The sequence below is a fragment of the Zea mays genome, chromosome 8 (genome assembly GCF_902167145.1).
Source record: "Zea mays cultivar B73 chromosome 8, Zm-B73-REFERENCE-NAM-5.0, whole genome shotgun sequence".
Classification (NCBI taxonomy): domain Eukaryota; kingdom Viridiplantae; phylum Streptophyta; class Magnoliopsida; order Poales; family Poaceae; genus Zea; species Zea mays.
In genome coordinates, this window is record NC_050103.1 from 61,117,206 (window position 1) to 61,261,384 (window position 144,179).

Sequence of the window (144,179 nt, forward strand, 5' to 3'; positions counted from 1 at the left end):
CTTGTGTCTGCATAGCTTCGCTGTCTTGATTGCGCTATCTTCAGATTCTCTCGGACCATCTTGATGTTCTCTTCGGCTTCAAGCAAAATGTCTGGCCCAAACACCTGCTTTTCTCCAGGCTGATCCCATTGCAACGGAGTTCTGCAACTCCTTCCATAGAGCGCCTGAAATGGTGACATCTTCAAACTGGCCTGGTAGCTGTTGTTATAGGAAAACTCTGCATAAGGCAATCTCTTATCCCATCCGGACTGATCTTGCAACGCACAGGCTCTCAACATATCTTCAAGAATTTGATTGGTCCTTTCAGTCTGACCATCTGTCTGCGGATGATAAGCTGAACTGAAATTCAGATGTGTGCCCAAGGCTTCATGCAACTGCTGCCAGAAATGAGAGGTGAACTGCGTTCCTCTGTCTGACACTATTTTCTTTGGCACACCATGAAGACAAACGATCCGAGACATATACAACTCTGCCAATACTGCACTACTGTAGTTGGTCTTGACAGGTATGAAGTGGGCTGACTTGGTCAAACGGTCCACTACTAACCAAATGGAATCGTAGCCGGCTCGAGTGCGAGGCAATCCGACTATGAAATCCATACCGATTTCGTCCCATTTCCACTGAGGGATCCGCAACGGTTGCAACAATCCAGCTGGTCTCTGGTGCTCTGCCTTAATTCTTCGACAACTATCACACATAGCCACATGCTCTGCGATTTCCCTCTTCATTCCGTACCACCAGAATTTCTTCTTTAGATCCTGATACATCTTCTCACTGCCAGGGTGAATCGAATAGGTTGTCTCATGAGCTTCCTTAAGGATCAACTCTCGAATGGACTGGACATTGGGAACACACAAGCGGTCTTTGAACCATATCACACCTTCTGCATCTTCTCAAAAATCTTTGCCTCTGCCATCTAGAATCAGTCGCCGGATCTCACTGATCTTCTCATCATTCTTCTGCGCTTCTTTGATTTCCCGCTCTAAGGTAGGTTCCAACTCAACTGTGACTCCTCGCGAATTGTTCAGAAATCCGAGACTCAACCTGTCAAACTCCTTGGCCAACTCATAAGGCATCGGATGAGCGACCATCAGATTGACTTGACTCTTTCTGCTCAAAGCATCTGCCACTACGTTTGCTTTGCCTGGATGGTAATGGATCTCCAACTCATAATCTTTGATCAACTCTAACCATCTTCGTTGCCTCATGTTCAACTCTGACTGAGTGAATATGTACTTTAGACTCTTGTGATCTGTGTAAACATCGCATTTCTGTCCATACAGGTAGTGCCTCCATGTCTTTAGTGCGTGAACCACTGCTGCCAACTCTAGATCATGGATTGGGTAGTTCTTCTCATGAACCTTCAACTGTCGGGACGAGTAAGCCACAACTCTTCCCTCTTGCATCAACACACATCCCAAACCTGTGTAACAAGCATCACAATACACCGAGAAGGGCTTGTGCACATCAGGCAAGACTAAGACAGGCGCTGTAGTCAACTTCTCTTTCAGCGCTTCAAAGGCCTCTTGACATTTCAGGGTCCACTTGAACTCAACTTTGTTGCCTAGCAACGCTGTCATTGGTTTCGCAATCTTTGAAAACCCTTCAATGAATCGCCGATAATATCCAGCCATTCCAATGAAACTCTTGATTCCTCGTGCATCTGTTGGCGCTTTCCAGTTCAGAATGTCTGCCACTTTCTTCGGATCCACAGCCAATCCTTCTTTGTTGATTATGTGATCCAAGAACAGGACTTCATTGATCCAGAATTCACACTTGCTCAACTTTGCATACAACTGGTGCTCTCGCAATCTCTGCAATACCATCCTCAAATGATCTGCATGCTCTTCTTCGCTTTGAGAATAAACCAGAATGTCATCAATGAATACCACCACAAACTTATCAAGATAATCCATGAATACACTATTCATCAAGTTCATAAAGAACGCTGGCGCATTGGTCAAACCAAAAGACATCACGACGAACTCATACAACCCATACTTGGAAATGAATGCCGTCTTCGGAATGTCCGAAGGTCGGATCCTGAGCTGATGATAACCTGACCTCAGATCAATCTTGGAAAACACACTGGCTCCTCTCAACTGGTCGAACAGATCTTCTATTCTGGGCAAGGGGTACTTGTTCTTGATCGTGACTTCATTCAAAGCTCGATAATCGATACACATCCTTTTGGTGCCATCTTTCTTTTCCATGAACAAGACAGGGGCGGCCCAAGGCGAGGTGCTTGGGCGGATGTAACCTTTCTCTGACAGCTCATCAATCTGCTTCTTAAGCTCAACCAACTCTGGTCCGGATATTCTGTAAGCTCTCTTAAAGATGGGGGCGGTTCCGGGAAGAAGCTCTATAGCAAACTCAACTTTCCGCTCTGGTGGCATACCCGGTAAGTCCTTTGGAAACACATTCGGGAACTCGGACACAAACCTGATACTCTCAATTGGGTCTGCTTCACTGCTATCAACAGCTAGCTGATAACAACTTCCTTTATTTGGCTCAGGCGGGACTAACTCGGTCACCACTTCCTCTCCTAGTGGGGACACCAACTTGATTGTCCTTTTATCACAACTGATAACTGCCTGATACTTATCTAGCCAATTCATCCCTAGGATGACATCTATTCCCTGAGTACCCATTACTATAAGGTTAGTGGGAAACGCTATCCCCCTTATTTCCACACTTATATTCAAACAAATGCTATCGGCTCGAATTCTACCACCGGCTGAGTCAATTTGAATGGGGGTTGACATGGTAGTAATTGGAAGATATGTGCTTCTACCCATGATGCAGTAATGAAAGAATGCGTTGCTCCAGTATCAAATAACACTTCTGCAATATGGGAGTCGACTGGGAACATACCTACTATCATGCCGGGGGTCTCCTGAACTGCTTCAGCCTCCAAGTGATTCAGCCTTCCATGATTATAGCGCGGCTGAGGGCGATTGCCTGCTCCAGGCTGAGGCACATTCTGCTTTGCTGGGGCATTGGGGCCTGACTGCTGCTGGGCTGCCTTCTTCGGACATTGCATCACCCAATGGCCTTGCTCTCCACAGTGGAAACATGCCCTGTTTCCAACCTGAGCTGGTGCTGCCTGATTGTTCTGCTGATTTGCTGGGGCAGGAAGACGAGATGCCTGCTGATTCTGCTTCTGAAACTGACCTCCTGACTGATTGCTCTGACGGTTCTGGTACTGGTGCTGAGGATACTGCCTTTGAAACTGCTGATGCTGCTGAGGTGGACGCTGGTTCTGCCTGAACTGCTGAGGTTGATTGCCTGAGAAACGAGGATGGTTGCTGCTTCCAGGCTGGGGTCCACTGATCTTGCGCTTACGATCCTCCATCTCCTTACGCTTCCTCTCTGTCATGATTGCTCTGTCAATTAGGTGCTGGAATGTCGGGAAGGTGTGATTCATCAGCTGATACTGCAGAGGGTCAACCAAGCCTCTCAGGAAACGATACTGTCTCTTGGCGTCGGTGTTAACATCTTCAGGAGCATAGCGAGACAATTGCAGAAACCTGTCTCGGTACTCACTGACAGACAATGGCCCTTGCTTGAGAGCCAGGAACTCCTCTTTCTTCACTGTCATCAGACCTGCTGGAACATGGTACTGACGAAAGCTTCCTCTGAACTCTTCCCAGGTGATGGCGTCAGGGTGGGCATGGGTGGCGAGATAAGACTCCCACCATGATTGGGCTGCTCCTCTCAACAGACGGGGACCATACAGAACTTTCTCTCTGTCATCGCACTGAGCGTTATGCAACTCCCGCTCCACAGTGCGCAGCCAATCTTCAGCATCCATGGGGTCAGAAGAGTGAGCGAACGTTGGTGGATGACCTCTCATGAATTCAGCACGCTTGTCTCTGGGCATCTAAGGCATCTGAGGCTGAGGTGGGGCCTGCTGCTGTTGTTGCTGCTGCTGCTGAATGGCGGCCAAAGTCTGACCGATGGCTTGAACTGCCTGAGTCTGCATCAGAAACATCTGCTCGATCGACATCGGGGGCGGGGGCGGCAGGTGCTGCTGCTGAGGCACCTCCTCCTGTTGAGCGGCTCGCTCCTGCTGAGCACGCCTTCCTCCTCTGCGCCTGTTCTCTGACATCTGCAGAATGCAACCACACATCAGAACTGATCTGGCAAATCTTGCAGCATAAGAAAAGAGTATAGAATTCTTCAACAGCACTGAACAGATGAGCATCTTCACTGATCTCCAACACAGACCACACAGCTTCTCAGATAAAGAGGAAAGTAGAATAAAGGGTTTCCCAACTATATAACTAACTCCATTAACATAATAGGTAAACTAAAATGCAGGGGATACCCACACTCTGGTGACAATCATTACAAAGATCCAAACCAAACAAAGTTCATCATGACAAACATAAATGCACAGGATATAGCAAACTACCCTGTCTAACTAAGACTAACTAAGAGCGAGACTAACGCTAAGACTGAAACTTCTATGTATATATATTTCGTATTAATTACAAGATCCAACTCTAACGAGCTATAGTTCTAGAGTTATCTTGGTCTTGCAGTCGGGATTGCCATAAGACTGGTGTCCACGCCGAGGTGAGCGGTACAGGTGCTGAGTCCCGACGGGAGCGGGGGAACCATCATCCAGGTGACGACGTTCCGCGCGCTCAGCCCGCAGCAGGGCGATCTCAGCACGAGCCCTACTCAGCTCGTCTAGTGCATGGTCCAGCTCCGTGTTTAGCACGGCGGCTAGGTTGACTGTGCTGCTCAACCTAGGATTGCCCTCACCGATAGGTGAGACAATCACGCCTCCTGTGCTGCCAGATGGACGGCGGGGGTAATACTTCAGGTCAAGACCGTCAGCTACCCCACCGAAAACCGAGCAGTAGTGCGAAAGCGCCCGCCGTGCAGCATCTTGCATGGCTGCCTCAGCTGAGCCCCGCTCAGAGATAGAATAGTGCTCTGAGCAGGCCTCCGCACCCTGGAGACTGTTCTCCAGACGGCGCACCAAGCAGGTTGCTTCCCAGCGGTCCGGGTAGACCCCGCGACTATGTTGGTAGACCACACAGCGATACTCGATGGACCAAGTATGCCGGTTAAGTGCCCGACGTAGCAGGGTGTCGAGCGCATCGTGGAAGTGACACCCGCGAGCGGCGTCGTGAGTGATGGATCGAGCAAACCATCCTTCCAGCTCATGGTTAGCAGAGAAGTCAGTGTCGTGGCTCGAGCTGTCGTCGCCATCTCCATCGTCTAGGTCTCCTCCAGCAGCTACTCCAGAAGCTGGGGCACCCAGTGGTGGTGCAGGGGGCGCCTCCAGGGGAAGCACAGGGGAGCAGCTCCTCACAGACTCTATCTCCTGCTGGAGCGAGAAGGAAGGGCCCTGCTGCTCCTGCCGTCGACGTTCCTGCTCCTCATGCAGGCGGTGGTGCAGTCTCTCCAAGTGGCTGGACTGTCCGGCCACGGGACGGCGAAGCGGACGCTCAGCAAGGCGGGAGGGTAAGAAGGGGATGACGGACTTTCGTGCAGTGTGTCTAAGTCGAGCCATCTACAAAAGACATCGCAAGCAAAAGGGTGAGAACAGAATCAATATGACCAGCAAGTAATGAATCATAAGTAAATGAAGGATTAGAATAAAACATGATTTTCAGCAAGGTATAATATATAGTAGAACATAGGTGTGGTCGGTATGACCAACTTTTTGAAGGGATATCAAAGTCAAGGAAGGGACAGAGGTCTATAGTCCTTAGAATGACCATTCTATTCTAGTTAGCGGTCCTACAGTCAGCACGGCTTTGATACCACTTATGTCACACCCGGTTTTAGAAGGCAAACCGAATGCGAACCATGTACGTGCCAGGATCAGTTATTCACGTACACAGCAGTTACATAACATGGACATCATCACACAGTGCTCAAAATAGTATTAAAAGGGAACTAATAGTCGATTACATCATACGTCTGAGACGTCCATATAGTTCTTACAATAAATCAAAGTGCGGAAAAGAAACGTAGATAACCGCGGCCTTCACAGGCAGCCGACTGGGGGTTGCCGCTAACCCACGCCTAGAACTCGTCGTAGTCTTGGAACTCCTGGAAGTCTCCTTCCACAGCTTCATCTTCGCCTGAGCAGTGGTTGCAATGCTGACAACCTGGGGATGGGGGGGGGGGGTTTGGTGTGTAGAGCAAGGGTGAGTACACATCAACATACTCAGCAAGTATCCTGTTTGGCTGTAGTGGACTAGCTTTATGTGGGGATAAGTCAAGCAGTTGCTTTTAGTTGGTCAGATTATTATTTACTAATAGAAAGCCAAGTTTTAGCATTAACCCAAGTTATTAGCCCGATGTATCCTTTCCAAACGGAAAGAATACCACTTACCAGCACCATAGTCATAACCAAAACCATCAATCTCATTGCCACCTGTAAACCAAAAGGTCTCTGATCAAGTACCACTAATCACTGGAGCTCCCTTGGCCGCTCATAACCGTGAGCACGGCTGATATATCAGTTTTTCAAACACTCTGCAGAGGTTGTGCACTTTACCCATAAGCCGTGATTCCCTCTTGCCTCGGGCCGATCAAACCCTTAAACACTACCAAGGTGAACAGGTAGGGTCTCACTACGTAGCCTTTACAAAGATTCCTCGGGGCTGTAGCCGCCCGTTAGGTTTCCTAAATGTACCGCACTCCTCCCCAAGGGACGAATCAACCTTGGCAGAGCGAGCCGCATACACCGAGCCCCATTGACGGCACGACGGCGAAGCGAACTACACCCCGGATCCTCTAATTATTCAGCTAAGGGCACCCCATTCTACCCTCATGGTTGCACTGTTTTCCCGGGCGGTCATCCATAGAACAGGTCCTTACGGAGAGGCACTCGAGAAACCGCTTGAACCCCTTGAAGACCACAAGTACAACATCATAATAAGAGAAGGGAAAACAGTGTATCATAGATAATCTCATCATGTTCATTGATTAGAGTTGAGCAATAGCATAAAGCTAAACAATAATAATCCAACCCAAATAGGTAAACAAGGACATGGATAACAAAAGCTAGTCAATTCTTAGGTATAAAGGTGTAATGCGGGAGGTGAATTAAGTAATGAATAGGACAGAGATAGGTCAAAGGACACTTGCCTCCACCAACCGACTGCTGCTCAGGGGCTTCTCCTGCGAGTTCTTCGGGCTCTCCAACCGGATCGTTCTCTATGCGATTGCAAGCATACATACATACATCCATTCAAATTGGGAAACAAACAGTACATCATACAAGGGAACAAATAAAGTAAATATGCATCAAGTATGACATTCGATATCACATTCATTATGGTTAGAAAGAAACGGGAAAGGGTCTCGCGGGGGGGGGGGGGGGTTTAAAGCTTATGCACTAATGACTAGTTACAATTGGTTCTAACAAAAGAATTTAGTTATATGCACTAATGGAAACCTAGTCATTTTTAGTTGATCAACATTGAACTGGATAAACAATTGATTATATGAATCAACTAGCGTAACGGAATTCTAAATTAAGTTTCCTATTTCAAAAACATGAACAATGATTAACCTGCCTAAAATAAAATAAATAACAATAATAAAAGAACATAAAATAAAATAAAATAAATAAAAAAAATAAAAAACAGGGGGGCGGTTGAACCGGCCAGGGGCAGGGGCGGGGGCGGCCAAGCCGGCGGCGGGCGACCGAGCTAGGGCAGGGGGCGGCCGAGCTGGGCGCGCAGGGGCGGCCGGGCTGGGGCGGCCGAGCAGGGGCGGCCGAACCGGCGGGGGGGCTGGGCTGGCCAAGGCGGCGGCCGAGCCGGCAGCCGAGCCGGCGGTCGAGCTGGGCGGGCGGGCGCGCAGGGGCGGCCGAGCCGGCCAGGGGCGGGGCAGGGCGCGCAGGGGCGGCGGCGGCCGAGCCGGCCATGGGGCGGCCGAGCCGGGCGGCGGGTTGGGCCGGGGAGGGGGAGAGGAGGGGAGAGGGAAGGGAGGAGAGGGGGAGGGGGACCTCACCGGGGACGGGGACGGGCGGCCGAACCGGCGACGAGCAGGGGCGGCGGCTAGGGCAGGGGCGGCGGCTAGGGCAGGGGGCGGCGGCTAGAGAAAATGGGAGAAAGGGAGGGAGAGAGGGGGATTTGGGGAAAAGAGGGAGGGGCGGCTGGGCCAGCTGGGCCCAAAGGGGGCGCGCGGGGGGGGGGGGGGGCTGGGCCGGCTGGGGCGGCCCACGGCGCGAGAGAGAGAAAAAGGAGGAGGGAGAGAAAGAAAAAGAAAAAGAAAGAAAAGGTTTTTCTCCTTTTTGAAATCCGATCTTCCTAGATGAATGCACTTACATTTCTAAGCAATCAAAGAATGCATAGTTCGGCATGGTGCATCAAACAACATAAAGTATTTTAAGGTTTTTTCTTTACACGGGAATTCCAAGCCGAACCCCGCTAAAACTTTGGAAAAGGTCAAGGTTTAGCGAGAGAACGAGAAAAGAAAAGAGTAACGCCTGAATTTGGTGAGAGAAAAGAAGAAAAAATTCTACCCCCAAATTCAGGGTGTTACATATTCAGACGAAGGTCATGAAGGACGTACCTTCACCATCTCAGTATATAAATATGAATACGAACGTAAATATAAATAAGAATGTGAAAGAACATTAAAGAATGAAAGATAATGATCAACATATTAGAATTAACATTAACGATATTCATAATACAATGGTACTTTCGGTTCACCAGAAGGTGGAAATGCAAAGATGACGCGAGAGAGAGATTACAATCCAGCGTGAATAGTATGGGGGTACTGTTCATCTATTTATAGGCATGTGACACAACTCGGACAAAATTACATTCATGTACCTGATAACTAATTGTAATCATAATGCGAACTATTAAGGACTAGATAGTCTTTTCCTCCTTAAGTCGGTATCGTCCTTCGTCTTCATCATAATACTATGCCGAAGCTCCATTAGTCATAGCTTCGGCTTTTGTTCGCATCATCTTCGGGTTGTATCTTCACGTCGCGTATACCTTTGTAGTATTTTGCCGAAGGTGTTTTTCCCTTGAGGACCTTCGGCGAGAAAGAAGACCCCAACAAGTATGTGGGAAATTTTTCCCTCGCCTATTTACTCACTCCTGAGCCCTACTGTTGACGCCGCCGCATATTTTCCCATGCGATTTACACCGGCAAACTATGCGCCACCACCGACCTGGCCCAGGTGAAGCAAACTGCCCGCTGCCACAGACGGTACGTAATGTCGTCCTCCTCCTCCTCATCGTCCAGCGTAGCTGCATCGTCGAGCGTGTTGTCATCGGAGAAGACGGTCAATGACCCGACGTTGTTTACGGAGTTGCTACCGGGGCGTACGGTGGAATTCGAGATGTACATGATTTCGTCGGGCCGCGTGCATGATATGTAGCACTTAGGGTATTTTGGATTCGGTGTTGGGCGCGCCCCGGGTGCCGAAGAGGTCATAGATCCAGTGGGCGAGCTAGTAGTCTTCAAGACATTCTTCAGCGCTGGCCTTCGACTTCCTGTGCATCGATTCATTGGCGAAGCCTTGGAGCGCTACGAAGTCCAGCTCCACCAACTTACACCGAATGCTATGGTGGCGTTGGCTAAGTTTATTTGGGTGGAGGCCACATATGGTGGTCAGCCCTTGGTGGAGGTTTTCGCAAAGAATTACTGCCTTCACTTGAAGAAAAAGGTCTCCAGTGGTAAGATTGTGCAGTTTGGCACATGCACATTCACGCCGAGGACCGGGAAGACTTCGGGCAAGGTCGTGGAGCTTGTTTCGTGTGCTAAGAATAAGTGGGGAACTGGTGGGATTTCTGGTTCTACGTGCAGATGGAAGGCACCAAAGGGGTTTCTCGGCTGCCTCCAACTATTTTGTGTTCGCATAGCTACATCGCCTTCCCCCAATTTGATGTGAAGGGGGATGCTAACGAGGCCGCCCTTCGCCATGCATCGAAGTCGAGCAGCGATAACGATTTGGTGGAAGAATTTATTGCTTGCGGTGTGTGGCCGCTGGCACACGACTAGGAGGTGGGCGAGGTGAAGTTGCGGCCAATGCCGTTTTTGAAGAACCAGATTGTGCTGAGTCTGGCCTTCGTCGTTGAGATGCGGGGCGAGACGCTGCGGCATTTGTTAGGGAAGTGGAGGCTAAGGCGGTGAAGATTGTTGACAAGTATTCAACAAAGACAGAGATGCCTAGGAGTTTGGACATTCGAGGCTCGAATGTTAGGTTGAATCGCGTTTTTGAGTTCAACGACCTCCGCTATGGTCCATATCCGGAGGAGGGCTCCGCTGATGCCGGAGACGTTGATGAGCATAAAATAAAATGCGAGGTCAAGCGTGGTGCAGTGGACGATGGTTGCTCTAAGGGGAAGGTTGTGGTTTCGTCGGTGAAGAAGACGAAGAAGGTTGAGACTAGGATGAAAAACCCGACGAGGGTGGTGAAGGCCTCGGGCAAATTTCTTGTAGAGCTGGCCGACACATGTGCTGAGCCGGAGGAGACCATGACTTCGGGCGTGCTGTGGAAGCCTCTACTCTGATGTTGGAAGTGACTGGGGTGAGTGGTGCAGAGACGACCCCATTCATATGGCCTCCGACAAGGACGATTTTACATCTTTTTTGGCTTGGTATTTTAAAGCTTTTCCTTACAGGAAAAATATTGGCGCTGTTGTAATAGCTGTGATGAACAAAGACCGCCAGGAGTCTTCGAAGAAGAAAAGGAAGGCTCCACTATGGCTGGTGGACTCTCGTCGTGAGACAAAGGCTCTTCGTACTATGATGGAGCTGTGAAGGCTGCGATTGCCGTTGCGGCAATGCCTCCGTCTACGACACCATCTACGACTTTGGTGCCACCTTTGCCTGGCAAGGCTAGCCAGGATGAGGCGGTGAAGGCGTTGAGGTGGGAATGGGTGGAGGGATGTTCGTTGACCATTCCATTGACAACTACCTGCTCGAGGGCGTCAGCGAGTTTGATGCCCACACCGGGTAAGCTACCAGAGGTGAGTTTCGTTCGTGTTCTTTTGGTGTGGGCATGTTTCCTTTACATTCTTTGTCTTTTACTTATGAAGGATGATGCAGGCTCAAGGTCTAGCCAGCTGGTTATGATGCAACCTAGGCCAGGGGCTCTAGTTGACCCATGGGCATAGTTCTGCGCTGTCGTTGATGAGGGTGGGGAGATCACCGAGGCACCTGTCTCTGGTGGTGTTGCGATGGCTACTGCAAGGGTTTTGGCAGGCATTACTGATGCCACAAAGTCTGTTGTGGAGTAGTTGCGCTACATAAGTCTCCTTCTCTCTATTTTGTTAACGAAGTCTACTCGTGGCAGGTTGGTGCCTTCGCTAAGCTGGTGTCATCTGGTGCCTCGGTCAACTCTACGACCTCACGGTTGTGCACCAAGAAGACTGAGCTGGAGAATAAACTTGAGGGCCTCCAGACCAAGCGTATCCATGTTGTGTGGGAGAAGTCGTCAGCCGAGCTGATGAATCGGCACTTGGGGGAAAAGACTAGCAATCTTGAGAAGGAGAATGAAGGACTGAGCTACCAACTAGTAGAGGTGAAAGAAACAATTTCTCAAATGCATTTGGATGTGTAGGGTATGTGAGATCATGTCGTCGTGCTGGAGCTAGAACTATCAAATGCGAAGGTGTACCGTGAAAAACTTGAAGCTGATACGCAGGCTGGGGTGGATCGGGCACATTCATTGTTTCCTTATTGCTATATGGGCACGTAGACAACACCCTTCGACAGGTCCACGAAGGGAGTGGGCACTCGCTTCCTCGGCTGGCTACAGGAGGAGCTAGCGAGTTTCCCGTCGATAATGATAAGGCTAATGTTATATGCCACCCTTGTCACCTATGAAGGTGCCACCAACGCCCTATCGTGCAAAGTTGTCACCATTTTGAGGTCTTTGAACGGAGCAATCAGGACTTCGACCAGGAGGTTTTCTAGGTTGATGATGTGTCCTTGAAGCAATCTAGTGGCGCGCTTTTTAACCGGATCTAGGGTACTCACGGTCGCTCCGTGGTGAGGGAGAGGGTTGCCCGGGCGATGGACCAAGTAATTGTGTGTTTGAGACCGACGTGTAGGTTTCCTATAACAGGCGTGGAAGGATGAGGAAATCAAAGACTTGGATGGCATGGAGGGCTGCTGGCTGCGCTCGATGATGTCAGTGTCAAAACGAGAGTGGAGGAGCAGTCGTCATGGGTAGGGGTTCCTGTTGGTGAACCCAGCGCTGCAAAGACTTTGCACTGTTTTGCTAACAAAGTTCATGGTGATGTGCAAGTGTAAGGGTGGGGGTCGAATACTTTTGTGGATGTTTTGTCGGCATGTGTACTAACACTGACTTGGTACCTACATAGCTTCCAATGATTAGGCAGATGTTGAGAGATTTTGGTTTCCCAGACAAGCGAAATAGTATTGTGGAGGCTAACGAGTGTGTTACACCACTGTCCTATTGGAGCCCGTCGCCTTGCAGCGACATGGAGCTTTTCTTCAAATCAGAGACATCCGATAACGAAGAGGGTTTGGATTTCTTTGCGAAGATGGACGATGATCCCTCTATGGAGGACTTGGATTTTTTGTTGCGTTAGACATTGCATCTGTGATAGAGGCTAATGTCGGCCAGGGACCTTCGAGTGGGGCTCCATTGGCCATGGTAAAGAAGAGATGAGTCGGTGTTTCAAAATGAAGGGTAGAAAGCGCCGATGCGTCTAAGCGTGGGGGAGGTGGCGTTCGTAGACAATGACGTATGGGCCTTGGTGGGCCTGCATCAAAGGTCTCGCTTCGCGAAGTGTTGGGTATGACGCCCTTGAGTATTTGCGAAGGGGAGGTGGCAAAGTTGGACATGGGTTCTTGTCGTGCTTCGCTGACGAGGGCGTCGAGTGGGGTCCCCAATCCTTGTCGTATCGGGGAGTTGTAGCTTAGGTTGCTCTTTGAAGGCAAAGAGCTTGAGCTGATGTTGTATAACTTTCGGGAGGCTGGTCTCATTTCAAAGGAGGAGCCTTGCATATGTTTGTTTTGTAACCTAAGGGCGAAGTCTTTGTAGCTTAATTTGGCTATCTTGAATATTGTAGTTGACTGGCAACTTGGATGCGGAACGCTGCCCTCGCCCCTCTTGCTGAACGATGACTATGTTGTTTGTTGGATCCGACCGCTCGTACGACTTCGCACCCTTAGGTGTACTCTCGCATTTTTCGTGTTATTTCGGCAGCACCCTTAGTCGACTTTTGCTAAAAAAATCGCGTCTCTAGGACTACTTCACACCCTTAGGTGTCTTTGTGCACCTTTTGTGCTAGTCCGTGCACCCTTAGGCAACTTTTAATTAGAGAGGATATATTTTTACTGGTTAACCAGTTTGAAGGCAAAGAGCTTGAGCTGATGTTGTATAACTTTCGGGAGGCTGGTCTCATTCCGAAGGAGGAGCCTTGTATATGTTTGTTTTGTAACCTAAGGGCGAAGTCTCTGTAGCTTAATTTGGCTGTCTTGAATATTGTAGTCGACCGGCAACTTGGATGCGGAACGCTGCCCTCGCCCCTCTTGCTGAACGATGACTATGTTGTTTGTTGGATCCGACCGCTCGTACGACTTCGCACCCTTAGGTGTACTCTCGCATTTTTCGTGTTAGTTCGGCAGCACCCTTAGGCGACTTTTGCTAAAAAATCGCGTCTCTAGGACAACTTCACACCCTTAGGTGTCTTTGTGCACCTTTTGTGCTAGTCCGTGCACCCTTAGGAAACTTTTGCTCGGAATTTTTTTGTCTCTAGGATAACTTTGCACCCTTAGGTGTTTTCCTGCATTTTTTGTGCTAGTTCGGCTGCACCCTTATGCAACTTTTGCTCAAAAGTTTTATGTCTCTAGAACGACTTCGCACCCGTAGGTGTAACATACCAAATAATAGTTTTAGGATTCAAGAAAATTCTCTAAAGATGTATTTAAAGAGTCTTTACAATAAAATTATAAATTAAAACTATTTCCCTAAAAGTTAAATATAAAAATTTGGCTATGTGTTTGAATGATTTTGTTAAATGATTATGATGGTAAAACATCTCACATGAATTATTTCTACTGAGTTATATGTATTGTTTGAAGCATTTGCTTAAATGGATAAATTAATTAACAAAAAATGATTTGTATTCATATTGAGTTTTTGTTTGTTGCAATTTATGCTTGAAATATAAAATTTAACTTAGCTCTAAATTAGACTTCAATTTTAAATTTAAAATAGAAAGCAAAAATTAGAGAAAGAAAAAACTAGTGGTAGAGCGTAGAAGCCCTTGCGTAATCATAAAGGTATTCTTGTTATAAGTTTCTTAACGATGTTGCCAAATTCATATTTATTTAGTGTGCAAGTTGTGATCTATCCAAAGGATGTCTTCCTGCCTCCTAGGATCACAAGTCTTTTATCTTTATATAGGCACTATCACCCAGACGCATGAATGGATGGCTCTATCGTCTATAATTAGAAATAAAATATAAGCTAATACAATGTATTGATGTATGTTTGATTGGTTTGTCTTGGTTGTTTGTACGTGGCATCTTTTGGGTAGAGTCGATACAAATTAGGATAACACAATAAGATATTTAAGAAAATTCTCCTCTCAACTCGCGTGTAACACCCAAAATTTTAATTTAAAATTTAAATAAAAATATATTTTAAAATTTATTTAAATTGGAGGTCTAATATGATTAGGACTCTAGAAGTATAAATATAACAACAATATTATTGGAATAAAAGACAAGTTAGAGTCCTAAACAAATATGATATTATTCTAACAGATAATCATAGTTGGATTATCATAGGACTAGGCTACCAGATTAGATCTGTCATGTAACCGTCCACCTCTCTGCCTATATAAATACATGCCACCAGAATGCTTCAAGCCATTAATCATAGACTCATTTCCTCTATAGCCCCACTGTCGGGGACCATAATTAGGGGTACCCTCAAGACTCCTAAATCTCAGCTGGTAACCCCCATCAGCACAAAGCTGCAAAGGCCTGATGGGTGCGACTAAGTCAAGGATCGGTCCATTCGAGGGACGCGATCACGCCTCGCCCGAGCCCAGCCTCAGGCACGGGCAGCCAACCCCGGAGGATTTACGTCTCGCCCGAGGACCCCCTCCAGCAACGGACACACCTTCGGCTCGCTCGAGGCCCAGTCTTCACCAAGAAGCAACCTTGGCCAAATCGCCATGCCAACAGACCAAATCGCAGGGGCATTTAATGCAAGGGTGGCCTGACACCTTTATCCTGATGCGCGCTCTCCAGTTGACAGAGCCGAAGTGATCGTAGTCACTTCACCGCTCCACTGATCGGCCTGACAAGAGGACAGCGCCGCCTGCGCCGCTCTGACTGTTGTGCCGCTCGACAGAGTGAGGCTGACAGCAGCTAAGTCCGGCCCCAAGCGCCATAGGAAACTCCGCTTCACCCGACCCCAGGGCTCGGACTCGGGCTCAGTCCCGGAAGACGACGAACTCCGCTTCGCCCGACCCCAGGGCTCGGACTCGGGCTCAGCCCCGAAAGACGACGAACTTCGCTTCGCCCGACCCCAGGGCTCGGACTCGGGCTCAGCCCCGGAAGACGACGAACTCCGCTTCGCCCGACCCCAGGGCTTGGACTCGGGCTCAGCCCCGGAAGACGACGAACTCCGCTTCGCTCGACCCGAGGGCTCGGACTCGGGCTCAACCCCGGAAGACGACGAACTCCGCTTCGCCCGACCCCAGGGCTCAGACTCAGCCCTGGCCTCAGCCGACGGTCTCTGCCTCGCCCGACCCAGGGGCTCGGACTCGACCTCGGCCTCGGAAGACAGACTCGACCTCGACCTCGGAGGAGCCTCCACCTCGCCCAACCTAGGTCTCGGACCGACCACGTCACAGGAGGCACCAACATTACCCTACCCCAAGCTGACTCAGGCTACGAGGAACAAGACCGGCGTCCCATCTGGCTCGCTCCGCCAAACAAGTAATGATGACGCCCCGCACGCTCTGTGACGACGGCGGCTCTCAGCCCCCTTACGGAAGCAAGAGGACGTCAGCAAGGACCCGACAGCCCCGACAGCTGTCCTTCCGCCAGGCTCCAGCGCTCCTCCGCCGGCCACGACACCACACGAACCGGGTGCCAAAACCTCTCCGGCTGCCACGATGGCATGTACTTAGGGCACTAGCTCTCCTCCGCTAGACACGTTAGCACACTGCTACACCCCCCATTGTACACCTGGATTCTTTCCTTACGCCTATAAAAGGAAGGACCAGGGCCCTCTTACAGAGGGTTGGCCGCGCGGGGAAGGACGGGACGACGCTCGCGTAAGGCCGCTCGCTCCCTCCCGCGTGGACGCTTGTAACCCCCTACTGCAAGCGCACCCGACCTGGGCGCGGGACAAACACGAAGGCCGCGGGATTTCACCTCTCACGCCTGTCTCCCTCCGGCTTCTTCCCCCCTTCGCGCTCCATCTCGCGCCGACCCATCTGGGCTGGGGCACGCGGCGACAATTTACTCGTCGGTCCAGGGACCCCCGGGGTTCGAAACGCCGACAGTTGGCGCGCTAGGTAGGGGCCTGCTACGTGTTGACGAACAGCTTCCCGTCAAGCTCCAGATGGGCAGCATCCAGCAACCTTTCCAGCCCAGGACGGTGCTCCGTTTCAGGAGTCTTGAGTTCATGTCCCTCGACGGCAGCTACGACATGATACTCCTTCCCCCGCCGCGCGACAGCGACAATGGCGGCCGACAACCCGCCCTTCGGCGGCGGAATCGACGACGTCTTCCCCGCGTGGTGGAAGAACAACATTCGAGCTCACCCCGTCCCCTCCCCCGCTGACGGAGGAGGAGGCGGGGCAACCAAGGCCAAGCAGGAGGCGGCACCTCGTCGGCTGTCGAACGAGTCGACGGCGCCGGCGCCCCAACGGGGGCACGTCGGGCATCGACCTCGCGTCTGAGACGAAGACGAGTGCCGTCTCCTCGCAACACGCCAATCCCAAGCAAACGGATGACGCCAGCACGCCCGCGAAGGACTTGCTAGGCGTCACCCTCGTACCTGAGACGACGGTGCAGTCAGCCCCTGACGTGACTTCGTCACCGCCCGTCGACCAAGAGGTACCAACCGATTCCCATTTCGCGCCTTTTGGATTCAGCCTCGACCCACCAAGCGACTTCGCTTTGGTGGACGCTCTTGTAGAGGCGAGTCCAAACCCTCTGGGGTATCGTATGCGGTCACCCTGGGACCGGCTGACGACCGTCTCGACCTACGGGCCCTCGGGGTCCGAGGAAGATGACGAGCCCGACTTCTGTTGGGATTTCTCCGGACTTGGTAACCCCAGTGCCATGCGGGACTTTATGACCGCGTGCGACTACTGCCTTTTCGACTGTTCCGACGGTAGCCGCAGCCTCGGCGACGAGGACTGCGGCCCAAGTCGTGAATGTTTCCACGTCGATCTAGGGGGTCCCGACGAAGGCAACCATCTTGGTATGCCGGAGAACGGTGATCTCCCTAGGCCTGTGCCTCGCGTTGACATCCTTCGGGAGCTAGCTGTGGTCCCCGTCCCTGCGGGGGGTCATGACCCACAGCTCGAGCAAATCCGCGAGATGTAGGCCAGGCTCGACGAGGGAGCAGGAACACTTGAGCCGTTCCACCGGGACAATGGGCAGGAATGGGCGGGCCAACCTCTGGCCGGAGAAGTGCGTCATCTACCCCAGGGCGTCCAGCACCGCGTCGCTGACGATGTCAGGGTAAGGCCGCCACCGGTTTCCAGTGGAGTCGGCCAGAACCTGGCTGCAGCGGCAATACTTCTCCACGCGATGCCAGAGCCATCAACCACCGAGGGGCAGCGAATTCAGGGAGAGCTCAAGAATCTCCTGGAGGATGCCGCGGTCCGACGGGCCGAAAGCTCCGCCACCCGAAGGTAGGGGTACCCCTCGGAACATCGCGCCGCGACTTCCCGATTCATGCGGGAAGCCTCGGTCCACACCGGGCGCACGCGCAACACAGCGCCTGCGGCCCCAGGTCGCCTCGGCAACGAGCACCATCACCGCAACCGTCGGGCCCACCTCGACGAGAGGGTGCGCCGAGGCTACCACCCTAGGCATGGGGGATGCTACGACAGCGGGGAGGATCGGAGTCCCTCGCCCGAACCACCCGGTCCGCAGGCTTTCAGCCGCGCCATACGACGGGCGCCGTTCCCGACTCGGTTCCGAACCCCGACTACTATCACAAAGTACTCGGGGGAGACGAGACCGGAACTGTGGCTCGCGGACTATCGGCTGGCCTGCCACCTAGGTGGAATGGACGATGATAACCTCATCATCCGCAACCTCCCCCTGTTCCTCTCCGATACCGCTCGAGCCTGGCTGGAAAACCTGCCTCCGGGGCAGATCTCCAACTGGGACGACCTGGTCCAAGCCTTCGCTGGCAATTTCTAGGGCACGTACGTGCGCCCTGGAAACTCCTGGGATCTCCGAAGCTGCCGACAGCAGCCGGGAGAGTCTCTTCGGGACTACATCCGACGATTCTCGAAGCAGCGCACCGAGCTGCCCAACATCACCGATTTGGATGTCATCGGCGCGTTCCTCGCCGGCACCACCTGTCGCGACCTGGTGAGCAAGCTGGGTCGCAAGACCCCCACCAGGGCGAGCGAGGTGATGGACATCGCCACCAAGTTCGCCTCTGGCCAGGAGGCGGTCGAGGCCATCTTCCGGAAGGATAAGCAGCCCCAGGGCCGCCCACCAGAAGACGTCCCCGAGGCGTCAACTCAGTGCGGCGCCAAGAAGAAAGGCAAGAAGAAGTCGCAAGCGAAGCGCGACGCCGCCGACGCGGACCTTGTCGCCGCCGCCGAGTACAAGAACCCTCGGAAACCTCCCGGTGGTGCCAACCTCTTCGACAAGATGCTCAAGGAGCCGTGCCCCTATCATCAGGGGCCCGTCAAGCACACCCTTGAGGAATGCGCCATGCTTCGGCGCCACTTTCACAAGGCTGGGCCACCCGCGGAGGGTGGCAGGGCTCGCGACGACGATAAGAAGGAAGATCACCAGGCAGGAGAGTTCCCCGAGGTCCGCGACTGCTTCATGATCTACGGTGGGCAAGTGGCGAACGCCTCGGCTCGGCACCGCAAGCAAGAACGTCGGGAGGTCTGCTCAGTAAAGGTGGCGGCGCCAGTTTACCTAGACTAGTCTGACAAGCCCATCACCTTTGACCAAAACGACCACCCCGACCGCGTGCCGAGCCCGGGGAAATACCCACTCGTTGTCGACCCCGTCATCGGCAACGTCAGGCTCACCAAGGTCCTCATGGACGGAGGCAGCAGCGTCAACATCATCTACGCCGAGACCCTCGGGCTCCTGCGGATCGATCTGACCTCCGTCCGGGCAGGCGCTGCGCCGTTCCACGGGATCATCCCCGGGAAGCGCGTCCAGCCCCTCGGACGACTCGATCTACTCGTCTGCTTTGGGACACCCTCCAACTTCCGAAGGGAGACCCTCACGTTCGAGGTGGTCGGGTTTCGAGAAACCTACCACACAGTGCTGTGGAGACCATGCTACGCCAAGTTCATGGTCGTCCCTAACTACACCTACCTCAAGCTCAAGATGCCGGGCCCCAACGGGGTCATCACCGTCGGCCCCACGTACCGACACGCGTACGAATGCGACGTGGAGTGCGTGGAGTACGCCGAGGCCCTCACCGAATCCGAGGCCCTCATCGCTGACCTGGAGAGCCTCTCTAAGGAGACGCCAGACGTGAAGCGCCACGCCGGCAACTTCGAGCCAGCAGAGACGGTTAAATTCGTCCCTCTCGACCCCAGCAGCGACGCCTCCAAGCAGATCCGGATCGGCTCCGAGCTCGATCCCAAATAGGAAGCAGTGCTCGTCGACTTTCTCCGCGCAAACGCCGACGTTTTCGCATGGAGTCCCTCGGACATGCCCGGCATACCGAGGGATGTCGCCGAGCACTCGCTGGATATCCGAGCTGGAGCCCGACCTGTGAAGTAGCCCCTACGCCGATTCGACGAAGAAAAGCGCAGAGCCATAGGCGAGGAGATCCACAAGCTAATGGCGGTAGGGTTCATCAAAGAGGTATTCTATCCCGAATGGCTTGCCAACCCTGTGCTTGTGAGAAAGAAAGGAGGGAAATGACAGATATGTGTAGACTACACTGGTCTGAACAAAGCATGTCCGAAAGTTCCCTACCCTCTGCCTCGCATCGATCAAATCGTGGATTCCACTGCTGGGTGCGAAACCCTGTCTTTCCTCGATGCCTACTCAGGGTATCACCAAATTAGGATGAAAGAGTCCGACCAGCTCGCGACTTCTTTCATCACACCTTTCAGCATGTACTGCTATGTTACCATGCCGTTCGGTTTGAGGAATGCGGGTGCGACATACCAAAGGTGCATGAACCACGTGTTCGGTGAACACATTGGCCGAACAGTCGAGGCCTACGTCGATGACATCGTAGTTAAGACGAGGAAAGCCTCCGACCTCCTTTCCGACCTTGAAGTGACATTCCGATGTCTCAAGGCGAAAGGCGTGAAGCTCAATCCTGAGAAGTGTGTCTTCGAGGTTCCCCGAGGCATGCTCCTGGGGTTCATCGTCTCAGAGCAGGGCATCGAGGCCAACCCGGAGAAGATCGCGGCCATCACCAGCATGGGGCCCATCAAGGACTTGAAAGGCGTACAGAGAGTCACGGGATGCCTCGCGGCTCTGAGCCGTTTCATCTCGCGCCTCGGCGAAAGAGGCCTACCTCTGTACCGCCTCTTAAGGAAGGCCGAGTGCTTCACTTGGACCCCTGAGGCCGAGGAAGCCCTCGTGAACCTGAAGGCGCTCCTCACGAACGCGCCCATCTTGGTGCCCCCCGCTGTCGGAGAAGCCCTCTTAATCTACGTCGCCGCGACCACTCAGGTGGTTAGCGCCGCGATCGTAGTTGAGAGACGAGAAGAGGGGCATGCATTGCCTGTCCAGAGGCCAGTCTACTTCATCAGCGAGGTACTGTCCGAGACCAAGATCCGCTACCCACAAATTCAGAAGCTGCTGTACGCGGTGATCCTGACGCGATAGAAGTTGCGACACTACTTCGAGTCTCATCCGGTAACTGTGGTGTCATCCTTCCCCCTGGGGGAGATCATCCAGTGCCGAGAGGCCTCGGGTAGAATTGCAAAGTGGGCGGTGGAAATCATGGGCTAAACGATCTCGTTCGCCCCTCGGAAGGCCATCAAGTCCCAGGTCTTGGCGGACTTCGTGGCTGGATGGGTCGACACCCAGCTCCCAATAGCTCAGATCCAACCAGAACTCTAGACCATGTTCTTCGACGGGTCGCTGATGAAGACAGGAGCAGGCGCAGGCCTGCTCTTCATCTCGCCCCTCGGGAAGCACCTACGCTACGTGCTACGCCTCCATTTCCCAGCATCCAACAATGTGGCCGAGTACGAGGCTCTGGTCAACGGGCTGCGCATCGCCATCGAGCTAGGGGTCCGACGCCTCGACGCTCGCGGTGACTCGCAGCTCGTCATCGACCAAGTCATGAAGAACTCCCACTGCCGCGACCTGAAGATGGAAGCCTACTGCGATGAGGTTCGGCGCCTGGAAGACAAGTTCTACGGGCTCGATCTCAACCACGTCGCCTGGCGCTACAACGAGACTGCGGACGAGCTGGCTAAAATAGCCTCGGGGCGAACAACAGTTCCCCCGGACGTCTTCTCCCGAGACCTGCATCAACCCTCCGTCAAGACCGACGACACGCCCGAGCCCGAGAAGGCCTCGGCCCGGCCCGAGGCACCCTCGGCTCGGCCCGAGGTACCCTCGGCCCCCGAGGGTGAGGCACTGCGCATCAAGGAGGAGCGGAGCGGGGTCACGCATAATCGAAACTGGCAGACCCCGTACCTGCAATATCTCCACCGAGGAGAGCTACCCCTCGACCGAGCCGAAGCTCGGCGGTTGGCGCGGCGCGCCAAGTCGTTCGTCTTGCTGGGAGACGGGAAGGAGCTCTACCACCACAGCCCCTCGGGCATCCTCCAGCGATGCATTTCCATCGCCGATGGCCAGGAGCTCCTACAAGAGATACACTCGGGGGCTTGCGGCCATCACGCAGCACCTCGAGCCCTTGTTGGAAACGCCTTCCAACAAGGTTTCTACTGGCCGACGGCGGTGGCCGACGCCACTAGAATTGTCCGCACCTGCGAAGGGTGCCAGTTCTACACAAGGCAGACCCACCTGCCCACTCAGGCTCTGCAGACCATACCCATCACCTGGCCGTTTGCTGTGTGGGGTCTCGACCTAGTCGGCCCCTTGCAGAAGGCACCCGGGGGCTACACGCACCTGTTGGTCGCCATCGACAAATTCTCTAAGTGGATCGAGGTCCGACCCCTAAACAACATCAGGTCCGAACAGGCGGTGGCGCTCTTCACCAACATCATCCATCGCTTTGGGGTCCCAAATTCCATCATCACCGACAACGGCACCCAGTTCACCGGCAGAAAGTTCCTGGACTTCTGCGAGGATCACCACATCCGGGTAGACTGGGCCGCCGTGGCTCACCCCATGACGAATGGGCAAGTAGAGCGTGCCAACGGCATGATTCTACAAGGACTCAAGCCTCGGATCTACAACAACCTCAACAAGTTCGGCAAGCGATGGATGAAGGAACTCCCCTCGGTGGTCTGGAGTCTGAGGACAACGCCGAGCCGAGCCATGAGCTTCACACCGTTCTTTCTAGTCAATGGGGCCGAGGCCATCTTGCCCACAGACTTAGAATACGGTTCCCCAAGGATGAGGGCCTACGCCGACCAAAGCAATCAAGCTAACCGAGAAGACTCACTGGACCAGCTGGAAGAGGCTCGGGACATGACCTTACTACACTCGGCGCGGTACCAGCAGTCCCTGCGACGCTACCACGCCAGAGGGGTTTTGTCCCGAGACCTCCAGGTGGGCGACCTGGTGCTTCGGCTGCGACAAGACGCCCGAGGGCGGCACAAGCTCACGCCTCCCTGGGAAGGGCCGTTCGTCATCGCCAAAGTTCTGAAGCCTGGAACGTACAAGCTGGACAACAGTCAAGGCGAGGTCTACAGCAACGCTTGGAACATCCAACAGCTACGTCGCTTCTACCCTTAAGATGCTTTCAAGTTGCTCGCATACCTCGTTCACACGCGAAGTTTAGTCATCAAGGAAGGGTCAGCCTTGCCTCGGCAAAGCCCGACCCTCCCTCGTGGGCTAAAAGGGGGAACCCCCTCTGCGTCAAAATTTTCCTCGGAAAAAGATCTTTTCTGCCAGAATGTCTTTTGTTCTTTTCGACTACTTCGAAAGTGGATCCTGAAAACGATGGAGTACACGTAAGCAGCCAAGGCTGACCGAGCCGAGGGACTCCTATGCCTCCGGGATACGGATACCTCACTCATCACCTTCTGCGATATGTAACTCGTGCTCGGATAGGTGATTCCGCGGGTCGAACAAGTCTTCACGCTCGAAAGCTCCTCTGCCGAAACGATTTTTCAGGCCTTCTCGACTGCGTCGGTGACAGAACCCTATGGACGAGTAAGAGTGCACGTAAGCGGCAAGGCCGACCGAGCCGAGGGATTCCTACGCCTCCGGGATACGGATACCTCACTCATCACCTTCCGTGAAAAGTAACTCTCGCTCGCACAAACAATTCTGTTACCGACAAATAAGTCTAGATACTCGAAACAAGGGGAAAAGAAATGCAGCTTTACAACACGACGATGGTGTGTTTGGGCCTCGGCGGCCGCAGAAAACATACACACACTACAAGATAATCCGATCCTGCAGGCTCGGATCTTGACAGTTGAAGGGAGCAGCAGCACCCTCGGCGTCAACTACGCCTTCGGCGAGGTCCGACCTAGCCTCGGACGGCGACGCGGTCGGAGGATCTCCACTCTGAAGGACGACATCAGCACCACGCCCGGGCCATCGCTGCCAGGGCCTCCTTCTAGGAATCTGGCTCGAGCAGACGGCTCGGGCCTGTCACCCCGAAGCCTCAGCCAGCTGTCCCCCGAGGACATCGGCTCGGTTTGTGGCCTTGGCAACTCAACTCCGGCGTCGGTCCCGCCAGTGAACGACCCTGCCAGGCTCTGGCCGACCAAATCTTCTTTTCGAGCCAACTCTGCCTCTGTCCGTGCCGACACCGCTACCTCTGGCTTCGGCTCATCGAAGAGCGGCCGAGGGTTTCCTTTAACCAAGCAAGGGAAGCCTCGGACAGCAAGGCCGACCGAGTCGAGGGACTCCTACGCCTTCGGGATACGGATACCTCACTCGTCACCTTTGCACGAGGCAACTCACGCTTGGTGAAGCGGTTCAGATAGCCGACAGGCGAGTCTTAGTGCTCGAAATGAGGAAAAAACACGGCTCCGCGCCAAAAATACATACATGTTCAGGCCCCGACAGCCGCAATGAACAAAACACCGGCATTCAAGGTGCCATTACAAATGAACTCCGGTTCCGTCCCCGCGGGTATAAACAACCTCCACACCGGGGAGCCTGCGGGGCGACAAGCTCCGGGCGACTCACCAGCGACCTCTGCAGCAGCAGCTATGGTCCCAGGACGGACGCGGCCACCGGAAGGCTCTCGTTCACGTCCCCGCTCAAGGGACGCGAACCAGACATCAAAGCCAAAGAGCTGGAGGCCGGTCCGTAGACGGCGCTGCCGGCCCCGACGGTGGGGAAGCTTCCCCCGGCTGCCACCACGTCAGCACCGACGGCGGCGTCCGCCTCTCCACCAACGCCGCACCGGCGAACGCGGGCCGCTCCAAAGCGCACCGGCAGGTCCTTGCTCCCGTCCTCGCCACGAAAGCGAGGAGGAGGACAGAATGTTGCATCCTAGCTGGGCAGCAACAGTTCGCCTTCCCCGGCATGGCTGGAGGACGCCTCCTCTGCAGAGCTGGAGGATGGTTTCCACCACCAGAAGCTGGAAGAGGAGGTGGCCAGCCGACCCGTGCGGGAGGTAGAGCCCCGGCTCGCCTCGCTCTCCGCCCCAGCAAGGATGATGAACATCCTTGAAGCTAAGGGAGGGGCAGAGATCGCAGCCCGGCTTGCTTCTCACCATCCAGGGGCTGGTGGTCACCGTCTTGGGTGACCACCGGCGAGGGGATGTGGTCGGGCTGCCTGATGAAAATCCTTGAAGCCGAACGATGGCTGAAAGGTACCAACTTCCACGAAGTTGCGTTCCTTCGACGACAAGGTGGAAGGATTGCGGGTGTTCCCCATCCTGGGGCTCGGAAGGTGGAAAGACGTGATGCATAAGGGAGCGCAAAGACATGGTCGCCTTTCAAGGGGATCACCCTCCTTTTAAAGGCGACTCTCCCCACTTGCGTCCTCAGCCATCGCGGGCTGAGTCTTCTCCAACATGCTCCAAGGTCCTCCCCCTACGGCGCGGGGGCTGGGTCCCACGCGTCATGCAAGCTGGCCCAGAGCAGAAGAAGCCAAACCGCCGCGCGCGGTGCATGCAACTGCCCAGCGGTTACGAGCATTCCTCCACTTTCGCCCAGACCAGCGGGTGAAAGGGCGGACAGCCATGCAGCCGGCATGCAATCGCGCCAAGTGGGCGCGCCCCTCCGACTCCAACGCGCCCAACATGGAGGCCCAGGCCCACACGTCATGCAACCGGCGCACTGGTTGCTACGTGCGAGCAACTACACCGCCACTCGCGCCACTACCGCGCCTCCTCGACTGTGGAACCAGTACCGCGACTCGAGGCGACCCTGCGTATGACCCAACAGTGCCAGCCAGGCGCGACGGTCAATATGGCCGAAAATGGGCCGGCAGTATTGGCGGTGGCAGGTGGGTGGAAGCAGCGGTCACGTCGTCAGCCAAGCTTACGTCCCATCCAGGGACAGCAAGGGAACCCTCTCCCACGGCGTGAAGACGGCGCGCCCGTGTTCCGTTCCTCGAACGGCTCGCGCACGCGCAACGGCTGCTCCGCGAACCACTCGTCCCGTCGCATTAACTCTGCAGCGAGACAGGCGACATCTTTGGTAGGAGAAGCGGGCGACGCTTCGCCTTCGCCATAATGACCGCGTCAAAAAAAGGTACTCCATGTCATTCGATTTCGTATCCTTTTCCTTTTCCTCTTTCTCTCTCTTACAACAGGGACCGGGAAAGGGGAATACCCCGAAAGGGATCCTTCTCCGCGAAGGAAACAGGCCCCGAGCCTCCCTACTGATCAGAGGTTCAAAGGCTGGCCCCTCAGAGGGGTTCAACAGCCGCCTCAGAGCGCTTGGGCTCCGCGCCCACTACTGGTCAGAGGTTCGAAGGCCGGCCCCTCGGAAGGGTTCAACGGCCGCCTCAGGCCACTCGGGCTCCGCGCCCACTACTGATCAGGGGTTCGTAGGCTGGCCCTCGAAGGGTTCACAGCCGCCTCAGCCGTAGAGCGAGGGATGACCCTGGGTACGTTCGTTACATAACCAAGGCTCGGAATACGCTCCCGAGGTACCCTAGGACATTTCCAAGACCAGCGGGAACGATCGTGTAACGGAATCCCATCAGAGGGAGGCATCGAGCCCTCGGACCCCGTCAAAAGGGGACCGGGTCCGGTAGATCACCCGCAGGTACTTTTGGAGCGCGCCTCCGGGCCTCTAGCCGACCCATAACAAATGGGGCACGGGCGTCCACTCGGATTACCCGTCAGCAGCTCGCTGGAGACACCATGTTCGGCGCCCTCCAAGGGCAACATGGCGCTTCCCCCCCTCCTCCTTGCAGAAAGGCGACGCAGGGGCGTATGTAAAAAAGTCGAGTCTGTCCTTGACCGTCCTCTCGCCCTGTGCAGAGGCTCGAGGACTGCTCTCGCAAACCTGGCTCCGGCCAAACCGTTGACAGCGTCAACATACCAGCCCGAGAACTTGGGACCCGACCGTGCACCCGGGCTACGGCCAGCTCGCATGAGGGAACAACCAGACTAGCCGAAGTGTTGCGAAACGCACTAAGACCTCGAAGGAGTCAAACCACTCCTCCGAGGCCTCGGGGGCTACACCCGGCGGGTGCGCTCGCGCGCACCCACCGGAACAAAACGCAACCAAGAAAGGCTGGTCCCCTTGCAAAAAAGTGCGACAAAAGCCTCCAAGCGAGTATTAACACTCCCTTCGAGGCTCGGGGGCTACTGTCGGGGACCATAATTAGGGGTACCCTCAAGACTCCTAAATCTTAGCTGGTAACCCCCATCAGCACAAAGCTGCAAAGGCCTGATGGGTGCGACAAAGTCAAGGATCGGTCCATTCGAGGCACGCGATCACGCCTCGCCCGAGCCCAGCCTTGGGCACGGGCAGCCGACCCCGGAGGATTTACGTCTCGCCCGAGGACCCCCTCCAGCAACGGACACACCTTCGGCTCGCCCGAGGCCCAGTCTTCACCAAGAAGCAACCTTGGCCAAATCGCCACGCCAACCGACCAAATCGCAGGAGCATTTAATGCAAGGGTGGCCTGACACCTTTATCCTGACGCGCGCCCTCCAGTTGACAGAGCCGAAGTGACCGTAGTCACTTCGCCGCTACACTGACCGGCCTGACAAGAGGACAGCGCCGCCTGCGCCGCTCTGACTGCTGTGCCGCTCGACAGAGTGAGGCTGACAGCAGCCAAGTCCGGCCCCAGGCGCCATAGGAAACTCCGCTTCACCTGACCCCAGGGCTCGGACTCGGTCTCAGCCCCGGAAGACGACGAACTTCGCTTCGCCCGACCCCAGGGATCGGACTCGGGCTCAGCCCCGGAAGACGACGAACTCCGCTTCGCCCGACCCCAGGGCTCTGACTCGGGCTCAGCCCCGAAAGACGACGAACTCCGCTTCGCCCGACCCCAGGGCTCGGACTCGGGCTCAGCCCCGGAAGACGACGAACTCCGCTTCGCCCGACCCCGGGGCTCGGACTCGGGCTCAGCCCCGGAAGACGACGAACTCCGCTTCGCCCGACCCCAGGGCTCGGACTCGGGCTCAGCCCCGAAAGACGACGAACTCCGCTTCGCCCGACCCCAGCGCATGGACTCAGCCCTGGCCTCAGCCGATGGTCTCCGCCTCGCCCGACCCAGGGGCTCGGACTCGACCTCGGCCTCGGAAGACAGACTCGACCTCGACCTCGGAGGATCCTCCACCTCGCCCAACCTAGGGCTCGGACCGACCACGTCACAGGAGGCGCCATCATTACCCTACCCCAAGCTGACTTAGGCTACGGGGAACAAGACCGGCGTCCCATCTGGCTCGCTCCACCAAACAAGTAATGATGACGCCCCGCACGCTCTGTGACGACGGTGGCTCTCAGCCCCCTTACGGAAGCAAGAGGACGTCAGCAAGGACCCGACAGCCCCGACAGCTGTCCTTCCGCTAGGCTCTAGCGCTCCTCCGACGGCCACGACACCACACGAACCGGGTGCCAAAACCTCTCCGGCTGCCACGATGGCATGTACTTAGGGCACTAGCTCTCCTCCGCTAGAAACGTTAGCACACTGCTACACCCCCCATTGTACACCTGGATTCTTTACTTACGCCTATAAAAGGAAGGACTAGGGCCCTCTTACAGAGGGTTGGTCGCACGGGGAAGGACGGGACGGCGCTCGCGTAAGGCCGCTCGCTCCCTCCCGCGTGGACTCTTGTAACCCCCTACTGTAAGCGCACCCGACCTGGGCATGGGACAAACACGAAGGCCGTGGGATTTCACCTCTCATGACTGTCTCCCTCTGGCTTCTTCCCCCCTTCGCGCTCCGTCTCGCGCCGACCCATCTGGGCTGGGGAACGCGGCGACAATTTACTCGTCGGTTCAGGGACCCCCGGGGTTCGAAACGCCGACACCCATGGCAGCGCCAGCGCTTTCCAAGCCATAGCAGCCTGCCACCATAACCCGCCATGACCATCCCTTCGAAGTTCAAGTTCCTCCCCAACTCTAGCGACAACTTCAGCGATGAATTTCTTTCTGTCCATTCATCTTTAAGGTAACCCAAAACATTGTCGTGACCGGTTCGGTGAGAGCTTCGTCACCGCGCTTCTGGTTCATCGATTCGATCTCGGGTTCATCGTCAATCTGTGAAAAACACCGAGATGTCCACCAGCAGCGCAGGATCGAAGGGCTTGGTTGGAAGGTAAGTTTGTGGTAGGTTAGGGGTCTTTCTCACGTGATAGGATTGACTCTTCCCACCTAGTAGCTAAACACCACCACATGCCCTTATACATGCAAAATTGTCATACAACACGAATTTAACAATTGATATAATCATGATAAGTTTGCAGCAGTTGGGTCATGCCTTTATAAACAAATCTTTCTCACCTTTAACAAACTGATCTAACCAATCAGATCGCGTCATGACACCTATTTCCGTGCAACCCAACTAATTTATGAAAATACGATATCTTCTGGGTTAAATAATTTGTTCAAATTGCGTTAAATTCATATTAATTTTGCGTACGTAGAATAACATTGTTTTAATCATACCACATGTTTAAATAATTATTTATTTATTTATTAACAAATGTTAATTAGCTAGGCAATCTAGTTTATAATTTTAACCTACACTTTTTTTACAAATAATTATTAAAGTGATTAATATCAACTCAAATATTTCAATTTAATATCTGCTTAGTTTAAATGCAACATCTGTTAGATCCCATATGTTGATCAATTACGCCAAAAAAATCTTGTTCTATCCATGACTCCTTCATTTTAACTCCGATTTTAGTGGTTCTTGAACCTACAGTTTTGTAGCGATGCATAGAATATTATTGTGTGGTTTATTTCCATCTTTGGTGTAATATTATATTGTTATTCATTTTTTGCCTATATGTATGTTTTGCAACGAATAGAAGAGTGGTTACGACGAGAAATTTGAAGCCCAACTTTGGAAAAGCTCTTGAGCAGTTGGATTTGCAAGTAAAAGGTAAGTTGTGTCCATGTTCACATTCTCTGACCTAATAATTTTTATCATTCTATTAATCATCATGGCAGTTAGGCTTAATTGATGGGACCTAATAGGTTACCTAGTCTTGTTACCCTGCACCTTGTATACAAAATGAATTATTGGGTAGTCTTACTAGTGCTCTATCTGGTTTTTGGGTTAATGGTACTTATGATTCATGACCATATTCCATTATGATTTGTTATTATTAGTTATGTATTATGCATGATAAGATCATCTCATTAATTAGAACATGGAGCGACCACCCGTGACAATACTGCTACCACAAGGGTGGAATGTGATGTCGTTGGCCAATTAATTAGGAAAGCTAGTAAGAGATTAACTTACCTAAAAGCGGCAAGCGGGGAGTGAATCGTTGTAGAGCATAGTGCTGGCTGTAATTACTACGATGGGATTACAGACCTTGGAAAAAGGCCTATGCTCCCTTTTGTCTGAAACCGTAGCGGGTTTCCTCAAACTAGTGGAACATTGTAAAGGCCTCGCATTGGATCTCTAGCCATTCACCTTGGAAGTCTCTAAGGGTCTAGCTAATGTAACACCCAAAAATCTTATTCTGGATTTATTAGAAAGATTTTTTAAGTCTAAATAAATGTCACTAATAAGGATTTTATTAGCTTAGAAATTATTGGGGACTTGTTCTCAAATGCTATGAGTTAAGAACAAGGCAACACAAAATGTTAAATGTTAATGTCCTTCGTCCTTCGAAGCATTATTTACCTTAGGATATAACGATCTTCGGACGAAGGTCATGAAGGACGTACCTTCATCATCACAGTATACATTAATGAAAAACAAAGCATATGAAACATGAAAGATGACATGAATAACCATATAACATCATTGATATAACTTTATTATATTATCATGGAAAAATAGAAACAATATTGAATTACAAATGTACCTTCGGCTTGACAGAGGGTAAAAGTACAAGCGTGACGCACGAGCAAGTACAAGTCAGCGTGAACAGTACGGGGTACTGTTCACCTATTTATAGGCACGGGACACAGCCCGTGTAAAATTACATCCAGGCCCTTTACATTTGCTAATAACTTTAATGTAATCCACCAAGGTCTAAATAGCCTTTTCCCTTTTAAGTCGGTTCCCCTTTTCCGCCGTTATGCCGAAGCTCCCTTGCATGTAGCTTCGGCACTGCGCCAACCTTCGTGTTGTTCATGCTCTTCACACCGTGTGATTCTGATCCGAGACAGAAGGCGCCTGTTCACATATTACACTCAGAAAACATTGTTAAATTATGTTTTTGAGGACCTTCGGAAGACGAAGGCCCCCAACAGTAGCCCCTCGCAATATTAATTTGTTAGAATAACGAATTCAGATTGCGACATAGACGAAGGCCCTAAGCCGAGGTCCGAAAAAACACCTTCCCTTTGCTAGAATAGCAACATTCAATGACAAACGGGGCCCTCCAACTTGGTGTGTGCTGGGCGTATAAATAGGATCTCACACCGACTGCATTTGATACACTGGTTGTGCCATTTGCCTTATTTTCTCAATTTGTTAACTTGCTGCTTACTAACGCTTGGTAGCTCTCAAGCTTTTTAGCTTCGGTTTGAAGGAGACGTTTTCGTCATTTCCGAAGATAAGATGTCTCAAGACAAGAAGACAGCTGTTGAGACGAAGCTAACCGAAGAGGAGAAGGTTCTTGAGAAGAAGACTGCTGAATTTGTTGAGTCAATAGCGAAAACGAATACAGAGAAGATAACTAAAGAAATTCTGGAAGGCTTGTCTGAAGATACTGATGATAGTGACAGCTATGATGTGGAGAGTGGGGGCGAAGACTATGAAGATCGGCCCTGGCGACCAAGTCATGCAGTCTTCGGGAAATCAACTATCAAATAGAGTCATCTTGATAATATGAGAGGAAGGTATTTTCGAGATATGTCTATTGTGAGGGCTGACGTAGACAGAGCCGTTCCTGCTCCCGAAGAAAACGAAGTTGTAATCTACCGAAGCTTCTTCAAAGCTGGACTTCGGTTCCTGTTGAGCAGATTTGTGGTTGAAGTTTTAAGGACGTACCAGATTTTCCTTCATCAGATCACTCCTGAAGCAGTTATTAGAATGGGGATCTTCGTTTGGGCTGTGAGAAGTCAAGGTCTAGAGCCAAGTGCTAGATGCTTTTGCAGTATGAATGAACTTTCGTATGAGACGAAACCCTGGGGTAAAGAACAATATCATAACAATTTTGGGTGTTATAGCTTCGTTGCTCGCTCTGGCGCAAGCTACCCGGTGCCAACGTTTCAGAAGAGGTGGCCCGGGGCCTGGATGGAAGAGTGGTTTTACGTGAAGAATGATTTGAAGGTGAGAGAAGATATTAAAGAAATCATCATGCAACCCATTTGGTCCCGCTTCAGTCTCTGAAATCCGAAGGTAGAAATTGATGAGGCAGCCGAAGCATGCCGAAGGGCGTTCAACACAATTTGCTCTTTTATTGGGACAAGAGACTTAGTTCAAGAACATGTAGCCTATAGGATATGGCCACTGATAGACAACTGGGAAATGCCAAAAGAAACCATCACTAACCCTAGCGAAGGTGGTTTGGTTCGATTGAAATATACCCTCAGGTTTGGAGACCAGTTTGTCGAACCAGATGATGACTGGCTGAAGTGTGTTGAAAATACTAGTGATGAGCTACTTGGAGCATACTCCAAGTCTGAAGATAATGCACTATCTGTGGCCTTCGGGAGCCAAAAAAAGAAAAGATTAAATAGGGTTTTTGATGCTATTGGATTCGTGTACCCTGACTATCGCTACCCTCCACGGGGGCAGAAAAGAAAGGGAGCAACTTCTGGAAAGGTTGCTGCTTCAGCTGCTCCAAGCGAGCCTGCGGCGAAGAGGAAAAAGTTGAAGGTCCTTACCCACCGACCGCGCTACATTGAGCCAGCCGTGGTGCCAGAGTTTGGCGGGGAAACTTCTTCAGCTGCTACTCCAAAGGAACCAATTCCTTCTACACAGAAAGCTGAGGAACCGGCCACCTTGCCGAAGGCACCCTCATCCAAGTTAGCTGAGCCGAAGACTGATAAAGCTGAGGAGCCAAGAATCGAGGGAACAAAAACATTAGAATTTTTAAGCCCTTTGGCAGAAGTGACAATGCCGAAGGCACAAAAAGGTCTTGCGGCGACCCCCAAGAGAAAAAGGATGGCCAGTGTACTAGATGTGCTGGAGACGGTAAAGGCTTCAAGCTCTACTCTAGGGAAAATTGCCAAGGCTTCGAAAGTGCCAATTGGAACCGAAACAAAACTGACCGAAGCCAAAGCTACAATGAACCAGGCTAGCGCCGAAGCTGGGCCTTCAAAGCCTGCCAAGGAGAAACCCTCAGAAATTGGAGAAAAGGCAGCGAAGGAAGAAGCTATAGAACAGATTTTGCCTGAAAAAGCTATCGCTCCCACTCCTGAAGCACCTTCTGAAGACCTTGGTTATATTATTCGACATGCTTCGGGAAAAAGATTATCTGAGGAAGAAATTTTTAAAGCTAAACACTATGCCCGAGAACTGAAGTACCCGAAAGGGGCCTTAGTGTTTAATGGTACAGATGAAGATGATTTCTTGTATTGCCTCCCTGACAATAAAGAATTATCTGTCTACCGGGAAATGGCCAGAAGTATGGGGTTTCTGAAGCTCGAAGATGGCCTCTGTGCCATGACGAAGGACAATCTTGCGGATAGCCTTGCATACAACAGCCTGAAGGTACAAAAATTGTGAATTTTGAAGTTTGTGGATTCTATATTAGAGTCTTTTATTCTCTTGTTAATTCATTCTTTCTTTCTTGTAGAGCTTAATACTTAGCAACGCCTTAAGGGCGCAGAAGAATGCTGAAGACGAGAACTGCACTATTGCTCTCAACAACCTTCGAACAGAGGTTATCAGGCTGAGAAACGAAGCCACGGAAAAAGACAAAATTCTACTTACACTGGTGGACAAAGTAAAGGGGGATGAAGCTAACTTCAAGGCTCAATCTGAAATTCAAAAGAATGAGATTGAAGACCTTCAAAAACAACTGGCTGAAGCCAAATTAAAATGCGTTGTTGCCGAAGCTGAACGAGATGCCAGTGAATACTGGAAAAATTATTGTGAAAAAATAGTTGCGAAACTTCGCTCATCAAAAGAAAGATGTTTTGAGAAATCTGTAGAGTGCGTAGAAAAGATAAAGACTAGCTTCGCTAACGTGGGCGCGTACTCAAGCGAAGATAACTTCATACGGGGCGATCCTGAAGGCGTATTCGAGTGGATCAGCGGTGAGGCCGAAGCCTTTGAAGAGATTTTGAGTGACCACGGGGACGTCTGTGCCTTCTCTGGTGCAAGGGGAGTTGTAGCTATTTTGGAGAAGGCAGGGTGCGAACATGTTAAAACTTTGGCCCAGGCCGAAGCTGCCATCTCTATCGACGATACGAAGGACCCCTGGGCCGAAGCAAGCTCAATAGGTGGAATTTTTTTACTGATATCTGGGAAAATGGTGGCCGAGGGATGGCCCATGAAATAATGAAGAAAAGCGAAAAAGACATTCATGACACTCGAGAAGTAGCGAAAGCAGCTGAAAAAGCTGCGGAACTTGAAAGACGAATAGGTATTACTCAACATCTTTTAACTTTATTGCTGTTTATTTTTGTGACTTCGAACTAATTCATGTCTTCTACCGCAGCTGAACTATCTCCTCCCCCAGAACCATTCGACCCAATGGCCGACCCAGAGACAAAGAAAACAATAGAAATTATTAATATGGCCGAAGCTATTGTAGACGAAGTCGTTACCAAACTGCTGACCGAAGCTGCAGATAAAGTTTTGAAGGAGGAAGAGTAGCTATTGTAAAAACATTTCTAGAATATTAATGTAACATTTGCTGAACTTTGCTTGTAATATTTGGTGCTTGAATGTAATATATAAATTGTTTGTAATTCAGTTCTTTGCGATGCATGAAACTTTTTGTACATACCGTTTTGAGCCTGCGGCGAAAAAACACCTTCCCTTCTTTTCATGCTTCGTAAAGAAGAGCTTTTATGCTTCATAAAAATCATCCATACTTTGTAAAGCATCAATGCTTCGTAAACGATAGATCCCTTTTTTGCATCAGAACTGATGAAGTTGTGATTCTCAACTTACTTTGTACCTTGGGACCTTTTCATTTTTTGTATAGCATTGCCCGAAGGTCGACCTCGTTTTCAATTGATGTCATTAATGTGACATGATGTATGATGTGATCCTATGCGATATGATGTGATGATATGATGCAAAGAATGATGCTAATGTATTGTGCCAATAATTGCCCAAGCACACATATCCAAAGCTTCATCCACAACCTTCATTCCCTAAGGAATGACTGAAATCTCTTTGCCGTTTATTTTTCGGCTGCACCGTTTATTTTTCGGTGTAAGTTCTGCATTCCCTAAGGAACGTCTTTTGAACTTCTTCGCCTTCTATTTTAGCGGTATTCGTGTTGACTTTTCACGCTTCGCCTTATATTTCGGCGGTATTTGGCTCTGCATTCCCTAAGGAACGACTTTTGAGCCGAAAACTTACGTTGCGCTCCCTTAGGAACGGCTTTTTGAAGCTTTAGCAAACTTACACCACGCTCTTTAAGAACAACTTTTTGTAGCTTCGGTGAAATTTTTAATGCGATTTTAGCTCTGCATTCTTGAAGGAAAATCTCTTTGTAGCTTCGGCATTCTCGTAAGTCTGTGACGAAGGTATATTTCATTTTGACATAAACGAAGCTAGTACAGAGAATTAAAAAATAGCAAGAAAACTAGGTTTACATTGATTGTTCCTTATTAAAAAGAAAACGACAGTGAATGTAAAACTGTGCCAAAGGTAGGATATCTCTCAATATATGTGTTTTGATTCTGGCACAGTGCTGTTAACTGTGCGAGCTTCGGACCCCTCCCTGAAATCTCGCTGTTGATGGGTCTATTGGCTCCCTTCTGGCTGCTGACCTCGTGACTAGGCAGGCTATAGTGGCGGCGGAGGTGGAAGTTGTGGCCAATAAACTTGCGGCTGACTAGCCGAAGCAACAGAAGCTGCAGGATGATTACCCACATATTCTGGTATGTAGGGTGAATGACACGAAGCAGTGTGCAGGACCTGCTTCGGCTTCTGCAATTTCTTTTTGCTTTTGGATAGTGATTTGACATGTTCTTGTATTGTGGCCCTTGTCTTCACAAAATAGGCAGTAGATTTTCCTGGGCTGGTCCCCATATCTTGCTCTGAAGCCCCTGGCGCCTCTTCCTCTTGGAGCTGGTGGCCAGAAAGAGCTTTGTTGCTGTCCCGAAGCTTGCGAAGAATACTGCGGTCTCTACTATTGACTTCCCCTGTCATCACTCTGGATGGAGTTGTGAATTGACCTGACGTGCCTCGGGTGGATTCTCCCTCCGAAGCCCCTGGTCATTTCAGAGAACCTATATGCTTCCTCCCTTCTTTGGCGGAAGTCATTGTCAGCCCGGATGTACTCATCCATCTTCTGAAGCAGCTTCTCCAGAGTCTATGGGGGCTTTCTAGCGAAATACTGAACAGTAGGTCCTGGACGATGCCCTTTAATCATAGCTTCAACGACAATTTCATTAGGCACTGTAGGCGCTTGTGCTCTAAGACGCAAGAACCTTCGGACATATGCCTGAAGGTACTCCTCATGATCTTGTGTGCACTGAAACAAGGCCTGAGCTATGACTGGCTTCATCTGGAAGCCTTGGAAACTTGTCACAGCATATCCTTGAGCTTCTGCCACGAAGTAATGGTCCCTGGCCGAATAGAAGAATACCATGTTTGGGCCACATTCCGAACTGCCATGACGAAGGACTTGGCCATGATAGCTGCATTGCCTCCATATGAAGATATAGTAGCTTCATAACTCATCAAAAACTGCTTCGGGTCTGAATGCCCATCATACATGGGAAGCTGAGGTGGCTTGTATGATGGGGGCCATGGGATAGCCTGCAGTTCTGCTGCCAAGGGAGAAGCATCATCAAAAGTAAAGGTATCATGATTAAAATCATCATACCATCCATCGTTGTTGAACAAGCCTTCTTGATGAAGCTCCTTGTGTTGGGGCCTTCGATCTTGTTCGTCTTGAACAAGATGGCGTACTTCTTCGGTGGCTTCGTCGATCTGCCTCTGAAGATCAGCCAGTCGAGCCATATTCTCCTTCTTCCTTTGCACTTGCTGATGGATTATCTCCATGTTTCTGATTTCTTGGTCCAACTCCTCCTCCTAGAGTGTTGGACTAGTGGCCTTCCTCTTCTGGCTTCGGGCCTCTCGAAGAGAAAGGGTCTCCTGGTTCGGGTCCAGTGGCTGCAGTGCGGAAGTCCCTGTCGCTGAAGCTTTCTTCGGTGGCATGACAAAGGTCAGTGCTTGCCGAAGGTGGTCAAAAAGACGGTTCACCGGAGGTGGGCGCCAATGTTTGGGACTTGTTCTCAAATGTTATGAGTTAAGAACAAGGCAACACAAAATGTTAAATGTTAATGTCCTTCGTCCTTCGAAGCATTATTTCCCTTAGGATATAACGATCTTCGGACGAAGGTCATGAAGGACGTACCTTCATCATCACAGTATACATTAATGAAAAACGAAGCATATGAAACATGAAAGATGACATGAATAACCATATAACATCATTGATATAACTTTATTATATTATCATGGAAAACTAGAAACAATATTGAATTACAAATGTACCTTCGGCTTGACAGAGGGTAAAAGTACAAGCGTGACGCACGAGCAAGTACAAGTCAGTGTGAACAGTACGGGGGTACTGTTCACCTATTTATAGGCACGGGACACAGCCCGTGTAAAATTACATCTAGGCCCTTTACATTTGCTAATAAATTTAAGGTAATCCACCAAAGTCTAAATAGCCTTTTCCCTTTTAAGTCGGTTCCCCTTTTCCGCCGTTATGCCGAAGCTCCTTTGCATGTAGCTTCGGCGCTGCGCCAACCTTCGTGTTGTTCATGCTCTTCACACCGTGTGATTCTGATCCGAGACAGAAGGCGTCTGTTCACATATTACACTCGGAAAACATTGTTAAATTATGTTTTTAAGGACCTTGGGAAGACGAAGGCCCCCAACAGAAATTATTTCTTGAAAATAAGTAAATGGCAATATTATATTTGGAGTTGTTAAAGTTAGACGTGGGACTCAAAACTAAAAGTGAAAATTGAAAATCTTTTAATAAACATAAAGATTCCTAATTTTCTAGAGAAGTGAATTATTCTCTTCTTCTCTCTCATGAATTAAGACTCAGTATTGTTCAAAATAATAAAATATTTGTGCATCATGCTCGGTTTTTTAATGTGCATCTAGTTTTGTTTGAGATTTAAATTCTGATTTGAAATCCAAAATTTAGAAGTGAATATAGCAATTCAACATAGAAAAGAAAAAGAAAAAACGAAAAAGAAAAGAGCCTATCAGCTTCTCGGGCCGAAACTACTTTCCTGGCCCTTTATCGCGCACCCGCCAGCCCAACCGGGTCGCACATGACCTAGCTCTATCAATGACAACCCAACCCGCTTTGTGAAAGGGAAATAGGCTTACACCTTTTCCTAATTGATTTTGGTGGTTGAATTGCCCAACACAAATAATTGGACTGACTAGTTTGCTCTAGATTATGAGTTCTACAGGTGCCAAAGGTTCACAACAAACCAATAAAAAGACCGAGAAAGGATTCAAATATAGAGAGGTAAAGTCAGCCGAAGTGTGCCCTGGTCTGGCGCACCAGACTGTTCGGTGTGCCACCGGACAGTGTCCGGTGCACCAGGGACTCCAACTCCGAACTGCTCACCTTCGGGAATTCTGGAGGCCGCTCCGATATAATTCACCGGACTGTCCGGTGTAGCACCGAACAGTGTCCGGTGGCGCACCGGACTGTCCGGTGTATCAGCGGAGGAACGACTACTTCGCGCCAACGGTCGTCTGCAGAAGGCATTAAATGCGCTACAGTGCGCGCCAGAGTCAGAGCAGAGCCAGATGGCGCACCGGACATTGAACAGTGCCTGTCCGGTGCACCACTGGACTGTCCGGTGGCCCAGAAGACAGAAGCTCCAACGGTCGGAATCCAACGGTTTGGTGACGTGGCAGGCACACCGGACAGTGTCCGGTGGCGCACCGGACTGTCCAGTGCGCCATGCGACAGCAGCCTTCACCAAACGGCTAGTTTGTTGGTTGGGGCTATAAATCCCCCCAACCACCCACCATTCATTGCATCCAAGTTTTCTGACTTCCCACACCTTACAAGAGCTAGAGCATTCAATACAAGACACCCCAAAGAGATCAAATCCTCTCCCAAGTCCATAGATCATTCCCAATCAAATAGTGACAAGTGAGAGAGTGACTTGTGTTCATTTGAGCTCTTGCGCTTGGATTGCTTCTTTTTCTCATTCTTTCTTGCGATCAACTCAATTGTAACCGAGGCAAGAGACACCAATTGTGTGGTGGTCCTTGCGGGGACTTTGTGTCCCGTTTGATTGAGAAGAGAAGCTCACTCGGTCTAAGTGACCGTTTGAGAGAGAGAAAGGGTTGAAAGAGACCCGATCTTTGTGACCACCTCAACGGGGAGTAGGTTTGCAAGAACCGAACCTCGGTAAAACAAATAATCGTGTCACTCTTGCTATTTGCTTGTGATTTGTTTTTCACCCTCTCTTTCGGACTCGATTATACTTCTAACGCTAACCCCGGCTTGTAGTTGTGCTTAAAGTTTGTAAAATTCAGATTCGCCCTATTCACCCCCCTCTAGGCGACTTTCAATTGGTATCAGAGCATGGTGCTTCATTAGAGCTTAACCGCTCGAAGTGATGTTGGGAGATCACAACAACAAGAAGGATGGATCCCCTTCACGCATTTGATCGCACAAGAGTGGCGAGAAGAAGAAGAAAATGAAGAAAGTGGTCTAGTACGAAACCGATTCTTCCTCGCCCTCTACATCCGGATCCGACGCCACGTCCGTCACTTCTAAGCGTCAAGAGCGCAAGAAGTATAGTAAGATCCCCCTACGCTATCCTCGCATTCCTAAGCATACTTCATTACTTTACGTCCCATTAGGCAAACCACCGACATTTGACGGTGAAGATTATTCTAGGTGGAGTGATATGATGAGATATCACCTAACTTCACTCCACAAAAGCATATGGGATGTTGTTGAGTTTGGTGTACAGGTACCATCCGTAGGGGATGAAGATTATGATGAGGACGAGGTGGCCCAAATCGTGCACTTCAACTCCCAAGCCACCACTATACTCCTCACCTCTCTAAGTCGAGAGGAGTATAACAAGGTGCAAGGATTGAAGAGCGCCAAGGAGATTTGGGACGTACTCAAGACCGCGCACGAAGGAGACGAGGTGACCAAGATCACCAAGCGGGAGACGATCGAGGGGGAGCTCGGTCGCTTCCGGCTTCACCAAGGGGAGGAGCCACAAGAGATGTACAACCGGCTCAAGACCTTGGTGAACCAAGTGCGCAACCTTGGGAGCAAAAAATGGGATGACCATGAAATGGTCAAGGTTATTCTTAGATCTCTCGTTTTTCTTAACCCTACGCAAGTACAATTAATACGTGGTGATCCTAGATACACACTAATGTCTCCCGAGGAAGTAATAGGAAAATTTGTGAGCTTTGAATTGATGATCAAAGGCTCAAAGAAAATCATCGAGCAAGATGGCCCCTCCACGCCCGAAGCACAACCGGTTGCATTCAAGGCGACGGAGGAGAAGAAGGAAGAGTCTACATCAAGTAGACTCCCCATCGACGCCTCCAAGCTCGACAACGAGGAAATGGCGCTCATCATCAAGAGCTTCCGCCAAATCCTCAAGCAAAGGAGAGGGAAGGACTACAAGTCCCGCTCCAAGAAAGTGTGCTACAAATGTGGTAAGCCCAGTCATTTTATTGCAAAATGTCCATTATCAAGTGACAGTGACAGGGGTGACGACAAGAAAGGAAAGAGGAGGGAAAAGAAGAGGTACCACAAGAAGAAGGGCGGCGATGCCCATGTGTGCCGCGAGTGGGACTCCGACGAGAGCTCCACTGACTCCTCCTCCGACGAGGACGCCGCCAACATCGCCATCACCAAGGGACTCCTCTTCCCCAATGTCGGCCACAAGTGCCTCATGGCCAAGGACGGCAAAAGGAAGAAGGTAAAATCAAAATCCTCCACTAAATATGCAACCTCTAGTGATGAGGATAATTCTAGTGATGAGGAGGATAATTTGCGCACCCTTTTTGCCAACCTAAACATGCAACAAAAGGAAAAATTAAATGAACTAATTAGTGCTATTCATGAGAAGGATGAACTCTTGGACTCCCAAGAGGACTTCCTAATTAAGGAAAATAAGAAGCATGTTAAGGTTAAGAATGCTTATGCTCTAGAGGTAGAAAAATGTGAAAAATTATCTAGTGAGCTAAGCACGTGCCATGATATTATTGCCAACCTTAGAAATGAGAATGCTAGACTAATTGCTAAGGTTGATTCAAATGCTTGTGATGATTCAATTTCCAATCTTAGAGATGATAATGTTAGTTTACTTGCTAAGATTGAAGAATTGAATATCTCTCTTGCTTGCCTTATAAATGAGAATGAAAAATCAATTGCTAAGGCTAAGGACTTAGATGTTTGCGATGTTACCATTTCCAATCTTAGAAAGGAAAATGACATTTTACATGCTAAGATTGTTGAACTAAAATCTTGCAAACCCTCTACATCTACCGTTGAGCATGTTTCCATTTGCACTAGACATTAATGTTGATGCTATTCATGATCACCTAGCTTTAATTAAGAAACAAAATGATCACATAGCTCAACTTAATGCTAAAATTAATGAGCATGACTTAGAAAATGAGAAAAATTTAAATTTGCTAGAAGCATGCTCTATAATGGGAGACGTCCTGGCATTAAGAATGGCATTGGCTTCCAAAAGGGAGACAATGTCAAACTTAATGCCCCTCCTAAAAGATTATCTAACTTTATTAAGGGCAAGGCTCCCATGCCTCAGGATAATGAGGGTTACATTTTGTACCCTGCCGGTTATCCCGAGCACAAGATTAGGAGAATTCACTCTAGGAAGTCTCACTCTAGCCCTAATCATGCTTTTATGTATAAGGGTGAGACATCTAGCTCTAGGCAATCAACCCGTGCTAAATTGCCTAAGAAGAAAACTCCTATTGCATCAAATGATTCTAACATTTCATTTAAGACTTTTGATGCATCTTATGTTTTAACTAACAAATCTGGCAAGGTAGTTGCCAAGTATGTTGGGGGCAAACACAAGGGATCAAAGACTTGTGTTTGGGTACCCAAAGTTCTTGTATCTAATGTCAAAGGACCCAAAACCGTTTGGGTACCTAAAATCAAGAACTAAATTTGTTTTGTAGGTTTATGCATCCGGGGGCTCAAGTTGGATCATCGACAGTGGGTGCACAAACCACATGACAGGGGAGAAGAAGATGTTCTCCTCCTACGAGAAAAACCAAGATCCCCAACGAGCTATCACATTCGGGGATGGAAATCAAGGGTTGGTCAAAGGCTTGGGTAAAATTGCTATATCACCTGACCACTCTATTTCCAATGTTTTTCTTGTAGATTCTTTAGATTATAACTTGCTTTCAGTTTCGCAATTATGCAAAATGGGTTACAACTGTCTTTTTACGGATATAGGTGTTACTGTCTTTAGAAGAAGTGACGATTCAATAGCATTTAAGGGAGTGTTAGAGGGTCAGCTATACTTAGTAGATTTTGATAGAGCTGAACTCGACACTTGCTTAATTGCTAAGACTAACATGGGCTGGCTCTGGCACTGCCGACTAGCACATGTTGGAATGAAGAATCTTCACAAGCTTCTAAAGGGAGAACACATTTTGGGACTAACAAATGTTCATTTTGAGAAAGACAGGGTTTGTAGCGCATGTCAGGCAGGGAAGCAAGTTGGTGTTCATCATCCACACAAGAACATCATGACAACTGACAGGTCACTCGAGCTCCTACACATGGATTTATTCGGCCCGATTGCTTACATAAGCATCGGCGGGAGTAAGTACTGTCTAGTTATTGTGGATGAATATTCTCACTTCACTTGGGTGTTCTTTTTGCAGGAAAAATCTCATACCCAAGAAACCTTAAAGGGATTCTTGAGATGGGCTCAAAACGAGTTCGGCTTAAGGATCAAGAAAATAAGAAGCGACAACGGGATGGAGTTCAAGAACTCACAAATCGAAGGCTTCCTTGAGGAGGAGGGCATCAAGCATGAGTTCTCTTCTCCCTACACGCCACAACAAAATGGTGTAGTGGAGAGGAAGAATCGAACTCTATTGGACATGGCAAGGATCATGCTTGACGAATACAAGACTTCGGAACGGTTTTGGGCCAAGGCAGTCAACACCGCCTGCTACGCCATCAACCGGTTATATCTACACCGAATCCTCAAGAAGACATCATACGAACTCCTAACCGGTAAAAAGCCCAATGTTTCATATTTTAGAGTCTTTGTTAGCAAATGTTTTATTCTTGTTAAAAGAGGTAGAAAAATCTAAATTTGCTCCTAAGGCTGTAGAAGGCTTTTTACTTGGTTATGATTCAAACACAAGGGCATATAGAGTCTTTAACAAGTCCTCTGGACTAGTTGAAGTTTCTTGTGACATTGTGTTTGATGAAACTAACGGCTCTCAAGTAGAGCAACTTGATCTTGATGAGCTAGATGATGAAGAGGTTCCGTGCGTCGCGCTAAGGAACATGTCCATTGGGGATGTGTGTCCTAAGTAATCCAAAGAGCCACCACAAGCACAAGATCAACCATCTTCCTCCATGCAAGCATCTCCACCAACTCAAGATGAGGATGAAGCTCAAAATGATGAAGGAGAAGATCAAGAAGTTGAGCCACCTCAAGAGGAGAGCAATGATCAAGGGGGAGATGCCCATGATCAAGATGAGGAAGATGAACAAGTTCCAAGACCGCCACACCCAAGAGTCCACCAAGCAATCCAACGAGATCACCCCGTGAACACCATCCTCGGCGATATTCAAAAGGGGGTAACTACTAGATCTCGTGTTGCTCATTTTTGTGAACATTACTCTTTTGTTTCCTCTATTGAGCCACACAAGGTAGAGGAAGCACTTCAAGATTCGGATTGGGTGGTGGCGATGCAAGAGGAGCTCAACAACTTCACAAGGAATGAGGTATGGCATTTAGTTCCACGTCCTAACCAAAATGTTGTAGGAACCAAGTGGGTCTTCCGCAACAAGCAAGATGAGCATGGTGTGGTGATAAGGAACAAAGCCCGGCTTGTGGCCAAGGGATATTCACAAGTCGAAGGTTTGGATTTCGGTGAAACCTATGCACCCGTAGCTAGGCTTGAGTCAATTCGCATTTTACTTGCCTATGCTACTTACCATGGCTTTAAGCTTTACCAAATGGACGTGAAAAGCGCCTTCCTCAATGGACCTATCAAGGAAGAGGTCTATGTTGAGCAACCTCCCGGCTTTGAAGATAGTGAGTATCCTAATCACGTATATAAACTCTCTAAGGCGCTTTATGGGCTCAAGCAAGCCCCAATAGCATGGTATGAATGCCTAAGAGATTTTCTTATCACTAATGGCTTCAAAGTCGGAAAGGCTGATCCTACACTCTTTACTAAAACACTTGAAAATGATTTGTTTGTATGCCAAATTTATGTTGATGATATCATATTTGGGTCTACTAACGAATCTACTTGTGAAGAGTTTGGTAGGATCATGACACAAAAATTCGAGATGTCTATGATGGGGGAGTTGAAGTACTTCTTGGGATTTCAAGTGAAGCAACTCCAAGAGGGCACCTTCATTAGCCAAACGAAGTATATTCAAGACATTCTAAACAAGTTTGGGATGAAGGATGTCAAGCCCATTAAGAGACCCATGGGAACCAATGGGCATCTCAACCTCGACACGGGAGGTAAATCCGTAGATCAAAAGGTATACCGGTCGATGATAGGTTCTTTACTCTATTTATGTGCTTCCCGACCGGACATTATGATTTCCGTATGCATGTGTGCAAGATTCCAAGCCGATCCTAAGGAAGCTCACCTTAGGGCCGTAAAATGAATCTTGAGATATTTAGTTTATACTCCTAAGTTTGGGCTTTGGTATCCTAGGGGATCCACATTTGATTTAATTGGTTATTCGGATGCCGATTGGGCAGGGTGTAAAATTAATAGAAAGAGCACATCGGGGACTTGCCAGTTCTTGGGAAGGTCTCTGGTGTCTTGGGCTTCAAAGAAGCAAAATTCCGTAGCTCTTTCTACCGCCAAAGCCGAGTATATTGCCGCAGGCCATTGTTGCGCGCAATTACTTTGGATGAGGCAAACTCTTAGGGACAATGGTTACAAATTAACCAAAGTTCCTCTTCTATGTGATAATGAGAGTGCAATCCGCATGGCGGATAATCCCGTTGAGCATAGCCGCACTAAACACATAGCCATTCGGTATCATTTTCTAAGGGATCACCAACAAAAGGGGGATACCGAGATTGCATATATTAACACCAAAGAACAATTAGCCGATATCTTTACCAAGCCACTATATGAACAAACTTTTAACAAACTTAAGCATGAGCTAAATATTCTTAATTGTCGGAATTTCTTTTGATGTCTTGCACACATAGCTCACTAATATACCTTTGATCATATCTCTTTTATATGCTATGACTAATGTGTTTTCAAGTGTATTTCAAACTAAGTCATAGATTGAAAGGGAAAAGGAGTCTTCGGCGAAGACAAAGGCTTCCACTCCACTCCATCAAATTACTCACCCTTCGCCATCGCTCCACGCAACTCTTCAACTTTGGTATAATCTTCACTCTTATGTTATTTACCATAGGGAGAGAAAGCAAAAGGGCTTATATTTCACTCAAGTATCTGTTTTTGGCGATTCATGCCAAAGGGGGAGAAAGTATTAGCCCAAAGCAAAAGGACCGCACCACCACCAATTTTCAAAAATTTGAGTTAAGAAAAGATTTTTTAATTGATGAATTTTCAATCGGTATCTTATTAGAATTTCAAATTGGTACAACCCCTGTCAAAACTAATATATAAAACCCTCTTGAACACTAAGAGGAAGATTTGATTGAGGGGGAGTTTTGTTTAGTCAAAGGAAAATCATTTGAAACAGGGAGAGAAAATTTCAAATCTTAAAAATATTTCTCAAAATCTTATTCATTTACCTTTGACTATTTGCAAAAGGATTTTGAAAAGAATTTACAAAAGAATTTGCAAAAACAAAACATGTGGTGCAAGCGTGGTCCAAAATGTTAAAAATAAAGAAACAATCCATGCATATCTTAAGAGAATATTTATTGGTTCAATTCTAAGTAACCTTTGCACTTACATCATGCAAACTAGTTCAATTATGCACTTCTATATTTGCTTTGGTTTATGTTGGCATCAATCACCAAAAAGGGGGAGATTGAAAGGGACATAGGCTTACACCTTTTCCTAATTGATTTTGGTGGTTGAATTACCCAACCCAAATAATTGGACTGACTAGTTTGCTCTAGATTATGAGTTCTACAGGTGCCAAAGGTTCACAACAAACCAATAAAAAGACCGAGAAAGGATTCAAATATAGAGAGCTAAAGTCAGTCGAAGTGTGCCCTGGTCTGGCGCACCGGACTGTCCGGTGTGCCACCGGACATTGTCCGGTGCACCAGGGACTCCAACTCTGAACTGCTCACCTTCAGGAATTCTGGAGGCCGCTCCGCTATAATTCACCGGACTGTCCGGTGTAGCACCGAACAGTGTCCGGTGGCGCACCGGACTGTCCAGTGTGTCAGCGGAGCAACGGCTACTTCGCTCCAACGGTCGTCTGCAGAAGGCATTAAATGCGCTACAGTGCGCGCCAGAGTCAGAGCAGAGCCAGATGGCGCACCGGACATTGAACAGTGCCTGTCCGGTGCACCACCGGACTGTCCGGTGGCCCAGAAGACAGAAGCTCCAACGGTCGGAATCCAACGGTTTGGTGACGTGGCAGGCGCACCGGACAATGTCCGGTGGCGCACCGGACTGTCCGGTGCGCCATGCGACAGCAGCCTTCACCAAACGGCTAGTTTGGTGGTTGGGGCTATAAATCCCCCCAACCACCCACCATTCATTGCATCCAAGTTTTTTGACTTCCCACACCTTACAAGAGCTATAGCATTCAATACAAGACACACCAAAGAGATCAAATCCTCTCCCAAGTCCATAGATCATTCCCAATCAAATAGTGACTAGTGAGAGAGTGACTTGTGTTCATTTGAGCTCTTGCGCTTGGATTGATTCTTTTTCTCATTCTTTCTTGCGATCAACTCAATTGTAACCGAGGCAAGAGACACCAATTGTGTGGTGGTCCTTGTGGGGACTTTGTGTCCCGTTTGATTGAGAAGAGAAGCTCACTCGGTCTAAGTGACCGTTTGAGAGAGGGAAAGGGTTGAAAGAGACCCGGTCTTTGTGACCACCTCAACGGGGAGTAGGTTTGCAAGAACCGAACCTCGGTAAAACAAATCATCGTGTCACTCTCGCTATTTGCTTGTGATTTGTTTTTCACCCTCTCTTTTGGACTCGATTATACTTCTAACGCTAACCCCGGCTTGTAGTTGTGCTTAAAGTTTGTAAAATTTAGATTAGACCTATTCACCCCCCTCTAGGCGACTTTCACTTTGTCAGCCTCCCAAGCCGCGTCCGCGTCTCACCTCAGTCGCGCTGATGATTCGCCTCTGGTTTGTGGGCCCGCTCGGCCAGCATTGCGCTCACACGCGCGGTTTCTTCCCAGGGCAGCTTATGGGGGATCGATTAGGTCACCGGTTCGTCGTTTGTTTGGCAAGCCGGTGAGGTGCGGCCGCGGAGATTCCTGTTCACCATGGTGGCTGATCGGTGAGCGAGGGGATGAGCGCGTGACCATCGATCTGGGGTCGAACGGACCTCAGTAGGTGTGGGTGTACCATTCAGCCTATTAAGTCATGGTCGTCGATCCATGATAGGGCGGCCGTGGGGCATACACATTAAGACACACATTCAATCTAATCTGAACAGTTGATCCCTGATTGGGTGGGTCTGGGTGGATCTCGAATCTTTGAAATATAAGTCGTCGGATCGGGATCGGTCTATCTTGAGTGCATACCAGTTCATAAAGTGCTCGATCTAATCTCGCACGTCCAAAATGGATCGTGCGGCTCTAGACAGCCCATACCCCTTCGGTCAGGTCGTTTTGCAGAAGAGACCCTACTCTTTCATATATTCAACCCGCAATCCACAGCAAGGAATAGACCATCATAGTTAGGTCCTTTTTCTTCTAATTAGGCCCCTGATCATGTGGAAAATTATACATCCATCCATTTTAATGGTTAAGTGAATAAGAATAAATTAGAATATCCTCGAAATCATTATTAGGATAAAACTTATTCTATAAACTTAATAAATTCATAACTTATTTGTTTTAATCCCGATTTGATCCATTTCAGTTGCGTTAGTTCATAATAAAATTATCTACACATTAAAATCATTATTAGTGTCATTCCACATACTTTTATATTTATTTAACTCATGTTAATTGATTAATCATTGTAGCCAAAGTCAACCTGACTATAATCTTACTAGGATATGATCACTCCTCAAGTTATAACTTAGAATTAGTTATAATGTTTCTCTCACATGCTTTATATTAATTATAGAGGATATATTTTTACTGGTTAACCACATAGATCTTCCGAAAATCATCTGTCTTTATAACCGTAACTGCGAATTTAGTGGTTCTCGAACCCACGATCTCGTAGCATCGCGTAGGATAGTATTATGCCGTTTGTGCTTATGTTTGGTATGATGTTAATTCTGCCTATACCATATTTGTTTGTATTGCTACGAATAGCGGTGAGGTCATGGGAATCTGAAAACTAAATTGGTACCTAGGAATCTTGAGTCTCAGGCAAGTTGTGCCCTTGATCACTTTTCTTTACCTAATAATGCTACTGTTAATCACTGTGACATGCTCAGGTTAATTTGATGGGACCCAATATGTTTCCCTAGCATTGTTTATCCCCTACCTTGCAAACAAAAGCACTATTGGGTAGTTTTGCTATTGCTCTACCTGGTTATTGGAAATGAATGCTACATTATGATCATGTTCCATGTATACTGTTTTTTTAATTATTGTTCATGACAAGATCATTGTGTTAATTGGAACATGGAGCGACCACCCGGGAAAATAGTGCTACCACAAGGGTGGTATGGGACACCCTTGGCTGACTAATTAGGAAAGCTAGTGGAAGACTACCTTACCCGAAATGGGCAAGGGCGGTAGAGGAGCATGCGTATAGGGAGGTTCTCGGGTCGATCATGCTGCGATGGCTTTTCGGACGAGGGATTCCTATATTGCCCTTCTCATAGTGGTTTCATAAGCTAGTGGAACTTTGTAAAGGCCTCATAGTGGTACCCTGCCTCGTCTACTCGGTAGAGATGAATGAGAAGTCACGATCCCTTGGCAAATGGGTAACACGACTTGTGGGTAAAGATGTGCAACCTCTGCAGAGTGTAAAACTGGTATATCAGCCGTGCTCACAGTCATGAGAAGCTCGGACCCTCACATGTGTAATCTATGGAACTAAACTTAATTTGTTATATGCATTGCATTGTGGGTGTTATTATTAATTTTAATCTCTTATTTATTTGGGTTGGTATCTACTTATACTTAGTAACTGCTAATAAAATTTTGACCAACTTTAAAAGCAATGCTCAGCTTTAACCATCTCCTTTGGTAAGCCTTACACTTCTCATGAGCTCCCACCTTTGGCGAGTTCATGCACATTATTCCCCACAACTTGTTGAGCGATGAATGTATGTGAGCTCACCCTTGTTGTACTCACACCCCCTAGGTCAAGGACATGTATCACAGGATGAGGCGCATGAAGGATGCTGTGATGAGTTCATGAGTGGTCTAGGTTGTCGTCTCCCAGTCAACTTTGGTTGCTGGATCGTTGTCTTTGCATGATGTAATTATTTAACTATTTTGTACAGAACTCCGTTATATATTAAAGATGTGACGACATTCGTTTTTGTACCATGAGTCATCATATGTGTGAGACTTGATCCCAACACAAATGGTGATTATTTCGCGCCTTGGTTTTGGACCACTAAATACCTAGGTGCGACAGAAGTGGTATAAGAGCATTGTTGACTGTAGGACGTAACCTATATAGAACTGGATAACCCTTACTTACTTACCTTTGCTACTCTGATACATTCTAAACTTTTCTTAATCTTTTCTCATCTATTGCTACTTTACTCTGATTACTCTTGCCTTTTCTCTTCTAAAGACAAAAGTGGATTTCACAGTTTGAAATCTTGTACCTAAAGTGACTTTTAGGAATAGGAAACCTAATCTTAGGAACCAAATAAAAACTATTTTTGTAAATATTTATATGCTTGAGTGATTGTTCTTATGATAACTGCTTGATTCGGTTCTTTGATTGAGTGTGATGGGTTGTGGAGTAATGTCCGTAATTGCATCTGCACATATACATATAGGCATAAAAGTAATATGTTTATAAGATAACCTGTCAACTTAGGTTATTCCCATACTAAAAGATTAATATATTATAATAGTTCTATCTCATCTTAAAAGATTATGTCTTATCTTGTCCTAACCACTTTGTTTATCTCATCCTAAAGTAATAACCATGATTTAATCCAAATTATTTAGATCTTATATGTCACACACGGTTTTTGAAGGTAAACCGAATGCGAGCCATGTATGTGCCAGGATCAGAAATTCACGTATACAACGATTACATAAATGACTCATCATAGCATAATGCTTCGAATACAATAAAGAGTAAGTAATAATATTAAAGACTGCAGTCATTTACATAATATAAATCAAAGTGCACATAATAGAAACGTAGCCAACGTAAATTAACCCACCACAGGCAGCTAACCAGGGGAGGTCGCTAGCCTAATCCTCGAACTCGTCGAAGTCCTGGAACTCCTGGAGATCCGCCTCGACACCTTCTTCTTTACCTGAGCATAGATTGCACCAAAGGCAACCTGGTGTTTTGTGAAAGCAAGGGTGAGTACACATCAACGTACTCATCAAATGTCCCGTTTGGCTGAAGTGGACTAGCTTTATGTGGGGTTCAGGTCAAAGCAGTTACTTTTAGTTGGTCATGTATTTATTATTAGTGGAAGCCAAGTTTTATCATATAACCAACCCGTGAATCATTTCCTCATCGAGGAACATGATTATCATCATTGAACCAAAATAATAAATAGAACCATTGTATATCGAACCATATGTATCTCTAATCAAAGAGGATCCCAAGGCCGCTCATAACCGTGAGCACGACTGATATATCAGTTTCTAATCCTCAGCAGAGGTCGCACACTTTACCCACGAGTAGTGATTCCCTTTTTGCCCGGGGAGAGCTAATCCCCATTGACCACTACCTAGGTGGCCTAGCAGGGTATCACTACATAGCCTTTACAAAGACTCCCCTGGTGCGTAGCTACTCGTTAGGCTTCGCTAGTCATAGAAACGCAGTACACCTCCCCAAGGTGGGTGACTAACAAAACCAAATCGAATGAACCTCTGCACCCCCCCCCCCTTGGCAGAGCGAGCACTACACCCTGACCCCCATTGACGACCCTTCAACAAAGCCAACTACACCCCCAGGTTCATCTAATTATTCAGCTAAGGGCATCTCATTCCACCCTCATGGTTGCACTGTTATCCCAGGTGGTCACTTCACGAACAAGTCCTTACAGAGAGGTACTCAGGAAAAATGGCCCAAGCCCCCTAAAATATCACAAGATCATCATCGGGATAACATCATCGTATCATAAATATTCACATCATGTTCATTGATTAAAGTAAAGCAATAGCATGAATCTAAACATAACAACCCAAAAGGTAATTAAGGACAAGGTAAATAGAAAGCTAGTCAATCCTTAGGTTGATCATGGTATGCGGGACGGTGAATTATAAAATAAATAGGACATAATGGGTCAGAGGACACTTGCCTTCACCAAAAAGATGCTCTTCAACCTTGTGGAACTCGAAGAGACTGATCACTTGGTCGCCAACGCTTGATCGTCGATCCCTCGAATCTCGAAAACGGATCGCAATCTATTCGCAACGTGCAACGAATACAAACAGGCACAAGCAAACATATACTCGCATAAGAACATTACACCATACAATAAAATATTATAAAAACGAGCAATATAAAATAAAGAGTGCTTCTACGGTCACACGAGGAACAGAAACGCGACAATCGAAGCTACGGTCGAGAAGTTATAACGTTTACGCTACACTAGTAATAGTCAAGACATTTAATTCGACATGATCAAATATAAATTATAACTGCTAGTTAGTTTTGATTAATTTGCTACACTAACAGTTGTCAAATAAATAAGTAATTTAATTAACACAAGAGATTCTAAGCGATGCGAATTTATGATGCACGAAACAGCACGACAACATGCGAACGACGCGCAGATACACGTGGCTTAGCGCGCGGACAACGCGTGAAACAACACACGAGACAGCACACGCGAATAGAGCGAACGACGCGCGAACCGGCACGCCACCACGTGCAGAATAGCACGCGCCACAGGCGGGGAAATACTAATTAGATGTCGTGTTCAAACTAAACAAGTATTAAATAAATAAAAAGTATTTAAGTTAATATTAACCATGCTAATGTTTATTTATTAAAGCGCAAGTTAAAAACTATATATTTAATTAATTGGGATACTAATCAATATTAGTCGAGCAAACAATAAATAAATTATTTAAAATATGTGTTCCGATGAATTAATGTTATTAACATGTAGACAACGTCGTTATAAATCTAACGTAATTTGAACGGTGCGAAACGGACTTAAAATACAAAAGATATCACTTTTTTATTAACTCTCGGATTTAGATGGTGTGGTGCAATTCTATTGGTTGAACCATTTACCACATAATAGGTCACATGGACGCACAACCACAAAATACTGTATTTAATGGGATCTCGGATGGCCTTCTCCTACCTCCAGCTAACTTCACGCATAGGGCCATGGGAAATGAGGCTTGCTGCGGCCGGCATGGGAGGTGCCGCGCGAGGGGGCCTCGGCCTGCCCTAAGCAAGGCTTGCCAGGCACGCCTGCTGGGGCTCGCAGGGGCGCACGCCTGCTGCCAAGTCCAAGGGCACGGTGGCTGGCCGATGCCTAGCCGAGCGGCCAACCGGCCACATGCCGAGAGAAAAAGAAAACAGGGGAGAGAGAGAGGGCGTGGGGGAGGAGGGAGATGGCAGCTGCAGTCTTGGATAGGTGAGGCAGAGGAGAGGGGAGAGGCTGCGGTTACACGGTGAAAACAAAGAGAAAGAAAAATGAACAACAATGGAGGTTGTCCATTGGAGAAGAAAACCCTCGCTGGAGCCAAGGAAAAAACCGTCGATTGACAGAGATTCGTTGGTCCAATCGATGAACTAGACACGCTGCGACGAAGCCGTCGATGAGATGAATGCAGCGGTACTCTCGGATTCCGCATACGAAACACGGATTGTGAGAAATTGCTCGCCGGAGTTGTCGCTGTAGTTGGAACCGCTCCAAACTTCGGCGAGCAATACCAGGAGCTAGGGATCGAGTTTGGAGAAATTGTTTCGTGTTCTGGAACAGGATCGACGAGGAGAAGCCGGACATGTATATATATCTAACGTTCGGACGAGATTGAAATTCGGTTAAAATTTGGATTTTAACATTTTTTTAAATTCGGAAAAGCCTAGAAATCCATATTCTGTGCTCAAAATATTATATATGCTTTCAAAAATTCCAGAACAATTCATATAAATGTTTTGGCACCTAATTAACTCAAAAAACATAATTAGAGTTTGTGAAAACATCTTTAAGTTCCTCAAATAAATAGATTTTGGTTTCCGGAAAATAGAAAATTACTCCGAAAATTATGAAAATTTATCAAGCGCTTCTATAAGATATGTTAACATGTTTCAAACACATTTTGCACTTAGAAACACCATGCAACGACATGAATGCAACAACCAAAGTGCCTCTATGGCTCATTCCACTAGGTTTACGCCAATATAAAACAAAATAATTCTCCATATTTAGGAAAAAGAAAAGGAAGGCAAAGAAATGAGAGAGTAACACCTGAATTTAGTGGATAATAAGAAAGAAATTTTATACCCCCCAAATTCAGGGTGTTACAAATCTAACGCCCTTAACAGAATCTCGCCCTCGAGATTCAAGAAGAGGCTAGCAAGAAAATGAGATTGGTTCATTGGCTTTCCATAGCTTCTTCTAACTCAACTTTAACTCTGCTAGCTTAACTTCTGAATTGGTTGCTTTGACCTTCAGATGCTCGAGACCAATTGATGCAATTCTTGAGGATCTCTTGAACCTGTGGGTTAGGAACCCACACACGCTTCCTTTGCGCCACTCCGATCTTGTTGGTTGACGTTGATTGCATTGTCTTCATTGGGGTTAGCGACTAACCCCCTTAAAAGGAGCGTTGATACGCACTTGTTGAAGATGCAGTCGACTCCGATCTTGACGGATTAAGAGAAGTTAGAGGTTGCCAATAGGACAGGTGTAAGAGGGAAGGGTATAGATAGAAAAGGTAAGCCTAGATGGATTAAAAGAGAGAAAAGGGAGAGCACCCAGCTACCTAACTCTATGGCACTTAGCTAGTGAACTGATGTCATTGCGGACCAAGGGCCACAACACATCAACACTCATCACAAAGAAGCAAATCAGTCATCACACAAAGACAAACAGCACAAGCACACATCAACAAGCATCTCGTTGCTACACGTTAATGTTAACTAGCTGGTGGTCTTTCCTTACAAAGGGGAAACTACTCTAAGGCCATCGAAAGGCAAAGTGGAATAATAAGACATGCAGGATAGGGGCATGAGCATAATAAAGGATGGAGCTAAAGCAAGGATTGTAACCGACCGGGAGAGAATGCAACCAAGGTTAGGATAGGTAAAACACCATTCTCAAATCGAGATGGGAAATATGATATTTCAAAAGGTAGGCATAGGATAAGCATCATGGAAAGATCTAGATATTAGGAAGGTAAGGGTGATATCGATCAAAAGCTAAGACTTTCAACACGACAGAGGAAAAGGGAACGAACAAGAGCGAGATGGGTAAGATAACACTCTTGAACTGAAAATGGGAGAGGAAGCTTTAAATTATGGGACATGATAAGCATCAAGGTAAAGGTCGAGGGATGACAAGGGTTAAGGTGATAATGGACAAACACACAACAAAGGATGTATTTTAGACACAACTTGCAAGGTGCCAAAGAAGGGGTGGCAGTCAATGATGAAATAAATGAGGCATTATCTCCGAACAGGGATGGAAAAGAGGAGTCTTCAGAGTGTAGGTTCAAGGTAAGCAGGAAGGCAAGGGCATAGATGTCACGAGGGTTTTAAAGGTAATAACGGACAAGGATGTAGGAGAGGAGGTAAATAGGCATAAGACAAAGGATATAAGTACCAATTAAGAAAAACCTACAAATGGAAAAGGAGAGGGTACGTCCAAGGGCCAGATAGGAAAATCACCTCTCTCAAATTGAGGTGGAAGAGAGGAGATTTTTGAAGAGCAGGCGTAAAGATAAGTATCAAGGTAAGATCGATGGATGACAAGGTAATTGTGATAGCAAATAACAAATTAAAGGATGGAATTAAGACCAAACTTGTAAGGCAACAAGGAGTGAAAAGAAATCAAGGGAGCGATAGGTAATATCATAGCTCTCAAACTGGGTTGAAAGAAAGGGGTGGCTTTTAAAGGATAAGTTCAAGGTAAGCGTTTAATTAGAACATATCAATATCGCAAGGGTCAAAGGAGATAACAGACAAGGGTATGAGGGAAAGGATGAAGGCATAGAAGAGCCAGTGGTATGAGTACAACAAAGAATGGAGTTACGTCAAGGCTTACACACGGTGAAGAAAAGGATATTGTCAAGGGTGAGATAAGTAGAACACCGCTCTCAAATTGGGATAGGAGATTGGAGATTTTAGATAGCAGACATAATGTAATCACCAGGGTAATGTCGAGAGATGGGAAAGGTCAAGGCAACACTAAACAGAGGCACAACAAAGGGTAGAGTTGAAAACTCACAAGCGACACGGAAGAGGATACTATCAAGAGAAAATAGGTAAAATAAAACTCTAAAATTGAGATGGAAGAGAGAAGGTTTTAGAGGACGGGTATAATATAAGCTTCAGGGTAGGATATGGATGTGACAAGGGTAAGGATAAAAATCGTGAAAAGCATGACCAAGGATAGAATTAAGGCAAGACTGACAAAGTGGAGAAAACAATCAAGGGTAAGATAAGTGAGGTTCCAACAAAATGGTTGAAGTAACAGAAATTATTACCAAGGGAAGTTATAAGGAAATGATGAGATCATCAACGATGTGTGAAATAGAATGGTCGCTCATGGATCATCAAGGAACAAGGTGGTCAAGGACATGTAAAATGAAATATATTAAACAGACCTTGGGATACAAAGGTGTCACACCCGGTTTTAGAAGGCAAACCGAATGCGAACCATGTACGTGCCAGGATCAGTTATTCACGTACACAGCAGTTACATAACATGGACATCATCACACAGTGCTCAAAATAGTATTAAGAAGGGAAATAGTCGATTACATCATACGTCTGAGACGTCCATATAGTCCTTACAATAAATCAAAGTGCGGGAAAGAAACGTAGATAAACGCGGCCTTCACAAGCAGCCGACTGGGGGTTGCCGCTAACCCACGCCTAGAACTCGTCGTAGTCTTGGAACTCCTGGAAGTCTCCTTCCACGGCTTCATCTTCTCCTGAGCAGTGGTTGCAATGCTGACAACCTGGGGATGGGGGGGTTGGTGTGTAGAGCAAGGGTGAGTACACATCAACATACTCAGCAAGTATCCTGTTTGGCTATAGTGGACTAGCTTTATGTGGGGATAAGTCAAGCAGTTGCTTTTAGTTGGTCAGATTATTATTCACTAATAGAAAGCCAGATTTTAGCATTAACCCAAGTTATTAGCCCGATGTACCCTTTCCAAACGGAAAGAATACCACTTACCAGCACCATAGACATAACCAGAACCAGCAGTCTCATCGCCACCTGTAAACCAAAGTGTCTCTGCTCAAGTACCACTAATCACTGGAGCTCTCTTGGCCGCTCATAACCGCGAGCACGGCTGATATATCAGTTTTCAAACACTCTGCAGAGGTTGTGCACTTTACCCACAAGCCGTGATTCCCTTTCTGCCCGGAGATCATGACTCTCCATTGATCACTACCAAGGTGACCCAACAGGGCATCACTACGTAGCCTTTACAAAGATTCCCCGGGGCTGTAGCCGCCCGTTAGGTTTCCTAAATGCACCGCACTCCTCCCCAAGGGGCGAACCCAAACTTGGCAGAGCGAGCCACATACACCGAGCCCCACTGACGGCACGACGACGAAGCGAACTACACCCCGGACCTCTAATTATTCAGCTAGGGGCATCCCATTCCACCCTCATGGTTGCACTGTTTTCCCGGGCGGTCATCCATAGAACAGGTCCTTACGGAGAGGCACTCGAGAAACCACTCGAGCCCCCTTAAAGGCCACAAGTACAACATCAGAATAAGAGAAGGGAAAACAACGTATCATAGATAATCTCATCATGTTCATTGATTAGAGTTAAGCAATAGCATAAAGCTAAACCATAATAATCCAACCCAAATAGGTAAACAAGGACATGGACAACAAAGCTAGTCAATCCTTAGGCATAAGTGTATAATGCGGGAGGTGAATTAAAGAATGAATAGGACAGAGATAGGTCAAGGGACACTTGCCTCCACCAACCGACTGCTGCTCAGGGGCTTCTCCTGCGAGTTCCTCGGGCTCTTCAACCGGATCGTTCTCTATGCGATTGCAAGCACACATACATCCATCCATTCAAATTAGGAAACAAATAGTACACCATACAAGAGAACAAATAAAGTAAATATGCATAGAATATCACATACGATAATGAATTTACCTTGGTTAGAAAGAAATGGGGAAAGGTCTCGCGAGAGTTAAAGCTTATGCCCGAGACGCACTACGGGTAAACGAATAACTAAACGCTACGTGCTCTAGTTCCAATTGGTTCTAACAAAAGAATTAGCTACATGCACTAATGTAAACGTGACCACTTTTAGTAGATTAACATTGAATGAGACAGATGATTAGTTATACAAATTAACTAACGTAACCAATTTCCAAATTGAGACTCCTATCTTATTAATATAAACACGTGATTAGCGCGCATAGGACACGGGGGGGGGGGGGGGTAGACGGGGACACGACGGGTCGTGCCATGGCACTGCGCACTACGCGAGCACGCGCGCGAGGCCGCACGCACATGTCACGAACTGGCCGTGCGCACGTCGGGGCCGAGCGCTAGCCGAGCTCAAAGCCGCGCGCCATAGGCACGCTGGGCCGAGCTCGAGGCCATGTCGGGGTCGTCACGACGCGAGCAAGGCACGGCGGGGTGAGCGGGCAAGCATGCCGGGGCGAAGACACGGCCGACCATCACGCCGGGGCGGGGACGGTGCGGCCGAGTCGGCACGGGGCGGGTGGCCGAAGGGCGGGGCTCGCCGGGGACGGCCGAGCCGGGACCGGGCGCGGCGAGGGCGACGAGCAGGGGGCGGGCTTGCCGGGCGCAGCCGGGGGCGGCCAGGGCGAGGCCGGGGTGTGGCCGGCGCGACCACGGCGGGGCCGGGCGTGGCCGGGCAAGGCGGGGCCGAGGCGGGGCGCAGCCGGGGCGGCGAGCTCAAGGCGAGGGCGGGGCGGGCTCGCTGGAGCGAGGCCGGGCGAGGGCGGGGCGGCCGGGGCGCGGGCGGGCTTGCCGGATGGCGGAGCGGGGAGGGCGGACGCCATGGGCGGGCGAGCTCGAGGCGGCGAGGCCGGGGCGAGGCCGGGGCGCGACCGGGCGCGGGACGGGGGCGGGGGCTCGCCGGAGCAGCCGAGGCGGGGCCGGCGCGGGGAGGGGCGAGGCGGGCGCGGTCGGGCTCGGCCGGGCACGGCGAGGCGCGGGCGGCCGAAGGGCGGCGCGCCGGGGCCGGGCGGGGAACGCCGCGCCGGGGAGCGGCGCCGGCGGGCGGGGGAGGGGGGGAAGGGAGGAGAGGGGGGGCTCACCGGAGGGGGCGGCGCGGCGGCGACGGCGCCGGGGGAAGGGGCGGCGGTGGCTAGGGTTAGGGGAGAGAGAGAGTTGGGGGAGGGGGAGGGGATGACGGGCGGGGCCCGCGGGGAGGGAATTTTGGAAAAAGAAAAAAGGGGGGAAGGGGCGGTTGGGCCGACTGGGCCCAAAGGGGGGGAAAGGGGGGTGGGCGCGGGGTGGGCCGGCCGGAACGGCCCACGGCGGGGGAAGGGGGCGGCTGGGCCGCCGCGGGGCCCACGCGGGAAGGGGGAAAGGGGGGGCGACTGGGCCGCCAACTGGGCCGGCGCGAAGGGGAAGGGGGCGGCTGGGCCAAAAGAGAGAAAAGGGGGGGAGAGAAAAAGAAAAGGCTTTTCTTTTTCTAATTTCCCTAATTCCTTATATGCCTAACTCTTCAATTCACTCAACCACAAACAAAAGAGTGCATAATCCGGCATGATGCAACAACCAAAAATAATTCTAGGTTTTGCTTACACAAGATGTCAAGCTAGTTGTCGCTATAACTTTTGAAAATATCAAGGCTTGGCGAGAAGAAAAGGGAAAAATGAAAGAGTAACGCCTGAATTTGGTGAGAGAAAAGAAGAAAAAATTCTACCCCCAAATTCAGGGTGTTACAAACCTATCCCCCTTAAAAGAATCTCGCCCTCGAGATTCAGGGTTGGCTAGCAAAGAGCTCTGGGTATTTAGCCAACAGATCATCTTCACGCTCCCAGGTTGCTTCTTCCTCTGAATGGTGATTCCATCTGACCTTGCACATTCTGATGGTCTTCCTTCGGGTGACTCTGTCTGCAACCTCAAGGATTTGCACTGGCTTCTCAACGTAGGTCAAGTCCTCCTGGACTTCAAGACCTTCCACTGGCAACTGCTCTTCTGGCACACACAAGCACTTCTTCAACTGAGACACATGAAAAACATCATGCACTGCAGACAGATTCTCTGGCAGACTGAGCTGATAGGCCACTTCTCCACGCCTTGAGAGAATTTGGTACGGACCAATGTAGCGGGGTGCTATCTTGCCTTTGACTCCGAACCTTCTGACTCCTCTGATCGGTGACACTTTCAGATAGACGAAGTCTCCAACTTCGAAACTCAGCTCTCTTCTTCTTGTGTCTGCATAGCTTCGCTGCCTTGATTGCGCTATCTTCAGATTCTCTCGGACCATCCTGATGTTCTCTTCAGCTTCAAGCAAAATGTCTGGCCCAAACACCTGCTTTTCTCCAGGCTGATCCCATTGCAATGGAGTTCTACAACTCCTTCCATAAAGCGCCTGAAATGGTGACATCTTCAAACTGGCCTGGTAGCTGTTGTTATAGGAAAACTCCGCATAAGGCAATCGCTTGTCCCATCCGGACTGATCTTGCAACGCACAGGCTCTCAACATGTCTTCAAGAATTTGATTGGTTCTTTCGGTCTGGCCATCTGTCTGCGGATGATAAGATGAACTGAAATTCAGATGTGTGCCCAAGGCTTCATGCAACTGCTGCCAGAAATGAGAGGTGAACTGCGTTCCTCTGTCTGACACTATCTTCTTTGGCACACCATGAAGACAAACGATCCGAGACATATACAACTCTGCCAATACTGCACTGCTATAGTTGGTCTTGACAGGTATGAAGTGGGCTGACTTGGTCAAGCGGTCCACTACTACCCAAATGGAATCGTAGCCGGCTCGAGTGCGAGGCAATCCGACTATGAAATCCATACCGATTTCGTCCCATTTTCACTGAGGGATCTGCAACGGTTGCAACAATCCAGCTGGTCTCTGGTGCTCTGCCTTAATTCTTCAACAACTATCACACATAGCCACATGCTCTGCGATTTCCCTCTTCATTCCGTACCACCAGAATTTCTTCTTCAGATCCTGATACATCTTCTCACTGCCAGGGTGAATCGAATAGGCTGTCTCATGAGCTTCCTTGAGAATCAACTCCCGAATGGATTGGACATTGGGAACACACAAGCGGTCTTTGAACCATATCACACCTTCTGCATCTTCTCGAAAATCTTTGCATTTGCCTTCTAGAATCAGTCGCCGGATCTCACTGATCTTCTCATCATTCTTCTGCGCTTCTTTGATTTTGCGCTCCAAGGTAGGTACCAATTCAACTGTGACTCCTCGCGAATTGTTCAGAAATCCGAGACTCAACTTGTCGAACTCTTTGGCCAACTCGTAAGGCATCGGACGAGCGACCATCAGATTGACTTGACTCTTCCTGCTCAAAGCATCTGCCACTACATTCGCTTTGCCTGGATGGTAATGAATCTCCAACTCATAGTCTTTTATCAACTCTAACCATCTTCGTTGCCTCATATTCAACTCTGACTGAGTGAATATGTACTTCAGACTCTTGTGGTCTGTGTAAACATCACATTTCTGTCCATACAGATAGTGCCTCCATGTCTTCAGTGCGTGAACCACTGCTGCCAACTCTAGATCATGGATTGGGTAGTTCTTCTCATGAACCTTCAGCTGTTGGGACGAGTAAGCCATAACTCTTCCCTCTTGCATCAACACACATCCCAAACCTGTGTAACAAGCATCACAATACACCGAGAAGGGCTTGTGCACATCAGGCAAGACTAGGACAGGCGCTGTTGTCAACTTCTCTTTCAGCGCTTCAAAAGCCTCTTGACATTTCTGGGTCCACTTGAACTCAACCTTGTTGCCTAGCAATGCTGTCATTGGTTTCGCAATCTTCGAGAACCCTTCAATGAATCGCCGATAATATCCGGCCATTCCAATGAAACTCTTGATTCCTCGAGCATCTGTGGGCACTTTCCAGTTCAGAATGTCTGTCACTTTCTTCGGATCCACAGCCAATCCTTGCTTGTTGATTATGTGACCCAAGAACAGGACTTCATTGATCCAGAATTCACATTTGCTCAACTTTGCATACAACTGGTGCTCTCGCAATCTCTGCAATACCATCTTCAAATGATCTGCGTGCTCTTCTGCGCTATGAGAATAAATCAGAATGTCATCAATGAATACCACCACAAACTTGTCAAGATAATCCATGAATACACTATTCATCAGATTCATGAAAAAGGCTGGCGCATTGGTCAAACCAAAAGACATTACTGTGAACTCATACAACCCATACTTGGAAATGAATGCCGTCTTCAGAATGTCCGAAGGTCGGATCCTGAGCTGATGATAACCTGACCTCAGATCAATCTTGGAGAACACACTGGCTCCTCTCAGCTGGTCGAACAGATCTTCTATTCTGGGCAAAGGGTACTTGTTCTTGATCGTGACTTCATTTAGAGCTCGATAATCGATGCACATCCTTTTGGTGCCATCTTTCTTCTCCACAAATAGGACAGGGGCGGCCCAAGACGAGGTGCTTGGCCGAATGTAACCTTTCTCTGACAGCTCATCAATCTTCTTCTTAAGTTCAACCAACTCTGGTCCGGATATTCTGTAAGCTCTCTTAAAGATGGGGGCGGTTCCAGGAAGAAGCTCTATGGCAAATTCAACTTTTCGCTCTAGTGGCATACCCGGTAAGTCCTTGGGAAACACATCTGGAAACTCGGACACGACCTTGATACTCTCAATCGGGTCTGCTTCACTGCTATCGACAGCCACCTGATAACAACTTCCTTTCTTTGGCTCAGGTGGGACTAACTCGGTCACCACTTCCTCTCCTAGTGGGGACACCAACTTGATTGTCCTCTTATCACAACTGATAACTGCCTGATACTTATCTAGCCAATTCATCCCTAGGATGACATCTATTCCCTGAGTACCCATTACTATGAGATTAGCGGGAAACACTATCCCCCTTATTTCCACACTTACATTCAAACAAATGCTATCGGTTCGGATTCTACCACCGGCTGAGTCAATTTGAATGGGGGTTGACATGGTAGTAATTGGAAGATTATGTGCTTCTACCCACGATGCAGTAATGAAAGAATGTGTTGCTCCAGTATCAAATAACACTTCTGCAATATGGGAGTCGACTGGGAACATACCTACTATCATGTCGGGGGTCTCCTGAACTGCTTCAGCCTCCAAGTGGTTCAGTCTCCCATGATTATAACGCGGTTGAGAGCGGTTGCCTGCTCCAGGCTAAGACACATTCTGCTTTGCTGGGGCATTGGGGCCTGACTGCTGCTGGGCTGCCTTCTTCGGACATTGCATCACCCAGTGGCCTTGCTCTCCACAGTGGAAACATGCTCTGTTTCCAACCTGAGCTGGTGCTGCCTGACTGTTCTGCTGGGCTGCTGGGGCAGGAAGACGAGGTGCCTACGGATTCTGCCTCTGAAACTGACCTCCTGACTGACTGCTCTGACGGTTCTGATACTGGTGCTGAGGATACTGCCTTTGGAACTGCTGATGCTGCTGAGGTGGACGCTGGATCTGCCTGAACTGCTAAGGTTGATTGCCTGAGAAACGAGGACGATTGCTGCTTCCAGGCTGGGGTCCACTGATCTTGCGCTTACGATCTTCCATCTCCTTACGCTTCCTCTCTGTCATGATTGCTCTATCAATCAGGTGCTGGAATGTCGGGAAGGTATGATTCATCAGTTGGTATTGCAGAGGGTCAACCAAGCCTCTCAGGAAACGGTACTGCCGCTTGGCGTCGGTGTTGACATCTTCAGGAGCATAGCGAGACAACTGCAAAAACCTGTCCCGGTACTCACTGACAGACAATGGCCCTTCCTTGAGGGCCAGGAACTCTTCCTTCTTCACTGTCATCAGACCTGCAGGAACATGGTACTGACGAAAGCTTTCTCTGAACTCTTCCCAGGTGATGGTGTCGGGGTGGGCATGGGTGGCGAGGTAAGACTCCCACCATGACTGAGCTGCTCCTCTCAACAGACGGGGACCATACAGGACATTCTCCCTATCATCGCACTGAGCGGTATGCAACTCCCGCTCCACAGTGCGCAGCCAGTCTTCAGCATCCATGGGGTCAGAAGAGTGAGCAAACGTTGGTGGATGACCTCTCATGAACTCAGCACGCTTGTCTCTGGGCATCTGAGGCATCTGAGGCTGAGGTGGGGCCTGCTGCTGTTGCTGCTTCTGCTGCTGAATGGCGGCCAGAGTCTGATCGATGGCTTGAACTGCCTGAGTCTGCATCAGAAACATCTGCTCGATGGACATCGGGGGCGGGGGCGGCAGGTGCTGTTGCTGGGGCACCTTCTCCTGTTGAGCGGCTCGCTCCTGCTGAGCACGCCTTCCTCCTCTGCGCCTGTTCTCTGATATCTGTAGAATGCAACCACACATCAGAACTGATCTGGCAAATCTTGCAGCATAAGAAAAGAGTATAGAATTCTTCAACAGCACTGAACAGATGAGCATCTTCACTGATCTCCAACACAGACCACACAGCTTCTCAGATAAAGAGGAAAGTGGAATAAAAGGTTTTCCCAACTAGATAACTAACTCCATTAACATAATAGGTAAACCAAAATGCAGGGGATACCCACATTCTGGTGACAGTCATTACAAAGATCCAAACCAAACATAGTTCATCATGACAAACATAAGTGCACAGGATATAGCAAACTACCCTGTCTAACTAAGACTAACTAAAAGCGAGATTAACGCTAAGACTGTAGCTTCTACGTATATATTTTGTATTAATTACAAGATCCAACTCTAACGGTCTATGGTTCTATATTTATCTTGGTCTTGCAGTCGGGATTGCCATAAGACTGGTGTCCACGCCGAGGTGAGCGGTACGGGTGCTGAGTCCCGACGGGAGCGGGGGAACCATCATCCATGTGACGACGTTCCGCGCGCTCAGCTCGTAGCAGGGCGATCTCAGCACGAGCCCTACTCAGCTCGTCTAATGCATGGTCCAGCTCCGTGTTTAGCACGGCGGCTAGGTTGACTGTGTTGTTCAACCTAGGATTGCCCTCACCAACAGGTGAGACAATCACGCCTCCTGTGCTGCCAGATGGACGGCGGGGGTAATACTTCAGGTCGAGACCGTCAGCTACCCCACCGAGAACCGATCAGTAGTGCGAAAGCGCATGCCGTGCAGCATCTTGCATGGCTGCCTCAGCTGAGTCCCGCTCAGAGATAGAATAGTGCTCTGAGCAGGCCTCCGCACCCTGGAGACTGTTCTCCGGGCGGCGCACCAAGCAGGTCGCCTCCCAGCGGTCCGGGTAGACCCCGCGACTATGCTGGTAGACCACACAGCGATACTCGATGGACCAAGTACGCCGGTTAAGTGCCCGACATAGCAGGGTGTCGAGCGCATCGTGGAAGTGACACCCGCGAGCAGCGTCGCGAGTGATGGGTCGAGCAACCCATCCTTCCGGCTCCTGGTCAGCAGGGAAGTCGGTGTCGTGGCTCGAGCTGTCGTCGCCACCTCCGTCGTCTGGGTCTCCTCCAGCAGCTACTCTAGAAGCTGGGGCGCCCGGTGGTGGTGCAGGGGGCGCCTCCAGGGGAAGCACAGGGGAGCAGCTCCTCACGGACTCTATCTTCTGCTGGAGCGAGAAGGAAGAGCCCTGCTGCTCCTGTCGTCGACGTTCCTGCTCCTCATGCAGGCGGTGGTGCAACCTCTCCAAGTGACTGGACTGTCCAGCCACAGAACGGCGAAGCGGACGCTCAGCAAGGCGGGAGGGTAAGAAGGGGATGACGGACTTTCGTGCAGTGTGTCTAAGTCGAGCCATCTACAAAAGACATCGCAAGCAAAAGGGTGAGAACAGAATCAATATGACCAGCAAGTAATGAATCATAAATAAATGAAGGATTAGAATAAAACATGATTTTCAGCAAGGTATAATATATAGTAGAACATAGGTTTGGTCGGTATGACCAACTTTTGAAGGGATATCAAAGTCAAGGCAGGGACAGAGGTCTATAGTCCTTAGAACGACCATTCTATTCTAGGTTAGCGGTCCTACAGTCAGCACGGCTTTGATACCACTTATGTCACACCCGGTTTTAGAAGGCAAACCGAATGCGAACCATGTACGTGCCAGGATCAGTTATTCACGTACACAGCAGTTACATAACATGGACATCATCACACAGTGCTCAAAATAGTATTAAGAAGGGAAATAGTCGATTACATCATACGTCTGAGACGTCCATATAGTCCTTACAATAAATCAAAGTGCGGGAAAGAAACGTAGATAAACGCGGCCTTCACAGGCAGCTGACTGGGGGTTGCCGCTAACCCACGCCTAGAACTCGTCGTAGTCTTGGAACTCCTGGAAGTCTCCTTCCACGGCTTCATCTTCTCCTGAGCAGTGGTTGCAATGCTGACAACCTGGGGATGGGGGGGTTGGTGTGTAGAGCAAGGGTGAGTACACATCAACATACTCAGCAAGTATCCTGTTTGGTTGTAGTGGACTAGCTTTATGTGGGGATAAGTCAAGCAGTTGCTTTTAGTTGGTCAGATTATTATTCACTAATAGAAAGCCAGATTTTAGCATTAACCCAAGTTATTAGCCCGATGTACCCTTTCCAAACGGAAAGAATACCACTTACCAGCACCATAGACATAACCAGAACCAGCAGTCTCATCGCCACCTGTAAACCAAAGTGTCTCTTCTCAAGTACCACTAATCACTGGAGCTCCCTTGGCCGCTCATAACCGCGAGCATGGCTGATATATCAGTTTTCAAACACTCTGCAGAGGTTGTGCACTTTACCCACAAGCCGTGATTCCCTTTCTGCCCGGAGATCATGACTCTCCATTGATCACTACCAAGGTGACCCAGCAGGGGATCACTACGTAGCCTTTACAAAGATTCCCCGTGGCTGTAGCCGCCCATTAGGTTTCCTAAATGCACCGCACTCCTCCCCAAGGGGCGAACCCAAACTTGGCAGAGCGAGCCGCATACACCGAGCCCCATTGACGGCACGACGACGAAGCGAACTACACCCCGGATCCTCTAATTATTCAGCTAGGGGCATCCCATTCCACCCTCATGGTTGCACTGTTTTCCCGGGCGGTCATCCATAGAACAGGTCCTTACGGAGAGGCACTCGAGAAACCACTCGAGCCCCCTTAAAGGCCACAAGTACAACATCAGAATAAGAGAAGGGAAAACAGTGTATCATAGATAATCTCATCATGTTCATTGATTAGAGTTAAGCAATAGCATAAAGCTAAACCATAATAATCCAACCCAAATAGGTAAACAAGGACATGGATAACAAAGCTAGTCAATCTTTAGGCATAAGTGTATAATGCGGGAGGTGAATTAAAGAATGAATAGGACAGAGATAGGTCAAGGGACACTTGCCTCCACCAACCGACTGCTGCTCAGGGGCTTCTCCTGCGAGTTCCTCGGGCTCTTCAACCGGATCGTTCTCTATGCGATTGCAAGCACACATACATCCATCCATTCAAATTAGGAAACAAACAGTACACCATACAAGAGAACAAATAAAGTAAATATGCATAGAATATCACATACGATAATGAATTTACCTTGGTTAGAAAGAAATGGGGAAAGGTCTCACGAGAGTTAAAGCTTATGCCCGAGACGCACTACGGGTAAACGAATAACTAAACGCTACGTGCTCTAGTTCCAGTTGGTTCTAACAAAAGAATTAGCTACATGCACTAATGTAAACGTGACCACTTTTAGTAGATTAACATTGAATGAGACAGATGATTAGTTATACAAATTAACTAACGTAACCAATTTCCAAATTGAGACTCCTATCTTATTAATATAAACACGTGATTAGCGCGCATAGGACACGGGGGGGGGGGGGGGGGGGGGGGGGGGGGTAGACGGGGACACGACGGGTCGTGCCATGGCACTGCGCACTACGCGAGCACGCGCGCGAGGCCGCACGCACATGCCACGAACTGGTCGTGCGCACGTCGGGGCCGAGCGCTAGCCAAGCTCAAAGCCGCGCGCCATAGGCACGCTGGGCCGTGCTCGAGGCCATGCCGGGACCGTCACGACGCGAGCAAGGCACGGCGGGGCGAGCGGGCAAGCATGCCGGGGCGAAGACACGGCCGACCACCACGCTGGGGCGGGGACGGCGCGGCCGAGTCGGCACGGGGCGGGCGGCCGAAGGGCGGGGCTCGCCGGGGACGGCCGAGCCGAGATCGGGCGCGGCGGGGGCGACGAGCAGGGGGCGGGCTTGCCGGGCGCAGCCGGGGTGGCCAGGGCGAGGTCGGGGGCGGCCGGGGCGAGGTCGGGGCGGCCGGGGCGAGGCCGGGGCGCGGCCGGCGCGACCGCGGCGGGGCCGGGCGCGGCCGGGCAAGGCAGGGCCGAGGCGGGGTGCAGCCGGGGCGGCGAGCTCGAGGCGAGGGCGGGGCGGCCGGGGCGCGGGCGGGCTCGCCGGAGGGCGGCGCGGGGAGGGCGGACGCCATGGGTGGGCGAGCTCGAGGCGGTGAGGCCGGGGCGAGGCCGGGCCGCGACTGGGCGCGGGGGCTCGCCGGAGCAGCCGAGGCGGGGCCGGCGCGGGGAGGGGCGAGGCGGGCGCGGCCGGGCTCGGCCGGGCACGGCGGGGCGTGGGCGGCCGAGCGCGGGCGACCCAAGGACGACGCGCCGGGGCCGGGCGGGGAACGCCGCGCCGGGGAGCGGTGCCGGCGGGCGGGGGAGGGGGGGAAGGGAGGAGAGGGGGACTCACCGGAGGGGGCGGCGCGGCGGCGGCGGCGCCGGGGGAAGGGGCGGCGGCGGCTAGGGTTAGGGGAGAGAGAGAGTTGGGGGAGGGGGAGGGGATGACGGGCGGGGCCCGCGGGGAGGGAATTTTGGAAAAAGAAAAAAGGGGGGAAGGGGCGGTTGGGCCGACTGGGCCCAAAGGGGGGAAAGGGGGTGGGCGCGGGGTGGGCCGACCGGAACGGCCCACGGTGGGGGGGAGGGGGCGGCTGGGCCGCCAACTGGGCCGGCGCGAAGGGGAAGGGGGCGGCTGGGCCAATAGAGAGAAAAGGGGGGGAGAGAAAAAGAAAAGGCTTTTCTTTTTCTAATTTCCCTAATTCCTTATATGCCTAACTCTTCAATTCACTCAACCACAAACAAAAGAGTGCATAATCCGGCATGATGCAACAACCAAAAATAATTCTAGGTTTTGCTTACACAAGATGTCGAGCTAGTTCTCGTTATAACTTTTGAAAATATCAAGGCTTGGCGAGAAGAAAAGGGAAAAAGGAAAGAGTAACACCTGAATTTGGTGAGAGAAAAGAAGAAAAAATTCTACCCCCAAATTCAGGGCGTTACAAAAGGTTAGCATAAAAAGATGACAGTATGAAAGATTTCAAGGAGATGAGCATACCAATACCAAGAGACAAGGAATTGCCAAAAGATAGCGACTTAACAACAAAAAAGGAAAGGGTCTCAAAAGATAGGAAGGCCATGGACATATAAACTGAAATGTTTAAGTGGGCAGTAGAAATTTAGAGGCAAGTATTTGAAACAAAAGTATTAAAGGGATACAAGCATGTCAGTACCAAAGGACTAGAGTTCGCTAGATGGTAGCAATTTAATGACAAAAGAGGAAAGAACCCCAAAAGACAAGAAGGTTATGGTCAGGTGGCATCTACAAAGATGTCGCAAGCACAAGAATGAGATCAGATCTAATAGATTGAGAAAAGTATATACCATACTAGAATAAAATAGTTTTGGCAAGAGGGCATATAGGAGCACAACATTGATTTAGCCAATGTGACTAATATTTTGAATCAGCATCAAGGATGAGGTGAAGTAATAATAAATAAGCCCTTAACACGGCCAGTGCTACTCTAGGATAGTGGTCCTATAGTCAACAAGGGTTTGATACCACTTATGTCACACCTGGTTTTGGAAGGTAAACCGAATGCGAACCATGTACGTGTCAGGATCAGAAATTCATGTACACAGCGATTACATAAATGACTCATCATAGCACAATGCTTCGAATACAATAAAAAGTAAGTAATAATATTAAAGACTGGAGTCATTTACATAATATAAATCAAAGTGCACATAATAGAAACGTAGCCAACGCAAATTAACCCACCATAGACAGCTGACTAGGGAGGTCGCTAGCCTAATCCTCGAACTCGTCGAAGTCCTGGAACTCCTAGAGATCTGCCTCGACACCTTCTTCTTTACCTGAGCATAGATTGCACCAAAGGCAACCTAGTGTTTTGTGAAAGCAAGGGTGAGTATACATCAACGTACTCAACAAATGTCCCGTTTGGCTGAAGTGGACTAGCTTTATGTGAGGTTCAGGTCAAAGAAGTTTCTTTTAGTTGGTTAGGTATTTATTATTAGTGGAAGCCAAGTTTTATCATATAACCAACCCGTGAATCATTTCCTCATCGAGGAACATCATTATCATCATTGAACCAAAATAATAAATAGAACCATTGTATATCGTTCCATATGTATCTCTAATCAAAGAGGATCCCAAGGCCTCTCATAACCGTGAGCACGGCTCATATATCAGTTTCTAATCCTCAGCAGAGGTCGCACACTTTACCCACGAGTCGTGATTCCCTTTCTGCCCGGGGAGAGCTAATCCCCATTGACCACTACCTAGGTGGCCTGGCAGGGTATCACTATGTAGCCTTTACAAAGACTCCCCTGGTGAATAGCTGCTCGTTAGGTTTCGCCAGTCGTACAAACGCAGTACATCTCCTCAAGGTGGGTGACTAACAAAACCAAATCGAATGAACCTCTGCACCCCCTTGGCAGAGCGAACACTACGCCTCAGCCCCCATTGACGGCCCTCCGACAAAGTCAACTACACCCGCAGGTTCATCTAATTATTCAGTTAAGGGCGTCCCATTCCACCCTCATGGTTGCACTGTTATCCCGGGTGGTCACAACACGAATAGGTCCTTACTTAGACGTACTCAGGAAAAATGTACTGAGCCCCCTAAAATGTCACAAGATCATCATTGGGATAACATCATTGTATTATAAATATTCACATCATGTTCATTGATTAATGTAAAGCAATAGCATGAATCTAACCATAATAACCCAAAAGGTAATCAAGGACAAGGTAAATAGGAAGCTAGTCAATCCTAAGGTTGATCATGGTATGCATGATGGTGAATTATAAAGTAAATAGGACATAATGGGTCAGAGGACACTTGCCTTCACCAAACAGATGCTCTTCAACCTTGTGGAACTCGAAGAGCCTGATCACTTGGTCACCAGCGCTTGATCGTCAATCCCTCGAAGCTCGAAAACGGATCGCAATCTATTTGCGACACGCAATGAATACAAACAGGCACAAGCAAACATATACTTACATAAGAACATTACACTATACAAGATAAAATATTATAAAAACGAGCAGTATAAAATAGAGAGCGCTTCTACGGTCACGCGAAGAAAAGAAACGCAACGGTCGAAGCTATGGTCGAGAAGTTATAACGTTTACGCTACGCTAGTAATAGTCAGGACATTTAATTCGACATGATCAAATATAAATTATAACTTCTAGTTAGTTTTGATTAACCTTCTATACTAACAGTTGTCAAATAAATAAGTAATTTAATTAACACAAGAGATTCTAAGCGATGCAAAAATTTACGATGCACGAAACAGCACGACAACGTGCGAACGACGCGCAGATACACGTGGCTTAGCGCGTGGACAACGCGTGAAACAACACACGAGACAGCACACGAGAATAGAGCGAACGACACGCGAACCGGCACGCCACCTCGTGCAGAATAGCATGCGCGACAGGCTGGGAAATACTAATTAGATGTCGTGTTTAAACTAAAAAAGTATTAAATAAATAAAAAATATTTAAGTTAATATTAACCATGCTAATGTTTATTTATTTAATTTAATTGGGATACTAATCTAATAAACATTAGTCAAGCAAACAATAAATAAATTATTTAAAATATGTGTTCCGATGAATTAATGTTATTAACATGTGGACAATGTCGTTATAAATCTAACGCAATTTGAACGGCGCGAAACAGACTTCAAATACAAAAGATATCACATTTTTATTAACTCTCGGATTTAGATGGTGTGGCTCAATTCTATTGGTTGAACTATTTACCGCATAATGGGCCACATGGATGCACAACCACAAAATATTGTATTTAGTGGGATCTGGGATGGCGTTCTCCTACCTTCAACCAACTGCACGCATATGGCCATGGGAAATGAGGCTTGCTGCGTCCGGCATGGGAGGTGCCGCGCAAGGGGACCTCGGTGTAATATCCAAAAAAAATGTTGACCAAAAGTTGATTTTTGGTGCGTGGATGAGGGAAAGGGTTGTGGGCCTTGGATGCAAAGTCAGAAGTCATCTGAGGCGTCGTTTCTTTCTCCCACAAAACCCTAGGTGGCCACCCCTTTTCTTTTTTTCCCTCTCTTGGCCGCCACCCCCCTTTTTCCCATTGGCTTGGCCGCCCCTCCCTTTTCCTCCTTGGCTGGCCGCCCCTCTCCTTCTATTGCAGCCGCGCTCCATTGCTTCCTCCTCCCTAGATCTTCCCCTGCGCAGCAAGGATCGAGAAGAGGAGGAGCACGTTGAATTGAAGAGGAAGAGAGGATCAAGGAGATGTTCTATCCCATCTCTTTTTGCAGATTTTTTGGGGAAACCCTAGGTAAGGATGGGATCCTTGTTCCTCCCTGTAATTATGTGCTTTTGGAGGTTGTGTATCATGGGGATTAAAGGATTAGAGGTTGGATTGGATGTGGGGTTAGGTTTTGATCTCGAATTTAGTTTCTGTAGAATGGCAGATTCGACAATTTCTGTTCATGGCAGTTTTCCGTGGTCTTAGTGGCCTAAAAAAAGTATGTCTATGAGTTGTAGAAAATTTATAGATCTTTCCGTGGCCACGAAGAACACCTCAATCGGACATCAGATCAGAAAGTTATTGCAGTTTGATTATAGCAGTTTTTCAGTCTAATAATTCTGTGCAGAATCTGTTCCCTTAAGTTTTAGGCGATTTTATCAACATAATTAAACTTTAGGTTGGTAAAAGAAGTTGTAGATAATTTCATAAGCTTTCCATATTGTTAAAGAGTGCATTCATATGAATTATGAAAGGCCAGCTATGTTTGTTTTACTGTGTCTGTTCCTGTTTGCCTGACAAAAATGAGTGGGTCTATTCACTGGTGGTTTTCATCGAGTAAATGGCCGAATTGGCTCTTCCAACTCTGGAGACTTTTGTAGAGGGATAAAGGTTATTACCGCTAGCTGAATTTCATAATTTTTGGTTGGATAGTTTGGGAGATATCGAATTTTGAAGTTAACTATGCTGCTGTGTGAAACAGATTTAGTAAGTTATCTTGTTAGATGTTTTAGAACTTATAGATAGCAGAATTTAATTATCCATTGAATACCGAAGTTGTAGAGTACTTTGTGTAGATACTCCTAGAGTATTTGTTTTATATCACCACTATTATAATTTTAAAGATACAAAATTAACAAACAGCGCTGCTGCTGTTTGGCATGTGGTTCAGGGTGGGAGTCTTTCCACTGGGTCTTGGTTTCAAGTGTAGGAGCGATTTGTTGATTGTTGGCAAATGTTTGTGAAATATTTGTACTAAGTTTTATGCCCTCTAGCAGGTGGCTACAATCCGGATCATGCCTAGTACGCTTTTCTTCTTCGATGAATGCAAGTGAATGTTGCGGTGGTTGCTACTGTTTTATCGCCTACACTCTAATATTCAGAATTATGGAATTCTTTCATAATTGAACTCTATGGTGATGCTTTACTTGCTTGTATTATACTGATGATCAATCATATATTGATGATGATTATGATTCGAGTATGACCCATGAGATTAATTCACACCCTGTGACGGAACCTTCCAAGGTATTAGGCCCACCCACAGTTGTCCTTGTCCTACGGACCTTGGACAACACTGTAGATGCACTTAATCACTTGACAAGTTCGGTAACTGTATCATCCTCAATTTGCCCTAGAGCGCTTCACCCGTCACGTAGATATTACATCACATCGGAGGAAAGAATGAGTGGAAGTAAAGTACAATAACTTAATTTACATTTATTCAATATATAGAGAGAGAGTATTATTATTATTACAATACCAGTGTACTTAGGAGTGCATAAAGTATTATTATTACAGACCCGGGAGGCAAAACACCCTCCCGCACAAAAGAATATTGTTTTTAAAGAGGGAGGCCAACACCCTCCCTCGACGGACTTCACTGTTGGAGCTCATCCTTCGGTACCACCTTTGAACAAAAACAACAAAAGTCTGTTGTTTCCTCACCTACAACAACATGGGTTCAAAAACCCTAAGTACGGAGTGTACTTTCGCAAGTCTTACCCATCAAAAGAAAAGACTCTCAAGGATATGCTGGCTTGAGAGAGTCAAGGTAAGGCTATTCAAGAATCAAAGACTCTGTTTGTAAAAATGCTTACTAATAGTGGATCCTTAAAAATCCAATTTTATTATCAGGTTAAGTCATTACTTGTAACTAGAGTTCTTTCTACCCTAGTTCAAGCACTTGACCTGCACTAGCCGTCTTTTATCAACCCTTAAGTTTACTGGAATGCTACGTGTAAGTCAGTGACCAAGTCTTCATGTCCGAGAAGTAACGGCGTTCTGAATCGATTAATACCCAGCTGGGGATCTCCGATCACACGACATATGTAGCACTTAACCCTTGCATATGTCAACTCGCCACCGGGTTTCTTAAGACCAGATCGGGTTCACGCCAACCGAGAGCACAGATACACCACCGTGCAGCCTCTTGCCACGAAGGGTACACGCTACTCTCGTCATCTCTCCACTCCCATTGCGTGTTGGTCTTTCTGTTATTAGTCTACCCGAGGCAAAGCTTACCCATGACGAGGCATGTGACCAGTTAAAAGGTTCTCGATCATTAAGCCTACATCGACACGGTCCTTAATCGACTTAGACGGAGACACTACACCGGGACTCTCTTCTCGTGCAAGTCACCCGCCCGGTCTCAGCTTTATCATTTAAAATCCCAAAGTTTGGTACCTAGCAGAGGTACATCTTGTCCGATGTTGAACCCATCACGACCATGATGGATCCACCATCAAGTTTTATTTTTGAAAATATCCCATTCCATCTGAAGAATCATCTTTTATTAAAAACAAAACATTTTTGTTTTTCTAAAGCAAGACTAAGCATCAGAAAAAACTTTTTAATAAAACAGGTAATCAAGGAATGGTAAACAGTTCCAAGGAACGAAATGCAGCAATTGGTTTAGCACCCAACTCCTATCACCTAATGCATCATTCAATTGATAAAGAGTTTAAAATCACAAGGAAAAGGTAAATGTATCGGGGCTTGCCTTGTGTTGTAGGGGATTCGGGATCTGTTCCACAAGTATCAAAATAAAAACAGTTCCCGACAGGTGGAGTTTCAGTTGGTGGTGCAGTCTCTTCTTCTTCAACACTTACTTCCTCTTCGTTTTCTATACATAACCATACATATACATGAATGCTCATGTGATGTTATGAATATGCAATTATAATAGAGACACAACAAGTTGTATCTTGAATACAACTTTCCTTCACGGTACACCAGAGATATTAGGGTTTTCTGAGTCATCATTCTACTAGGATAAGGCAATTATTACTTATAAAGCTAGGGTTTTTGGGCTTTGGGGATCAAACAATGTTCAAAACATGTCAAACTTCACCCATGGGTTCTAATTATCAAATTAAGGTTACCCAAAAAGTTTTATGATATTTGGAGTTATTTAGTAATTTCTAAAATTCCAAAAGTCTAGGTTTAGGCCTTTTTAAATACTAAATAATTCATGGTTGGGGCTAAAAATCTTGGAACTATTTTTATTAAATACTAGAAAAATTTAGGAGTCTAGTAAAATTGGTCTGATATTTTTATCATTTTTCTAGAATTGTCTACAATTTCTCTAAGCCTGATAGAAAAAGAAAAAGAGAAAGAATGAATAGTAATGGGCTGAAACCAGTGCACTATTCACATGTGTCTCTGACATCTGCGCCGAGGCCCCTCCCTTTATATTTCTTCGCAAGGTGAGATCCCCGACCACGGACGGCGGAGCAGTTGCTCCGGTGAGCTTGTACTGACCATAATACCTAATAATTCGTGCCTAGCTTCTGTTTTACACCTAATTCTACCCACAACGACTTTAAACCCTCAATCAATTGCAAAGTTCTAGCTCAAAATCTCTCTATCCACGGTGATGGCGCAAACTAAGGACAACCCGAGGTGTTCCCGGCGATCTAACGTGGTCTAGTTCAATTAGCTGGGCCGATAAGAATCCATAGCACACAAGGGTGCTGAAACAAGGGCAAGGAGGGTATGAACTAACCTGTAGACGTCTAGCCACGGCGATCTCTCTCACGGTGGCGTTCTGACCGATTTGGGGGAAATGAGAAATTGAGGGGCTCTGGTGGATGATCTGAGGCAAGGGCTGGTGCGTTGGATGCGTAAATACCTAGCGGAACTCACGGGGGCAGCAATTTATAGAGTTCTACAGCGGTGGCGTCCAATTTGAAGAAATCGCACTGGCGGCCGAGAGAGAGGGGTGAGTCATCATGGCGATCTACCGTGGCTGTCACTGGGTAATGAGTTACTGCGGTCAATGGGCAGTCACTACGACTCGCGACGACGTGGTAAGATGTCCTAAGGCGTGGCGCAATCGCGGTGAATGGTGTACATCCCGGTGACGGCCGCTCAGCCACGTCGCCGGCACAAGTGGATGAGCGATAGAGCGCAACAGTGCCCCCAAGTTCATCCACGGCGAGATCTTTTTGCCCCGCGAAGTTATCCATGCGCTACTGGGCGTGAATCGCAGCGCTAGCGCGAATCCGAGCGCGGGGTTGCCGGCGACGAGGTGCACTGCACCTGAGATCTTATTCAGTTCACTGTACCATCAGAATCCTCATCAGAGCGCCTGACAGAGCAACTTGAGAGATGTTTTTCATAAATTTTTGTGTGGCAACTCCCTAATCCATCTGTAACAAAGTTAACCTCCAACATGCCAGCTCTAATTCTACTATAGAAACTTGGGTCGTTTACTCACTCGATTGGGCTTAAATCAACTTCAAAGTTTCTTAGAACTCACTGGTAGCCCAGATTCAGTCTCAAGACTGACTGACAGCCAGACTTTAGGTCATTTTACTCCAAATTTTGTATGTCACCAAGGCTTAGTCACTTAAGCAAAATTGTACTCTTATCATAGCTCTACAAATTTGATGTGTTGACCTAGGGCAAAATCTTTGTAGATTTCGAGATATAGAGCTCCAAAGTTGACCCCAATGTACTAAAATTCAGACTTAACCTTATAAAGCTCATGGGGTACTTTTGCAAAGAAGTCCAAATTCCTTCACACTACTTGAAAATTCTCCAATGTGAAAGTTACTTGGTTGGTGATGTTTTATCACTTTGCTATTTGCACTTTGGTCCAAAAGTGCTTAGAATTTATAATTACCCCCCTAGGGTTTCAATTATGGTTAATAGGGTTCTCTTTAGGGTTTTGAGTACTTTAGGGTTTTTGTGCCACTAAAGTCTATCAACTTTGATGTCTTGTGAACATTCCTAATGACTTTTGAGGTTTTAACTTATTTGGGCTTCACTTACATCCATAAGCCCCAATTCAGGGTTAAGTACCCTACCCTAGGGTTTATTACACACCAAGTCCTATCATCACAACTTGTTTGAAAATTTTAACTAGTGAATGCACTCTAGGTGTGACAAGCAACATGAATGTCAATGCACATGATGTCATGCTCAAATTTTAGTGGCAGTAACACCAGGGGTGTTACATCCTTCTCCCGTAAAAGAATCTCGTCCCGAGATTTAAGATCCTTGGATGAGTAATGGAAAAGGAAACATGTCATATCTTTATTTCTTTACTTTTTGTACAAAGCAGGGGGTGGTATGGGATTTATTCCAACTTTACAAACCAATGTACATATCTTACAGGTTACATGAAGCTAAGAACCTAGGAAAATTCTTCTCCAAGAAGTCTTGATTCTCCCAGGTAGCTTCATCTTCCGGATGTTGGTTCCATTATACCTTATAGAATTTAAGAGTCCTTTTTCAGGTAATTCTGTCCTTCTGATCCAAAATTCGAATGGGGTGTTCTGAATAAGTTAAAACTGGTTCTAAGACAACATCCACCACATCGATGGTTCGATTAGGAACCCGAAGGCACTTCTTCAATTGAGATACATGGAACACGTTGTGTACTGCAGATAATGCTTCTGGAAGTTGGAGTCGGTAAGCCACTGGTCCACATTGTTCAAGAATGGGAAACAGGCCAATGTATCGGGGTGGTAGCTTCCCTTTTACCCTGAAACGATTCACCCCCTTCATTGGTGATACTTTCAGGTACACATAATCTTTAACTTGAAAGAACAAGGGCCAGCACCGTTTGTCTGCATAACTTTTGTGTCGAGCTTGGGCCTCTTTCAAGTGGTGTCTTATCTATTGAACCTTTGCTTCTGTTTCATTGAATAAGTCAGGCCTGAAATACCACCTTTCTCCAGGTTCTGACCAATTTAGGGGTGTCCGACACCGTCGTCCATACAGTGCTTCAAATGGTGCCATCTTGATGCTTTCTTGATAGCTGTTATTATAAGAAAATTCTGCCAATGGTAGGCAGTCATCCCATTTCTGTGGGAATTCCAGGACACATGCTCGCAACATGTCATCAAGTATTTGATTCACTCTCTCAGTTTGTCCACTTGTTTGAGGATGATATGCCAAACTGTGGAGCAGCTTAGTACCCAGATATTTGTGGAGCTCTTCCCAGAATTTGGATACAAATTGTGGTCTACGGTCCGACACTATTGTTTTTGGAATTCCGTGCAAATTGAGAATATGAGCAATATATAGTTGTGCATAGGTAATTACCGGGTAATATGTCTTGACTGGCAGAAAATGAGCTATCTTTGTAAGCCGATCAATTATAACCCAGATAGAGTCAAAACCTTTAGTTGTTCTAAGTAATCCCACAACGAAGTCCATATTAATGTCCTCCGATTTTCATGTTGGGATGGGTAAAGATTGCAGTGGCCCAGCGGTCTTCATGTGTACTGCCTTGACACGTCTATAGGTGTCACATCTTGCCACATAGCATGCATTCTCAATCTTCATTTTTGTCCACCAATAGTGTTGATTTAAATCTTGATACATCTTAGTACTTCTAGGGTGAATGGAATATCGACTAAGATGAGCTTCATCCAAGATCTGTTGGCGGACTTCAGCATCTTTAGGCACAACTATGCGATCATGGAACCATAATATTCCTTGGTCATCTTTTCTGAAGCAATTAGCTTTGTCGACTTCTATTTTCTCATGAATATGCTTCATACCCTTATCACTTCTTTGGGCATCAATAATTCTTTGTAGAAGAACTGACTCAAGCCTTAATTGGGTCAAAGTTCCATGTTGTATCATGCCCAGGTTCAACTTTTCCATTTCTTGGCATAGGGTGGTGTCAGAGGTCCTTACTGTAAGACAATGACATGAAGCTTTGCGACTCAGCGCATGTGCCACCACATTGGCTTTTCCTGGGTGATAGTGGATTTCCAAATCATAATCTTTAATCAGCTCAAGCCATCTTCTCTGCCTCATGTTTAGTTATAACTGGGTAAAAATATATTTCAGACTTTTATGTTTTGTATATAAATGGCAAGTATTTCCCAGCAGATAATGACGCCATATCTTAAGGGCATGAACAACTGCAGCTAGTACCAAGTCATGAGTTGGATAATGCTCCTCATGCCGGCATAGTTGTCTTGAATCATAAGCTATGACTCGGCCTTCTTGCATTAGGACACATCCGAGTCCACTGCCCGATGCGTCACAATATACAACAAAAGGCTTCTCCATATCCGGTTGAGCCAATACCGGAGCAGTGGTCAATAATACCTTCAGCTATTCGAAGGCTTCATTGCATTTTGAGGACCAGTCAAACTTGGTATCATTCTTTAATAAACTTGTAATAGGTTTAACAATCTTGGAGAAATCCGGGATGAATCTGCGGTAATATCTAGCTAGTCCAAGGAAGCTTCGAACTTGATGTACTGTAGTTGGCGGTTTCCATTCTAGAATATCCCTGACATTGCTGGGATCGACCGCAATTCCTTTTGCAGATAATACATGTCCAAGAAATTGGATTTCCTCCAACCAGAACGCGCATTTGCTTAACTTAGCATATAACTGGTGCTCCCTCAAGCGTGTTAGCACGATCCGTAAGTGCTTCTCATGCTCCTCTTCATTTTTGGAATAGATCAGGATGTCATCAATGAAGACTACCAAAATTTATCTTACTCGGGCATAAACACCGAGTTCATCAAATATGTAAAGTGGGACAGAGCATTTATCAACCCGAAGGACATGACCAAATATTCAAATAATCCATACCGCGTAGTGAATGCGGTCTTTGGTATATCTTCGGGTCGAATACGGATCTGGTGATAACCTGACCTGAGGTCAATCTTGGAGAATACCCGAGCTCCAGTAAGTTGATCGAATAGAATATAGATCCGAGGAAGAGGGTACTTGTTCTTGATAGTGACCTCATTAAGGGGTCTGTAGTCCACGCACATTCGAAGTGTTTGATCCTTCTTTTTGACAAAAATTGCTGGACATCCCCATGGTGATGAACTAGGTGTAATGAACCCCTTCTCAAGCAAGTCTTGGAGTTGAGTCTTGAGTTCTGCTAATTCATTAGGTGGCATTTGGTACGACCTTCTAGAAATAGGAGCCGTACCGGGCTTTAGTTTAATCACAAACTCTACATCCCTTTCTGGAGGCAACCCAGGCAAATCTTCAGGAAAGACATCCGGGAATTCACACACCACCGGAATGTTCTAGATTTCTGGTTTGATAGCTTCATAAACTTGCCCCGAGGGTTTGGCTGGGACAACTACAGGGATGGACAATTGAATCTCTTCATGGCCATGGCTCAATCTGATAGTCCTTAAGTCTGTATCGATGATGGCCTTATGCTGGGCTAACCAATTCATGCCCAGAATTACATTTATGTCTTGGCCCTTTAAAACAATCATGTTGGTAGGAAATCCCCATCCATCCAATACTACTGGTATGTGGAAGACTACTTCCTTAGTAAATATTCGTCCCCCGGGTGAATGGATAATAAATCCTTCCCTTGATTCAGTGCAAGGAATGCAATGCTTTTCCACAAAATTCTTGCTTATGAAGGTGTGTGATGCACCATAATTAAAGAGAATAACTACTGGGTAATTGGCAACAAGGAACGCACCCATCATTACCGGCTCGCCCTCCGGTGTTGTAGCCACTTGGGTATAATAAATTCGTCATGTTTTCTTGAAATTCTTGCCCGTTGAAGTACTAGCCGTGTTTCCCTTTCCTTGGTTGGAGTTCCCAGATGTAACACCCCTGGTGTTACTATCACTAAAACTTGAGCATAACATCATGAGCATTAGCATATCATGTGTTTGTTACACTTAGAGTGCATTCACTAGGTAAAAATTTCAAACAAGTTGTATTGAGGTGACTTATTATGTGTGAAACCCTGAGGTAGGGTATTTAACCCTAAACCAGGCTTAGTAGTGATAATCAAGCCCAAGCATGAGAAAACTTCAAAACTCATGAGAAATAATCATAATATATCACCCTTAATGGACTTGAGTGGCATCCAAACCCTAAAGGTGCCAAAAACCCTAAAAAGACCCTCGAAAACCCTGGATTGAAACCCTAGGGTGTTATATGTAAATTTTGCACACTTTTGGATCTAAGTGCAAAAACCAAGGTATTAGGGTGCCTCAAATCATATGGTTCACATATTTGAGGATTTGCAAATCAAACCATGAGATTTGGGCTTATTTGCAAAAAGCCACTCTACACCTCTCATATGGCTAAGTCGGAAAATCAGTGAACAAGGCTGACTTTGGAGCTCTGTAGTTCTAAAAACACAAAGAATTTACCTAGGTTCAACACATCAAAGTTGTAGAGCTACTATAGGAGTACAACTTTGTATAAGTGATTAAGTATTGTGTCCTACAAAAAGTGGAGATAATTGGCCCTAAAATCTGGCTGTCAGACCACTCTTAGACTGATTACTGACTGTTAGTGAGTTTTGAGGAACTTTGAGCTTGATTCATGCTCAAAGGAGTAAGCAAATGGGCAAGATCCCTATAGCAGAATTGTAGCTGGTATGTAGGTCTACAAGTTTGTTATAGATAGATTGGCAAGTTCTTGCACAAAAATCCAAGATCTAGGCGTTGCAACTCTGTCTGTCAGGCGCTCTGAATCAGGTTTTCAATGGTACAGTGTTTGGATCAGATCAGTTCAATTCATCTCACCGCCGGTGATCCTGCACCGGGATCCTCGTCGCCGTTGCGATTCGTGCTCAACGAAGTACCGATTGTTGCTCGGGGTAGTAAATATCATCGTATGGATGAACTTGAGCCACTGTTCACTCCGGCCGCCGTGTTCGCCCAGCTCACGACCGCCTCGGAATCATCCTCGCCAGTGATAGCCACCTCGCGACCTTGTGCCACGTGCCTTGGCATCTTACCACGTCGCAGTAGCTCGTGTTATGCATATCCGGTGATCGTCGGTGAGCTTGCCACGGTAAACGCCACCGATTGCTTGAGCAAATGCACCCCTTTCTCTTCAGCCGCCACCGCGCGATCTCAAATTCACGGGTCACTGCTCAAGGGCCCTATAAATTGAGCACACCCTCGGCTCCGCTATGTAATTGTGCACTCAACACACCCACTCGTGCCTCCAATTACTCACTAGAGCCCCCGAAGTGCTCAGTTCCCCCAAATCAGTTTTCCGCCGTCGTGAACAAGCTCTCACCGTGGCCAGTGCACTCCAGGTCTGATCCTGTCCTCAGCTCTCTTGTTTCAGCACCCTTACATTCCCCTGCTGCTCCTCGACTCGTTTAATTAAGCTAGCATGCGCTAGATCGTCGGGAACACTTATATTCATCTGTAGTTCGCGCTGTCTCCGTGGACATGTTGATTTAGAGCTCAGATCGTGCAATTGATCGAGGGGAAACGATTATTAGGTGTTGAATTAGGAGTTAACCAGGTTAGAGCACCGACCGTTGCATATTCCGGCCAGAGCGAGCTCGTCGGAGCTACTGCTCCACCGCTCCGCGTCGGGGACCTGCTTTATGAAAGAATAGAAGGGGAGGGACCTTGATGGAAATGTCAGTAAGACAAAACAATAGTGTTGCAGACTCTTTCGGATTGGTTAAAAAGGTAGGGTCTTCAATGCAAAGTCGAGACCGCGGGTGCGGGCGCGCCCATGTTCTCCCTTCTGCAGGCCGGTTAAGGCTGAATTCAGCCCAACACTGATTCATAGTTTCTCTTTTTCTTTTTCTGCTAGGGTTAGAGAATTTCTAGAAAATTGTAGAAAAATACTAAAACTACAAGACCAATTTTGCTAGGCTCCTAATTTTCTATAGTATTTAATAAAAATAGTTTTATGATTTTTAGTCCAAATAAGGAATTATGGAGTATTTAAAGTAGCCAAAACCTATACTCTTGGAATTTTAGAAATTGATTAATAACTCCAAAAATCACTAAACGTTTTGGATAAGCTTTAAATATTATTTAGAAGCCTTGGGTAAAGTTTGGCATGATTTGGACAATGTTTGGTACCTAAACCCCAAAACCCTAATCTTCTAGTGATGTCTGCCCTATGAACTACAGTTCTGACTCCAAAAACCTTAGTTTCCTGGAGTCCCGTGAAGGAAAATTGTATTCAAGACCTAAGATAATATACCTTTATTATCTTTGCATTTTCATAAGCATTACATGAGCATTCATGATTATATATGGTTCTATATAGAAAACGAAGAAGTAGAAGTTGAAGAAGAAAGAGCTACACTACCACCTAAAGACCCACCTGCCGGGAACTGCTTTTATTTTGATATTTGTGGAGCAGAGGCCGACTCTCCTATAACACAAGGCAAGCCCCGGTGCATTTGCCACCTCCTTGCTATTTTAAAATCTTTCTCACTTACCTGATGCATTAGGTGATAGGAGTTGTGTGCTTAAACCATTGATGCATTTCCTTCCTTGGAAATTTAATTACCTTTCCTTGATCCCCTGTTTTATAAAAAAGTTTTTCTTATGCTTAGTCTTGCTTTAGAAAAACAAAATGTTTGTTTTGACAAAAGATGATGCTTCAAGTGGGAAGGGATGTTTTCAAAAATAAAAACTGGATGGTGGATCCATCATGGCCGTGATGGGTTCAACATCGGAAAAGATGTACCTCTGTCAAGTACCAAACTTTGAGTTGAAATGATGAAGCTAAGACCGGGCGGGTGACTTGCACGAGAAGAGAGTTTCGGTGTAGTGTCTCCGTCTGAGTCGATTAAGGACCCTATCGATGTAGGCTTGATGATCGAGGACCCTTTAACTGGTCACATGCCTCATCATGGGTAAGCTTTGCCTCGCGCAGACTAATACCAGAATAAGATAACACGCAATGGGAGTGGAGAGATGGCAACAGTAGCGTGTACCCTCTGTGGCAAGAGGCTGGACGGTGGTGTATCTATGCTCTCGGTTGGCGTGAACCTTATCTGGTCTTAAGAACCCCGGTGGCGAGTTGACATATGCAAGGGTTAAGTGCTACATATGTCGTGTGATTGGAGATCCTTAGGTGAGTATTAATCGATTCGGATCGCCGTTACTTCTCGGACATGAAGACTTGGTCACTGACCTACACGTAGAAATCCAGTGAACAAGAAGGGTTGATAAGAAAATGGCTAGTATAGGCCAAGTGCTTGAACTAGGGTAGAAAAACTCTAGATTCAGGTAATGACTTAACCTGAGGATCCACTATTAGTAAGCATTTTTGCAAACAGAGTCTTGATTATTGATTAAGCCTTACCTTGACTCCCTCAAGCCAGCATATCCTTGAGAGTCTTTTATTTTGAAGGGTAAGAGTTCTGAAAGTACACTTCGTACTCAGGGTTTTCGAACCCATGTTGTAGGTGAGGAAGCAGCAAATTTTTGTTGCTTTTGTTCCAAGGTGGTGCCCAAGGAAGAAAACTAGGATTGAAGCCTCGGGAGGAGGTGTCCTCCTTTAAAAACTTTTTACTGTTAAGCGGGAGGGGTTTTGCCTCCCGGGTATGTAATAATATTACTCCTACACTCTTATATATTACTGGTCTGTAATAATAATACTCTTTCTATATTTTAATATAAATAAGTTGTTGTAACTGCTTACGCATACTCGTTCCTTCGATGTGTTGTAATATCTACGTGATGGGTGAAACGCTCTTGGGTAAGGAAAAGAATTCATATACCGAACTTGTCAAGTGATCAGGTGCATCTACAGGGTTGTCTGAGGTCCAATGGACAAGGACAACTGTAGGTGGGCCTAATGACTTGGGAGGTTCTATCACAGCTGCTATCGGAGCGAAGCCCATCTCTTCAGATATTATGAGGCATTTTCAAAAAGAATTTTCAAATCCGTATCTAAAGAAAATTTCTTTCATTCTTATCTTATTACTTTCTGAAGTACATATCTTATAAGACTAGGTAGTAGAGTGCAATGTATAGAAGGTTGTGAATCGACTAAGGTTGATTCTGTAAGTAAGCATGCATCATGTTAAAAACTATACTGATAAAGTTTTCCCCTTATGGAGATATGCCGCCGCGCACGAGGAAAACCGCGCATAAGTCCACTAGACCAATTGGCGTGCCTCGGCATCAGCTGGCTCCAAGGTATGAGGAGAGCAGCAGCGGCAGTAATGACCCCATTGGAGATCTAGAAGCCTAGGTGGAGCAGCTTCGAACGGAGCTACGGCACAGAAATAGGGTGTGGGTCGAAGACGGTCAGCGTATAGATGAATTAAGAGCTGACGTCCGACATCTGCAAGACGAGCTTGCCGAATAGGATTTGGCAATCGATTGGGCTGTCAACTCACGTTCCATTGCTTGGGACCGGGAAGCCAAAGCTCGAGCCCATGTGGAGGAGCTTAGCACGGCTGTTGACAACTTGCTGGTGTACTGCAATACATTACATGAGGAAGTTCATGAATTGTATTCGCGACTGCACCCCGACATACCTGCCGACCCTGTTGGTATGGGAGCCGACCTTCTGGAACAGTAGGTGAAGCACTTGGTGGGGAATTGGACCTTTTCGAGCCCCCTCCTTCAATGAACCTGGCTAACGAACGGTCCCCTACAACCGACAGCGAAGCCACCAAGGACGATAAATACTAGAAGTAGTATAGTTTAGCTATAGTACTAATGTAAAATACATAATGAAGTCATGTTATACATATGAGTCTGTAACATTACATCTTAGTAATGTAAAATGATGGTGTATATCATCATGTTATATTTTTCCCAAATATTTCTTTGCTTCAGATGCCATCCAGAACTCGTGCACATGACGGCGCGGGAACGTCCCGCGGTCAAGACGACACACCCAATCCATCGTCGGTACCGCCAACGTTGGCCGAGGCCATTGCTGCCTTGGTCAATACAACTGCTGATAACACCCGCTTTCTACGTGAAATGGCGGGAAATCAATTTCAACAACAAGGCGGGAGGGCTTATCCGCAGGGACCCCGTGAAACTTCATACTTGGATTCCTCGGAAACCCGTCCCCCACTATTCGTCAAAGCCGAAGATCCTCTCGAAGCCGACGAATGGGTACGGGTCATTGAGCAGAAATTTGGACTCATCCGCTGCACGGAGACCCAAAAGCCGTTGTTCACGGCTCACCAGCTAAGAGGCCTTGCTAGCACCTGGTGGGGGAAATTATGTGGCCATTTAACCTGCTGGACATCAAGTCACATGGGACGAATTTAAATTGGCATTTCGTGAGCATTACATCCCAGAAGGAGTGCTACACATGAAGCAGGAAAAATTCATGGGACTCAAGTAAGGAGGAGATACTGTCATGCAATATCTCAACAAATTCAATCATTTGTCACAGTATGCAATTGATCAGGTCAATACTGACCTGAAAAAGAGGAATTGTTTTATGAGAGGCCTCAATGACCGGCTTCAAAGAAAGATGGTCACCTGCCTTGATCTCTCCTACAGCAGGGCTGTCAGCACAGCACTGGCAGTTGAAGCTAAGCATGCAGGCCCAGGCAAATAGAAGGGAATTGGAGGTGACAGGTCCAACCAGGGGCCTGAAAAGCGACAAAGGTTGGTAATCTGACCTTTCAATCAAAACCGTTCTTCACCTCGTCCACCCTCCTACCCCTTCAAACAGCCTGTCTTTATCCGCCCTGCCACTGCACCCACTTCAACCAATCAGCCGAGTGCCCCTAGTACTCGTTTCCCTGCCCTCCCTAGCAAATCAACTAGCTGCTTTAATTGTGGGAAGTCTGGACATTTCATCAAAGACTGCCCATATCCGAGGCAGAACAAGTCCAACAATCAGCAGAGCTCAGGGAATTCAAGCCAAGGCAAGGGAAACACGACAAATAATACAACGAGCAAGAATATAAAGAAGACTAGGCGAATATACTACACACAAGTGGCCACTACACCGGAGGGAGAGCCGGTTATGATGGGTACGTTTCTTGTGGCCAATCACCCAGTAGTTATTCTCTTTGATTCTGGTGATTCGCACACATTCATAAGCAAGAAGTTTGTAGAGAAATATTGCATTCCTTGCATTGAATCAAGGGAAGGGTTTAGTATTCATTTGCCTGGGGGACAAATATTCACTAAAGAAGTGGCTTTTCATGTGCCCGTAACATTGGCTGAACGAGACTTTCCCACTAACATGATTGTTCTGAAAGGCCAAGATATAGATGTAATTCTGGGCATGAATTGGTTAGCCCAGCACAAAGCTATCCTCAACACTGATCTGAGAACCATCAGGTTGAGCTATGGACACGAAGAGGTTCTTTTGTCCATCCCTGTAGCTAATCCAGCTAAACCATTTGGCAGAGTCTATGAAGTTATCATACCGGAAATCCAAGATATTCCGGTAGTATGTGAGTTTCCGGACGTCTTTCCTGAAGACCTGCCTGGATTACCTCCAGAGAGAGATGTAGAATTTGTGATTGAATTGAAGCCCGGTACGGCTCCTGTTTCTAGAAGGTCGTACCGAATGCCTCCAAATGAGTTGGCAAAACTCAAGACTCAATTACAAGATCTACTGGAGAAGGGATTCATCCGACCTAGTTCGTCACCTTGGGGTTGTCCCACAATCTTTGTTAAGAAGAAGGATCAAACACTTCGGATATGCGTGGATTATAGACCCCTTAATGAGGTCACAATTAAGAATAAGTACCCTCTTCCCCGGATTGATATCTTATTTGATCAGCTTACCGGAGCTCGGGTATTTTCTAAGATTGACCTCAGGTCGGGCTATCATAAGATCCGTATCCGACCCGAAGACATACCCAAGACTGCATTCACTATGCGGTACGGATTATTCGAATATCTGGTTATGTCTTTCGGATTAACAAATGCTCCTGCCCACTTCACATATCTGATGAACTCGGTATTTATGCCCGAGCTGGATAAATTTGTAGTGGTCTTCATTGATGATATCTTGATTTATTCCAAGAATGAAGAGGAGCATGCTCGGCATTTGTGGATCGTATTAACGTGCTTAAGGGAAATCAACTATATGCTAAGTTCAGCAAGTGCGCGTTTTGGCTGGAGGAAATCCAATTTCTAGGACACGTATTGTCTGCCAAGGGGATTGCGGTTGATCCCAGCAAGGTCAAGGATCTTTTAGAGTGGAAACCACCAACCACTGTACATCAAGTTCGAAGTTTCCTTGGACTGGTTGGTTATTACCGCTGATTTATCCCCGATTTTTCCAAGCTTGTGAAGCCAATCACAAGTTTATTGAAGAACGATACAAAATTTAACTGGTCCTCAAGATGCAATGAAGCCTTCGAGCAGCTGAAGGTATTATTGACTACTGCTCCGGTATTAGCTCAACCGGACATTGAAAAGCCTTTTGATGTGTATTGTGACGCATCAGGCAGTGGCTTAGGCTGTGTCTTGATACAAGAGGGTCGAGTTATAGTGTATGCCTCAAGACAATTGCGCCGGCATGAGGAACATTATCCAACTCATGATTTAGAATTAGTTGTTGTGGTTCATGCCCTGAAAATATGGCATCATTATCTGCTGGGGAATATCTATCATATATATACAGATCATAAAAGCTTGAAGTACATTTTTACCCAGTCAGAACTAAATATGAGGCAGAGAAGATGGCTTGAGCTGATTAAGGACTATGAATTGGAAATTCACTATCACCCAGGCAAGGCCAACGTGGTGCCAGACGCACTAAGTCGCAAGGCTTCCTTCCATTGTCTTACAGTGAAAACCTCTGACATCACATTATGCCAAGAAATGGAGAAGTTAAACCTGAGGATAATTCAACATGGAACCTTAAATCACTTGAAGCTTGAGTCGGTTCTTTTGCAAAGAATAATTTATGCACAAAGAAGTGATGAGGGTATGAAACACATTCATGAGAAAATAAAGGCCGGTAAAGCTAACTGTTTCAAAAAAAGATGATCAAGGCATTGTATGGTTTAACAACCGCATAGTTGTGCCCAAGAATGTTGAAGTCCGCCAGCAAATTTTGGATGAAGCTCATCTTAGCCGCTATTCCATTCATCCTGGAAGCACTAAGATGTATCATGATCTAAAGCAATATTATTTGTGGACGAAAATGAAGATCGAAATTGCACGCTATGTGTCAAGATGCGACACTTGCAGATGTGTCAAAGCCATACACATGAAAACTGCTGGTCCATTATAATCTTTACCTATCCCAACCTGGAAATGGGAAGATATTAGCATGGACTTCATTGTGGGATTGCCCAGGATAACAAAATGTTTTGATTCTATTTGGGTTATAATTGATCGACTAACGAAAATAGCTCATTTTCTGCCATTCAAAACATACTACCCGGTCATCACTTATGCCCAGCTGTATATTGCTCGTATTCTCAGTCTGCACGGGATTCCAAAAACTATAGTGTAGGACCATGGACCACAATTTGTATCCAAATTCTGGGAAGAACTCCACAAATATTTGGGTACTAAGTTACTCCACAGTTCGGCCTATCATCCTCAAACTAGTGGGCAGACTGAGAGAGTGAACCAGATATTTGAAGACATGTTGCGAGCATGTGTTCTGGATTTCCCACAGAAATGGGATGACTGTTTACCATTAGCAGAGTTTTCATATAACAACAGTTATCAAGAAAGTATCAAGATGGCACCCTTTGAAGCTTTATATGGACGACGGTGCCGTACTCCATTGAATTGGTTTGAACCAGGACAAAGATGGTTTTTCAGGCCTGATATGGTTAAAGAAATGGAAGAAAAAGTTCAACGAATTATACATAATTTGAAAGAAGCGCAAGCTTGACAAAAGAGTTATGCAGACAAACGACGCAAACCCTTGTACTTTCAAGTTGGGGATCATGTGTATCTAAAAGTATCACCAATGAAGGGTGTATCTCGTTTCGGGGTAAAAGGAAAACTTGCACCTCGATACATTGGTCCATTCCTCATTCTTGAACAATGTGGACCAGTGGCATACCGACTCCAATTACCCGAAACATTGTCTATTGTGCACAATGTGTTCCATGTGTCCCAATTGAAGAAGTGTCTTCGAGTTCTAGATCAAATCGTTGAAGTGATAGATGTTGCCTTGGAACCAGACTTGACATATTCAGAATATCCTATTTGAGTACTGGATCAAAAGGACTGGGTTACTCGAAGAAGAACTCTCAAATTTTATAAGATACAATAGAACCAACACACGGAGGATGAAGCTACGTGGGAAACTCAAGACTTTCTAGAAGAGAATTTCCCAGACTTTTTAGCTTCATGTAAATTGTGAGATATGTAGAATTATTGTAATAGAGAAATAAACCCCATACCACCCCTGCCTTGTACAAGAAATAAGGAAATAAAAATATGACTTGTTTCCTTTTCCATTACTTGCCCTAGGACTTTTAAATCTTGGGACGAGATTCTTTTATGGGGGGAAGGATGTAACACCCCTCATGTTACTGTCACTAAAACTTGAGCATAACATCATGAGCACTAGCATATCATGTGTTTGTTACACTTAGAGTGCATTCACTAGGTAAAAAATTCAAACAAGTTGTATTGAGGTGACTTGTTATGTGTGAAACCCTGAGGTAGGGTATTTAACCCTAAACCAGGCTTAGGAGTGATAATCAAGCCCAAGCATGAGAAAACTTCAAAACTCATGAGAAATAATCATAAGATATCACCCTTAATGGACTTGAGTGGCATCCAAACCCTAAAGGTGCCAAAAACCCTAAAATGACCCTGGAAAACCCTGGATTGAAACCGTAGGGGGTTATATGTAAATTTTGCACACTTTTGGATCTAAGTGCAAAAACCAAGGTATTAGGGTGCCTCAAATCATATGGTTCACATATTTGAGGATTTGCAAATCAAACCATGAGATTTGGGCTTATTTGCAAAAAGCCACTCTACACCTCTCATATGGCTAAGTCTGAAAATCAGTGAACGATTTTGGAGCTCTGTAGTTCTAAAAACACAAAGAATTTACCTAGGTTCAACACATCAAAGTTTTAGAGCTACTATAGGAGTACAAATTTGCTTAAGTGATTAAGTATTGTGTCATACATAAAGTGGAGATAATTGGCCCTAAAATCTGGCTTTCAGACCACTCTGAGACTGATTACTGACTGTCAGTGAGTTTTGAGGAACTTTGAGCTTGATTCATGCTCAAAGGAGTAAGCAAATGGGCAAGATCCCTATAGAAGAATTGTAGCTGGTATGTAGGGCTACAAGTTTGTTACAGATAGAATGGCAAGTTCTTGCACAAAAATCCAAGATCTAGGTGTTGCAACTCTGTCTGTCAGGCGTTCTGAATCAGGTTTTCAATGGTACAGTGTTCGGATCAGATCAGTTCAGTTCATCCCACTGCCGGTGATCCCGCGCCAGGATCCTCGTCGCCGTTGCGATTCGTGCTCAATGAAGTACCGATTGTTGCTCGAGGCAGTAAATATCATCGTATGGATGAACATGAGCCACTGTTCACTCCGGCCGTCGTGTCCGCCCAGCTCACGGCCGCTTCGGAAACATCCTCGCCGGTGATAGCCACCTCTTGACCTTGCGCCATGTGCCTTGGCATCTTACCACATCGCATTAGCTTGCGTTATGCATATCCGGTGATCGTCGGTGAGCTTGCCAAGGTAAACACCACCGATTGCTTGCGCCGGTGCACCCCCTTCTCTTCGGCCACCATCGCGCGATCTCAAATTCACGGACCACCACTCAAGGACCCTATAAACTGAGCACACCCTTGGCTCCACTATGTAATTGTGCACTCAACACACCCACTCATGCCTCCAATTACTCACCAGAGCCCCCGAATTGCTTAGTTCCCCCAAATCAGTTTTCCACTGCCATGAACAAGCTCTCAACGTGGCCAGTGCACTCCAGGTCTGATCCTATCCTCAACTCTCTTGTTTCAGCACCCTTACATGCCTCTGATGCTCCTCGACTCGTTTAATTAAGCTAGCGTGCGCTAGATCGCCGGGAACACTTCTGTTCATCCGTAGTTCGCGCTGTCTCCGTGGACAGGGTGATTTAAAGCTCAGATCGTGCAATTGATCGAGGGGAAACGATTATTAGGTGTTGAATTAGGAGTTAACCTGGTTAGAGCACCGTCCGTTGCGTATTTCGGCCAGAGCGAGCTCGTCGGAGCTAATGCTCCGCCGCTCCGCGTTGGGGACCTGGCTTTATGAAAGAATAGAAGGGGAGGGACCTTGATGCAAATGTCAGTAAGACAAAACAATAGTGTTGCGGACTCTTTCGGGTTGTTTAAAAAGCCAGGGTCTTCTATGCAAAGTTGAAACCGGGGGCGCGGGCGCGCGCGTGTTCTCCCTTCTGCAGGCTAGTTTGGGCTGAATTCAGCCCAACACTGTTCATAGTTTCTCTTTTTCTTTTTCTGCCAGGGTTAGAAAATTTCTAGAAAATTGTAGAAAAATGCTAAAAATACAAGAACAATTTCGCTAGGCTCCTAATTTTCTATAGTATTTAATAAAAATAGTTTTATTATTTTTAGTCCAATTAAGGAATTATGGAGTATTTAAAGTAGCCAAAACCTATACTCCTAGAATTTTAGAAATTTTTTAATAACTCCAAAAATCACTAAACTTTTTGGATAAGCTTTAAATATTATTTAGAAGCCTTGGGTAAAGTTTGGCATGATTTGGACAATGTTTGGTACCTAAACCCCAAAACCCTAATCTTCTAGTGATGCCTGTCCTATGAACTATAGTTCTGACTCCAAAAACCTTAGTTTCCTAGAGTCCCATGAAGAAAAATTGTATTCAAGACCTAAGATAATATACCTTCATTGTCTTTGCATTTTCATAAGCATTACATGAGCATTCATGATTATATATGGTTCTATATAGAAAACGAAGAAGAAGAAGAAGTTGAAGAAGAAAGAGCTACACCACCACCTGAAGACCCACCTGCAGGGAACTGCTTTTATTTTGATATTTGTGGAGCAGAGCCCGACTCTCCTATAACACAAGGCAAGCCTCGGTGCATTTGACACCTCCTTGCTATTTTAAAATCTTTCTCACTTACCTGATGCATTAGGTGATAGGAGTTGTGTGCTTAAACCATTGATGCATTTCCTTCCTTGGAAATTTAATTACCTTTCCTTGATCCCCTGTTTTATTAAAAGGTTTTTCTTATGCTTAGTCTTGCTTTAGAAAAACAAAATGTTTGTTTTGACAAAAGATGATGCTTCAAGTGGGAAGGGATGTTTTCAAAAATAAAAACTGGATGGTGGATCCATCATGGCCATGATGAGTTCAACATGGGAAAAGATGTACCTCTGTCAGGTACCAAACTTTGGGTTGAAATGATGAAGCTGAGACCGGGCGGATGACTTGCACGAGAAGAGAGTCTCGGTGTAGTGTCTCCGTATAAGTTGATTAAGGACCTTGTCGATGTAGGCTTGATGATCGAGGACCCTTTAACTGGTCACATGCCTCATCATGGGTAAGCTTTGCCTCGGGCAGACTAATATCAGAATAAGATAACACGCAATGGGAGTGGAGAGATGGAGAGAGTAGCGTGTACCCTCAGTGCCAAGAGGCTGGACAGTGGTGTATCTGTGCTCTCGGTTAGCGTGAACCTGATCTGGTCTTAAGAACCCCTGTGGCGAGTTGACATATGCAAGGGTTATGTGCTACATATGTCATGTGATTGGAAATCCTCAGCTGAGTATTAATCGATTCGGATCGTCGTTACTTCTCGGACATGAAGACTTGGTCACTGACCTACACGTAGAAATCCAGTGAACAAGAAGGGTTGATAAGAAAATGGCTAGTATAGGCCAAGTGCTTGAACTAGAGTAGAAAGAACTCTAGATTCAGGTAATGACTTAACCTACTAATAAAACTGGATTTTTAAGGATCCACTATTAGTAAGCATTTTTGCAAACAGAGTCTTGATTATTGATTAAGCCTTACCTTGACTCCCTCAATCCAGCATATCCTTGAGAGTCTTTTATTTTGACAGGTAAGACTTGCGAAAGTACACTTCGTACTCAGGGTTTTCGAACCCATGTTGTTGTAGGTGAGGCAGCAGCAAATTTTTGTTGCTTTTGTTCCAAGGTGGTGCCCAAGGAAGAAAACCAGGATTGAAGCAGGAGGGGTTTTTGCCTCCCGGGTATGTAATAATTTTACTCCTGCACTCTTATATATTACTGGTCTATAATAATAATACTCTTTCTATATTTTAATATAAAATAAGTTGATGTAACTGCTTCCGCATACTCGTTCCTCCGATGTGTTGTATTATCTGCGTGACGGATGAAACGCTCTTAGGTAAGGAAAAGAATTCAGATACCGAACTTGTCAAGTGATCAGGTGCATCTACAGGGTTGTTCGAGGTCCGATGGACAAGGACAACTGTAGGTGGGCCTAATGACTTGGGAGGTTCTGTCACACCAGAGTTATGTTGGAAGTTGGTTTTATTTTGCTTTGGGTATGGACAGTCCTTGATAAAGTGTCTGGACTTTCCACAGTTGAAGCAACCAGTAGAAGAACTAGGGAGACCAGGGAAACGAGTACCAGGGGCACTCGACTGATTGGTAGGAGCAGGGGCAGTATTGGGACAAATGAAAACAGGCTGCTTGAAGGGATAGGAAGGTGGGCGAGGCGAAGAACAATTCTAATTAAAAGGTCGGATCACCAACCTAGTTCTCTTCTCAGGCCCTTGATTTGACCTTTCCCCTCCAAACCCCTTTGATTTTCCATGCCCGGCATTTTTGGCTTCCACTGCTAGTGCTGTACTGACAGCCCAACTATAGGTGAGATCCAGACATGTTGTCATTTTCCGTTGAAGCCTGTCATTAAGTTCCCTCATAAAACAATTCTTTTTCTTCATATCAGTATTTACTTGGTCGATGGCATACTGGTATAGATGGTTGAATTTGTTGAGATACTGCATGACAGTATCTCCCCCTTGCTTTAACCGGATGAACTCTTCTTGGTTCATATGGAGCACTCCCTCTAGAACATAATGCTCCCGGAAGGCTAGCTTGAATTCCTCCCAAGTGATCTGATGCCCAGCCGGTTGGACTGCTACAAAATTTTCCCACCAAGTAGTAGTAGACCCTCTTAGTTGCTGGGTAGCAAACAATGGCTTCTGTGTCTCTGTGCAGCGAATCAATCCAAACCTCGGCTCCATAACTCTTATCCACTCATCAGCTTCTAAAGGTTCTTCCGCTTTCATGAAGAGCGGGGGTCGAGTCTCAGAAAATTTTGAATAGGTAGTATCCCGCAGTCCTTGGGGAGGAGTTCTGCCTCCGTGTTGTTGGAACTGATAGCCCACCATTTCACGCAAGAAGCGTGTATTATCTGTCGTGGCATTGACTAGGGCAGCGATAGCCTCGGCCAAAGTCGGTGGTACTGGTGGCGGGTTAGGAGTGTCTTCCCGACCATGGGAAGTCCCCGCCCCATCATGTGCGCGAGTTCGTGATGGCATCTGAGGCAAAGAAACATTTCGGAAAAATATAACATGGCAGCATATACCATCATATTACATTACCAAAATGTAATAATTATACAGTCTCCAGCGTACAACTTGACTTCACTACTTATTTTACATAAGTATAATATCTAACTACACTATTCTAGTCTTCATCATCCTTGGTTTCTTCATTTCCTGATGCAGGAGACCGTTCGTCAGCAAGGTTCATGGAAGGAGGAGGCCTAAAAAGGTCCAACTCCCCATCAGGTCCTTCACCTGCTGTCCCCGATGGTCCGACTCCCATTGCAACAGCGTCGGCAGGCACGTCTGGATGCAGTCGAGCATACAGTACATGAACTTCTTCATGTAAAGTATTACAGTACACTTGCAGGCTGTCGAGGGCCGCACTAAGCTCTGCCACACGAGCTCGAGCTTTTGCTTCGCTGTCCCAAGCAATCGAACGCGAGTTCACGGCCCAATCAATGGCTGAATCCCATTCAGATATCTAGTACTGCAAGCGGCTGACGTCAGCTGACAATTCAGCTATACGTTGGCTGTCCTGCGCCCATATCCTATTCTGGTAATGTAGCTCTGTCCGAAGGTGTTCCACCTTGGCCTCCAAGTCTCCGATTGGTTCATTGCTGCCGTTACTACTCCCTACATGTCTGGGGGCTAGCTGATGATGAGGCACGCCAAGAGGTCCAGTAGATTTGCGTGCAGTTTTCCTTGTATGCGCCATGTCTCCATAAGAGGGGAAGATTTATTAGTATAATTTTAATCATGATGCATGCATAACCTAATAAATATGGAATCAACCTACATTGATCCCCAACTTTTTATATATATTGCACTCTGTTACCCTGACATTACAAGGTGAGAGACTACCAGAAAGTGATAGGGTAAGAATGAAAGAATCTTTCTAGATAAGGGTTTAAAAATTATTTTGAAGTACTAAGTAATATCCGAAGAGATGGTTTCGCTCCGATACCAGCTGTGACGGAACATTCCAAGGTATTAGGCCCACCCACAGTTGTCCTTGTCCTACGGACCTTGGACAACACTGTAGATGCACTTAATTGCTTGACAAGTTCGGTAACTGTATCATCCTCAATTCGTCCAAGAGCGCTTCACCCGTCACGCAGATATTACATCACATCGGAGGAAAGAATGAGCGAAAGCAAATTACAATAACTTAATTTAATTTATTCAATTTAGAGATCTATTATTATTATTACAATACCAGGGTACTTAGGAGTGAATAAAGTATTATTATTACAGACCTGGGAGGCAAAACACCCTCCTGCACAAAAGAGTATTGTTTTTAAAGTGGGAGGCCAACACCCTCCCGCGACGGACTTCACTATTCGGGATCATCCTTGGGTACCACCTTTTAAACAAAAACAACAAAAGTTTGTTGTTTCCACACCTACAACAACATGGGTTCGAAAACCCTGAGTACGGAGTGTACTTTCGCAAGTCATACCCGTCAAAAGAAAAGACTCTCAAGGATATGCTGGCTTGAGGGAGTAAGGTAAGGCTATTCAAGAATCAAAGACTCTGTTTGCAGAAATGCTTGCTAATAGTGGATCCTTAAAAATCCAATTTTATTATCAGGTTAAAAGTCATTACCTGTAACTAGAGTTCTTTCTACCCTAGTTCAAGCACTTGACCTACACTAGCCGTCTTTTATCAACCCTTAAGTTTACTGGAATGCTACGTGTAAGTCAGTGACCAAGTCTTCATGTCCGAGAAGTAACGACGATCCGAGTCGATTAATACCCAGCTGGGGATCTCCGATCACACGACATATGTAGCACCTAACCCTTGCATATGTCAACTCGCCACCGGGTTTCTTAAGACCAGACTAGGTTCACGCCAACCGAGAGCACAAATACACCACCGTCCAGCCTCTTGCCATTGAGGGTACATGCTACTCTCGCCATCTCTCCACTCCCATTGTGTGTTGGCCTTTCTGGTATTAGTCTACCCGAGGCAAAGCTTACCCATGACGAGGCATGTGACCAGTTAAAAGGTCCTAGATCATCAAGCCAACATTGACACGGTCCTTAATCGACTTAGACGGAGACACTACACCGAGACTCTCTTCTCGTGCAAGTCACCCGCCCGGTCTCAGCTTTATCATTTAAAATCCCAAAGTTTGGTACCAGGCAGAGGTACATCTTGTCCGATGTTGAACCCATCACGGCCATGATGGATCCACCATCAAGTTTTATTTTTGAAACATCCCATTCCATCTAAAGCATCATCTTTTGTTAAAAACAAAACATTTTTGTTTTTCTAAAGCAAGACTAAGCATCAGAAAACCTTTTTAATAAAATAGGTAATCAAGGAATGGTAAACAGTTCCAAGGAAGGAAATGCAACAATTGGTTTAGCACCCAACTCCTATCACCTAATGCATCATTCAAGTGATAAAGAGTTTAAAATCACAAGGAAAAGGTAAATGCACCAGGGCTTGACTTGTGTTGTAGGGGATTTGGGATCTGTTCCACAGATATCAAAATAAAAACAGTTCCCAGCAGGTGGAGTTTCAGCTGGTGGTGTAGTCTCTTCTTCTTCAACACTTACGTCCTCTTCGTTTTCTATACATAACCATACATATACATGAATGCTCATGTGATGTTATGAATATGCAATTATAATAGAGACACAACAAGTTGTATCTTGAATACAACTTTCCTACACGGTACACCAGAGATATTAGGGTTTTCTGAGTCATCATTCTACAAGGATAAGGCAATTATTACTTATAAAGCTAGGGTTTTTGGGCTTTGGGATCAAACAATGTCCAAAACATGTCAAACTTCACCCATGGGTTCTAATTATCAAATTAAGTTTACCCAAAAAATTTTATGATTTTTTGAGTTATTTAGTAATTTCTAAAATTCCAAAAGTCTAGGTTTAGGCCTTTTAAATACTAAATAATTCATGGTTGGGGCCAAAAATCTTAGAACTATTTTTATTAAATACTCGAGAAATTTAGGAGTCTAGTAAAATTGGTCTCATATTTTTATCGTTTTTCTAGAATTGTCTACAATTTCTCTAAGCCTGGCAGAAAAAGAAAAAGAGAAAGAATGAATAGTAATGGGCTGAAACCAGCCCAATACGGCCCACGCCCAGGCGAAACGCGCCGCGCGCGCCCGTGTTGGTAGTTTTACACAGAAGACCTCGACTTTTTGAACAAGCAGTAAAGAACCCCGTGCACTATTCACATGTGTCTCTGACATCTGCACTGAGGCCTCTCCCTTTCTATTTCTTCACAAGGTGAGATCCCCGACCACAGACGGCGGAGCAGTTGCTCCGGTGAGCTTGTACTGGCCATAATACCCAATAATTCGTGCTCGGCTCCGGGTTTACACCTAATTCTACCCACAACGACTTTAAACCCTCAATCAATTGCAAAGTTCGAGCTCAAAATCTCTCTGTCCACGGTGATGGCGCAAACTGAGGACAACCCGAGGTGTTCCCAGCGATCTAACGTGGTCTAGTTCAATTGGCTGGGCCGATAAGAATCCATAGCACACAAGGGTGCTGAAACGAGGGCAAGGAGGGTATGAACTAACCTGTAGACATCTGGCCACGACGAGCTCTCTCATGGCGGCGTTCTGACCGATTTGGGGGAAATGAGAAATTGAGGGGCTCTAGTGGATGATCCGAGGCAAGGGCTGGTGCGTTGGATGCGTAAATACCTAGCGGAACTCACGAGGGTGGCAATTTATAGAGTTCTACGGCGGTGGCGTCCAATTTGAAGAAATCGCGCTGGCGGCCGAGAGAGAGGGGTGAGTCATCGTGGCGATCTACCGTGGCGGTCACTGGGTACTGAGCTACGGCGGTCACTGGGCAGTCTCTACGACTCGCGACGACGTGGTAAGATGTCCTAAGGCGTGGTACAATCGCGGTGAATGGTGTACATCCTGGTGACGACCGCTCGGCCACGTCGCCAGCGCAAGTGGATGAGCGATAGAGCGCAACAGTGCCCCCCAAGTTCATCTACGGCGAGATCTTTTCACCCCGCGAAGTTATCCATGCGCTACTGGGCGCAAATCGCAGCGTCGGCACGAATCCAAGCGCAGGGTTGCTGGCGGCGAGATGCACTGCACCTGAGATCTTATTCAGTTCACTGTACCATCAGAATCCTCATCAGAGCGCCTAACAGAGCAACTTCAGAGATGTTTTTCATAAATTTTTGTGTGGCAACTCCCTAATTCGTCTTTAACAAAGTTAACCTCCAACATACCAGCTCTAATTCTACTATAGAAACTTGGGTCACTTACTCACTCGATTGGGCTTAAATCAACTTCAAAGTTTCTCAGAACTCACTGGTAGCCCAGATTCAGTCTCAAGACTAACTGACATCCAGACTTTAGGTCCATTTTACTCCAAATTTTGTATGTCACTAAGGCTTAGTCACTTAAGCAAAATTGTACTCTTATCATAGCTCTACAAATTTGATGTGTTGACCTAGGGCAAAATCTTTGTAGATTTCGAGATATAGAGCTCCAAAGTTGACCCCATTGTACTAAAATTCAGACAACCTTATAAAGCTCATGGGGTACTTTTGCAAAGAAGTCCAAATTCCTTCACACTACTTGAAAATTCTCCAATGTGAAAGTTACTTGGTTGGTGATGTTTTATCACTTTGCTATTTGCACTTTGGTCCAAAATTGCCTAGAATTTACAATTACCCCCTAGGGTTTCAATTAGGGTTTCTAGGGTTCTCTTTAGGGTTTTGAGTACTTTAGGGTTTTTGTGCCACTAAAGTCTATAAACTTTGATGTCTTGTGAACATTCCTAGTGACTTTTGAGGTTTTAACTTATTTGGGCTTCACTTACATCCATAATCCCCAATTCAGGGTTAAGTACTCTACCCTAGGGTTTATTACACACCAAGTCCTATGATCACAACTTGTTTGAAAATTTTACCTAGTGAATGCACTCTAGGTGTGACAAGCAACATGAATGTCAATGCACATGATGTCATGCTCAAGTTTTAGTGACAGTAACACCAGGGGTGTTACACACCCCCTGAAGGTAAATGAAGTATTATTTGAGGTTTGTATTGTATATGAAGGTAAACGAAGTATTATTTGAGGTTTATATTGTATCTGAAGGTAAACGAAGTATTATTTGAGGTTTCTATTGTATGTGAACGAAGTGAAGTATATTGATAAATGCAGCATGCCATATACATTGCATGATTCACTTGCATCTGAAGTTTTGTCGTGACCTATGGTCCGACCGTACCAGTACAACTTAGCATCGTACGTTGCCCGAGGAGGGGTACGATGCGGCTTCATACCCTTAGAGGTATGAAGGCAGACGACATATGCATTGCATTCATATGCATTCATTGAAGTGATATTTGCAGATGATGTGGTTTTATACTCTCAGAGGTATGTAGGCAGAGGACATACACATTGCATTCCTATGCATACATTGAAGTGATAATTGCAGGAATTGTTGACGCAGAGAAGTGTTATACAACCTATTGTGGTTGTTCGAGGAAATGAGATGGTATTGGTTATATTGGGACTATTGAGTTCTATATCTACACGTATTTCTGATCTTAATTGTGATTCCTTTAAAATGTTGATTAATTCAATTTGTGGTTTAAATATCGCGTCAAAACAATTTGCTTGCTGAGATGTTTCATCTCACTCTTGCATTACTCAATGCAGGTGCTTGATGCTCATCAAGGGGAGTGGGAAGTAGCGGCACTTTGCACACACTGTTTAAAGAACCAAATAATTAGCTTTGGTTATTGACTTTTGAGGTTCATATTTTGAATTATGATGTAGGCATAAGCTGGTTCATTCGTGGTTAATCGTCTTTGTTGAGAATTATATCATATTAGTATGATTTATATTGTATTGATATATCTCTTTTGCTTCTGCGATGCTTATAATTACAAAGGAGACGCTACCAAATTTTGTTTTGCTTAGTGTTCGGCTGTTGGTAGTGAAGTCTAGTAGCATCTCGGGGTGTTTGTGGATTCTGGGGTGTTACAATTGGTATCAAAGCACAGGCTTTAGATTCTTGGCAATTTGAAGATAAATTTGACACACTTGCACATATAGGAAGGGTATGGGTTCAAATATCTTTGATATATATTAGTGTCTTTGAAGTGCAGATGACAATAATTTCACCCCTCCCCATTCCCTTACGGTGATGTGGTAAGTTGTTTATGACTTATTGTCTGATATAATTTATTTCTAAATTTTTATATTGTTTTATTAATGCGATTGATGTCGCTGGTCTTTTGTGAGATTGAAGTTGTTATTATCCTTGTGATATACAAGTATGCCTATGTTGTTTTCACCATGTTTTTCATGGTTGAGTTTTATTACAATAATATTGTTATATATGCTTGATTGAGGATGTTCCTAAGAGGAGTGTGAATTGCGTGTTTTGGGTTACAAGGTAACCATCAATTTGAATTTAAGTTGTTGAGCGATTGGTGGATAGTTCCAACTATCTTTGCAAAGAATGACTATTTTATGTCGAGAAACCAGTTCTGAAAGAAACGAATATTGGTACTTTTATATGGATTTTGGGGGAAGTCTTTACATAGTCAGAATGGCTTACATGTCTCTCTTCTATTGTGTGTTTTAGTAGCCATAAAGCCTAGATGTGGTTTGAAGTGGTTGCCTGTTAGTCATGCTAATTGTAGAATAAATCTTTGATTTTCTTGATCCACTGATTATGTATTAATACGTTGAGGATCTGATGGTTCTCTTCCCGATGCATGCTTGTGAGCCATTGTTGGACTACTTATCTATTGGTTTGAATGAAGTCATTGCCTAGCCTAGAGTTTGTTATGTGTGGTTAGTCGACTATTTCTAAATGATGTGGTTTTTACATCAGCTTGAGATGTTTGTCAAATGTGTGAAGGATTACGGGGTTATTATTGACCTTGTATGTCTGGTACTTTGAGGGCATCGTATGATAGAATGAAATGTAAGTTTATGAACTACAGTAGATGAAGACTTATATTATGTGTAGGTTAACCTTACTGGTTTGGATATTTTTCTTAGTTGAGTTGTTGGATGAAGTATAGTGACATTGGTTAACCAAATATTGTGTTGTTGTGTTGTTAGTGCTCTTTGTGGAGCTTTTGGCATTTCTTCAATGAACTGTGCCGCGCAGAATGTTATTGTCTTCTTGTTGGCTTTATTGCTCCATTAGTTCTGCAGACTTTCTCCCTTTTGTGGGGTGCAAAGTATGTTAGATTACATGATTATCTTTTTGTTGGGACCATGCTTCGTCGCCGAAGGTCCTGCATAAAGACACTGCTTTGGCTGAAGCTGCTTGGACATGATGCCGAAGACACCGTTCACGAAGCTTCGGAATTACAGCATATCCGAAGACGAAGGGTCGAACCGACTTAAAGATAGAATGACCTTTTAGCCCATAGGGGTCTGAGTCATTGTTGTAAACTTTTATGAGGGGCATAATTGTAATTCCTCATGAGCTGTGTCCTGTGCCTATAAATAGTGAACAGTATTCCTTTACTGTTCACGCATTCCTGTAATTGCTAACGCATCACTCGGGAATTATTGTTTGACAAGGCAAAGGTATAAATGTACCTAAACGACATTATTCAAATATTTTAATTCATATAATAAAATATGTGTATAATGTCGTTTATTTCCAATGTACTTAACTTTTCATGCTTTACTTTATTTTGTATTATTTCCATAAGTTTATTTACGAAGGTAAATAACTTCGTAGCATTATACCCGTAACCTTCATCCGAGGATCATTAGATCCTTGTGGAAATAATGCTCCGTCGGACGAAGGGCATTGATATTTAACATTTTATGTTGCCTTGTTCTTAATTCATAGCATTTGAGAACGAGTCCCCAACATTGGCGCCCACCTCCGGTGAACTCACTTCCACTTTTTTGAGCTGATGGCTTCGTTCAACATTCAAGCCGAAGCTGCTTCGGCTTCGAAGTTGGTACTCCCGATAACAGGCGGTTCGTGCTCAGAGCCAGCCAACAAGAAGCAGAAGAAGGAGGCACAGAGAAGGGTACAACATGTCGGGGTACAAGGACCCTTCATCAAGTCAAAATGGTCTCACATTCCAATTACCTTCTCCCAAGAGGATCTTCAACTCAAGGATTACCCACACAACGATGCTATGGTTATCTCTTGTGTGATCAAAGGATTTCTGGTCCATAATGTTTTGGTTGATACAGGCAGTGCAGCTGATCTCATATTTGTTAAGGCCTTCAGACAGATGCAAGAGCCCGAAGATAAAATTCATGATGCCACACATCCCCTTTGCGGCTTCGGAGGAAGGCAGATTGTAGCACTCGGCAAAATCACAATGCCAGTGACCTTCGGATTTATCAACAACACAAGGACTGAACAAGTTGTGTTTGATATCGTTGACATGGAATACCCTTACAATGCAATCATTGGTCGTGGTACTCTCAATGCTTTCGAAGCAATTCTTCATCCAGCTTATCTTTGCATGAAGATACCTTCAGACCAAGGGCCCATTACTATTCATGGAAGTCAGGAAGCTGCCAGAAGGGCCGAAGGAAATTGGACAGACTCAAAAGCAATCCATAATATAGATGGAGTTGAAGCTTGTGACCAATACAAGTTCAGAAGGGAAAAAGCTGCTTCGGCTGATCAGCCGAAGCCCATGCTATTATGTGAGGACATAGCAGAGCAGAAATTGCTATTGGGATCTCAATTGTCCGAAGAACAGGAGAAAACCTTGATAAGGTTTTTGTTCAACAATAAAGATGTTTTTGCTTGGTCAGCTAATGATCTTTGCGGAGTTAACAGGGATGTTATTGAGCACTCGCTCAATGTTGATCCATCCTTCAGACCCAGAAAGCAGAGGCTTCGGAAGATGTCTGATGACAAGGCCGAAGGTGCTCGGAATGAAGTGAAAAGACTCCTCAGTGCCGGAGTTATTAGAGAGGTAAAATACCCAGAATGGTTGGCTAACACTGTTATGGTGAAGAAGGCCAATGGTAAATGGAGAATGTGTATCGATTTTACTGATCTCAATAAGGCCTGTCCAAAGGACGAGTTTCCACTGCCAAGGATAGATTCCTTAGTCGATGCAGCAGCTTCATCAGAGCTTATGAGACTGCTGGATTGCTATTCAGGCTACCACCAAATCTGGATGAAGAAGGAGGATGAACCGAAAACCAGCTTCATAACCCCTAGTGGAACATATTGTTACCTTCGGATGCCTGAGGGGCTTAAGAATGCTGGAGGAAGCTTCAGCAGAATGACAGCGAAGGTTCTCCATTCTCAGATAGGCAGGAATGTGCTAACTTATGTTGATGATATCATTGTAAAAAGCACGAAGCAAGATAATCACATTGCTGATCTGCAGGAGACCTTCGCTAATTTTAGACAGGCTGGTTTAAAGCTGAATCCAGAAAAATGTGTTTTTGGAGTGAAGAAGGGGAAATTTCTTGGCTGCCTAGTTTCAACAAAGGGAATTGAGGCTAATCCAAGTAAAATCGAGGCTATACTTCGAATGGAACCACCAAGTACAAAGAAGGGGGCTCAAAGATTGACAGGAAGGCTGGCATCTCTCAACAGATTCATATCTAGATCAGCAGAGAGAAATTTACCATTTTTCGAAGTGCTGAAGTCAGCCAAAGTTTTTCAATGGGGGCCAGTCCAGCAGAGAGCCTTCGACGAACTGAAGCAATATTTGATAGATCTAACAACATTAACTCCACCAACGCCAGGGGCTCCTTTGTTTTTATATATGGCAGCTTCGCACTCAGCGGTAAGTGCAGCGCTTGTCCAGGAGAAGCTTGAAGGCCAAGTCAAGAAGCAGGCCCCAATATATTTTGTATCTGAAGTTCTTAGTCTATCAAAGAAAAATTATACAGAATTGGAGAAAGTATTGTATGCTATTTTGATGGCCTCCAGGAAGCTTCGGCATTATTTTCAAGCTTACAACATAATTGTTCCTTCTTCACAACCTTTGAAGGATATTATGAGAAACCGAGAAGCTACTGGAAGGATTGGAAAATGGGCTGCAGAGCTCAATGAATTTTGTATTGATTATGTCCATAGATCTTCGATTCAGTCCCAAGCGTTGGCAGACTTCATTGCTGATTGGACGCCAGGGGCTCAGGAGGAAGAAATGAATAAAGATGCCGAAGCATGGACAGTGTTTTGCGATGGGTCTTGGGGAACCTTCGGAGCAGGAGCAGCTGCTGTGTTGGTTTCACCTTCCAAAGTTAAAACTTGTTATGCGGCAAGACTTGATTTCAGTTGTACAAACAATATTGCTGAATACGAAGCTCTGCTCTTGGGTCTTCGGAAGTTAAAGGCAATGGGCATCAGAAGGGCCATTCTTAAAACTGATTCCCAAGTTATTTCTGGTCATGTTGACAAGAGCTATAAAGCAAGAGATCCGAAGCTTGAAAAATATCTAGATATAGTTCGAAGAATTGAGGCTTCCTTTGAAGGATTCTCTATTAAAAATATTCCTCGTGGAGAAAATGAATATGCTGATCTATTGGCCAAGTCAGCAGCACAGGGGCTGCCTTTACCTTCGGAAGTATTTTTCGAAACAATAAAAGCACCTTCGGTCGAGCTTCTAGAAAGAGCGGTCCTTAATATATCCCCTGTCTATAGTGAAGATTGGAGAACTGAAATCATCTCTTTCCTTCAGGGTAATTTTCTTTCAGACGATGAAGCTTACAACAGGAGAATAGAAGCAAGAGCTCGACCATATGTCATAATAGAAGGGGAGCTATACAAGCGTGGGGTCTGTTCACCGTTGCTCAAGTGTTTATCCACATCCGAAGGTATAGAATTAATGAAGGAAATACACGCAGGCCTGTGTGGATCTCACATTGGATCTAGGCCTTTGCTTGGGAAAGTTTTTCGTCAAGGATTTTATTGGCCAAAGGCAGCTTTGGATGCAGCGGATTTAGTCCAAAAGTGCGAAGGTTGTCAGAAATGTGCAAGAGATCAAAAACAACCTTCGTCTTTAACTCAATTAATACAACCCACTTGGCCGTTGCAAAGGTGGGGCCTTGATTTACTAGGTCCATTACCACCAGCACAGGGAAATTTAAGATATGTTGTAGTGGCAGTGGAATATTTTCTAAGTGGATTGAGGCAAAGCCTCTAGCCACAATAACTTCGGTTACTATTCAAAAGTTTTTCTGGCAAAATATTGTTTGTCGCTTCGGAGTGCCAAAGGTCATTACTGTGGATAATGGGACACAGTTTGATTCTGAAGCTTTCAGAGAATTTTGTGATCAAATTGGCACGAAGATCCATTTTGCATCAGTTCGACATCCGGAGTCAAACGGACTTGTCGAAAGAGCTAACGGGATCATAATGATGGGAATAATGAAGTCAATCTTCAATCAGCCCAGGGGAAAGTGGCCAGACGAGTTAATCAAAGTAGTATGGAGCCATAACACAACCATGTCAAGATCAACAGGCTTTACGTCATTCAAACTATTGTTTGGGGATGAAGCGATAACCCCGGAAGAGGCCAAAACAGGATCGATAAGAACGGTAGCTTCGGCAGAAGGTGAAGACGAAGCTGATTGCTCTGTGGAAAAAGATGTTATAGAAGGGATCAGACTTCAAGCTGTGAAAAATATCAATAAATATCAAGTCGAAACAATAAAATGGCGTGACAGGAAGGTTAAGCTCAAGAACATTGAACCAGGACATCTGGTGCTTCGAAGAGTAGCCAACCCTGAAATAGTAGGCAAATTACAGCTGAAGTGGGAAGGACCCTTTTTGGTAGTATCTTCGTCAAGACCCGGTTCCTATAGATTGAAGGATATGGACGGCAACGACATTCCTAGATCATGGAATGCGGATGAGCTTCGGCGATATTATGTTTAGTTTGATGTAATTTTTTCTATTCTTTTTGTGGCACCCTTTTCCTTTCCAAAGGGGGAGAAAGGTTTTTAATGGGGCCACAACATGTAATTTTCCTTATTTCCATTCTATAAAAGTGATATCCCCCAAAAAATGTAAATGTAAATGCCAAGGGAAAAGAAAAGAAAACAGGGAGAAGCTCAAAAGTCGTTCCTAAGGGAATGCAGAGCTTACAGCAAAAAGTCAACGCTGATTCCGCTGAAAGTAAAAGGCGAAGAAGCTCCTAAGGGAGGCTTACAGAGAAAAGTCAACGCTAATTACACTGAAAGTAAAAGGCGAAGAAGCTCCTAAGGGAGGCTTACAGCGAAAAGTCAACGCTGATTCCGCTGAAAGTAAAAGGCGAAGAAGCTCCTAAGGGAGGCTTACAGCGAAAAGTCAACGCTGATTCCGCTGAAAGTAAAAGGCGAAGAAGCTCCTAAGGGAGGCTTACAGTGAAAAGTCAACGCTGATATATCAAAAAGTAAATGATGAAGCTGAAAAGTAAAAAGATTTGAATCATTCCCAAGGGGATGAAGGACTATGATTATGGTTTTTGAGCATGTGTCCCAATATTCATCTACACAATGCATCTCATCATGTCATTTGCATTCATAAACATTCATTTAGACATATATAGAATCATCATCATACCACACAAAAAGATAGGTGCTTCGGCAATGAGGAAAGACTTCGAAAAAAGGAATTTTTATGCTTCGTTGTGTACGAAAAGAAGGGAAGGTGTTTTTCGCCTTCGGCTCAAAAAAGAAGTTTCGTCCACAGCAAAGCAGATTGTACACAGTTAGCGGGAATAAAATATATTACAAGGTATGTACAAATTTACATAAGTTTTTCCATAATGATATTACAAAAGTCTCTCCAGAATTTTTGCAGGAAAGAATATTGTAGCAACTATCAAGCTTCAGGTCGTCATATTTCAGATTTGTCACACTTCAGCTTCGTCATACTTCAGCTTCGTCATCCTACGTATATTAAAGAACAGAATAAGAAAGGTGCAAATTTCAAGGAGAAGGTAAAAGTAATAAATATAAGTTTCTTACCGGCTTAAGATGACTTCGAGCTTCGTCACCCGCCATTTTCTGCCCGCCATTTACCCAAATCTGGGTCATAAATCTATTTCCGATGCTTCGGGCAAGGCTTGGAATATCTATCAGATCTGATGATGATAAGCTGAAGTTTGGTCTATTCACAATTTTTCCATGCGTGCAGCCAGCCTTCAGAAAAGCGGTAGCTGTGCCCCGAGAAGCTACCAGGGCGCAGAAGTCAGCATGGCCACCAATAACTTCGTCAAGAGCGTCAACCTCGCCTTCAATATATTCTAATGTGCTGGGCAGGTTTTCAGCTGAAGGTGTAAATTTTTCAGAGCTGGCTCCGATAGAATGAAACACATCCTTCAGCCGCTGCACGCATCGACTGCCGAAGCTTAGGCATTTCTCTTGAAGCTCCTTCAAGGATTTTTGCAAATTTGAATTCTTCTCCATCTCAGTTTTAAGGCTTGCTTCAAGGTGTTTCTTTTCCTGCTCAGATTTTTCTGATTGTTTGAGCAATTCATTCTTTAAACTGTTATTCTCGGCTTGGACCTCAGCCAGGGAGCCTTCCATAGACTGAATAACAAAGTCTTTCTTTTCTAATGCACCTTCGTGTTCTTTAGCCATGATTTCAAGGTCCTGGATGGTGAAGTCCTTCTTTTTCAGAACAGCTTCGTAATTTTCAACTTTTTCTTCCAAATCTTTGATGATAGTTTTGTTCTTCTCCTCTTCGAGATCTTGTTGCATTTTTAGAACCTTACTTAATAGTATACTCTGCCAAAACAATCTTCGTCAGAAAACGACCTAAAAAACAAATATATATATATATATAATAATAATAATAATAATAATAATAATAATAATAATAAAATTTGTTACCTTAAAATTAGCATAGAGCAGGCTTCCGGCGATATGGTGTCGCTGGTACCTGCAGAGGTCCGCTTCTAGCTTCGGCTGGCCAACGCTTTTGGAGAGGGTTCTAACAACTTTGGCCTCGGTGCGATTCCGAAGGCATCTTAGCTTCCCTTCGTTGACCCCACCAAATAGCGTAGCCCCTGGCTTATACCCGCAAGATATGCCATTTTTTTCAACTCTTCTTTTTCGGCACATGTTAGCTCTTGTCCAAGCAAATCTTGAAAGTTAAAATTTTCTTCTTCTAAAATGTCATCGATCTGCTCTTTTCCCTTTTCAGTTGCCGTGTTTACCGCAGCCACAGCAGCTTCTTCTTCAGCCATTTTCAGTAGAATATTGTCAATAACTTCAAGAGTGGTTTCCAGATTCGAACCTTCCGTGGTCCCGGCTTCGGCCCCAGCAGCTTCGGCTTCGCCGGTTTCAGCTTCGGTGGTTTCCACTCTGGAAGCTTCGGCTGTGGCGCCTTCGGCTTCAGCGGTCTCGGCAAAAACAATCTTTGACACTGTCGCCGGTGGCGGCGTCTGATGAATCACATCTGCTATTTGAATAATTCTTCGTTTTTTCGGCAGTGCAGGACTTTCTGCTGCTGAAGCTTCTTTGTCCTTCTGAAAAAACTTCGTCAGTTCCGGCGCCAGCGGACTTAGCTTGACAGGCAAGGGTTGAGTCATTACCTTCAGAATCTATTCTACTTCGGCAGCAGAAGGAGTCGCAGGAGTGTCTTCTTCTTGAACCAACGTTTTTGGTTCTGGAGATGCAGTTTTCCTTTTTATTGCAGCAGACACCTTCGGCTCAGGGCTCAACTTTTCAGGGCTCAGCTTTTCAGAAATCTCCCTTTTCTTTTTGGTCACTTTGGTGCTTTCTTCGTCAATGGCGCTGGCAATTCTTTTTCTCTTCGGGCCCCCAGCATCTCCGCCCAATCGCCCATAATCAGGATATTCAAAGCCTATAGCATCAAGCACTCTGTTTAGCCTACGTTTCGGCCGGGTGCCGAAGGCTGCTGTCATCAATTGGTCCTCTTTTTTAGAGTAATTTCCAAGAATTTTAGTACTCATTATTTTGATTGTTTCGAGCCATTCTTGGCAGGGTGCCTTAAAATATTTCTTGAATTTATAATGATAGGGTAGTCGGACAAGCTCCCCCTCTTTCTTCTCTCCTTTAAGCTTCGGCATAGCCCATTCCTTCATAGTTGGAAATACTTTGAAAGCCAGGAATTCCTGCACCAAATCCCTAGTGCCAATGTGCTCTGCAATAATTCTGAATTCAGCCAACGCCGTTTGGGTTGGACCTTCGGGTGTCATACTGCACTGGGGTCGGGTTTCTCCGAAGATTAGTTCAAGCGGGCTCTGTACAAGCTTCTCCTTGTCGTCATCAACTTTGACGTAGAACCATTCCGATTTCCAGCCTGCCGGCCACTTGCTTCGATAGCTGATCACAGGAAATTTTGTAGTTTTCTGATATGCGAAATTGTAACAACCAAAATTTTCATGTAGCCCATCTTTTCTGGCCTTAGTTTGGTAGTGTAGCTCGTGTACTCGGCAGAAACCTTCGGCAAATGGCTCCACCCCCTGGCTTCGGAGAGCTCAAATATAAACACTAAGCCTAACAATAGCGTTAGGGGTTAGTTGATGAAAATAGATCCCAAACTTTTGTAGCACATCAGCAATCATCTTATTCAAAGGAAATCTCAAACCAGCTTTGAGGAAACTCTTAAAAATCACTATTTCATCTTTCTGTGGCTTCGGAGTAATCTCTTTTCCACCGAAGCGGATCATCTTTTTCTCATCTTCGCTGAAGTAGCCCGACTTCACCATCTTTGGCAAATCAGCCTTCGAGATGGTCGATTTCCCGAAGTCCAGATGACTAGGCTTGCTCAGTACTGCGATATTGTAATCACCGTCAGTATCAGCCTCCTCAATATCTGCTTGTTCTGCTTCAGCTGCAGGGATGTCTTCTGATGTCATCAATCCAGATCGCTTCATTGCTTCAGAGATAGGAACAGTTTCTGCACCTTCGGCTTCGTCTCCCTCGCGCTCAACTCTAGCAGTAGAGCGCACTCTGGCCATTTAATTTTGAATTTCTTGAAAAATTTCTTGGAAAATAATAACCTTTTCTTCCGAAGCTCTTCTTCTGACGAAGCAAACACCAAATTGGAGCTTCGTTTGAATGCGAAAGTCAAGCTTTGGTTGTGGTTAAAAATTTTGGTAGCAAAACAGTGCAATAGCAATGAATGCTGTGGTAACTTCACACCTACTCGTCTGTTTATATAGTGCTGCAGGTAAGAAGGTGAATCATCAGGATTTTTACACCAGGCAAACAGTTGCTCGCACCCGCTGAACAGTGGGCCGCAAAAACCAGAATAGTGAACCTGCACGGTGGGACCACTACGCGCTCGAAAGCTGTATTGTTTCTCGACAACAAGCTCACGGAAGGTGTTTTTCGGACCTTCGGCTTCCTGAAGCCTAAGAGACTTTTTTCACGGATCAAGCTCGTTACGAAAAACGATCTAGCACCGCGAAGGGGCTACTGTTGGGACCATGCTTCATCGCCGAAGGTCCTGCATAAAGAGACAGCTTTGGCTGAAGCTGCTTGGACATGATGCCGAAGACACCGTTCACGAAGCTTCGGAACTACAGCATATCCGAAGACAAAGGGTCGAACCGACTTAAAGATAGAATGACCTTTTAGCCCATAGGGGTCTGAGTCATTGTTGTAAACTTTTATGAGGGGTATAATTGTAATTCCTCATGAGCTGTGTCCTGTGCCTATAAATAGTGAACAGTATTCCTTTACTGTTCACGCATTCCTGTAATTGCTAACGCATCACTCGGGAATTATTGTTTGTCAAGGCAAAGGTATAAATGTACCTAAACGACATTATTCAAATATTTTAATTCATATAATAAAATATGTGTATAATGTCGTTTATTTCCAATGTACTTAACTTTTCATGCTTTACTTTATTTTGTATTATTTCCATAAGTTTATTTACGAAGGTAAATAACTTCGTAGCATTATACCGGTAACCTTCATCCGAGGATCATTAGATCCTTGTGGAAATAATGCTCCGTCGGACGAAGGACATTGATATTTAACATTTTATGTTGCCTTGTTCTTAATTCATAGCATTTGAGAACGAGTCCCCAACACTTTTAATGATGGCAAGAACAAGGTTTAGGAAGATTAGGAGTTTCAATATAACTACTTGTTTCGTGGTGCTTTGAGGTGAGGTGTTTGATCTTCTTATACATCCATCTGGTGTGGATGTTTCACCATTTAATTAAAATGAATTGTTGAAGTTGGTAAGTATTGTGCTTAGTGCATATTAACCCTTCATAAAATAGTGTTGTTTTAAGACATTGATGTTGATGTATAGCTGCATCCAAATTCAATGGTGTGAGATTGTAGTGTTGATGGCATCTATGACTTGCCTTGAACTTCATTGCATGTTGTTTCATGCTTGATGTCAGGTTATGTAGCTTTCTTAGACACTTAGTCCAAGGTAGAAGTTCTTGTGTTAATTAAGACCAATAATGGGCCCATGTTTTGAATGGTGGTGCTATATGGGGTACCTAGGGTGTGTTGCTTGGAGTGGTCGAATTCGAGGATGAATTCTTTTTAAGGGGGGTAGAGTGTAATATCCCAAAAAATGTTGACCAAAAGTTGATTTTTGGTGTGTGGATGAGGGAAAGGGTTGTGGGCCGTTGGATGCAAAGTCAGAAGTCATCTGAGGCGTCGTTTTTTTCTCCCACAAAACCCTAGGTGGCCACCCCTTTTCTTTTTTCCCTCTCTTGGCCGCCACCCCCCTTTTTCCCCTTGGCTTGGCCGCCCCTCCCTTTTCCCCCTTGGTTGGCCGCCCCTCTCCTTCCATTGCAGCTGCCCTCCATTGCTTCCTCCTCCCTAGATCTTCCCCTACTGAGCAAGGATCGAGAAGAGGACGAGCACGTTGAATTGAAGAGGAAGAGAGGATCAATGAGATGTTCTACCCCATCTCTTCTTGCAGATTTTCTTGGGGAAACCATAGGTAAGGATGGTATCCTTGTTCCTCCCTGTAATTATGTGCTTTTAGAGGTTTTGGATCATGGGGATTAAAGGATTAGAGGTTGGATTGGATGTGGGGTTAGGTTTTGATCTCGAATTTAGTTTCTGCAGAATGGCAGATTCGACAATTTCTGTTCATGGCAGTTTTCCGTGGTCTTAGTGGCCTCAAAAAAATAAAAAGTCTATCTATGAGTTGTATACAATTTGTAGATCTTTCCGTGGCTGGGAAGAACACCTCAATCGGACATCAGATCAGAAAGTTATTGCAGTTTGATTATAGCAGTTTTTCAGTCTCATAATTCTATGCAGAATCTGTTCTCTTAAGTTTTAGGCGATTTTATCAACAGAATTAAACTTTAGGTTGGTAAAAGAAGTTGTAGATAATTTCATAAGCTTTCCAGATTGTTAAAGAGTGCATTCATATGAATTATGAAACTCCAGTTATGTTTGTTTTACTGCGGCTGTTCCTGTTTTCCTGACAAAAATAAGCGGGTCTATTCACTGGTGGGTTTCATCGTGTAAATGGCCGAATTGGCTCTTCCAACTATGGAGACTTTTGTAGAGGGATAAAAGTTCTTACTGCCAGCAGAAGTTCATAATTTTTGGTTGGGTAGTTTGGGAGATATCAAATTTTTAAGTTAACTATGCTGCTGTGTGAAACAGATTCAGTCAGTTATATTGTCAGATGTTTTAGAACTTATAGATGGCAGACTTTAATTATCCATTAAATACCGAAGTTGTATAGTACTTTGTGTAGATACTCCTAGAGTATTTGTTTTATGTTGGGGACTTGTTCTCAAGTGCTAAGAGTTAAGAACAAGGCAACATAAAAAGTGTTAAGTGTTAAAATCCTTCGTCCTTCGAAGCATTATGTTCCTTCGGGAAATAATGAGTCTCGGACGAAGGTCATGAGAGACATACCTTCGTAAACATAACAAGTAATGACGACGGACTCACATAAAGCATGAAATATGATATAAGCATCACCATAGGATCATTTCTATTTTATTAACATGGAAAAACAGAAATGATTCCAAATTACAAATGTACCTTCGGTCCTGAGAGAAGGTGAAAAGTACGAGCGTGATGCCAAAAGCAAATGCCAAGTCAGCGTGTCCAGTACGGGAGTACTGTTCATCTATTTATAGACGCGGGACGCAGCCCACGTAAAATTACATCCATGTCCATTACATTTGTTAACGGCTTATGGAAATCTGTCGAGGCCCCCGAAGTCTTTTCATCTTTAAGTCGGTTCCCCCTTCTGCCATCGCGCCGAAGCTTCCCTGCGCACAGCTTCGGCTACACTCGACCTTCGTCTGGTTCAGGCTTCGTCCTGGCCGTGCTCCATATTCATAATTCTGGATCCGAAAATACCTGTTCACATAATCCACTCGGAAAACATTGTCAAATCATGTTTTTGAGGACCTTCGGAGGACGAAGGCCCCCAACAGTAGCCCCTCGCAATATTAATTTGTAAATAATAAATTCAGATTGCGATATGGACGAAGGCCTTGAGCCGAAGGTCCGAAAAAAACACCTTCCCTTTGCTAGAATAGCAACATTCAATGACAAGTGGGGTCTTTCAACTTTCAACGCATCAAGCGTATAAATACGGCCATGCCGCAAACTTATTTCGCACGCTTTCCGGCCAACCACTCCTGCTCATTCATTTTTTAGCTCTTGGGCACTGCTAAGTTTTTAGCTTTGAAGCTTCGGCTTTTAAAAACAGTTTTTTAGCGCTTCCGAAGATGTCTGAAGCTGCTAAGAAGGCTGCTGCTGAGATGAAGCTGAGTCTTGATGAAGAGAAGAACCTAGGGTTTCTTATAGCCATGTCGAAGTCCAACACAGAAAAGATTACCAAGGAAATTCTGGAGGGACTGTCTGAAGATACTGGTGACAGTGAAAGTTATGATGTGGACAGCGGTGGCGAAGACTCCGAAGATCGCCCCTGGCGACCAAGCCATTCAGTTTATGGTAAATCAACTATCCAAGAGAAACATCTTGTTAATATGAGAGGGAGGTATTTCTGGGATCTGTCCATTGTGAGGGCGGACGAAGGGGAAAAAACTTGTCCACACCCTGAAGAAAATGAAGTTGTGGTGTACCGAAGCTTTTTGAAAGCTGGACTGCGATTCCCCTTGAGCAGCTTCGTCGTGGAGGTGTTGAAAATCTTCGAAGTCTATCTTCATCAACTTACTCCTGAGGCAATTATAAGGCTAAATATCTTCGTGTGGGCCGCGAAGAGCCAAGGTCTGAAGCCTGACGCGAGAAGCTTCTGTAATGTTCATGAATTATTATATGAAACGAAGCCTTGGGGCAAGGAACAGTATCATAACAACTTTGGCTGCTACAGCTTCGTTTCTCGGTCCGGGGCAAGCTGTCCCGTACCAACCTTTCGGAAGAGATGGCCCGGGGATTGGATGACAGAATGGTTTTATGTGAAGAATGACTTATCAGGACGAGAAGACATCAAAGGTATAATTATGCGTCCTATTTGGCAAAGCTTCGGCCTTCGGAGGCCGAAGGTTGAAATGGACGAAGCCGCCGAAGAGTGCCAAAGGGCCTTTGGGGTAGTCTGCTCGTTTATTGGGTCAAGGGACTTGGTCCAAGAACACATTGCATTCAGGGTATGGCCACTTGCGGAGAAGTGGGAAATGCCGAAGGAGACCATTAAAGAGCCCGACGAAGGCGGTCTAGTTAGACTGAAATACACATTCAAATATGCTGATAAATTCGTTGAACCTGATGATGACTGGTTGAAGAGCATTGAAAATTTAAGTGATGAGCTACTCGGGACCTACTCGAAGGCTGAAGATAATGCAATGTCAGCAGCCTTCGGAGGCCGAAAAAAGAAGAGACTGAATCGGGTATTCGATGCCATTGGGTTTGTCTACCCTGACTATCGTTATCCCACTCGAGGGCAGAAAAGAAAGAACACAACCTCTGCAGAAGGGGAAGCTGCAACTGCTCCTAGCGAGCCAGAATCAAAGAGAAAGAGGATAAAAGTCTTCACACACCGGCCACGCTATATTGAACCAGCTTCGGTGCCTGAGTTCACCGGAGAAGCTTCTTCGGCCACCGAAGCTAAACAGCCAACCTTGCTGCCAGAAACTGCAGAGATGGCCGAAGCACCATCCACAGAAAAAATGGAAGAAGCGAAAGAGCCGACTAAGGAAAAAACATTAGAAGTTTTGAGTCCTGCAGTAAATATTGAAACAGCAAAAAACCAAAAGGGGCCATCAGTGACCCCAAAAAGGAAAAGAATGGTAAATGTACTAGACGTCTTGGAGACAATTAAGTCTTCAAGCACAATTCCAAAAAAAAGTGTTGAAATTGCTGAAGCTTCTACTGAAGCTTCGGCTCAACAAGCTAAAGCTGAAGCTGGGCCTTCAGAGCCCTGCAAGGAGCAACCTTTTGAAGCCGAAGCAATAAAAATTCCAGAACAAGTATTAGTTGAAGAAACTGACACCGCCATCCCCGAAGCACCTGCCAGCATGCATGATTACATGATACGACATGCTTCGGGGAAGAAGCTATCTGAAGAAGAAACTCATGAAGCCATCCATTATGCAAAGGAACTAAAATATCCGAAGGGGGCAGTAATATTCAATGGAACGAATGAAGATGACTTCTTATACTGCCTGCCTGACAACAAAGAGCTATCTGTCTGCCGAGAAATGGCCAGAAGTATTGGCTTTCCGAAGCTTGAAGCTGGGTTAAGCGCCATGACGAAAGAGGATCTCGCAGACAGCCTCGCGTACAACAGCCTGAAGGTATAGGAATTAAACACTTGAAAAATCCCCTTATTTTTACGCAACTCAATCCTTTTTTCTTATATGAATTCTTTTTCGTATAGGGCCTGATCCTAAGCAACGCACTAAGAGCCCAAAAGAGCGCCGAAGATGAAAGCTATGAAATTGCGTTTAATAATTTACGCTCCGAAGTTATCAAACTGAGAATCGAAGCTTTGGAAAAAGATAAAATTCTACTTACACTGGTAGATAAAGTGAAAAAAGACGAAGCTGCTTCAAAGGCCCAGGCCGAAGCTCAAAAACGCGAGATTAAAGATCTTCAGAAACAGCTGGCTAGAGCTAAAGAAGAGCGCGCGCTTGAGGAAACGAAACGAGAACTTAGTGATTTTATGGTCAACAAATTGGAATCAAAAGTTAAGGAGCTTCGCACATCTCAGGGGAAATGCTATGTCAAATCTGTAGAATGTGTGAATAAAATTAAATCCAGCTTCGCCAGCGTAGGCGCCTTTTCCAGCGAAGAGAATTTCTCTCGAGGCAATCCCGAAGGTCCGCTGGAATGGATTAGCCACGAAGCAGAGGCCTTCGAAGAGATTCTGAACAGTCGTGGCGACATATGTGCTTTTTCGGGTGCCAGAGGAATTGCTTCCGTCTTAGAGAAGAAAGGTTGCGAACATGTAAAATTTTTAGCTCAATCCGAAGCTACCTTGTCTTCCGAAGACATCAAAGACCCCTCGGCCGAAGCGAGCGTAGTTGGAGGCAAATTTTTTACTGATATCTGGAACGACGGCGGCCGAGGAATGGCGCGAGAGATCATTGAAAGAAGCGAAAAAGGCATACACGATGCTAGAAGAGTAACAGACGCTGCCGAAAAGAGTAGGGAGCCCGAAAGACAGTTAGGTACCAACTAGTCGTTCTTGTTGCGTTGTAATTTTCATTTTAAACTTTGCTCGCGATTTGTAAAAGTACTGAAGAAGTGTTCTCTTCGCTCAGAAACTGTTGGACGATCTGCCGTCCCCCACACAAAAGGGGATGAAGAAATTAATCAAATGGCCGAAACTATCATGGACAAGGTTGTTGACCAACTTCTGAATGCAGCCGCCGAAGCAGTATTGAGGGAGGATTAGGTGCTATTTGGAAAAAACATTTAAAGTGTAATCTATGCAACACTTTGTACATTTGAATGTAATATACAAGTCTCTTTTCATTACTGAATTCTTTACGATGCATGAAACTTGAAATACATACCACTTTTGAGCCTTCGGCGAAAAAACACCTTCCCTTCTTTTCATGCGTCGTGAAGAAGATAGCCTTCGTCAAAATTATTCTGATGAATGACATCGATGCCTCGTGAAAACATTTTCCGAAGCTATTTTCCGAAGCTATGCAACTTTGATATTGATCTGATAAAGTTCGCCCATGTTTCGTGAAAATATTCCCCGAAACTGTATTCCGAAGCTATACAATTTCAATGTCACTTTTTCAAAGCATCCCTTCGAAGGTTGAGAGTGTCCCCTTCTCTTGCCGAATGCGATATGATGTATGATGCTCATGCTATGCAAAATGATGTGATGATGTTATGTTATGCATGTGACATTTGTTCCGAAGATACACATAAAATATATTCGTAAGCTCTGCATTCCCTTAGGAACGTCTTTGGAGCTTCTTCATCTTTTACTTAGACGGCATCAGCGTTGACTTTTCGCTGTAAGCCTCCCTTAGGAGCTTCTTCGTCTTTTACTTAGACGGTATCAGCGTTGACTTTTCGCTGTAAGCCTCCCTTAGGAGCTTCTTCGTCTTTTACTTAGACGGTATCAGCGTTGACTTTTCGCTGTAGGCTCTGCATTCCTTTAGGAACGACTTCTGAGCAGAAAACTTACGCTGCGCTCCCTTTGGAACGACTTTTTGTGACTTTATAAACTTACTCTGCGTTCCTTAGAACGACTTTTTGTTACTCCGAAGGATTTTTAGTCCGAAGGTCCTTCTTGGTAACGGAAGAAATTTTAGGCTTCGGCAACTTAGGCCTGTGAATCAAATAAATTTTTCTCGTGGAAACAACGAAATTATTACATGGAAACTATCAATGTTTTTTGCTTCATAGAAAATAAAACTGAATAGAAAAGACTGCTATCAAAGGTAGGATATGTCAATAAATGTGCTTCGACTCTGGCACAGTGCTGTTGACTGTGCGAGCTTCGGACTGTTCTCTGAAGTCCCTCTGCTGTGGAGCGTATTGACTCCCTTCTGGCTGTTGACCTTGCTGCAATGGAGGTGGAGGCGGAGGCTGCTGCCAGGAAGCTTGAGGTTGACTTGCCGAAGCTACAGAAGCCGCAGGGTGGTTGTCTATGTATTGTGGGACATAAGGCGGATGAAACGAAGCAGTATGCAAAACCTGCTTCGACTGAGCTTGTTGAGATGCAGCTTCGGCTAGTTCCTTTTGCTTCTGGATTGTAACATGGCACGTCCTAGTGGTGTGGCCCTTGCCCTCTCCACAGAATAGGCAAAACAGTCTCCTTGGCTGATCTCCGAATCTTCCGCCGAAGCCCCTGGCGCCTCTGCCTCTTGGAGCTGGTGGCCGAAAGGAAGTTTGTTGTTGCCCCGAAGCCTGTGAGGAGCACTGCGGCCTGTTTTGCTGACTCCCCTTATCATCATTCTGAGTGCTGTGAATGGAACGGACATGCCTCAGGTAGTATCTTCCTCCGAAGCCCCTGGTCATCTCAGAAAATCTGAAGGCCTCCTCCCTTCTTTGGCGAAAGTCATTGTCGGCACGAATGTACTCATCCATCTTTTGGAGCAATTTCTCCAAGGTCTGAGGAGGCTTCCGAGCAAAGTATTGAGCTGCAGGTCCAGGACGAAGCCCCTTGATCATGGCTTCGATAACGATTTCATTGGGCACCGTTGGTGCCTGCGCCCTCAGTCGTAAGAACCTTCGGACATACGCCTGAAGGTATTCTTCGTGATCCTGAATACACTGGAAGAGGGCTTGAGCTGTAACCGGCTTCGTTTGAAATCCTTGAAAGCTGGTCAGTAACATATCCTTCAGCTTCTGCCATGAAGTGATTGTTCCTGGCCGAAGGGAGGAATACCAGGTCTGAGCAACATTCCTGACGGCCATGACGAAAGACTTCGCCATGACTGCAGCGTTGCCCCCGTACGAAGACACTGTTGCTTCGTAGCTCATCAAGAATTGCTTCGGGTCGGAGTGGCCGTCAAACATGGGGAGCTGGGGTGGCTTATAGGATGGAGGCCAAGGAGTAGCCTGCAGCTCAGCAGACAGAGGAGAAGCATCATCAAAAACAAAATTTCCCTGATGGAAATTATCATACCAGTCGTCTTCGTTGACGAAGCCCTCCTGATGAAGGTCTTTCTGATGAGGCCTTCTGTTCTGCTCATCGTGAGTGAGATGGCGAACTTCCTCAGAAGCTTCGTCAATTTGCCTTTGCAACTCAGCTAGGCGGGCCATCTTCTCCTTCTTCCTCTGCACTTGTTGATGTAGCATCTCCATCTCTCTGATTTCTTGGTCTAGCTCTTCTTCCTCAAGCGTCGGGCTAACAGCTTTTCTCTTCTGGCTTCTGGCCTCCCGAAGAGAGACGGTCTCCTGGTTGTGGTCCAGCGGTTGTAGTGCTGCAGCCCCAGCCGCTGAAGCTTTCTTCGGCGCCATAGCGAAGGTCTATAGCTTCCGAAGGTGTTCACGAAGACTCGAAGTGGAAGTGAGTTCACCGGAGGTGGGCGCCAATGTTGGGGACTTGTTCTCAAGTGCTAAGAGTTAAGAACAAGACAACATAAAAAGTGTTAAGTGTTAAAATCCTTCGTCCTTCGAAGCATTATGTTCCTTCGGGAAATAATGAGTCTCGGACGAAGGTCATGAGAGACATACCTTCGTAAACATAACAAGTAATGACGACGGACTCACATAAAGCATGAAATATGATATAAGCATCACCATAGGATCATTTCTATTTTATTAACATGGAAAAACAGAAATGATTCCAAATTACAAATGTACCTTCGGTCCTGAGAGAAGGTGAAAAGTACGAGCGTGATGCCAAAAGCAAATGCCAAGTCAGCGTGTCCAGTACGGGAGTACTGTTCATCTATTTATAGACGCGGGACGCAGCCCACGTAAAATTACATCCATGTCCATTACATTTGTTAACGGCTTATGGAAATCTGTCGAGGCCCCCGAAGTCTTTTCATCTTTAAGTCGGTTCCCCCTTCTGCCATCGCGCCGAAGCTTCCCTGCGCACAGCTTCGGCTACACTCGACCTTCGTCTGGTTCAGGCTTCGTCCTGGCCGTGCTCCATATTCATAATTCTGGATCCGAAAATACCTGTTCACATAATCCACTCGGAAAACATTGTCAAATCATGTTTTTGAGGACCTTCGGAGGACGAAGGCCCCCAACATTTTATATCACCACTGTTATAATTTTAAAGATACAAAATTAACAAATAGCGTTGTTGCTATTTGGCATGTGGTTCAGGGTAGGAGTCTTTCCATCGGGTCTTGGTTTCAAGTGTAGGAGCGATTTGTTGATTGTTGGCAAATGTTTGTGAAATATTTATACTAAGTTTTATGCCCGCTAGCAGGTGGCTACACTCTGGATCATGCCTTGTACACTTTTCTTCTTCGATGAAGGAAGTGAATGTAGCGGTGGTTGCTACCATTTTGACTTGTTGTTTTTTTATCGCCTACACTCTAATATTCAGAATTATCGAATTCTTTCATAATTGAACTCTATGGTGATGCTTTATGTTGGGGACTTGTTCTCAAATTCTATGAATTAAGAACAAGGCAACATAGAATGTTAAATGTTAATGCCCTTCGCCCGCTGAAGCATTATTTCCTCAAGGATTTAATGAGCTTCGGACGAAGGTTAAAAACGGTACAATTATGAAGGTTGAATCTTCGTAATTGAACTCTCAGAGATTATATAAAACAATGCAAGATATAAAGCATTAAAGACAAGTAAATTGTAAGTAAAAGACATCATTTACATATTACATAAACTTGATGTATTCAAATATTAGACACATTTATACCTCTGCCTTGGAAAAGAACAATTTCCGAGTGATGCGATTGCAATTACAGGAATGCGTGAACAGTAAAGGAATATTGTTCACTATTTATAGGCACAGGACACAGCCTGTGAGAAATTACAATCATGCCCCTCATAAAAGTTTACAACATTGACTCAGACCTTTATGGACTAAAAGGTCATTCTATCTTTAAGTCAGTTCGACCCTTCATCTTCGGATATGTTGTAATACCGAAGCTTCATGAATGGTACCTTCGGCGTCATGTACGAGCAGCTTCAGCCGAAGCTGTCTCTTTCTGCAGGACCTTCGGCGACGAAGCATGGTCCCAACAGTAGCCCCTTCGCGGTGCTAGATCATTTTTCGTAACGAGCTTGATCCGTGAAAAAAGTCTCTTAGGCTTCAGGAAGCCGAAGGTCCGAAAAACACCTTCCATGAGCTTGTTGTCGAGAAACGATACAGTTTCCGAGCGCGTAGCGGTCCCACCCTGTAGGTTTATTATTTGGTCTCTGCGGTCCACTGCGCAGCGGGTGTGAGCAGCTGTTTGCCTGGTGTAAAAATCCTGACGGTTCACCTTCTTACCTGCAGTACTATATAAACAGACGGTAGGTGTGAAGTTACCACAGCATTCATTGCTATTGCACTGTTTTGCTGCCAAAATTTTTAACCATAGCCGAAGCTTGACTCTCGCAATCAGACGAAGCTCCAGTTTAGTGCCTACTTCTTCAGAAGAAAAGCTTCAGGAGAAGAAGTTATTTAGTTCCCAAGAGATCTTTCAAGAAATTCAGAATTAAATGGCCAGAGTGCGCTCTACCGCTAGAGTTGAGCATGAGGGAGGCGAAGCCGAAGGAGCGGAGACTGTTCCTATCTCCGAAGCAATGCGACGATCCGGATTGGTGACCTCGGAAGGAATCCCCACTGCCAAGATAGAACAGACTGTTGCCGATACAGAACAAGTTGCTGCCGAAGCGGAGGAAGGAGATATTGAGGAAGCTGATTCCGATGATGATTACCATATCGCTGTACCGAGCAAGCCCAGCCATTTGGACTTCGGAAAGTCGACTGTCTCCAAGGCTGATTTCTCCAAAATGGTGAAGTCAGGCTATTTCAGTGAAAATGAGAAGAAGCTGCTTCGCTTCGGGGGGGAGGAAACTACCCCGAAGCCAGAAAAGGATGAAATAGTTATTTTCAAGAGTTTTCTGAAAGCTGGGTTGAGATTTCCTTTGAATAGAATGATTTCTGATGTGCTGCAAAGGTTTGGGATCTATTTTCATCAGCTGACTCCTAAGCCATTGTCAGGCTTAGCGTTTATATCTGGGCTCTCCGAAGCCAGGCGGTGGAGCCGTTTGCCGACAGCTTCTGTCGAGTTCATGAGCTGCATTACCAGACTAAGGCCAGAAAAGATGGATTGCATGAAAATTTTGGTTGCTATAATTTTGCCTATCGGAAAACCACAAAGTTTCTTGTGATCAGCTACCGAAGCAAATGGCCGGCAGGCTGGAAGTCAGAATGGTTTTATGTCAAAGTTGACGAAGACAAAGAGAAGCTGGTACAGAGCCCTCTTGAACTGATATTCGGAGAAACAAGACCCCGATGCAAAATGGCAGTAGAAGGTCCAACTTGGGCTGCACTGGCTGAATTCAAAATTATTGCAGAACATATTGGTACTAGAGATTTAGTGCAGGAATTTCTGGCCTTCAGGGTATTTCCAACTATGAAAGAGTGGACTATGCCGAAGCTTAAAGGGGAATAGAAAGAGGGGGAACTTGTCCGACTACCCTATTATTATAAGTTTAAGAAATATTTTAAAGCACTCTGCCAAGAATGGCTCGATACAATTGAAATAATGAGTAATGAAATTCTTGGAAATTACTCCAAAAAAGAGGACCAGCTGATGGCAGCAGCCTTCGGCACTCGGCCGAAGCGAAGGCTGAACAGGGTGCTTGACGCTATAGGATTTGAATATGTTGATTATGGTCGACTGGGCGTGGATGCTGGAGGCCCGAAGCGAAAAAGAATTGCCAGCACTATTGACGAAGAGGTCGCCAAGGTAGCCAAAAAGAAAAAGAAAGATTCTGAAAAACTTAGCCCTGAAGAGTTAAACCCTGAGCCGAAGGTGGCCACTACAAGAAAGAGAAAAAGTGCATCTCCAGAGCCGGAAACGCTGGTTCGAGAAGAAGATACTCCTGCTACCCCTTCTGCTGTTGAAGTAGAAGAGATTATGAAGGTAATGACTGAACCCTTGCCTATCAGGCTAAGTCCGCTGGCACTGGAACTGACGAAGTTTTTTCAGAAGAACAAGGCAACTTCGGCAGACGAAGGCCCTGCACTGCCGAAAAAACGAAGGATTATTCAAATAGCAGATGTAATTCATGAAACACCGTCACCAACACTGGCATCAAAAATTGCCATTGACCAAACTGCCGAAACTACCGAAGCTAAAGGCGCCGCAGCCGAAGCCACCAGAGCGGAAATTTTCGAAGCTGATACTGGCGCAGCCGAAGCTGCCGAGGCTGAAATCGGGGCCACAGAAGATCCAAACCTAGAAGAGACACTTGAAGTTATCGATAACATACTCCTAAAAATGACTGAGGAAGAATCTGTTGTGGCTGCGGCAAGCACAGCTACTGAAAAGGGGAAAGAACAAGCTGAGGACATTTTGGAGGAAGAAGATTTTGAATTTCAAGATTTACTTGGGCAAGGACTGACAGACGCTGAAAAAGCAGAGCTTAAAAAATGTGCTATAGCCTGCGGATATAAGCCAGGGGCTGCACTGTTCGGCGGTGTTAACGAAGGAAAACTGAGGTGCCTTCGAAACCGCAGCGAAGCTAAAATTGTTAGAACTCTCTCAAAAACATTGGCTTGCCGAAGCTAGAAGCGGACCTGTGCCATTATCAACGACACCATATCGCCGGAAGCTTGCTTTATGCTAACTTCAAGGTAACAAATATTTTTGTTATTTTATTACTATTATTATTATCTTTTAGGTCGTGTTCTAATGAAGATCGTTTCGACAGAGCATATTATTAAGCAAGGTTCTAAAAATGCAACAAGATCTGGAAGAAGAGAAAAACAAAGCCGTCATTCAAGATTTGGCTGAAAAAGTTGAAAATTACGAAGCTAATCTGAAAAAGAATGACTTCACAATCCAGGACCTTGAAATCATGGTCAAAGAGCACGAAGGTGCATTAGAAAAGAAAGATTTTGTTATTCAGCCCATGGAGGGTTCTTTGGCTGAAGTCCAAACTGAGAATAACAAGTTAAAGAATGAATTGCTCCGACAGTCAGAAAAATTCGAGCAAGAAAAGAAATATCTTGAAGCAAGCCTGAAAACTGAAGTGGATAAAAATTCAAATTTGCAGAAATCCTTTAAAGAACTTCAGGAAAAATGCTTAAGCTTCGGCAGCCGATGCGTGCAGCGGCTGAAGGATGTGTTTCACTCTGTTGGAGCTAGCTCTGCGAAATTTACACCTTCAGCTGAAAATCTGCCCAGAACATTAGAATATATTGAAGGCGAAGTTGATGCCCTTGACGAAGTTATTGGTGGGCACACCGACTTCTGCGCCCTGGTAGCTTCTCGGGGCACAGCTACTGCTTTTTTGAAGGCTGACTGCACGCATGGAAACATTGTGAACAGACCAAACTTCAGCTTGTCAGCATCAGATCTGATAGATATCCCAAGCCTAGCCCGAAGCATTGGAAATAGATTCATGACCCAGATCTGGGTAAGTGGCGGGCGAAAAATGGCAGGTGACGAAGCTCGAAGCCATCTTAAGCCGGTAAGAAACTTATGTTTGTTACTTTTACCTTCTCCTTTGAAATTTGCACCTTTCTTATTCTGTTGTTTGGTATACACAGGATGACGAAGCTGAAGAATGACGAAGCTGAAGTTTGACGAAGCTGAAGACGAAACCTAAACTGAAGCTTAAAGTTGCTTACAATATGCTTTCCTGCAAAAATTCTGGAAAAACTCTTGTAATATAGCTATGGAACAACTCATGTAAATTTGTACATACCTTGTAATATATTCTGTCTCCCTTATCCGCATACAGTCTGCTTTGCTGTGGACGAAACTTCTCTTTTGAGCCGAAGGCGAAAAACACCTTCCCTTCTTTTCGTACACAACGAAGCATAAAAAAAAATTTCCCTTCGAAGTTTTTCCTCATTTCTGAAGCACCTGTCTTCTTTGTGTAGCATGATGATGATTCTATATATGTCTAAATGAATGTTTATGAATGCAAATGACATGATGAAATGTACTGCGCAAATGAATATTGGGACACATGTTCAAAAACCATAAGCACAGCCCTTCATCCCCTCAAGAATGATACAAATCTTTTTGTCGTTTACTTTTCGGCTTCACCGTTTACTTTTCGGTGTATCAGCGTTGACTTTTCGCTGTAAGCCTCCCTTGGGAGCTTCTTCGCCTTTTACTTTCAGCGGAATCAGCGTTTATTTTTCGCTGTAAGCCTCCCTTAGGAGCTTCTTCGCCTTTTACTTTCAGCGGAATCAGCGTTTATTTTTCGCTGTAGGCTCTGCATTCCCTTAGGAACGACTTTTGAGCTTCTCCCTGTTTCCTTTTCTTTTTTCCTTTGCGTTTACATTTACATTTTTGGGGGATGTCCTTCTCATAGAATTGAAATAAGGAAAATTACATGTTGTGGCCCCATTAAAAACCTTTCTCCCCCTTTGGAAAGGAAAAGGGTGCCACAAAAAAGAATATAAAAAATTACATCAAACTAAACATAATATCGCCGAAGCTCATCTGCATTCCACGATCTAGGAATGTCGTTGCCGTCCATATCCTTCAATCTGTAGGAACCGGGTCTTGACGAAGATACTACTAAAAAGGGGCCTTCCCACTTCAGCTGTAGTTTGCCTACTGTCTCAGGATTGGCTACTCTTCGAAGTACCAAGTGTCCTGGTTCAATGTTCTTCAGCTTGACCTTTCTGTCACGCCATTTTATTGTTTCAGCTTGATATTTATTGATGTTTTCCACAGCTTGAAGTCTGATTCCTTCAATAGCATCTTTTTCTACAGAGCAATCAGCTTCGTTTTCGCCTTCTGCCGAAGCTACTGTCCTTATTGATCCTGTTTTGGCCTCTTCTGGGGTTATTGCTTCGTCACCGAACAATAGTTTAAAGGGTGTAAAGCCTGTTGATCTTGACATGGTTGTGTTATGACTCCACACCACTTTGATTAACTCGTCTGGCCACTTTCCCCTGGGCTGATTGAAGATTGACTTCATTATTCCTGTCATTATGATCTCATTGGCTCTTTCGACAAGTCTATTTGACTCTGGGTGTCGGACTGATGCAAAATGGATCTTCGTGCCGATTTGATCACAAAATTCTCTGAAGGCTTCAGAATCAAACTATGTCCCATTATCCACAGTAATAGCCTTCGGCACTCCGAAGCGACAAACAATGTTTTGCCAGAAAAACTTTTGAATAGTAAATGAAGTTATTGTGGCTAAGGGCTTTGCCTCAATCCATTTGGAAAAATATTCCACTGCCACCACCACATATCTTAAGTTCCCCTGTGCTGGTGGTAATGGACCTAGCAAATCAAGACCCCACCTTTGCAACGGCCAAGTGGGTTGTATTAATTGAGTTAAAGACGAAGGTTGTTTTTGATCTCTTGCACATTTCTGACAACCTTCGCACTTTTGAACTAAATCCGCTGCATCTGAAGCTGCCTTTGGCCAATAAAATCCTTGGCGAAAAACTTTCCCAAGCAAAGGCCTAGATCCAATGTGAGATCCACACAGACCTGCATTTATGTCCTTCATTAATTCTATACCTTCGGATCTGGATAAACACTTGAGCAATGGGGAACAGACCCCACGCTTGTATAACTCCCCTTCTATTATGACATATGGTCGAGCTCTTGCTTCTATTCTCCTGTTATAAGCTTCGTCGTCTGAAAGAAAATTACCCTGAAGGAAAGAGATGATCTCAGTTCTCCAATCTTCACTATAAACAGGGGATATGTTAAGGATTGCTCTTTCAAGAAGCTCGACCAAAGGTGCTTTTATTGTTTCAAAAAATACTTCCGAAGGTATAGGCAGCCCCTGGGCTGCTGACTTAGCCAATAGATCAGCATATTCATTTTCTCCACGAGGAATATTTTTGACAGAGAAACCTTCGAAGGAAGCCTCAATCCTTCGGACTGTATCCAGATACTTTTCAAGCTTCGGGTCTCTTGCTTTGTAGCTCTTGTCAATATGACCAGAGATAACTTGAGAATCAGTTTTAAGAATGGCCCTTCTGATTCCCATTGCCTTTAATTTCCGAAGACCCAAGAGCAGTGCTTCATACTCAGCGATGTTATTTGTGCAACTAAAATCAAGTCTTGTCGCATAACAAGTTTTAACTTTGGAAGGTGAAACCAACACAGCAGCCGCTCCTGCTCCGAAGGTTCCCCAAGACCCATCGCAAAACACTGTCCATGCTTCGGCATCTTTATTTGTTTCTTCCTCCTGAGCCCCTGGCGTCCAGTCAGCAATGAAGTCTGCTAAGGCCTGGGACTGAATCGAAGATCTATGAACATAATCAATACAAAATTCATTGAGCTCTGCATCCCATTTTCCAATCCTTCCAGTAGCTTCTCGGTTTCTCATAATATCCTTCAGAGGTTGTGAAGAAGGAACAATTCTGTTGTAAGCTTGAAAATAGTGCCGAAGCTTCCTGGAGGCCATCAAAACAGCATACAGTACCTTCTCCAATTCTGTATAATTTTTCTTTGACAAACTAAGAACCTCGGATACGAAATATATTGGGGCCTGCCTCTTAACTTGACCTTCAAGCTTCTCCTGGACAAGTGCTGCACTTACCGCTGAGTGCGAGGCTGCCACATATAATAACAAAGGAGCCCCTAGCGTAGGTGGAGTTAATGTTGTTAGATCTATCAAATACTGCTTCAGCTCTTCGAAGGCTTTCTGCTGGATTGGTCCCCATTGAAAGACTTCGGCTGACTTCAGCACTTCGAAGAATGGTAAGTTTCTCTCTGCTGATCTGGATATGAATCTATTGAGAGATGCCAGCCTTCCTGTCAATCTTTGAGCCCTCTTTTTTGTACTTGGTGGTTCCATTCGAAGTATAGCTTCGATTTTACTTGGGTTGGCCTCAATTCCCTTTGTTGAAACTAGGCAACCAAGAAATTTCCCCTTCTTTACTCTGAAGACACATTTTTCTGGATTCAGCTTTAGACCAGCCTGTCTAAAATTAGCGAAGGTCTCCTGTAAATCAGCAATGTGGTTATCTTGCTTCGTGCTTTTTACAATGATATCATCAACATAAGTTAGTACATTCCTGCCTATCTGAGAATGGAGAACCTTTGCTATCATTCTGCTGAAGCTTCCTCCAGCATTTTTAAGCCCCTCGGGCATCCGAAGGTAGCAATATGTCCCACTAGGGGTTATGAAGCTAGTTTTCGGTTCATCCTCCTTCTTCATCCAGATTTGATGATAGCCTGAATAGCAATCCAGCAAACTCATAAGCTCTGATGAAGCTGCTGCATCGACTAAAGAATCTATCCTTGGCAATGGAAACTCGTCCTTCAGACAAGCCTTATTGAGGTCAGTAAAATCGATACACATTCTCCATTTACCATTGGCCTTCTTCACCATAACAGTGTTAGCCAACCATTCTGGGTATTTTACCTCTCTAATAACTCCGGCACTGAAGAGTCTTTTCACTTCATTCCGAGCACCTTCGGCCTTGTCATCAGACATCTTCCGAAGCCTCTGCTTCCTGGGTCTGAAGGATGGATCAACATTGAGCGAGTGCTCAATAACATCCCTGTTAACTCCACAAAGATCATTAGCCGACCAAGCAAAAACATCTTTATTGTTGAACAAAAACCTTATCAAGGTTTTCTCCTGCTCTTCGGACAATTGAGATCCCAATAGCACCTTCTGCTCAGCCGAAGCATGGGTTGCTTTTGAGTCAGCCGAAGCAGCTTTTTCCCTTCTGAACTTGTATTGCTCACAAGCTTCAGTTCCATCTATATTATGGATTGCTTTTGAGTCTGTCCAATTTCCTTCGGCCCTTCTGGCAGCTTCTTGACTTCCATGAATAGCAATGGGCCCTTGGTCCGAAGGTATCTTCATGCAAAGATAAGCTGGATGCAGAATTGCTTCGAAGGCATTGAGAGTACCACGACCAATGATTGCATTGTAAGGGTAATCCATGTCAACAATATCAAACATAACTTGTTCAGTCCTTGTGTTGTTGATAAATCCGAAGGCCACTGACATTGAGATTTTGCCGAGTGCTACAATCTGCCTTCCTCCGAAACCGCAAAGGGGATGTGTGGCATCAAGAATTTTATCTTTGGGCTCTTGCATCTGTCTGAAGGCTTTAGCAAATATGATATCAGCTGCACTACCTGTATCAACCAAAACATTGTGGACCAGAAATCCTTTGATAACACAAGAGATAACCATAGCATCGTTGTGTGGGTAATCCTTGAGTTGAAGGTCCTCTTGGGAGAAGGTAATAGGAATGTGAGACCATCTTGACTTGATGAAGGGTCCTTGCACCCCGACATGTTGTACCCTTCTCTGTGCCTCCTTCCTCTGCTTCTTGTTGGCTGGCTCTGAACATGAACCGCCTGTTATCGGGAGTACCAGCTTCGGAGCCGAAGCAGCTCCAACTTGAATGTTGAACGAAGCCATCAGCTCAGAAAAGTGGAAGTGAGTTCACCGGAGGTGGGCGCCAATGTTGGGGACTTGTTCTCAAATGCTATGAATTAAGAACAAGGCAACATAGAATGTTAAATGTTAATGCCCTTCGCCCGCTGAAGCATTATTTCCTCAAGGATTTAATGAGCTTCGGACGAAGGTTAAAAACGGTACAATTACGAAGGTTGAATCTTCATAATTGAACTCTCAGAGATTATATAAAATAATGCGAGATATAAAACATTAAAGACAAGTAAATTGTAAGTAAAAGACATCATTTACATATTACATAAACTTGATGTATTCAAATATTAGACACATTTATACCTCTGCCTTGGCAAAGAACAATTTCCGAGTGATGCGATTGCAATTACAGGAATGCGTGAACAGTAAAGGAATACTGTTCACTATTTATAGGCACAGGACACAGCCTGTGAGGAATTACAATCATGCCCCTCATAAAAGTTTACAACATTGACTCAGACCTTTATGGACTAAAAGGTCATTCTATCTTTAAGTCGGTTCGACCCTTCATCTTCGGATATGTTGTAATACCGAAGCTTCATGAATGGTACCTTCGGCGTCACGTACGAGCAGCTTCAACAGAAGCTGTCTCTTTCTTCAGGACCTTCGGCGATGAAGCATGGTCCCAACACTTTACTTGCTTGTATTATATTGATGCTCAATCATATATTGATGATGATTATGATTCGAGTATGACCCATTAGATTAGTTCACACCCCCTGAAGGTAAATGAAGTATTATTTGAGGTTTGTATTGTATCTGAACGTAAACGAAGTATTGTTTGAGGTTTATATTGTATCTGAAGGTAAATGAAGTATTATTTGAGGTTTGTATTGAATCTAAAGGTAAACGAATTATTATTTGAGGTTTATATTGTATCTGAAGGTAAACGAAGTATTATTTGAGGTTTGTATTGTATGTGAAGGAAGTGAAGTATATTGATAAATGCAGCATGCCATATACATTGCATGATTCACTTGCATTTGAAGTTTTGCTGTGACCTATGGTCCGACCGTACCGGTACAATTTAGCATCGTACGTTGCCCGAGGAGGGGTACGATGCGGCTTCATACCCTTAGAGGTATGAAGGCAGAGGACATATGCATTGCATTCATATGCTTTAATTGAAGTGATATTTTGCAGATGACGTGATTTTATTCTCTCAAAGGTATGTAGCCAGAGGACCTACACATTGCATTCCTATGCATACATTGAAGTGATAATTGCAGGAATTGTTGACGCAGGGAAGTGTTATACAACCTATTGTGGTTGTTCGAGGAAATGAGATGATATTGGTTATATTGGGACTATTGAGTTCTATATCTACACGTGTTTCTGATCTTAATTGTGATTCCTTTAAAATGTTGATTAATTCAATTTGTGGTTTAAATATCTCGTCCAAACAATTTGCTTGCTGAGATGTTTCATCTCACTCTTGCATTACTCAATGCAGGTGCTTGATGCTCATAAAGGGGAGTGGGAAGTAGCGGCACGTTGCACACACTGTTTAAAGAACCAAATAATTAGCTTTGGTTATTGACTTTTGAAGTTCATATTTTGAAATATGATGTAGGCATAAGTTGTTTCATTCGTGGTTAATCGTCTTTGATGAGAATTATATCATATTAGTATGATTCATTTTGTATTGATATATCTCTTTTGCTTCTCCGATGCTTATAATTACAAAGGAGACACTGCCAAATTTTGTTTTGCTTAGTGTTCGGCTGTTGGTAGTGAAGTCTAGTAGCATCTCGGGGTGTTTGTGGATTCCGGGATGTTACAAAGGAGACGCTGCCAAATTTTGTTTTGCTTAGTGTTCGGCTGTTGGTAGTGAAGTCTAGTACATCTCGGGGTGTTTGTGGATTCCGGGGTGTTACACTCGGCCTGCCCTAGGCAAGGCTTGTCAGCCACGCCTACTGGGGCCCGCAGGGGCGTGCGCTTGCTGCCCAGGCCAAGGGCACGGTGGCTGGCCGATGCTTGGCCGAGCGGCCAACCGGCCACATGCCGAGTGAAAAAGAAAACAGGGGAGGAAGAGAGAGAGGGCGTGGGAGAGGAGGGAGATGGCAGCTGCTGTCTTGGGTAGGTGAGGCAGAGGAGAAGGGAGACGCTGCGGTTACACGGCGAAAACAAAGAGAAAGAAAAACGAACAACAATGGAGGTTGCCCACCGGAGAAGAAAACCCTCACCGGAGCCGAGGAAAAAACCGTTGATTGACTGATATTCGTTGGTCCAATCGACGAACCAGACACGCTGCAATGAAGCCGTCGACGAGACAAACGCTGCGGTAGTCTCGGATCTCGCATATGATGCACGGATTGGGAGTAATTGCTCGCCAGAGTTGTCGCTGGATTTGGAACCGCTCTGAACTTCGGCGAGCAATATCGGGAGCTAGGGATCGAGTTTGGAGAAACCGTTTCGTGTTCTGGAACGGGCTCGACGAGGAGAAGCCGGACATGTATATATATCTAAGGTTCGGATGGGATTGAAATTCGATTAAAATTCAGATTTTACCATCTTTAAAATTCGGAAAAGCCTAGAAATCCATATTCTGTGCTCAAAATATTATAGATGCTTTCAAAAAATCCAGAAACGTTCCTATAAATTTTTTGGCACCTAATTAACTCAAAACACAATTAGAGTTTCTAAAAACATTTTAAGTTCCTCAAATAAATGCATTTTGGTTTCAAAAAATAGAAAATTATTCCGAAAAATATGAAAATTTATCAAGCGCTTCTATAAGATATGTTAACATGTTTCAAACACATTTTGCACTTAGAAACACCATGCAACAGCATGAATGCAACAACCAAAGTGGCTCTAGGGCTCATTCCACTAGGTTTACGCCAATATAAAACAAAATAATTCTCCATTTTTAGGAAAAGAAAAGGAAAGCAAAGAAATGAGAGAGTAACACCTGAATTTGGTGGATAATAGGAAAGAAATTTTATACCCCCAAATTCTGGGTGTTACGTTATCTATTCAAATCTATTCCTACCAACCTAATCTAAATCTCGTCTAACCTTATATGATCTAATCTAATGATAATCACTTAACATGTTAGTTAATACTATCAAAATAGATATGACCCTACTTCTTAAACATGTTTTGATCTAAATTGGTGACTTAGACTAACCCAACCTAGAAGCAAAACAACTAAATTGGTTCTACCTATTTACTCATTTGACTTATAGCTACCTATTAAACCAGCTGCTCTACCTACTAAGCTATTACCTACGAATCTGTCATAACCACATCTCCTTAACCCGGAAAAATACATCAAGACACGAGAAGTAGATCAACCTCGACAAGGAAGGTCAAGAGTCAACCAGATCTCGAGACAAGTCATGATCCACCATCCAAAACGAAGCCCTCCCTTGTCCTGATCTTCTTGTGGCAGAACCGCCCGAATTATTCTAGCTTAAGTGCCCATGTCACGCCTTAGGGGCCGTAACGCACTTAAATCGGAATAACCCGTCAGTCCTTCAGATCTAGTCTGATAGAGCCACTTAACCAGGATCAAATTCCACAATCTCACTCGAAGGTGAGTCACAGAAGAAATACAATAAAACAGGAAACCTCAAATTAAGTACTGAGTTATTACATAAATCAGAGTTTTTGTGGAGTAAATAAAGTTCACAAAATAAAGTGCAGCGGATAATCGATGTCGTCGGTATCGAGGAATCGGGCAAGGCCTAGCCCACTACTCCTCGTGCTCCTCTCCTGCCGGAGCAACATCCCACTCGACCGTCCAACCCGGTGGCAGGGTGGTAGGCCAAGTCACACCATCAACCATTTCCTGAATGGTACCTGCAAAAATTGTGCCACAAGCAAGGCTGAGTATACTAATACTCAGCTAGACTTAACCGGTGTGAGGAGTCTACTTTTCTACCTCTAGACTATGCAGCTGTTTGGCTGAGGGGTTTGGTTTGCCAAAAGCACTAGCTATTTCTAAAAGCAAATTTTAGCTTTTCAATTTCTATCATCATTAACTTAGCTAGATTTGCTCCTTCTAAGCATACATGGTAACAATCAATTAGTTCAATCAACAAGTTATCTCATGTAACCACATTTCACTTCTTACTCGATGCAGTACAAGGAATCAAGCAGTCTCATTAGCTGCGAGAAGCAGACGATTCGAATCGAGTTTTAACCTTGCAAGGTAAACCTAAACACACGGCATGTCAGGGTACTCCAACCCCACACATGTCAACCGTCCCCATCGATTCCCCGTTCGCGTCCAGACCTCACCGCCTTGGCATACAATGCTCCACTGACCCCGGCTGCCGCCGTGCAGTGACCGCACTTGTACCCACCATAGCTAGCATGGGAGACCCAGTCTCAGGTCGCATGAGTGATAAAGTTCGCGCCCGGCTTCACTCAGGTACTAGGTTTACCGGTTACCATTTTTTCCGGCATGTGCTTAGTACATTCAAAATCTTGACTCAGGTATCCACACATTAATCCTTAATTCATTTTTTCCCGTCTCATGGACAAGGCATACTCCCTGGATCCAAGTCCATAGACCAACATATATCCCATTATCAAGATGAATACAATCAATTCCTGACCTCGCGCGAGTGCTAGAAAAATCACTCGACTTCTACCGAGATCCTGATTAGCAAGCAGCTACTCGACCTAGCATACTAGTATTCATCTCAAAAAGGAATCCTAAGTTCATGCAACTAGAGGTTTCTGGCAACTCCTACACTTAAGTGCACATTACAATCCTACAAGCATTAAGTGTAGTATAGTAGCATATAATAATATGGTTATGCATAAAACCGGGGCTTGCCTTCAATTGCTGGGGCTACGGGGAGATCCTCAATAGCAGCCTCTGAAGCCTGCTCCTGGTCCTCCTCTTGGACAGATCCTTGCTCGGGGATGAGCACGTACTCTCCGTCGGCAAGATTACAATCTAATGAATGCAATGCGTAAGATATATGCATGATATGATATGTGCTTTTAGAAATTACAACTTTAAAGGTGTATGATCTTTTCTTGAGTTAAACAAGGTTAACTTTGCTTATATAAGTCCCTTGGGTGGGGTTTACTTGGTAAATTGGTTTAAACTTAGTTAAGGTAAGTGGTAGATTAAATTTTTGGGATTCCACTGAATTCCTTTTAAGTCTTAGGGAGAATTGATAAGTTCTCAAGTTAGACTTATTGGGGTGAGGTTTATTTCTTTTTCCCTTTTCTGTTATCTTCTTAAGGGTTTTGGAGTAGGTTTGAAGTACAAGTTGCTTTTATAGAATTTTAAAAATTCTGCAAAAATTACAGTGGCTGGGTACTGGTGTATGTTTCTCTGTCTCAAAATTTGGGGATCAGAAAGTGAATAGTTTTCTCTGGACAAAATTATTAAATTCTAGGGCAGAAGGGGTGATTTGAACTACAACTATTATTTATCAGTGGGTAATTCTCCAAAACTTGTTTTTGCTGGCTTTTAGGTGTTATAACATGACTTGATACAAATTTCTAGTCATTAATACCTTTTAATTAATTTTCTATGGTTTTCTCAAGTTTTTAGCCAAATGGGTGCTTTCTACTACCACTATATTTGAAAAATATCAAACAACAGAGTTCTTATTTTTCTTGGTTATTATTTTGTGCAAGAGCAATCATTCTGAAGTTTGGCATCTTTTTGCTTAAGGTAAGGGGTGGTATGCATTATTTGAATTAAGTGGCCTTTCTCTTAAAACACTAGCAATAGGTGTGAGTTTGCTTCTTTTTCATGGGTTTGCATTTTTCTCTGGTAGTTTATCTCATCATGGACTTAGCTAATTTTTGGTTGCCCATTATCACATTAATAGGGGTTGTTCATGATTTATTGGGAAAATGCCTTATTATCACTTTGTATTTATTTTCCTTACTTAAAAAGTTGGGCTGAGGTGTTCTTTATTTTTGTAGTGGGGCTCTAGTGGTTGTAAGTCCACTGGATTTTTATTATTTACTTTGGTTATAGTTTTGCTACTCTAATAATTGATTTTCAGTCCAAATAAGGCTAAATAAAACATTTTAATTTAAAACTGGTCCAAATTAATGGTCTCTGTATTTTTCCTAGGTTCTCTGTTACATAAGTAAACTAGGAAAAATAATCTTAATCACTGTTCAATAATTTCCAATGCCTTTCTGATTTTCTCTAAATTTTGGGCAAAATAGCTTTAAATGAATAACTACATCATAATTTCTAATGTTGGGGTTCCTACTATTTTTAAACAGTGTCTAAATGAGGTTTGAACATCTACAAATTTTCTTAAGTTCAGCACAGATGAAAAACTAATTTTCCTTAATTAAACAAGGTTTGGTGGGTTTCTGTTTTTAATTTTAAACTTTAAAATTTAGAACAGAAAGCATAGAGTTTATCATTTTTAAATGAAAGTTCATAATATGCAGGAGCTAGCAAAATTGGTTTGACAACTTTATATGAAGAATTCATCAAGTTATGGGTTTTCTAAGTTCTCTGGTCATTTTAAAAAGAATAACAGAATTGGTTTAATGGAAATCCACTTTGCACTGGGGTCCCTGGCGGGTTTTTAAGTTTTCCTCGCGAATCAGTCCTTAAGTTACTATTCACATGAGTCACTGACGTTACAGAAAACCCCTCGGGTTCTACAAATCCTAACCCGAGGTCCTTCTTCTACCTTAAACAGTAACCGCGGCGGAAGAAAGGGCGGAGGGGCTTACCGGCGGCGAGATTGCTCCGGTGAAGTGGTCGAGGACGCAGGGGAGGTCTCGGGGATCACAACGGTGTGCGGGTCACCGTCGGAGATGGCCGGAGTCGGTCGGTCCACGCGCGCAGGCGGGGATGCTCGTCGGCGGCGAGGAGTCCGGCCTGGTCACGGCGAGATAGTTCAATTGGATGGGTCAGAGAGGTTCATGGGATGCCAGAGAAGATATGGGTGCAAGGAATTGGTCGGAGACTCACTGGATAGCTCGGTCCACGCGCGGTGGCGGAAGACCGAAGTCCGGTGAGGTCGATCTCGGGCCTCCGGTGAAGTCCGGCCGGGTCCGAGGGCTTGGCAAGCTTCACGGGCTACTGGCGGAGCTAGCCGAAGCACTGGCTCGACTTGAGGATGGCTGGAGTGGGCTAGCCACGGTGGCCGAAGCTCTGGCGGCAATGGCGGGCGGAATTGAGCTCGCCGGAGCTAAGGAGAGGGGGCTGGCCGGTGAGGGTGAGTGTGGGGCGAAGTGAGGTGCGCTCGGGGAGGCTTTATAGGCGCGGGCGGGCACGGACGAGGGCGTGGGCGCGCGGCGGACTTGACCGGATGCCGGGGCGAGCGCGCGCGCGGGTTGGGCGAGCTCTTGGCGTGCCGACCAGGGTCGAACACGTGTGCCCGTGCGTTCTGCCCAAGTTCTGGCGCGTGTGGTCGCTCATCCGAGCATGCTCTCGCCTTGGTCAGTGCACAAAACCTCTTCTCCTCCCTACAAGCTACCATTCTTGTGTGGGGGTCATAGGATTTTGCCTACTGGTTGCAGAGATATGGAGCCAGGAAATCCGGTTTGTCTCCCTGCCCAAACCCGAGGCAAATCCAAGGTTTTGTCGTGTCTAGGGCTCGCGTCCCAATGCCATCTTCTGGCACACGACAGAGGGGTTAGTTAGACACAATTTTGTCAATGGGGCCATTAGGATTCGAGTTAGGGATCAAGGTGAACATCCCTGATCTTTGGCTCAAGGTTTGAATTTCAGAATTCTGAAATTCAGAATTCCCATTAAGTCCCCACATGAGAAGCTTGATTTGGGGTTTTATTTGAGTTATTTTGGCTAAGCTTTCTCAACATTTCTTGTTGCTCATTAAATATACTTCAATTTTTATAATTGGCTCAAGTCATAATTTTAAACTTTTCATCCCCTTTTTCTTATTTTCTTGAATTTTGCTCATGGGGCTCACTTAGGGTTTTTAATTAGGGTTGCACATCCTACCCTTTTCAAAGACTCAATTGTTTTGATCATGATACTTTTAAGTATATACCTGGTGAATTCTTTATTACTTAAGTTATTTTGATGCTCATGCTTACTTTGATTCACATGAAATAATGGTTCTTGGGTTGGTATTTGAGAGAAACCCTAGGTGACACTGGGATGTAACACTTCTTACCCCAACTTTCGTCGCTAATAACTAAAACAGATTCTAATGTACCCATGCTATCCTAGTAAACCACTAATTAGGCTTAAAAAACTTCATGGTTTGGTACCAACTAAAAGCTAAATTGCAACCAATCTCTCTATATCCCTTTTTTAATCTCGAGGATGAGATTATTTTTAGGGGGTAGAATTTGTAACACCAAAAAATCTTATTCCAGATTTATTAGAAAGATATTTAAGACTAAATAAATGTCACTAATAAGGATTTTATTAGCTTAGAAATTATTTCTTGAAAATAAGTAAATGGCAATATTATATTTGGAGTTGTTAAAGTTAGATGTGGGACTCAAAACTAAAATTGAAAATCTTTTAATAAACGTAAAGATTCCTAATTTCTCAGATGAGTGAATTTCTCTTCTTCTCTCTCTCATGAATTAAGCCTCAGTATTGTTCAAAATAATAAAATAAATAATAAAATATTTGTGCGTCATGTCGGGGTTTTTGAATGTGCATCTAGTTTTGTTTGAGATTTAAATTCAGATTTGAAATCCAAAATTTAAAAGTGAATATAAAAATTCAACATAGAAAAGAAAAAGAAAAGAAAAAAATAAAAGAGCCTATCACCTTCTCGGGCCTAAAATATTTGTGAGCCATTATTGCGCACCCGCTGGTGAAACCCGCTCGCACATGACCTTGCTCTATCACTGACAACCCGAACCGCTTCGTCAGCCTCCCAAGCCGCGTCCGCGTCTCACCTCAGTCGCGATGATGATTTGCCTCTGGTTTGTGGGCTCGCTCGGCCAGCATCGCGCTCACGTGCGTAGTTTCTTCCCAGGGCCACTGGGGTGTGGGCCCCTTCCGTCAGCTCTATCGTCTAGCTCAAGTTTGTTGCGGCAAACTCGCCGTGACCCAGTTCAAGTCCCTGCCGTCCAAGATCCTCCTTTCCCCCATTTTTCTCGGGCCGTTTTAAGATCCTCTTGGGTTTAAGTACCAAGCCGAAGCCCCTCATCTATACTCTACCTCGCCGTGTGTCAACTCGACTGGGGGTGTGTAGGCGGTGCGGAGGAGGGAAGAAATGACCGCTACTATCGATCCACCACTGGGATGACCCTCCGGCCTCGACAGGTGATACTGGGGCATCGAGGGATCCCGCCGCGCATGTATGTGGCCTCGTCGGGCGAGAACTACGGTCGGGGACCAGAAATTTCACGCCGATGCTCACCCCATCCACCAATTCGCAGAATGTCATGGGCAGGCATACTCGTTGGTGTATTCGTGGTAATATGCTGTCGATCGAATTTGTTACCTTCCGATCTTCGCTTAGCAGCTTCTGGGGATCGATTAGGTCACTGGTTTGTCGTTTGTTCGGCGCGCCGGCGAGGTGCCGCCGCAGAGATTCCTGTTCACCGCGGTGGCTGATCGGTGAGCGAGGGGATGAGCGCGTGACCATCGATCTAGGATCGAACGGACCTCAGTAGATGTGGGTGTACCGTTCAGCCTATTAAGTTGTGGCCGTCGATCCACGATCTAGCGGCCGTGGGGCATACACATTAAGACGTGCATTCAATCTAATCTGAATCGTTGATCCCTGATTGGGCGGATCTGGGTGGATCTCGAATCTTTGAAACATAAGCCGTCGGATCAGAATCGATCTGTCCTGAGTGCATACCGTTTCATAAAGTGCTCGATCTAATCTTGCACGTCCAATTTGGATTGTGCGGCTCTAGACAGCCCATACCCCCTTCGGTCAGGCCGTTTTGCATAGGAGAACCTACTCTTTCATATATTCAACCCACAATCCATAGCAGGGAATAGACCATCACAGTTAGGACCTTTTTCTTCCAGTTAGGCTCATGATCATGTGGAAAATTATACAACCATCCATTTTAATGGTTAAGTGAATAAAAATAAATCAGAATTTCCTCGAAAATCATTATTAGGATAAAACTTATTGTATAAACTTAATAAACTCATAACTTATTTGTTTTAACCCCGATTTGATCCATTTCAGTTGCGTTAGCTTCATAATAAAATTATCTACACATTAAAATCATTATTATTGTCATTCCACATATTTTTATATTTATTTAACTCGTGTTAATTGATTAATCATTCTAGCCAAAGTCAACCTAACTATAATTTGACTAGGATGTGATCACTCCTCAAGTTATAACTTAGAATTAGTTATAATGTTTCTCTCACATGCTTTATATTAATTACAGAGGATATATTTTTACTGGTTAACCACATATATCTTTCGAAAACCATCTGTCTTTATAACCGTAACTCCAAATTTAATGGTTCTCGAACCCACGATCTCGTAGCATCGCGTAGGATAGTATTATGCAGTTTGTTCTTATGTTTGGTGTTATGTTAATTCTGCTTATAGCATGTATGTTTGTATTGCTACGAATAGCGGTTAGGTCACGGGAATCTGAAGAGTAAATTGGTACCTGGGAATCTTGAGTCTCAGTCAAGTTGTGCCCTTGATCACTTTTTGATAACCTTAAGCCCTTAGTTTTCTTGCTTTTGGTGTGCAAGGCACTCCACAAGATCTAGAGCCTCTTGCAATCCTTTACAACAACATATCACCCACACAAGAGCAAGGAACACAACAACACAACACCAAGAACGCAGATCACAAGAGCACACCCTCTCTAAATCAGTATCTCAACTCAAAAGGGTGCTTGGATCTCTCTGGAATGACTTGGTGGTGTTGCACAAGTGCTTTAGAAAGATGCTTAGCTCTAGGGATGCTTGATGGCTCGAGAAAGCTGATTACGAGGTATTTATAGCCATAAACCTCCAAAAGAGCCGTTGAGAGAACTACCAAAAATCTGCTCTCGGCCGGTGCATGGGACCGATCTGGTGCACTACTGGACCTTCAATAGTCGGATACCATCAATGTGATTTGTTCCAGTCTTCCCTCCCCGCAGGGCATCGACCTGGTCTGGTGCAGCACCGAACCGACCACATGTCAGCTAGCCGATGAGATGACAGTTGAGGGATGAAGTAGCTATTGGACCCGAGGCCTAGTGCACCATCGGACTCGGCAGATGTGCGAAACAGTCGAAGTCGATTATGTAGGACACTCTGGAACTTTGGTCTAGTGCGCTACCAGACCGATCTATTGCACTAGGCCGCCGAAGTTCCCTTCGAGACCGCTCTGAAATTTAGGTCTGATGCGCCACCAGACTGGTCCATTGTACCCTAGACAGCTGAACTTTTCCTTTCTTCTATTTTTTCTTCTCCTAATTAAATTAACTTTCTCCAGAAGTCTTCCCATGAGTTAGACAACTATTTCTAGTGTCAATCCAACCAGTCTAAGTCATGTAAGTTCATTTATTTGATATTTCCAACTTAGTTTCTCAGTTTATCTGAATTTTGATTTCTGCATACACACTTAGCAAATGTGTTAGTCCATAATGTTGTGTTGGTCATTAATCACCAAAATATTTATAGAAATTGCTTAAGGCACATTACTAATAAACATGATAATGCTAAAGGTGTCGATAATCAACTTGAGTTTAACTAGAGTAACCTTACTTAAGCCTAAAATTAGCAGATAATCAATGTGAGATAATCAACGTGAGCGTAATATGATTAAAATTAATACCAGTTAGCCGATAAACAAGTTAATTAACCTAACTTCCTCAGGTGTAAACTGAGTTAACTCTCGAAAGTTAGTTCATGTAATATTAAAAAATAACACACAAATATAAAAAAGTGACCAAATTACTTTAGGGGACAGGGGCACGGTGCAGGGGCGGTTGCGACCATGAGTGGCGAGGCATGCACGGCGGTATGAGTGGCGCAAAAGAACGTGGTGGAGTGGCGACAGTGTGAGGCAACGACGGTGACGATGCGGGTGGTGGGTGCGGTGACGGCCTACAGCGGTGGGCGAGGCTACAAAGGTTGGCGCGGGCTCGAATGGCTGGACTCCGTCTTTGCCCGTTCGGTCATAACAACTAACTTTCGAGAATTAGCGACGGCCATAGGAAGTTAGAAAGTAATTTCTGAGGGGTTGACATTGAACCGTCGGAAGTTACTCCGAGATCTGGGAGAACCGTTAATGATATAACCGCTGAGAGCTCGAATAACCTGTCGGAAGTTACTCTGAGATTTGGGAAAACCGTCGGAAGTTAATGACATAACCGCTGAGAGCTCGAATAACCTGTCGGAAGTTAATAACTTTCGACCGGGTATCCCGGGCTGTCGGAAATTCCCTGTTTTTTAGTGTAGGATTTGTTCCTGTTGTGTTGGTGGTGCCCTGCGTTGTCGCAGCCGAGTTACATGATGATTGAGGTCTGGTTCAATCTTCTTCCCAACACAGCCGCGCCACGGTTGCGGACACCTCCTCAAAGTCAAACCCCTGCTTGATGTATCCCTTTGCCACCCGACCCACAAGAAGCTGCAAGCGATTAGTGAGAAGAAGGATGAACACTCGACCATAAGAGAGGAGAGAGTGCGATTTGTGCTGCAACGAGAGACGCGTGCGCACGACGCAGTCGTGGACATGCTCTACCCGCACTCGGCGCAACAGACGCGCACGGCGTGGACGACACGCTCCCGCTCCCGCATGGATACAGCATGCGTGAGAGCTCCTCTGTCTAATTAACATTAAAAACTAAACAAATAAGCAAAAATAAAGCAAGACAGACAAGTGTTATCTAACAGATGAGACGTCATAGGCAGAGGTGCTCTTTAAATGTCCATATGTCCTTTTCGGTGGTTTGTCTTTTTCTGGTTTACAAGTATAATGAACTCTAAAACCTTGCAAAAGACATGCCTGACTCCATCAAAGAGACAATGAGGCCTGCAGCTTGCTGACC